Raw genomic sequence first — 144179 nt, forward strand, 5'->3', positions numbered from 1 at the left:
CAAAGAGTTGAATAACTGAATGCAGGGAATGTTAACTCATGGACTGATCTCAATCTTGAGGGACATCCCCAGAGTTGTCACAGGGCTCTGAGAATGGCTGGATCCCATTTGATAATCTTATCAACAACATAAATGAAGACAGAGGATAAGATGACCACATTTGTTGTTGACACAAAGCTGGAAGTGATAGTTGGTATGCTCAAAGAAAGAATCAGGATTTGAAAAGATATCATCAGACTGGAACCATGGGCTGAAATTAATACGGGATTGAGGGAGAGCTGGATTAACAGGAATTCACATGAAAAAGACTTGGATATTTTAATTGACAGCAAGCTCAATATGATTCAAAGGTGTTAGCCAAAAAAGCTAAGACATTCTTATCCTGCATTAAAATATAGTGTCCAGGAAAAGGAATGTAATTGCACTCTGGTCACTGCTATTGTCTGACAAATTGTGAAGAATCTTTTTCAGTTTGGGGTGGCTATTGTTAGGAAGGATATTGACAAACTGGAGCATTTTCAGAGAGAGACCAGAAGAGTGAAACTGTGTCATGTGAAGACTGGGGGTGTTTAGCTTGGAATAGGAAGATCTGGATGGTGCAGTGGGAGTGGGGAGAAGGGAAGTAAAATAGCTATTTTCAAAGATTTAAGGGGATGTCTTGGGGCTGATGGTTTAATTCAATTCTATTTACTTTAGTAGAATTCAAACTCAAACAAGACAGGGAGACAAATTTCTGCTCACGAATTATTTTCAGATAATTGGGAGTTGTAGAAAATGGAATAATCTACTTTGTAATTTAGTGAGCAGTTTTTCATGGGAAATATGCAAGAATAATCTATATGAACACTATTAAATAATTGAGAGATATTACTGAAACTTCACTGAAGATTGCCTCAATGTCTTACAAGATCCATTTGAGCTCAAAGAGCCAATAATAATTATAACATTATTGTTATAGTATCAGCTAATATAAATTGAGAAAACTATTATAAAAATATTCTACATGCATGATCATATTTAGTCTGACAAAAACTTAATATTTTATTACTCCCATTTTATAGATGCAGAAATTGAGGCCTTAGACAGGCCGAGTAACTTTCTTAAGGATACATGAGTTGTAAATGTTATAGCTAGACTTCCAACTCAGGTCACTCTAATTCAGAACTTCAGCTCTTAACTGCTTTCCTAAAACTCTTTTGGTCTCTATGTTATTTAATGTGTTATAATAGGTTGATTGCCGTTAGATAATCTGGCTAGAATTCTACCTGCTTAGAGCGCATACATATATGGGGAGGGGTGTTGTATTGTTAAGACATTTGAGTAACTCAAGGTCAACAGGGACTCTTATCTTCATGGAGAGTAAATGCCTGTCTAATGGAATCTCAGGATCGACACATTCAGTGTTTAAAAAAGCAAACATCTTAGCTCATATTTTCATTCTTGGATTATTTTAAATGAGACAACGCCAGAGTACACATAATTAGATAGCTTGGTTTCAGATTTTCATTCCTGAATTGAGATTTCAGTATGCATGCCATGCTAGGAGATGCCTACCAAAGAATGGAAGGAGTAAGGGATGGAAATTACCGTATTTACTCATGTTAGGCAAAGGACTTCTCTGCAACTTTCATGGTGATTTTATTTTTCTGTAAATAGTGAATGAGTGCCCAACAGGTGCTCTATGGTATGCTGTTTTGAAAATATCTGGTTGATTTCAATTCGAAGGCCCTGCTACAAAGTTTAAGTTTTTGAATGAAGAAAAGAGCAGTATAGCATTTTTCCTCAATAAATTATTTCCTTGTTCAGAATAACTTTTGGACAGGTAGACCAGAAACAAATTGATTAATTCATTCAAGGAAACAGACAAAGGAAAAAGTATAGATTTTGATAAGTGGAAGGAAGAACATAAATACCAACTCTCAAAAATTAAGAGGGGGAATGTATTTAGATAGGATAGTAAGAAAAAGCCAATCTGTGCTAGTGACTTTTAAGCTGAAGACTTAATGTTGGGAAAGAACCTGCAGGTGCAGAGCTTAGGGCAGGATCAGTCTAGATAGAGAATGCAGCAAGCTGAAAGGCCCTGAGGCTGGGAGGAGTTTAGCACATTCTAGTTACACGCAGAACAGATGGCAGTGGTCCAGATGAGGGTTGTCTACAGCTTGGACTAGGATGCTAGTGGTGGAGGCATATTTTGGAGGTACTCACACACTGGAATAGACTCTATACGTATATGTCATATTTTAGGTACATCATACATACATACAAATCATTCTCCAATCCCTATTCAGTTCTGTATAATCTCAAAAGTCTTCAATACATTTCCATCTTTTATCAGACAGTCTTAAACAGAAGCCATTCCTTTTCCTTGGTGTGAAAGAGGATATTTCTTCAGACAATTCACTTTCTGTTTGTTAGAAATTCCCTTTCTCCCTTCTTCCCTTTCTTCCTGCATTCCTTCTTCTTACCTGCCTGCCTTCCTCCAACAATATTTAATATATGCCTACTTGCTGTCAAGCACTGGGCTAGGTATTGAATACATAGTTATGAACAAAACAGTCCTGGTTACTGCTTTCATGAAATTTTCATTTAATTAGGTTTTGATTAACCTAAACAGAATTTTATCTACTTTACATTTCTATTTTGTAAGTTAATAATTAACTGAATGCTTACTAAATTCTAGGTAGCATGTTGAGCATGTTACTTTTATTTTTTGTAAGCAATTTTCATTTTACTAAATAAATTTTATCATAAGGATTGTGTTTAATGAATTGTTCATTCCTTGAACCTATACTATTCTTAACCATTCCCACCTGTTGAACCTTGAGATGATTCACAATCATTTATAAAGACTGGCCAATTTAGTGGACATGTACAGAAAAAGCCTTAGGGTTCAAATACATCCTGAGAACAAAAGGAACACACACTGCCCAGAATTCAAAAGGCAAATGTTGCCTTTAGACTTGAATCATAGCTCTATCTGACTTATCCATTTTTAGGAGATGAAGTATAATAATATCTTTAAAATAAAAAAAACTTTTGTATTTAAAGAGTTTTTTGTCTTTTAAATTCTCTACTTAGTGATGATCTAATTTTATTGACAAAAAATTGTATATATTTAAGGTGCACAACTTGACATTTTGATATACATATACATTGTGAAATGATCATCTCTTCCCAGCCAATTAAGATGTCACCTTTATATAGGTACCCGTTTTGTGCCCTTTGACCAACATCACCCCATTTCTTTCTTCCCTTGGCCTCTCTCTGCATCCACGTTTGACTATTTTAAATTCCACGTATAAGTGAGAACCATGCAGTATTTCTCTTTCTGTGTCATGTTTATTTCGCTTGGCATAATGTCCTCTAGCTTCATTCGTGTTGTCGCAAATAGCAGGACTTTCATTTTTTTTTTTTTAAGGCTGAATAATATTCCATTGTTTGTGTGAGTGTATCACATTTTCTTATCTATTCATCCATTGAAGGACATTTTAGTTTTTTCCATAACTTAGTTATTGTGAATAATGCTGGAATAAACATGGGAATTCAGGCATCCCTCCATGATCCTGTTTTCAATTTCATTGGATATATACCCAGAAGTGGGATTGCTGGATCATACAGTATTTCTATTTTGAATGTTTGAGGAAGCTTTATACTGTTTTCCATAGTGGCTGCACTAGTTTATATTCCCACCAACAGTGTAACGGGTTCTCTTTTCTCCACATCCTTGCCTACACTTGTAATCTTTAGTCTTTTTTATAATAGTCATACTAGCAGGTGTGAGGTAAATATCTCATTGTGATTTTGATTTTTCATTTCCTAATAATTAATGATGTTGAGAACATCTTCATATGCCTGTTGGTCACTTGAATTTCTTCTTTTGAAAAGTGTCTATTTAGGTTCTTTGTTCATTTTTTAGTCAGGATATTTGTGTTTGGGGTATTGAGCTAAATGAGATGCTTATATGTTTTGGATAATAATACATTTTCCACATATTATTTGCAAATATTTTCCTAATTCTATAGGTTGCTGTTATTTTCTTTACTGTGCAGAAGTTTTTTAGTTTGATGCAATTCCACTTGTCTGTTTTTAATTTTGTTACCTATGCTTTTCATACTCAGAAAATTATTGCCAAGACAAGTGTCAAGAAGGATTTTCCCTATGTTTTCTTCAAGGAATTTTACAGTTCCAAATTTTATGTTTAAGGAAGTCCTAGTCAGAGCAATCGGGCAAGAGGAAAAAATACCTCCAAGTTGGAAAAGAGGTAGTGAAACTATCTCTGTTTGCTGATGATATGATCTTATACCTAGAAAACACTAATGATTCCTTCGAAAGACTCCAAGATCTGATACATGAATTCAGTAAAGTCTTAGGTTACAAAATCAATGTACGTGTATCAGCAGCACTGCTGTACACAAACAAAAACTAAGCTGAGAATCAAATAAAAAACTAACCCCTTTTACACTAACTACCAAAACAAACAAACAAACAAAAAAACAAAAAAGAAAAACAAAAAACAAAAAACAAAAAAACCCCTAGGAATACACTTAACCAATAAGGTGAAAGAGCTGTACAAGGAGGACTATAAAACACTGCTGAGGGAAATCATATATGACACAAACAAATGGAAATACTTCCCATACTCATGGATTGGAAGAATCAATATCATGAAAATGACCATAGTACTCAAAGCAATCTAAAGAGTCAATGTAATTTCTATAAAAATACCAATATCATTTTTCACACAATTAGAAAAAAAAACCTAAAATTCATACGGAATCAAAAAAGAGCCTGAGTAGCCCAAGCAGTCCTAAGCAAAAAGGAGAAGTCTTGAGCCATTACATTACCTGACTTCAAATTATACTACAAGGTTATAGTAACCAAAGCAGCATAGGACTGGTATAAAAGTAGATACATAGTCCAATAGAACATAATAGAGAACTCAGAAATGAAGCAAAACACTGACAACCAACTGATATTTGACAAAGCATACAAAAACATAAATTGGGAAAATGACACCCTATTATTCCTGTCTCTCATAATATACAATAAATAACTCAAGATGAATTAAAGACTTACATCTAAGATCTGAAACCATAAAAATTCTAGAAGAAAACCTAAAAAAATCTGTTCTGGACATTGGCCTAGGCAAAGAATCTACTAAGGCCCCCAAAAGCAAATGCAACAGAAACAAAAATAAATACTAGGCTGGGCTCAGTGGCTCATGCCTGTAATCCCAGAACTTTGGGAGGCTGAGATGGGCGGATCATGAGGTCAGGACTTTGAGAACATTCTGGCCAACACAGTGAAACCCCATCTCTATTAAAAATACAAAAATTAGTTGGGCATGGTGGTTTTTGCCTGTAATTCCAGCTACTCCAGAGGCTGAGGTAGAAGTGCTTGAACCAGGGAGTCGGAGGTTGCAGTGAGCCGAGATCACACCATTGCACTCCAGCCTGGCGACAGAGTGAGACTCCGTCTCAAAAATAAATAAATAAATAAATAAATACTAATAAATGGGACCAAATTAAACTAAAAAGCTTCTGCACAGCAAAAGCAATAATTATCAGAGTAAATAGACAACCTAGAGAATGGGAGAAAATATTTGCAACTTATGCATTCAACAAAGGACTAATATCCAGAATCTACAAGGAACTTAAATCACCAAGAAAAAAACAATAATCCCATTAAAAAGTGGGCAGATGACATGAATGGACATTTCTCAAAAGAAGATATGCAAATGGCTAAGAAACAGATGAAAAAGTGCTCAACATCACTAATCATCAGGGAAATACAAATTAAAACCACAATGAGATACCAGCACCCTAGCCAGGATAGCCATTATTAAAAAGTTAAAGAGCAATAGATGTTAGCACAAATGTGGTGAAAAGGGAACACTCATACAGTGTTGGTGGGAATGTAAATGAGTAAAATCTCTATGGAAAATAATATGGAGATTTCTTAAAGAACTAAAAGTAAATCTTCCCTTTGATCCAGCAATCCCACTACTGGGTACTTACCCAAATGAAAAGATGTCATTATATCAATTATATATATATGCATAATATATATCTCTACATCATGGAATGCTACTCAACCATAAAAAAGAACAGAATAATGTCTTTTGCAGCAACTTACATGGAATTAGATGGAGACCATTATTCTAAGTGAAGTAACTCAGGAATTGAAAACCAAATACCACATGTTCCCATTTATGAGTGGGGGCTAAGGTATGGGTACACAAAGGCATATAGGGTGGTATAATGGACATTGGAAACCCAGGAGCGGGGAAGTGGGGAAGGCGGTGAGGGATGAAAAACTACCTTTTAGGTACAATGTACATGACTTGGGTGAAGCGGGATTTTAGTGCACAATTTGTCCATGTAAACAAAACCCACTCCTACCCCTAAAGCTATTAAAATTAAAAAATTATGTTTAGATAAATGTAAGACTTTTTGTGGTTCCATATGAACTTTAGAATTTTTGTTTCCTGTTTCTGAAAACATCATCAGAATTTTGATAGCGATCAAAAATATTGAATCTGTAGGTCACCTTAGGTAATATGAACATTTTGACAATATTAGTTCTCCCAATCCATGAACATGAGGTGTTTTTTATTTATTCATGTCATTTTAAATTTTCTTCATTAATGTTTTATAATTTTCAGTGTTCAGGTCTCTCACCTCTTTGCTTAAGTTAATTCCGAAGTATTTTATTTTTTGGTTGTTGCTAATGTAAATGATATTGTTTTCTTAATTTCCTTTTTGGATAGTTTGTTGTTGGTGCATAGAAATCCCATTGAATTTTGTATGTTTATTTTGTATCCTACAACTTTACTGAGTTCATTTATTTGTTTGAATAGCTTTTTTGTGAAATCTTTAAGGTTTTCTACATAAAAGATAATATCATTTGAAAACAGATAGTTTTACCTCTTCCCTTTAGATTTGGATGCCTTTTCTTTTTTTTTCTTGCCGGATTGCTCTTGACTTCCAGTAATATGTTGCATAGCAGTGGTAAGAGTGGGCATCCATGCCTTGTTCCAGATTTTACAAGAAAATTTTTGTATTATTTCTCTGTTGATGATTACGTGGGTTTTTCATATATGGACTTTATTTCCCTATTGATTATGATGCTAGCTGTGGGTTTTTCATCTATGGCCTTTATTGTGTTGAGGTCAGCTTCCTCCATACCTATTTTGTTAAGACTTTTTATCGTGAAAAAATAATGCATTTTGTCAAATGATTTTTCTGCATCCATTGAGATGATCACATTGCCTTTGTCTTTCATTCTACTACTGTGGTGTATTACATTGGTTGATTCTCATAAATTGAACCACCACTGCATCCCAGGGATAAACTCCACTTGATCCTGCTGCATGACCTTTTTAATATGCTATTTAATTTGGTTTGCTAGTACAGTCTTGTGTTGTTTTTGTCTGGCTTTAGAATCAGAGTGATGCCGGTTTTTTAAATGAGTTTGGGATTGTTCCTTCTTCTACTTCATGGAAGTTTAAGGATTGGTATCAGCTCTTCTTTAAATATATGGCAGAGTTCACCTATGAAGCCATTTAGTTTGAGGCTTTTGTTGGAAGGATTTTTGTTTTCGTTCTTGTTTTAAGCCTGAGACTCTCTCTGTCACCCAGGCTAGAGTGCAGTGGCAGAATCACAGCTCATTGTAGCCTGGACCTCCTGGGCTCAAATCCTCCTACCTCAGCTTCCTGAGTTGCTGGGACTACAGTCATGCACCACCACACCCAGCTAATTTTTAATGTTTTTGAAGACATAGGGGTCTTATTATGTTGCCCTGGCAGGTCTCAAACTCCTGGGCTTAAGCTACTCTCCAGCCTGGCCTCCCGAAGTGCTGAGATTGCAGGTGTGAGTCACCGCACCAGCCTGTTGGAAGGTTTTTGATTATTAATTCAATCTCCTTACTTGTTATTGGTCTGTTTAGCCTATTTCCTTTTGATGCATTTGCAGTGGGTTGTATGTTTCTAGGAATTTATCCGTTTCTTCTCAGTTATGTAACTCCTTGGTTGGCAAGTAATTGTTCACAATAGTCCCTTATGATGTTTTTTAATTTCTGTGATATCCATTGTAATGTCTCCTTTTTCATTTCCAATTTCATTTATTTGAGTCTTTTTTTTTCTTAGTCTAGTTTAGGATTTTTTTAAAAATTTTATTATTATTAAACTTTAAGTTTTAGGGTACATGTGCACAACGTGCAGGGTTCTTACATATGTACACATGTGCCATGTTGGTGTGCTGTAACCATTAACTCATCATTTAGCATTAGGTATATCTGCTAATGCTATCCGGCCCTGTCCCCCCACCCACGACAGGCCCCGTGGGTGATGTTCCCCTTTCTGTGTCCATGTGTTATCATTGTTCAATTCCCAACTATGAGAGAGAACATGTGGTGATTGGTTTTTTTGTCCTTGTGATACTTTGCTGAGAATGATGGTTTCCAGTTTCATCCATGCCCCTACAAAGGACATGAACGCATCCTTTTTTATAGCTGCCTAGTATTCCATGGTGTATATGTGCCACATTTTCTTAATCCAGTCTATCCTTGTTGGACATTTGGGTTGGTTCCGAGTCTTTGATATTGTGAGTAGTGCCTCAATAAACATACGTGTGCATGTGTCCTTCTAGTAGCATGATTTATAATGCTTTGGGTATGTACCCAGTAATGGGATGGCTGGGTCAAATGGTATTTCTAGTTCTAGATCCTTGAGGATTCACCACACTCTTCCACAATGGTTGAACTAGTTTACAGTCCCACCAACAGTGTAAAAGTCTTCCTATTTCTCCACATCCTCTCCAGCAACTGTTGTTTCCTGATTTTTTAATGATCGCCATTCTAACTGGTGTGAGATGGTATCTCATTGTGGTTTCGATTTGCATTTCTATGATGGTCAGTGATGATGAGTGTTTTTTCATGTGTCTCCTGGCTGGATAAATATCTTCTTTTGAGAAGTGTCTCTTCATATACTTCTCCCACTTGTTGATGGGGTTGTTTGTTTTTTTCTTGTAAATTTGTTTGTGTTCTTAGTAGATTCCGGATATTAGCCCTTTGTCAGATGAGTAGATTGCCAAAATTTTCTCCCGTTCTGTAGGTTGCCTGTTCATTCTGATGGTAGTTTATTTAGCTGTGCAGAAACTCTTTAGTTTAATTAGATGCCATTTGTCAATTTTGGCATTTGTTGCCATTGCTTTTGGTGTTTTAGACATGAAGTCCTTGCCCATGCCTATGTCCTGAATGGTATTGCCTAGGTTTTCTTCTAGGGTTTGTATGGTTTAAGATCTAACATTTAAGTCTTTCACCCATCTTGAATTAATTTATGTATAAGGTGTAAGGAAGAGATCCAGTTTCAGCTTTCGACATATGTCTAGCCTGTTTTCCCAGCACCGTTTATTAAACAGGGAATCCTTTCCCCATTTCTTGTTTTTGTCAGGTTTGTCAAAGATCAGATGGTTGTAGATATGTGGTATTATTTCTGAGGTCTCTGTTCTGTTCCATTGGCCTACAGTAACCAAAACAGCAACCAATAGCATGCTGTTATGGTTACTGTAGCATTGTACCATAGTCTGAAGTCAGGGAGCTTGATGCCTCCAGCTTTGTTCTTTTGGCTTAGGATTGTCATGGCAATGCGGGCTCTTTTTTGGTTCCATATGAACTTTAAAGTACATTTTTACAATTCTGTGAAGAAAATCATTGGTAGCTTGATGGGGATGGCATTGAATCTATAAATCATCTTGGGCAGTATGGCCATTTTTACGATATTGATTTTTCCTATCCGTCAGCATAGAACGTTCTTCCATTTGTTTGTGTCCTCTTTTATTTCGTGGAGCAGTGGTTTGTAGTCCTCCTTGAAGAGGTCCTTCACATCACTTGTAAGTTGGATTCCTAGGTATTTTATTCTATTTGAAGCAATTATGAATGGGGGTTCACTCACGATTTGGCTCTCTGTTTGTCTGTTAGTGGAGTATAAGGATGCTTGTGATTTTTGCACATTGATTTTGGATCCTGACAATTTGCTGAAGTTGCTTATCAGCTTAAGGAGATTTTGGGCTGAGACGACGGGGTTTTCTAAATATTCAATCACGTCATCTGTGAAAAGGGACAATTTGACTTCCTCTTTCCCTAATTGAATACCCTTTATTTCTTTCTCTCGCCCAATTGCCCTGGCCAGAACTTCCAACAATATGTTGAATAGAAGTGGTGATAGAGGGCATACCTGTCTTGTACCAATTTGCAAAGGGAATGCTTCCAGATTTTGCCCATTCAGTATGAGATTGGCTGTGGGTTTATCATAAATAGCTCTTATTATTTTGAGATACGTCCTATCAATATTTAATTTATTGAAGGTTTTTAGAATGAAGGGTTGTTGAATTTTGTCAAAGGCCTTTTCTACATCTATTGAGATAATCATGTGGTTTTTGTCTTTGGTTCTGTTTATATGCTGAATTACATTTATTGATTTGCATATGTTGAACCAGCCTTGCATCTGAGGGATGAAGCCCACTTGATCAAGTTGGATAAGCTTTTTGATATGCTGCTGGATTAGGATTGCCAGTATTTTATTGAGGATTTTGCATCAGTGTTCATCAAGGATATTAGGTCTAAAATTCTCTTTTTGTTGTGTCTCTTTCAAGCTTTGCTGTCAGGATAATGCTGGCCTCATAAAACGAATAAGGGAGAATTCCCTCTTTCTCTATTGATTGGATCAGTATCAGAAGGAATGGTACCAGCTTCTCCTTGTACCTCTGTTAGAATTCGGCTGTGAATCCTCCTGGTCCTGGACTTTTTTCGGTTGGTAGGCTATTAATTATTGCCTCAATTACATAGCCTTTTATTGGTCTATTCAAGGATTCAAACCCTTCCAGGTTTAGTCTGGGGAGGGTGTATGTGTCTAGGAATTTATCCATTTCTCCTAGATTTTCTACTTTATCTGCGTAGAGGTGTTTATAGTATTGTCTGATGGTAGTTTGTATTTACGTGGGATCGGTGGTGATATCGCATTTATCATTTTTTATTTCATGAATTTGATTCTTCTGTCTTTTCTTCTTTATTAGTCTTGCTAGCAGTCTATCAATTGCATTGATATTTTCAAAAAAACAGCTCCTGGATTCATTGATTTTTGAAGGGCTTTTGGTGTCTCTATCTCCTTCAGTTCTGCTCTGATCTCAGTTATTTCCTGCCTTCTGCTAGCTTTTGAATGTGTTTGCTCTTGCTTCCATGGTTCTTTTAATTGTGACATTTGGGTGTCCATTTCAGATCTTTCGTGCTTTCTCTTGTGGGCATTTAATGCTATAATTTTCCCTCTACACACTGCTTTCAATGTGTCCCAGAGATTCTGGTATGTTGTGTCTTTGTTCTCATTGGTTTCAAAGAACATCTTTACTCTGCCTTCATTTCGTGGTATACCCAGAAGTCATTCAGGAGCAGATTGCTCCGTTTCCGTGTAGCTGAGTGGTTTTGAGTGAGTTTCTTCATTCTGAGGTCCAGTTTGTTTGCACTGAGGTCTGAGAGACCGTTTGTTGCAATTTCTGTTCTTTTGCATTTGCGGAGGAGTGCTTTCCTTCCAAGTATGTGGTCAGTTTTGGAATAAGTGTGATGTGGTGCTGAGAAGAATGTATATTCTGTTGATTTGGGGTGGAGAGTTAATGTAGATGTCTATTCGGTCTGCTTGGTGCAGAACTAAGTTCAGTTCCTGGATATCCCTTTCAACATTCTGTCTCGTTGATCTGTTTCATGTTGACGGTGGGGTGTTAAAATCTCCCATTACTATTGTGTGGGAGTCTAATCATCTTTTGATGACACTTGAAAGATCAAGAACTAGAAGCGCAAAAGAGTTATGCGTCCAATATGACAAAGCTAGTAAGTGGTGGAATTTGAATTTGAACACAGATGTCTAACTCCAGAGCCTAAGCGCTTGACCCACCTCACTGTGGTGCCTCTAGCGAAAACCACGTAAGCACACATTCAGAAGCAAAGGGATCTCAGTTGTTTTTACCTTTTTCTTATTTTTAAATATTAAATTCAAACAAACATTTATTCTGCGCCTGCCCCGGGGGCGGGGGAAACATCGGGTGGGGGAGGGGAGGTTCAGACAGCCCCACAGAAGGGGAAGAGGCCCAAGAAAGAGGACTATCAGGAGGCTGGTGGGCCTGGGGGCTGGCCTTGTTGTCAGAGGCCAGAGAAGTCCAGGTGGGCTGGTGGAGGCTAGTGGTGGAAGGACAGAGGTCTGGGAGGGGCAGAGGGATGGGCACAGGCGCCAGGAGCAGCGGCAGGGTCTCCGGGGACTGGGAGTGGGGGCTGGGGGCTCGGGGAGCCCATTGGTGGAAGGACAGAGGTCTGGGAGGGGCAGACGGATGGGAACAGGGACGACGGCCCGCTGCAGGGACTCCGGGGGACTGGGAGACCGGGGTCGGGGTTAGTCTTGGCTTTTTGCCCTCTCCTGCCACCGGCTGCTCCAGTTTCTTTCGCTTTGCGGCGAGGTGGACAGGGCTAGCTCTCGGGATCGATGGCAGTTTGGGAAGAGGCCTGGGGCTCAGGACAGGCCAGGGCGGCGGGAGAGGCGGACCGGTGGCGTGGCTGGATCTGGGCGCGCTGTCGAACCTTCCACATCGCCAGCTGCAGGCAGGCGTTTGCGTCCTCGCTGGAGTTGTGGCCGTCCTGGCTGTCCTGGATGATCTGTCCCAGGTAGTCGGCCGCGAGATTCCTGAGGGAACGCTTGTAGGGGAAACCCAGGTAGTGCGGGAAGAGCACGGCCGTGTCCACCACGGTGCTGTGGATCCGCTTGAGGGCCAGCAGATCGCTCTCCAGGCTGTGCCCGATGAGGATGGTTTGGGCGCAGAAAAAGCTCAGCAGGATAGCTGGGACTTCGGGCAACGTGACGCTCGTCTTGGCGACGTCGGCCTCGGTCACTCCAGAAAACCTGGTGGTGTGGTCCATGATCTCGTTGTCGGGCTTGACGAAGGTGTCGTACACCACTTGCATGTTGGCGTCCACCACGGTGACGCGGGTCAGCTCCAGGCCATGCGTGGTGTAGCACATCACACAGTCCAAGGCGTAGATTCCTGGATAAGCGTCTCTGGAAAACTCTTTCTTGAAGGTCTTCACGAAGCCATGGAGGCTCTCCTTGCGGCCGTCCCGCACGTGCTGCTTTGCCACCTGACAGCCCACAGAGCCAGGAGCAGCTGCACAGCAGTTGCACTGGCTAACCCGGCCTCCAGCCACTTGGCTGGAGCGGACCCGCCCCCAGTGATAATAACACAACTGGTTGCGTAGTCATCGGCCCGAGGAGGACAGCAGGTAGTCGGTGCCACAACGGCAGCAGACCCTGCAGGAGGAGTCGCCGTGCCCCTTCCCCTGGCCAGTGAAGGGGATGGCGCCCCGGGCCGCTCGGGGTGCGGGAAGGGGTAGCCGTTCTCCTTGAGCTGGTCCTGGGTGAGAGGAAATCCTGGAGGAGGCTGTACAGGGAGGCCCTGCTGAGGCCCGGCATGGAGCTGGGGGTCAGGCCCTTCAGTCTCTTGAGGGTGTTCAGGACCACATTCAGGTACATGTTCTTGTTGGGGCTGCACTCGTAGGCCACCTTCTCCTTGTTCAGCGCCTTCTCCTCGGCCTCCTGCTTGGAGGCGCAGAACTTGAGACACTCTTTGGTGAACAGTTGGAGATAGCCTCGGCGGATGACGGTGGGGACGTGGCAGCGAGACCTTCGGAGGATAATGGGTTTCTTCCAAGTCGGTAAGGATGGACGACGGACGATTCGCTTAGAGCTGAGTGTGGTGGAGGTCTTGCATGCCATCCCCGACCTCTTGCGCCGAGTCTTCCATGGCTGTGTGCCGACCCTGGAGTCACTGGAGCGTTGGCTGCTGCCGGCCACCCGGGTTCTCTTGGCATCGGTGCGACCTGCGACCAAGCAGGGGCTGGGAAGGTGGGCGATCCTCTTCCTCTCCCTGGGGGCTGAGATGCAGACTGCAGAGGGCCTCTCTGTCAGCCTTGGGGCGGCTGGCAAGCAGCAGGCCGATCCCCTCTGCGCGGGGAAGTACCACGCCTCCGTCACCATCTTGGGTCACACTGGGGTCACCGCCGGACCCCTATTCTGGGGCTTCGCCCGGATGTCCACGAGTGCTGAGGCCTGGTTGTGCCTCTGGGGCACGCAGTGCCCGAAGATCTGGGCAGGCTGATGAGAGGGCGGTGGGAGTTCAGGAGCCTCGAGGGCTGCCTCCTTGGCCACCTCCTTGGCTTCTGGGTAAGCAGGTGGGAACCAGCAGGGAGCTGTGGCTCGCAACTTCTTGCTGCCTTCGGGAGCACCGGCCTGGCTCTGCTCCTCTCCCAACTGGCGGCTTGCCTCGAGGGCCGCCTCCTCGGCCACCTTCTTGGCTTCTGGGTATGCAAGTGGGAACCAGCAGGGAGCTGTGGCTCGCAACATCTTGCTGCCTTCGGGAGCACCGGCCTAGCTCTGCTCCTCTCCCAACTGGCGGCTTGCCTCGAGGGCCGCCTCCTCGGCCACCTTCTTGGCTTCTGGGTATGCAGATGGTAACCAGCAGGGAGCTGTGGCTCGCAACATCTTGCTGCCTTCGGGAACACCGACCTGGCTCTGCTCCTCTCCCAAATGGCGGCTTGCTTCGTGGGCCGCCTCCTCGGCCACCTTCTTGGCTTCTGGGTATGCAGGTGGGAACCAGCAGGGAGCTGTGGCTCCCAACATCTTGCTGCCTTCTGGAGCACCGGCGTGGCTCTGCTCCTCTCCCCACTGGTGGCTTCAATGAGTGGCGCGGCCGCCACGCGTCACCTTTATATAGGCACAGGGCAGAGTGGGTGGGACTTCCCCTTCATTGGATTGGTGCTTCAGTCTAGTCACACTGAACCTCATCTTCCACGAGACTTCAGCTTGGGAATTCCTCAGGGGGTCCGCAAATGGAATCGACTGGATTTCCCAGTTGCCAACCTTCGTGCTAGGTTCCTTTTCTTAAGTTAGTTGACTGTCCCTGCACAGCAGTCCTATAATAGCGACTGGAATTGGGCTACCTACGATTAAATTAAGGTTCAGGGAGTTTGGTCAGCTTGCAGGGCCCACACAGCAACCCATGGAGCCAGGACTGGGCCAGCATTCTGCTGCATGCTGGAGGGCATGCCTCTCTCTGGGGTTGCCTTTCCCTGCTCTGTGCACTCCTCTACTGTGGGCAAACTGAAGACAGGAAGTGGACGGCATCCACTTCTCTCCCAGGATTTGGGCAATATTCAGTACAGGGGGTCTTCCGAAAGTTCATAGAAAATGTACATGGTGAGAAATCTATGCATGGATTTCAATTCGTTTTCACTAAAATAAACATGTACTAACTTCTCACAACCTTTCTGAACTGGATCTCATTGGAGGCACTAAGAAGGATGAGACATCCACTGAAAAGGCCTCCTATCAGTGCAACTTGAATTCCGCTAAAATTGCAGCAAGAGCCAACATCCAATTGACGGTGAAGCTTGGGTGGAAGAATGAAGAAATCATTGATGTTTGAAGAAAAGCTTCTAAGGACACTAGCCCAAAGAAATCAACTCTTTACGGAGGTATGGCTTGTTTCAAGAAGAGATGAGAAGATGTGGAAGATGAATCCTGCAGTGGCTGTGAAAACCATTGTGCCCAGATCAGCTGCAGTGACGACGAGAGCTATCAGTGGAAATTTTCAACAGGAGGGATCACGATCCTGGGGCACCTGTTTGACAAATTGTAACCGGAATTTGGAACATGGCTTTGCCAATATGATCCTGAAGACAAAGCGTCATCAAAGCGATGGCTACCAAGAGATGGCAGTGGTCCAGTCAAAGGAAAAGGAGGGCAGACCAAAGGCAACATCATGGCATCAGTGTTATGGGACGCTCAAGGCATTTTGCATGTTGACTTTCTGAAGAGCCAAACATCTGCTTATTAGGAGAGTGTTTTGCGAAACTTAGACAAAGCTTTGGTAGAAACATGCTGGGAAAGTCTCACTCGAGTCCTTTTTGACCACATCAATGCTCTGCTCATTCCTCTCATCAAACAAGGGCCATTTTGTCAGTTTCAATGGGCAATCCTTAGGAATTCACCTTCCAGGCTGGTTTCGTTCCTTCCAACTTCTTTTTGTTTCCTCATGAGAAAAAGTCTCCTTGCCTTGCTTGGAAAGATGAGAGAAAGTCTCGTTGCCTTGCTTGGAAAGATGAGAGATGAGATCCTCCTCTTGTCTCCCAGGACAGAATGGTCAGACTTGAGTTTCCTTTCTCCTCACTCTTGTCTTCCTTGAGGGAGCTGCTGTGCCAGACAGAACTGCTCCCGTGTCTAGACACTGGTAGACTCGTTGAAGATCCGCACAGGCAATCCTCCGTGGGGTCAAAGTGGAAGGACTTATTTCTTTAGGGCTCAGTAGTCCGCATCCTGACGCGCACCTTCAGCAGGCCAGGGTGGGGAAAAGGAGGGTGAAAGGGGGTGGCTCAGAGCCCGCTTCTTCAGCTTGGGGGTATCCTGGGAGGAACCGTTGTCCAGTGAGCAGGTCTTCGTCTCCACCAAATTCCCTAGGGGGAAATTTCTGGCAGCCCTTCTTGTTCAGCAGCTTATTGGGGCCAGGTGGACCTCGGCTAGTCACCAGCCGGAAGGCCTTTCTCCATTTCAGTTAGTTTTGCAAGTTGCCTAGGTGACTATTGACCTCATTATCCAGAACAGCAAAGGGACGAGGGGTGAGAAGAGTGGCCGTCTGGGTTTGCAGCATATTGCTGCCTTATAGGAGTTGTGCAGTCATCGGGTGTGTGGAACTCCACCTGGCTGACCGGTGGGAACGCCTCCACAAACTCGCTAAATTCAGTAGCTTTTGCCTTCCAAGATTCATTTGCCCAATGTAGAATGCTTTAAACGAACGAGCATGAAGAGTGCTAGGCCGGAAAGTGACGATACGGATGGTAGGGGCTCCTCGGAGTGGAGAAGTAGAGTTTTACTATGATAATTAGGAGGCAAATAACAAGGAGCTGAACGTGATGCATAATAAACGAAGCACACACTCACGAAGCTCCATACCAACTACATTCAAATGGTAATCATGATATTTGGAAATACAACTTAATGGGAAATCATTAAGTAATCTCATCCAACTTTCTTTAGTGGGTGGCAGGGCTATGGAGGGGAAACAGCAATGGTTCTTTTACCTCCTTAACTTTCTTCCATTAAATTCACCCAACAAGCCTCCAGAGAAGATATTACTGCTTTGATATTACAAAGGGAAAGACAGGTATGGCATCTCTAAAGAGCACAATGTTCTAGGACTGGGATGACTTGAAATCCACACACACATTTCTGAGAGAATTTTGCCATAAGGTACCTTACACCTTACTGTAAACTTATTTTACAATAAGTCTTGAACATCATTCCAAGTTACCATTTGGAAGAGTTTCCTCCATTTGGTTTTGTTCTAGCTGCATAGTATTCTTCTGTAAGGATGAACGTACTCTGATTTAGTTAGCCAGCCTCTTACTGATGTACAATTAAGTCGTTTGTAAATCTTTCACTCTTGAAAATCTTGTTTCTCACACATAAATATTTGTATCCAATAAATAGTTGAAGTAGAATTGTTGGAGTTCGAGACCAGCCTGGTCAACATGGTGAAAACCCATCTCTCCTAGAAACACAAAATTGGCCGCACATGATGGGACATGCCTTTAATCTCAGCTGAGGCAGGAGAATCACTTCAGCCTGGGAGGCAGAGGTTGTAGTGAGCCGAAATCATGCCACTGCACTCCAGCCTGGGGAACACGAGCGAAACCATATCCCCCCCAAAACAATAATAATAAATGTATGTCTATCTATCTATCTATCTATATATATAGGTACATATATCCAATAGAATCCTATTCAGCCTTGAAAAAGAAAGAAATCTTATCATTAGCAACATGAATGAGCCTAGAGGATGTTCTACTGTGTGAAATAAAGCAAAGGCCAGACACAGTGGCTCAGGCCTGTAATCCCAGGACTTTGGGAGGAGAAGGGAGGAGGAAGAGTTGAGCCCAGGAGTTGGAGATCAACCATCTCTACCAAAAATACAAAAATTAGCCAGGTGTGGTGTTGGACGCCTGTAGTCCTAGCTACTCAGGAGGCTGAAGTGGGAGGATCTCTTGACCCCGGGAGGTGGAGGCCGTGGTGAGCCGTGTTTGTGTCACTGTACTCCAGCCTTGGTGACAGACTCCGACACTGTCTGAAAAAATACATAAATACATCATAAAGTTTTAAAAAGCAAACACAGAAATACAAATACTGCACGATCTCACTTCTATGTGCAATGTAAAAAAGTGGAACTCAGAGTCGTAGAGAGCAGAACGCTGCTTACCCGAGGCAGGGGCCGGGGAGGGATTGGGAGATGTTAGTCTAATGATACAAAATTTCAGATACGAATAGTTCTAGAGATATGTTGAACAGCACGGCAACGACAGTGGGTATCTATGTACTGTATACTTGAAATGTGCTATCGGAGTAGATTTGAAACATGTTCTCATCACCATAAAATCAGTATGTGAGGAAACGAATGTGTTAATTAGCTTGATTTTTGTGTCATTCCACAATGTATACATATATGAAACATCATGTTGTACACCGTAAATATATATCATTTTTATTTGTCAATTTAAAATGACAATTTAAATAAATTATAAAAATAAAATGAAACAACGTACACTGCAAAAGACTTTTATCTATTAAATCTCCAGAGAAGAACTCGAAGTTATAAAGGAAAGTAAAATTCCAGGAACGGTGAAATCCATCAGAAATGCCCTTCTTCAGCGCTTTCTGAAATTTGTCTGACACACTGGAAATCCAGTTCTTCACTAAGTCAGTGTTCTGGAAGTGTTAGTGTGTGTGTATATACGTGTGCGTGGGCTCACATACACAAATTAAGTGAATGGAAATGTAAGCATCCAAATTATCAGTTTAATTTAGTTATCTATACATACACACACACACACACTCACACACCGAAAACATTGACAAAATCAGCCATTCCACCAAAACTAGCTGCTTAGTGTCTCATCTCTCATTGAAGATTCCAAATAGAAACGTGGATTTAAAGAGGCATGGTGGTTCATTCTCTCTTGGAGCCCTGTTGGAAGTTGACTGACTGATTCAGACATTGTGTTTGCTCTTGCTTCCCTGGTTCTTTGAATTGGGACCTGAGGGTGTCCATTTTAGATCTTTCCTGCTTTCTCTTGTGGGCATTTAATGCTATGTTTCCCTCTACACACTGCTTTCAATGTATCCCAGAGATTCTGGTATGTTGTGTCTTTGTTCTCATTGGTTTCAAAGAACATCTTTATTCTGTCTTCATTTCGCTATGTACCCAGTAGTCACTCAGGAGCAGATTGCTCCGTTTCCGTGTAGTTGAGCGGTTTTGAGTGAGTTTCTTCATCCTGAGGTCCAGTTTGACTGCCCTGTGGTCTGAGAGACAGTTGGTTGTAATTTCTGTTCTTTTGCATTTGCGGAGGAGTGCTTTCCTTCCAACTATGTGGTCAGTTTTGGAATAAGTGTGATGTGGTGCTGAGAAGAATGTACATTCTGTTGATTTGGGGTGGAGAGTTAATGTAGATGTCTATTCGGTCTGCTTGGTGCGGAGCTAAGTTCAGTTCCTGGATATCCTTTTCAACTTTCTGTCTCGTTGATCTGTTTCATGTTGACGATGGGGTGTTAAAATCTCCCATTGCTATTGTGTGGGTGTCTAATTATCTTCTGATGACACTTGAAAGATCAAGAAGTAGAAGCGCAAAAAAGTTATGCGTCCAATATGACAAAGCTAGTAAGTGGTGGAATTGGAATGGGAACCCAGATGTCTAACTCCAGAGCCTAAGCCCTTGAGCCACCTCACAGTGGTGCCTCTAGAGAAAACAAGGTAAGCGCACATTCAAAAGCAAAGGACTTTCAGTTGTTTTTAGCTTTTTTTTTATTTTTAATTTTTAACTTCATACAGACATTTATTCTGCGCCTGCCCCGGGGGCGGGGGAAAAATCGGGTGGGGGAGGGGAGGTTCAGACAGCCCCACAGAAGGGGAAGAGGCCCAAGAACGAAGACGATCAGGAGGCTGGTGGGCCTGGGGGCTGGCCTTGTTGTCAGAGGCCGGGGAAGTCCAGGTGGGCTGGGGGAGGCTAGTGGTGGAAGGCCAGAGGTCTGGGAGGGGCAGAGGGATGGGCACAGGCGCCAGGGGCGGCGGCAGGGTCTCCGGGGACTGGGAGTGGCGGCTGGGGCCTCGGGGAGCCCATTGGTGGAAGGACAGAGGTCTGGGAGGGGCAGAGGGATGGGGACAGGGACGACGGCCCGCGGCAGGGACTCCGGGGGACTGGGAGTCCGGGGTCGGGGTTAGTCTTGGCTTTTGGCCCTCTCCTGCCGCCGGCTGCTCCAGTTTCTTTCGCTTTGCGGCGAGGTGGACAGGGCTAGCTCTCGGGATCGATGGCAGTTTGGGAAGAGGCCTGGGGCTCAGGACAGGCCAGGGCGGCGGGAGAGGCGGACCGGTGGCGTGGCTGGATCTGGGCGCGCTGTCGAACCTTCCACATCGCCAGCTGCAGGCAGGCGTTTGCGTCCTCGCTGGAGTTGTGGCCGTCCTGGCTGTCCTGGATGATCTGTCCCAGGTAGTCGGCCGCGAGATTCCTGAGGGAACGCTTGTAGGGGAAACCCAGGTAGTGCGGGAAGAGCACGGCCGTGTCCACCACGGTGCTGTGGATCAGCTTGAGGGCCAGCAGATCGCTCTCCAGGCTGTGCCCGATGAGGATGGTTTGGGCGCTGAAAAAGCTCAGCAGGATGGCTTGGACTTCGGGCAACGTGACGCTCGTCTTGGCGACGTCGGCCTCGGTCACTCCGGAAAACCTGGTGTTGTAGTCCACGATCTCGTTGTCGGGCTTGACGAAGGTGTCGTACACCACTTGCATGTCGGCGTCCACCACGGTGACGCGGGTCAGCTCCAGGCCATGCGTGGTGTAGCACATCTCACAGTCCAAGGCGTAGATTCCTGGATAAGCGTCTGTGGAAAACTCTTTCTTGAAGGTCTTCACGAAGCCATGGAGGCTCTCCTTGCGGCCGTCCCGCACGTGCTGCTTTGCCACCTGGCAGCCCACTGAGCCAGGAGCAGCTGCACAGCAGGTGTACTGGCTAACCCGGCCTGCAGCCACTTGGCTGGAGCGGACCCGCCCCCAGTGATAATAACACAACTGGTCGCGTAGACAGCGGCCCGAGGAGGACACCAGGTAGTCGGTGCCACAACGGCAGCAGACCCTGCAGGAGGAGTCGCCGGGCCCCTTCCCCTGGCCAGTGAAGAGGACGGCGCCTCCGGGCCGCTCGGGGTGCGGGAAGGGGTAGCCGTTCTCCTTGAGCTGGTCCTGGGTGAGCAGGAACTCCTGGAGGCGGCTGTACAGGGCGGCCCTGCTGAGGCCCGGCATGGAGCTGGGGGTCAGGCCCTTCAGTCTCTTGAGGGTGTTCAGGACCACATTCAGGTACATGTTCTTGTTGGGGCTGCAGTCGTAGGCCACCTTCTCCTCGTTCAGCGCCTTCTCCTCGGCCTCCTGCTTGGAGGCGCAGAACTTGAGACACTCTTTGGTGAACAGTTGGAGATAGCCTCGGCGGATGACGGTGGGGACTTGGCAGCGAGACCTTCGGAGGATAATGGGTTTCTTCCAAGTCGGTAAGGATGGACGACGGACGATTCGCTTAGAGCTGAGTGTGGTGGAGGTCTTGCATGCCCTCCCCCGTCTGTTGCGACCAGTCTTCCGTGGCTGTGTGCCGACCCTGGAGCCATTGGAGCGTTGGCTGCTGCCGGCCACCCGGGTTCTCTTGGCATCGGTGCGACCTGCGACCAAGCAGGGGCTGGGAAAGTGGGCGATCCTCTTCCTCTCCCTGGGGGCTGAGATGCGGACTCCACAGGGCCTCTCTGTCAGCCTTGGGGCTGCTGGCAAGCAGCAGGCCGACCCCCTCTGCGCGGGGAAGTACCACGCCTCCGTCGCCATCTTGGGCCACGCTGGGGGCACCGCCGGACCCCTATTCTGGGGCTCCGCCCGGATGTCCACGAGTGCTGAGGCCTGGTTGTGCATCTGGGGCACGCAGAGCCCGAAGCTCTGGGCAGGCTGATGAGAGGGCAGTGGGAATTCTGGAGCCTCGAGGGCCGCCTCCTCGGCCACCTTCTTGGCTTCTGGGTATGCAGGAGGGAACCAGCAGGGAGCTGTGGCTCGCAACATCTTGCTGCCTTCGGGAACACCGACCTGGCTCTGCTCCACTCCCAAATGGCGGCTTGCCTCGTGGGGCGCCTCCTCGGCCACCTTCTTAGCTTCTGGGTATGCAGGTGGGAACCAGCAGGGAGCTGTGGCTCGCAACATCTTGCTGCCTTCGGGAGCACCGGCCTGGCTCTGCTCCTCTCCCAACTGGCGGCTTGCCTCGAGGGCCGCCTCCTCGGCCACCTTCTTGGCTTCTGGGCATGCAGGTGGGAACCAGCAGGGAGCTGTGGCTCGCAACATCTTGCTGCCTTCGGGAACACCGACCTGGCTCTGCTCCTCTCCCAACTGGCGGCTTGCCTCGTGGACCGCCTCCTCGGCCACCTTCTTAGCTTCTGGGTATGCAGGTGGGAACCAGCAGGGAGCTGTGGCTCGCAACATCTTGCTGCCTTCGGGAGCACCGGCCTGGCTCTGCTCCTCTCCCAACTGGCGGCTTCAATGAGTGGCGCGGCCGCCCCGCCTCACCTTTATACAGGCACAGGGCAGAGTGGGTGGGACTTCCCCTTCATTGGATTGGTGCTTCAGTCTAGTCACACTGAACCTCATCTTCCACGAGACTTCAGCTTGGGAATTCCTCAGGGGGTCCGCCCATGGAATCAACTGGAATTCCCGGTTGCCAACCTTGGAGCTAGGTTCCTTTTCTTAAGTTAATTGACTGTCCCTGCACAGCAGTCCTATAATAGCGAGTGGAATTGGGCTACCTAGGATTAAATTAAGGTTCAGGGAGGTTGGTCAGCTTGCTGGGCCCACACAGCAACCCATGGAGCCAGGACTGGGCCAGCAGTCTGCTGCATGCTGGAGGGCATGCCTCTCTCTGGGGTTGCCTTTCCCTGCTCTGTGCACTCCTCCACTGTGGGCAAACTGAAGACAGGAAGTGGACCGCATCCACTTCTCTCCCAGGATTTGGGCAATATTCAGTACAGGGGGTCTTCCGAAAGTTCATAGAAAATGTACATGGTGAGAAATCTATGCATGGATTTCAATTCGTTTTCACTAAAATAAACATGTACTAACTTCTTACAGCCTTTCTGAACTGGATCTCATTGGAGGCACTAAGAAGGATGAGACATCCACTGAAAAGGCCTCCTATCAGTGCAACTTGAATTCCGCTAAAATTGCAGCAAGAGCAAACATCCAATTGACGGTGAAGCTTGGGTGGAAGAATGAAGAAATCATTGATGTTTGAAGAAAAGCTTCTAAGGACACTAGCCCAAAGAAATCAACTCTTTACGGAGATATGGCTTGTTTCAAGAAGAGATGAGAAGATGTGGAAGATGAATCCTGCAGTGGCTGTGAAAACCATTGTGCCCAGATCAGCTGCAGTGACGACGAGAGCTATCAGTGGAAATTTTCAACAGGAGGGATCACGATCCTGGGGCACCTCTTTGACAAATTGTAACCGGAATTTGGAACACGGCTTTGCCAATATGATCCTGAAGACAAAGCGTCATCAAAGCGATGGCTACCAAGAGATGGCAGTGGTCCAGTCAAAGGAAAAGGAGGGCAGACCAAAGGCAACATCATGGCATCAGTGTTATGGGACGCTCAAGGCATTTTGCATGTTGACTTTCTGAAGAGCCAAACATCTGCTTATTAGGAGAGTGTTTTGCGAAACTTAGACAAAGCTTTGGTAGAAACATGCTGGGAAAGTCTCACTCGAGTCCTTTTTGACCACATCAATGCTCTGCTCATTCCTCTCATCAAACAAGGGCCATTTTGTCAGTTTCAATGGGCAATCCTTAGGAATTCACCTTCCAGGCTGGTTTCGTTCCTTCCAACTTCTTTTTGTTTCCTCATGAGAAAAAGTCTCCTTGCCTTGCTTGGAAAGATGAGAGAAAGTCTCGTTGCCTTGCTTGGAAAGATGAGAGATGAGATCCTCCTCTTGTCTCCCAGGACAGAATGGTCAGACTTGAGTTTCCTTTCTCCTCACTCTTGTCTTCCTTGAGGGAGCTGCTGTGCCAGACAGAACTGCTCCCGTGTCTAGACACTGGTAGACTCGTTGAAGATCCGCACAGGCAATCCTCCGTGGGGTCAAAGTGGAAGGACTTATTTCTTTGGGGCTCAGTAGTCCGCATCCTGACGCGCACCTTCAGCAGGCCAGGGTGGGGAAAAGGAGGGTGAAAGGGGGTGGCTCAGAGCCCGCTTCTTCAGCTTGGGGGTATCCTGGGAGGAACCGTTGTCCAGTGAGCAGGTCTTCGTCTCCACCAAATTCCCTAGGGGGAAATTTCTGGCAGCCCTTCTTGTTCAGCAGCTTATTGGGGCCAGGTGGACCTCGGCTAGTCACCAGCCGGAAGGCCTTTCTCCATTTCAGTTAGTTTTGCAAGTTGCCTAGGTGACTATTGACCTCATTATCCAGAACAGCAAAGGGACGAGGGGTGAGAAGAGTGGCCGTCTGGGTTTGCAGCATATTGCTGCCTTATAGGAGTTGTGCAGTCATCGGGTGTGTGGAACTCCACCTGGCTGATCGGTGGGAACGCCTCCACAAACTCGCTAAATTCAGTAGCCTTTGCCTTCCAAGATTCATTTACACAATGTAGAATGCTTTAAACGAACGAGCATGAAGAGTGCTGGGCCGGAAAGTGACGATACGGATGGTAGGGGCTCCTCGGAGTAGAGGAGTAGAGTTTTACTATGATAACTAGGAGGCAAATAACAAGGAGCTGAACGTGATGCATAATAAACGAAGCACACACTCACGAAGCTCCATACCAACTACATTCAAATGGTAATCATGATATTTGGAAATACAACTTAATGGGAAATCATTAAGTAATCTCATCCAACTTTCTTTAGTGGGTGGCAGGGCTATGGAGGGGAAACAGCAATGGTTCTGGTACCTCCTTAACTTTCTTCCATTAAATTCACCCAACAAGCCTCCAGAGAAGATATTACTGCTTTGATATTACAAAGGGAAAGACAGGTATGGCATCTCTAAAGAGCACAATGTTCTAGGACTGGGATGACTTGAAATCCACACACACATTTCTGAGAGAATTTTGCCATAAGGTACCTTACACCTTACTGTAAACTTATTTTACAATAAGTCTTGAACATCATTCCAAGTTACCATTTGGAAGAGTTTCCTCCATTTGGTTTTGTTCTAGCTGCATAGTATTCTTCTGTAAGGATGAACGTACTCTGATTTAGTTAGCCAGCCTCTTACTGATGTACAATTAAGTCGTTTTTAAATCTTTCACTCTTGAAAATCTTGTTCCTCACACATAAATATTTGTATCCAATAAATAGTTGAAGTAGAATTGTTGGAGTTCGAGACCAGCCTGGCCAACATGGTGAAAACCCATCTCTCCTAGAAACACAAAATTGGCCGCACATGATGGGACATGCCTTTAATCTCAGCTGAGGCAGGAGAATCACTTCAGCCTGGGAGGCAGAGGTTGTAGTGAGCCGAAATCATGCCACTGCACTCCAGCCTGGGGAACACGAGCGAAACCATATCCCCCCCAAAACAATAATAATAAATGTATGTCTATCTATCTATCTATCTATATATATAGGTACATATATCCAATAGAATCCTATTCAGCCTTGAAAAAGAAAGAAATCTTATCATTAGCAACATGAATGAGCCTAGAGGATGTTCTACTGTGTGAAATAAAGCAAAGGCCAGACACAGTGGCTCAGGCCTGTAATCCCAGGACTTTGGGAGGAGAAGGGAGGAGGAAGAGTTGAGCCCAGGAGTTGGAGATCAACCATCTCTACAAAAAATACAAAAATTAGCCAGGTGTGGTGTTGGACGCCTGTAGTCCTAGCTACTCAGGAGGCTGAAGTGGGAGGATCTCTTGACCCCGGGAGGTGGAGGCCGTGGTGAGCCGTGTTTGTGTCACTGTACTCCAGCCTTGGTGACAGACTCCGACGCTGTCTGAAAAAATACATCAATACATCATAAAGTTTTAAAAAGCAAACACAGAAATACAAATACTGCACGATCTCACTTCTATGTGCAATGTAAAAAAGTGGAACTCAGAGTCGTAGAGAGCAGAACGCTGCTTACCCGAGGCAGGGGCCGGGGAGGGATTGGGAGATGTTAGTCTAATGATACAAAATTTCAGATACGAATAGTTCTAGAGATATGTTGAACAGCACGGCAACGACAGTGGGTAACTATGTACTGTATACTTGAAATGTGCTATCAGAGTAGATTTGAAACATGTTCTCATCACCATAAAATCAGTATGTGAGGAAACGAATGTGTTAATTAGCTTGATTTTTGTGTCATTCCACAATGTATACATATATGAAACATCATGTTGTACACCATAAATATATATCATTTTTATTTGTCAATTTAAAATGACAATTTAAATAAATTATAAAAATAAAATGAAATAACGTACACTGCAAAAGACTTTTATCCATTAAATCTCCAGAGAAGAACTCGAAGTTATAAAGGAAAGTAAAATTCCAGGAACGGTGAAATCCATCAGAAATGCCCTTCTTCAGCGCTTTCTGAAATTTGTCTGACACACTGGAAATCCAGTTCTTCACTAAGTCAGTGTTCTGGAAGTGTTAGTGTGTGTGTATATACGTGTGCGTGGGCTCACATACACAAATTCAATGAATGGAAATGTAAGCATCCAGATTATCAGTTTAATTTAGTTATCTATACATACACACACACACACACACTCACACACCGAAAACATTGACAAAATCAGCCATTCCACCAAAACTAGCTGCTTAGTGTCTCATCTCTCATTGAAGATTCCAAATAGAAACGTGGATTTAAAGAGGCATGGTGGTTCATTCTCTCTTGGAGCCCTGTTGGAAGTTGACTGACTGATTCAGACATTGTGTTTGCTCTTGCTTCCCTGGTTCTTTGAATTGGGACGTGAGGGTGTCCATTTTAGATCTTTCCTGCTTTCTCTTGTGGGCATTTAATGCTATGTTTCCCTCTACACACTGCTTTCAATGTATCCCAGAGATTCTGGTATGTTGTGTCTTTGTTCTCATTGGTTTCAAAGAACATCTTTATTCTGTCTTCATTTCGCTATGTACCCAGTAGTCACTCAGGAGCAGATTGCTCCGTTTCCGTGTAGTTGAGCGGTTTTGAGTGAGTTTCTTCATCCTGAGGTCCAGTTTGACTGCCCTGTGGTCTGAGAGACAGTTGGTTGTAATTTCTGTTCTTTTGCATTTGCGGAGGGGTGCTTTCCTTCCAACTATGTGGTCAGTTTTGGAATAAGTGTGATGTGGTGCTGAGAAGAATGTATATTCTGTTGATTTGGGGTGGAGAGTTAATGTAGATGTCTATTCGGTCTGCTTGGTGCAGAGCTAAGTTCAGTTCCTGGATATCCTTTTCAACTTTCTGTCTCGTTGATCTGTTTCATGTTGACGGTGGGGTGTTAAAATCTCCCATTGCTATTGTGTGGGTGTCTAATTATCTTCTGATGACACTTGAAAGATCAAGAAGTAGAAGCGCAAAAAAGTTATGCGTCCAATATGACAAAGCTAGTAAGTGGTGGAATTGGAATGGGAACCCAGATGTCTAACTCCAGAGCCTAAGCGCTTGAGCCACCTCACAGTGGTGCCTCTAGAGAAAACCAGGTAAGCGCACATTCAAAAGCAAAGGACTTTCAGTTGTTTTTAGCTTTTTTTTTATTTTTAATTTTTAACTTCATACAGACATTTATTCTGCGCCTGCCCCGGGGGCAAGGGAAAAATCGGGTGGGGGAGGGGAGGTTCAGACAGCCCCACAGAAGGGGAAGAGGCCCAAGAACGAAGACGATCAGGAGGCTGGTGGGCCTGGGGGCTGGCCTTGTTGTCAGAGGCCGGGGAAGTCCAGGTGGGCTGGGGGAGGCTAGTGGTGGAAGGCCAGAGGTCTGGGAGGGGCAGAGGGATGGGCACAGGCGCCAGGGGCGGCGGCAGGGTCTCCGGGGACTGGGAGTGGCGGCTGGGGCCTCGGGGAGCCCATTGGTGGAAGGACAGAGGTCTGGGAGGGGCAGAGGGATGGGGACAGGGACGACGGCCCGCGGCAGGGACTCCGGGGGACTGGGAGTCCGGGGTCGGGGTTAGTCTTGGCTTTTGGCCCTCTCCTGCCGCCGGCTGCTCCAGTTTCTTTCGCTTTGCGGCGAGGTGGACAGGGCTAGCTCTCGGGATCGATGGCAGTTTGGGAAGAGGCCTGGGGCTCAGGACAGGCCAGGGCGGCGGGAGAGGCAGACCGGTGGCGTGGCTGGATCTGGGCGCGCTGTCGAACCTTCCACATCACCAGCTGCAGGCAGGCGTTTGCGTCCTCGCTGGAGTTGTGGCCGTCCTGGCGGTCCTGGATGATCTGTCCCAGGTAGTCGGCCGCGAGATTCCTGAGGGAACGCTTGTAGGGGAAACCCAGGTAGTGCGGGAAGAGCACGGCCGTGTCCACCACGGTGCTGTGGATCAGCTTGAGGGCCAGCAGATCGCTCTCCAGGCTGTGCCCGATGAGGATGGTTTGGGCGCTGAAAAAGCTCAGCAGGATGGCTTGGACTTCGGGCAACGTGACGCTCGTCTTGGCGACGTCGGCCTCGGTCACTCCGGAAAACCTGGTGTTGTAGTCCACGATCTCGTTGTCGGGCTTGACGAAGGTGTCGTACACCACTTGCATGTCGGCGTCCACCACGGTGACGCGGGTCAGCTCCAGGCCATGCGTGGTGTAGCACATCTCACAGTCCAAGGCGTAGATTCCTGGATAAGCGTCTGTGGAAAACTCTTTCTTGAAGGTCTTCACGAAGCCATGGAGGCTCTCCTTGCGGCCGTCCCGCACGTGCTGCTTTGCCACCTGGCAGCCCACTGAGCCAGGAGCAGCTGCACAGCAGGTGTACTGGCTAACCCGGCCTGCAGCCACTTGGCTGGAGCGGACCCGCCCCCAGTGATAATAACACAACTGGTCGCGTAGACAGCGGCCCGAGGAGGACACCAGGTAGTCGGTGCCACAACGGCAGCAGACCCTGCAGGAGGAGTCGCCGGGCCCCTTCCCCTGGCCAGTGAAGAGGACGGCGCCTCCGGGCCGCTCGGGGTGCGGGAAGGGGTAGCCGTTCTCCTTGAGCTGGTCCTGGGTGAGCAGGAACTCCTGGAGGCGGCTGTACAGGGCGGCCCTGCTGAGGCCCGGCATGGAGCTGGGGGTCAGGCCCTTCAGTCTCTTGAGGGTGTTCAGGACCACATTCAGGTACATGTTCTTGTTGGGGCTGCAGTCGTAGGCCACCTTCTCCTCGTTCAGCGCCTTCTCCTCGGCCTCCTGCTTGGAGGCGCAGAACTTGAGACACTCTTTGGTGAACAGTTGGAGATAGCCTCGGCGGATGACGGTGGGGACTTGGCAGCGAGACCTTCGGAGGATAATGGGTTTCTTCCAAGTCGGTAAGGATGGACGACGGACGATTCGCTTAGAGCTGAGTGTGGTGGAGGTCTTGCATGCCCTCCCCCGTCTGTTGCGACCAGTCTTCCGTGGCTGTGTGCCGACCCCGGAGCCTTTGGAGCGTTGGCTGCTGCCGGCCACCCGGGTTCTCTTGGCATCGGTGCGACCTGCGACCAAGCAGGGGCTGGGAAAGTGGGCGATCCTCTTCCTCTCCCTGGGGGCTGAGATGCGGACTCCACAGGGCCTCTCTGTCAGCCTTGGGGCGGCTGGCAAGCAGCAGGCCGACCCCCTCTGCACGGGGAGGTACCACGCCTCCGTCGCCATCTTGGGCCACGCTGGGGGAACCGCCGGACCCCTATTCTGGGGCTCCGCCCGGATGTCCACGAGTGCTGAGGCCTGGTTGTGCATCAGGGGCACGCAGAGCCCGAAGCTCTGGGCAGGCTGATGAGAGGGCAGTGGGAATTCTGGAGCCTCGAGGGCCGCCTCCTCGGCCACCTTCTTGGCTTCTGCGTATGCAGGAGGGAACCAGCAGGGAGCTGTGGCTCGCAACATCTTGCTGCCTTCGGGAACACCGACCTGGCTCTGCTCCACTCCCAAATGGCGGCTTGCCTCGTGGGGCGCCTCCTCGGCCACCTTCTTAGCTTCTGGGTATGCAGGTGGGAACCAGCAGGGAGCTGTGGCTCGCAACATCTTGCTGCCTTCGGGAGCACCGGCCTGGCTCTGCTCCTCTCCCAACTGGCGGCTTGCCTCGAGGGCCGCCTCCTCGGCCACCTTCTTGGCTTCTGGGCATGCAGGTGGGAACCAGCAGGGAGCTGTGGCTCGCAACATCTTGCTGCCTTCGGGAACACCGACCTGGCTCTGCTCCTCTCCCAAATGGCGGCTTGCCTCGTGGGCCGCCTCCTCGGCCACCTTCTTAGCTTCTGGGTATGCAGGTGGGAACCAGCAGGGAGCTGTGGCTCGCAACATCTTGCTGCCTTCGGGAGCACCGGCCTGGCTCTGCTCCTCTCCCAACTGGCGGCTTCAATGAGTGGCGCGGCCGCCCCGCCTCACCTTTATACAGGCACAGGGCAGAGTGGGTGGGACTTCCCCTTCATTGGATTGGTGCTTCAGTCTAGTCACACTGAACCTCATCTTCCACGAGACTTCAGCTTGGGAATTCCTCAGGGGGTCCGCCCATGGAATCAACTGGAATTCCCGGTTGCCAACCTTGGAGCTAGGTTCCTTTTCTTAAGTTAATTGACTGTCCCTGCACAGCAGTCCTATAATAGCGAGTGGAATTGGGCTACCTAGGATTAAATTAAGGTTCAGGGAGGTTGGTCAGCTTGCTGGGCCCACACAGCAACCCATGGAGCCAGGACTGGGCCAGCAGTCTGCTGCATGCTGGAGGGCATGCCTCTCTCTGGGGTTGCCTTTCCCTGCTCTGTGCACTCCTCCACTGTGGGCAAACTGAAGACAGGAAGTGGACCGCATCCACTTCTCTCCCAGGATTTGGGCAATATTCAGTACAGGGGGTCTTCCGAAAGTTCATAGAAAATGTACATGGTGAGAAATCTATGCATGGATTTCAATTCGTTTTCACTAAAATAAACATGTACTAACTTCTTACAGCCTTTCTGAACTGGATCTCATTGGAGGCACTAAGAAGGATGAGACATCCACTGAAAAGGCCTCCTATCAGTGCAACTTGAATTCCGCTAAAATTGCAGCAAGAGCAAACATCCAATTGACGGTGAAGCTTGGGTGGAAGAATGAAGAAATCATTGATGTTTGAAGAAAAGCTTCTAAGGACACTAGCCCAAAGAAATCAACTCTTTACGGAGATATGGCTTGTTTCAAGAAGAGATGAGAAGATGTGGAAGATGAATCCTGCAGTGGCTGTGAAAACCATTGTGCCCAGATCAGCTGCAGTGACGACGAGAGCTATCAGTGGAAATTTTCAACAGGAGGGATCACGATCCTGGGGCACCTCTTTGACAAATTGTAACCGGAATTTGGAACACGGCTTTGCCAATATGATCCTGAAGGCAAAGCGTCATCAAAGCGATGGCTACCAAGAGATGGCAGTGGTCCAGTCAAAGGAAAAGGAGGGCAGACCAAAGGCAACATCATGGCATCAGTGTTATGGGACGCTCAAGGCATTTTGCATGTTGACTTTCTGAAGAGCCAAACATCTGCTTATTAGGAGAGTGTTTTGCGAAACTTAGACAAAGCTTTGGTAGAAACATGCTGGGAAAGTCTCACTCGAGTCCTTTTTGACCACATCAATGCTCTGCTCATTCCTCTCATCAAACAAGGGCCATTTTGTCAGTTTCAATGGGCAATCCTTAGGAATTCACCTTCCAGGCTGGTTTCGTTCCTTCCAACTTCTTTTTGTTTCCTCATGAGAAAAAGTCTCCTTGCCTTGCTTGGAAAGATGAGAGAAAGTCTCGTTGCCTTGCTTGGAAAGATGAGAGATGAGATCCTCCTCTTGTCTCCCAGGACAGAATGGTCAGACTTGAGTTTCCTTTCTCCTCACTCTTGTCTTCCTTGAGGGAGCTGCTGTGCCAGACAGAACTGCTCCCGTGTCTAGACACTGGTAGACTCGTTGAAGATCCGCACAGGCAATCCTCCGTGGGGTCAAAGTGGAAGGACTTATTTCTTTGGGGCTCAGTAGTCCGCATCCTGACGCGCACCTTCAGCAGGCCAGGGTGGGGAAAAGGAGGGTGAAAGGGGGTGGCTCAGAGCCCGCTTCTTCAGCTTGGGGGTATCCTGGGAGGAACCGTTGTCCAGTGAGCAGGTCTTCGTCTCCACCAAATTCCCTAGGGGGAAATTTCTGGCAGCCCTTCTTGTTCAGCAGCTTATTGGGGCCAGGTGGACCTCGGCTAGTCACCAGCCGGAAGGCCTTTCTCCATTTCAGTTAGTTTTGCAAGTTGCCTAGGTGACTATTGACCTCATTATCCAGAACAGCAAAGGGACGAGGGGTGAGAAGAGTGGCCGTCTGGGTTTGCAGCATATTGCTGCCTTTTAGGAGTTGTGCAGTCATCGGGTGTGTGGAACTCCACCTGGCTGATCGGTGGGAACGCCTCCACAAACTCGCTAAATTCAGTAGCCTTTGCCTTCCAAGATTCATTTACACAATGTAGAATGCTTTAAACGAACGAGCATGAAGAGTGCTGGGCCGGAAAGTGACGATACGGATGGTAGGGGCTCCTCGGAGTAGAGGAGTAGAGTTTTACTATGATAACTAGGAGGCAAATAACAAGGAGCTGAACGTGATGCATAATAAACGAAGCACACACTCACGAAGCTCCATACCAACTACATTCAAATGGTAATCATGATATTTGGAAATACAACTTAATGGGAAATCATTAAGTAATCTCATCCAACTTTCTTTAGTGGGTGGCAGGGCTATGGAGGGGAAACAGCAATGGTTCTGGTACCTCCTTAACTTTCTTCCATTAAATTCACCCAACAAGCCTCCAGAGAAGATATTACTGCTTTGATATTACAAAGGGAAAGACAGGTATGGCATCTCTAAAGAGCACAATGTTCTAGGACTGGGATGACTTGAAATCCACACACACATTTCTGAGAGAATTTTGCCATAAGGTACCTTACACCTTACTGTAAACTTATTTTACAATAAGTCTTGAACATCATTCCAAGTTACCATTTGGAAGAGTTTCCTCCATTTGGTTTTGTTCTAGCTGCATAGTATTCTTCTGTAAGGATGAACGTACTCTGATTTAGTTAGCCAGCCTCTTACTGATGTACAATTAAGTCGTTTTTAAATCTTTCACTCTTGAAAATCTTGTTCCTCACACATAAATATTTGTATCCAATAAATAGTTGAAGTAGAATTGTTGGAGTTCGAGACCAGCCTGGCCAACATGGTGAAAACCCATCTCTCCTAGAAACACAAAATTGGCCGCACATGATGGGACATGCCTTTAATCTCAGCTGAGGCAGGAGAATCACTTCAGCCTGGGAGGCAGAGGTTGTAGTGAGCCGAAATCATGCCACTGCACTCCAGCCTGGGGAACACGAGCGAAACCATATCCCCCCCAAAACAATAATAATAAATGTATGTCTATCTATCTATCTATCTATATATATAGGTACATATATCCAATAGAATCCTATTCAGCCTTGAAAAAGAAAGAAATCTTATCATTAGCAACATGAATGAGCCTAGAGGATGTTCTACTGTGTGAAATAAAGCAAAGGCCAGACACAGTGGCTCAGGCCTGTAATCCCAGGACTTTGGGAGGAGAAGGGAGGAGGAAGAGTTGAGCCCAGGAGTTGGAGATCAACCATCTCTACAAAAAATACAAAAATTAGCCAGGTGTGGTGTTGGACGCCTGTAGTCCTAGCTACTCAGGAGGCTGAAGTGGGAGGATCTCTTGACCCCGGGAGGTGGAGGCCGTGGTGAGCCGTGTTTGTGTCACTGTACTCCAGCCTTGGTGACAGACTCCGACGCTGTCTGAAAAAATACATCAATACATCATAAAGTTTTAAAAAGCAAACACAGAAATACAAATACTGCACGATCTCACTTCTATGTGCAATGTAAAAAAGTGGAACTCAGAGTCGTAGAGAGCAGAACGCTGCTTACCCGAGGCAGGGGCCGGGGAGGGATTGGGAGATGTTAGTCTAATGATACAAAATTTCAGATACGAATAGTTCTAGAGATATGTTGAACAGCACGGCAACGACAGTGGGTAACTATGTACTGTATACTTGAAATGTGCTATCAGAGTAGATTTGAAACATGTTCTCATCACCATAAAATCAGTATGTGAGGAAACGAATGTGTTAATTAGCTTGATTTTTGTGTCATTCCACAATGTATACATATATGAAACATCATGTTGTACACCATAAATATATATCATTTTTATTTGTCAATTTAAAATGACAATTTAAATAAATTATAAAAATAAAATGAAATAACGTACACTGCAAAAGACTTTTATCCATTAAATCTCCAGAGAAGAACTCGAAGTTATAAAGGAAAGTAAAATTCCAGGAACGGTGAAATCCATCAGAAATGCCCTTCTTCAGCGCTTTCTGAAATTTGTCTGACACACTGGAAATCCAGTTCTTCACTAAGTCAGTGTTCTGGAAGTGTTAGTGTGTGTGTATATACGTGTGCGTGGGCTCACATACACAAATTCAATGAATGGAAATGTAAGCATCCAGATTATCAGTTTAATTTAGTTATCTATACATACACACACACACACACACTCACACACCGAAAACATTGACAAAATCAGCCATTCCACCAAAACTAGCTGCTTAGTGTCTCATCTCTCATTGAAGATTCCAAATAGAAACGTGGATTTAAAGAGGCATGGTGGTTCATTCTCTCTTGGAGCCCTGTTGGAAGTTGACTGACTGATTCAGACATTGTGTTTGCTCTTGCTTCCCTGGTTCTTTGAATTGGGACGTGAGGGTGTCCATTTTAGATCTTTCCTGCTTTCTCTTGTGGGCATTTAATGCTATGTTTCCCTCTACACACTGCTTTCAATGTATCCCAGAGATTCTGGTATGTTGTGTCTTTGTTCTCATTGGTTTCAAAGAACATCTTTATTCTGTCTTCATTTCGCTATGTACCCAGTAGTCACTCAGGAGCAGATTGCTCCGTTTCCGTGTAGTTGAGCGGTTTTGAGTGAGTTTCTTCATCCTGAGGTCCAGTTTGACTGCCCTGTGGTCTGAGAGACAGTTGGTTGTAATTTCTGTTCTTTTGCATTTGCGGAGGGGTGCTTTCCTTCCAACTATGTGGTCAGTTTTGGAATAAGTGTGATGTGGTGCTGAGAAGAATGTATATTCTGTTGATTTGGGGTGGAGAGTTAATGTAGATGTCTATTCGGTCTGCTTGGTGCAGAGCTAAGTTCAGTTCCTGGATATCGTTTTCAACTTTCTGTCTCGTTGATCTGTTTCATGTTGACGGTGGGGTGTTAAAATCTCCCATTGCTATTGTGTGGGTGTCTAATTATCTTCTGATGACACTTGAAAGATCAAGAAGTAGAAGCGCAAAAAAGTTATGCGTCCAATATGACAAAGCTAGTAAGTGGTGGAATTGGAATGGGAACCCAGATGTCTAACTCCAGAGCCTAAGCGCTTGAGCCACCTCACAGTGGTGCCTCTAGAGAAAACCAGGTAAGCGCACATTCAAAAGCAAAGGACTTTCAGTTGTTTTTAGCTTTTTTTTTATTTTTAATTTTTAACTTCATACAGACATTTATTCTGCGCCTGCCCCGGGGGCAAGGGAAAAATCGGGTGGGGGAGGGGAGGTTCAGACAGCCCCACAGAAGGGGAAGAGGCCCAAGAACGAAGACGATCAGGAGGCTGGTGGGCCTGGGGGCTGGCCTTGTTGTCAGAGGCCGGGGAAGTCCAGGTGGGCTGGGGGAGGCTAGTGGTGGAAGGCCAGAGGTCTGGGAGGGGCAGAGGGATGGGCACAGGCGCCAGGGGCGGCGGCAGGGTCTCCGGGGACTGGGAGTGGCGGCTGGGGCCTCGGGGAGCCCATTGGTGGAAGGACAGAGGTCTGGGAGGGGCAGAGGGATGGGGACAGGGACGACGGCCCGCGGCAGGGACTCCGGGGGACTGGGAGTCCGGGGTCGGGGTTAGTCTTGGCTTTTGGCCCTCTCCTGCCGCCGGCTGCTCCAGTTTCTTTCGCTTTGCGGCGAGGTGGACAGGGCTAGCTCTCGGGATCGATGGCAGTTTGGGAAGAGGCCTGGGGCTCAGGACAGGCCAGGGCGGCGGGAGAGGCAGACCGGTGGCGTGGCTGGATCTGGGCGCGCTGTCGAACCTTCCACATCACCAGCTGCAGGCAGGCGTTTGCGTCCTCGCTGGAGTTGTGGCCGTCCTGGCTGTCCTGGATGATCTGTCCCAGGTAGTCGGCCGCGAGATTCCTGAGGGAACGCTTGTAGGGGAAACCCAGGTAGTGCGGGAAGAGCACGGCCGTGTCCACCACGGTGCTGTGGATCAGCTTGAGGGCCAGCAGATCGCTCTCCAGGCTGTGCCCGATGAGGATGGTTTGGGCGCTGAAAAAGCTCAGCAGGATGGCTTGGACTTCGGGCAACGTGACGCTCGTCTTGGCGACGTCGGCCTCGGTCACTCCGGAAAACCTGGTGTTGTAGTCCACGATCTCGTTGTCGGGCTTGACGAAGGTGTCGTACACCACTTGCATGTCGGCGTCCACCACGGTGACGCGGGTCAGCTCCAGGCCATGCGTGGTGTAGCACATCTCACAGTCCAAGGCGTAGATTCCTGGATAAGCGTCTGTGGAAAACTCTTTCTTGAAGGTCTTCACGAAGCCATGGAGGCTCTCCTTGCGGCCGTCCCGCACGTGCTGCTTTGCCACCTGGCAGCCCACTGAGCCAGGAGCAGCTGCACAGCAGGTGTACTGGCTAACCCGGCCTGCAGCCACTTGGCTGGAGCGGACCCGCCCCCAGTGATAATAACACAACTGGTCGCGTAGACAGCGGCCCGAGGAGGACACCAGGTAGTCGGTGCCACAACGGCAGCAGACCCTGCAGGAGGAGTCGCCGGGCCCCTTCCCCTGGCCAGTGAAGAGGACGGCGCCTCCGGGCCGCTCGGGGTGCGGGAAGGGGTAGCCGTTCTCCTTGAGCTGGTCCTGGGTGAGCAGGAACTCCTGGAGGCGGCTGTACAGGGCGGCCCTGCTGAGGCCCGGTATGGAGCTGGGGGTCAGGCCCTTCAGTCTCTTGAGGGTGTTCAGGACCACATTCAGGTACATGTTCTTGTTGGGGCTGCAGTCGTAGGCCACCTTCTCCTCGTTCAGCGCCTTCTCCTCGGCCTCCTGCTTGGAGGCGCAGAACTTGAGACACTCTTTGGTGAACAGTTGGAGATAGCCTCGGCGGATGACGGTGGGGACTTGGCAGCGAGACCTTCGGAGGATAATGGGTTTCTTCCAAGTCGGTAAGGATGGACGACGGACGATTCGCTTAGAGCTGAGTGTGGTGGAGGTCTTGCATGCCCTCCCCCGTCTGTTGCGACCAGTCTTCCGTGGCTGTGTGCCGACCCCGGAGCCATTGGAGCGTTGGCTGCTGCCGGCCACCCGGGTTCTCTTGGCATCGGTGCGACCTGCGACCAAGCAGGGGCTGGGAAAGTGGGCGATCCTCTTCCTCTCCCTGGGGGCTGAGATGCGGACTCCACAGGGCCTCTCTGTCAGCCTTGGGGCGGCTGGCAAGCAGCAGGCCGACCCCCTCTGCGCGGGGAAGTACCACGCCTCCGTCGCCATCTTGGGCCACGCTGGGGGCACCGCCGGACCCCTATTCTGGGGCTCCGCCCGGATGTCCACGAGTGCTGAGGCCTGGTTGTGCATCTGGGGCACGCAGAGCCCGAAGCTCTGGGCAGGCTGATGAGAGGGCAGTGGGAATTCTGGAGCCTCGAGGGCCGCCTCCTCGGCCACCTTCTTGGCTTCTGGGTATGCAGGAGGGAACCAGCAGGGAGCTGTGGCTCGCAACATCTTGCTGCCTTCGGGAACACCGACCTGGCTCTGCTCCACTCCCAAATGGCGGCTTGCCTCGTGGGGCGCCTCCTCGGCCACCTTCTTAGCTTCTGGGTATGCAGGTGGGAACCAGCAGGGAGCTGTGGCTCGCAACATCTTGCTGCCTTCGGGAGCACCGGCCTGGCTCTGCTCCTCTCCCAACTGGCGGCTTGCCTCGAGGGCCGCCTCCTCGGCCACCTTCTTGGCTTCTGGGCATGCAGGTGGGAACCAGCAGGGAGCTGTGGCTCGCAACATCTTGCTGCCTTCGGGAACACCGACCTGGCTCTGCTCCTCTCCCAACTGGCGGCTTGCCTCGTGGACCGCCTCCTCGGCCACCTTCTTAGCTTCTGGGTATGCAGGTGGGAACCAGCAGGGAGCTGTGGCTCGCAACATCTTGCTGCCTTCGGGAGCACCGGCCTGGCTCTGCTCCTCTCCCAACTGGCGGCTTCAATGAGTGGCGCGGCCGCCCCGCCTCACCTTTATACAGGCACAGGGCAGAGTGGGTGGGACTTCCCCTTCATTGGATTGGTGCTTCAGTCTAGTCACACTGAACCTCATCTTCCACGAGACTTCAGCTTGGGAATTCCTCAGGGGGTCCGCCCATGGAATCAACTGGAATTCCCGGTTGCCAACCTTGGAGCTAGGTTCCTTTTCTTAAGTTAATTGACTGTCCCTGCACAGCAGTCCTATAATAGCGAGTGGAATTGGGCTACCTAGGATTAAATTAAGGTTCAGGGAGGTTGGTCAGCTTGCTGGGCCCACACAGCAACCCATGGAGCCAGGACTGGGCCAGCAGTCTGCTGCATGCTGGAGGGCATGCCTCTCTCTGGGGTTGCCTTTCCCTGCTCTGTGCACTCCTCCACTGTGGGCAAACTGAAGACAGGAAGTGGACCGCATCCACTTCTCTCCCAGGATTTGGGCAATATTCAGTACAGGGGGTCTTCCGAAAGTTCATAGAAAATGTACATGGTGAGAAATCTATGCATGGATTTCAATTCGTTTTCACTAAAATAAACATGTACTAACTTCTTACAGCCTTTCTGAACTGGATCTCATTGGAGGCACTAAGAAGGATGAGACATCCACTGAAAAGGCCTCCTATCAGTGCAACTTGAATTCCGCTAAAATTGCAGCAAGAGCAAACATCCAATTGACGGTGAAGCTTGGGTGGAAGAATGAAGAAATCATTGATGTTTGAAGAAAAGCTTCTAAGGACACTAGCCCAAAGTAATCAACTCTTTACGGAGATATGGCTTGTTTCAAGAAGAGATGAGAAGATGTGGAAGATGAATCCTGCAGTGGCTGTGAAAACCATTGTGCCCAGATCAGCTGCAGTGACGACGAGAGCTATCAGTGGAAATTTTCAACAGGAGGGATCACGATCCTGGGGCACCTCTTTGAGAAATTGTAACCGGAATTTGGAACACGGCTTTGCCAATATGATCCTGAAGACAAAGCGTCATCAAAGCGATGGCTACCAAGAGATGGCAGTGGTCCAGTCAAAGGAAAAGGAGGGCAGACCAAAGGCAACATCATGGCATCAGTGTTATGGGACGCTCAAGGCATTTTGCATGTTGACTTTCTGAAGAGCCAAACATCTGCTTATTAGGAGAGTGTTTTGCGAAACTTAGACAAAGCTTTGGTAGAAACATGCTGGGAAAGTCTCACTCGAGTCCTTTTTGACCACATCAATGCTCTGCTCATTCCTCTCATCAAACAAGGGCCATTTTGTCAGTTTCAATGGGCAATCCTTAGGAATTCACCTTCCAGGCTGGTTTCGTTCCTTCCAACTTCTTTTTGTTTCCTCATGAGAAAAAGTCTCCTTGCCTTGCTTGGAAAGATGAGAGAAAGTCTCGTTGCCTTGCTTGGAAAGATGAGAGATGAGATCCTCCTCTTGTCTCCCAGGACAGAATGGTCAGACTTGAGTTTCCTTTCTCCTCACTCTTGTCTTCCTTGAGGGAGCTGCTGTGCCAGACAGAACTGCTCCCGTGTCTAGACACTGGTAGACTCGTTGAAGATCCGCACAGGCAATCCTCCGTGGGGTCAAAGTGGAAGGACTTATTTCTTTGGGGCTCAGTAGTCCGCATCCTGACGCGCACCTTCAGCAGGCCAGGGTGGGGAAAAGGAGGGTGAAAGGGGGTGGCTCAGAGCCCGCTTCTTCAGCTTGGGGGTATCCTGGGAGGAACCGTTGTCCAGTGAGCAGGTCTTCGTCTCCACCAAATTCCCTAGGGGGAAATTTCTGGCAGCCCTTCTTGTTCAGCAGCTTATTGGGGCCAGGTGGACCTCGGCTAGTCACCAGCCGGAAGGCCTTTCTCCATTTCAGTTAGTTTTGCAAGTTGCCTAGGTGACTATTGACCTCATTATCCAGAACAGCAAAGGGACGAGGGGTGAGAAGAGTGGCCGTCTGGGTTTACAGCATATTGCTGCCTTATAGGAGTTGTGCAGTCATCGGGTGTGTGGAACTCCACCTGGCTGATCGGTGGGAACGCCTCCACAAACTCGCTAAATTCAGTAGCCTTTGCCTTCCAAGATTCATTTACACAATGTAGAATGCTTTAAACGAACGAGCATGAAGAGTGCTGGGCCGGAAAGTGACGATACGGATGGTAGGGGCTCCTCGGAGTAGAGGAGTAGAGTTTTACTATGATAACTAGGAGGCAAATAACAAGGAGCTGAACGTGATGCATAATAAACGAAGCACACACTCACGAAGCTCCATACCAACTACATTCAAATGGTAATCATGATATTTGGAAATACAACTTAATGGGAAATCATTAAGTAATCTCATCCAACTTTCTTTAGTGGGTGGCAGGGCTATGGAGGGGAAACAGCAATGGTTCTGGTACCTCCTTAACTTTCTTCCATTCAATTCACCCAACAAGCCTCCAGAGAAGATATTACTGCTTTGATATTACAAAGGGAAAGACAGGTATGGCATCTCTAAAGAGCACAATGTTCTAGGACTGGGATGACTTGAAATCCACACACACACATTTCTGAGACAATTTTGCCATAAGGTACCTTACACCTTACTGTAAACTTATTTTACAATAAGTCTTGAACATCATTCCAAGTTACCATTTGGAAGAGTTTCCTCCATTTGGTTTTGTTCTAGCTGCATAGTATTCTTCTGTAAGGATGAACGTACTCTGATTTAGTTAGCCAGCCTCTTACTGATGTACAATTAAGTCGTTTTTAAATCTTTCACTCTTGAAAATCTTGTTTCTCACACATAAATATTTGTATCCAATAAATAGTTGAAGTAGAATTGTTGGAGTTCGAGACCAGCCTGGCCAACATGGTGAAAACCCATCTCTCCTAGAAACACAAAATTGGCCGCACATGATGGGACATGCCTTTAATCTCAGCTGAGGCAGGAGAATCACTTCAGCCTGGGAGGCAGAGGTTGTAGTGAGCCGAAATCATGCCACTGCACTCCAGCCTGGGGAACACGAGCGAAACCATATCCCCCCCAAAACAATAATAATAAATGTATGTCTATCTATCTATCTATCTATCTATATATATAGGTACATATATCCAATAGAATCCTATTCAGCCTTGAAAAAGAAAGAAATCTTATCATTAGCAACATGAATGAGCCTAGAGGATGTTCTACTGTGTGAAATAAAGCAAAGGCCAGACACAGTGGCTCAGGCCTGTAATCCCAGGACTTTGGGAGGAGAAGGGAGGAGGAAGAGTTGAGCCCAGGAGTTGGAGATCAACCATCTCTACAAAAAATACAAAAATTAGCCAGGTGTGGTGTTGGACGCCTGTAGTCCTAGCTACTCAGGAGGCTGAAGTGGGAGGATCTCTTGACCCCGGGAGGTGGAGGCCGTGGTGAGCTGTGTTTGTGTCACTGTACTCCAGCCTTGGTGACAGACTCCGACGCTGTCTGAAAAAATACATCAATACATCATAAAGTTTTAAAAAGCAAACACAGAAATACAAATACTGCACGATCTCACTTCTATGTGCAATGTAAAAAAGTGGAACTCAGAGTCGTAGAGAGCAGAACGCTGCTTACCCGAGGCAGGGGCCGGGGAGGGATTGGGAGATGTTAGTCTAATGATACAAAATTTCAGATACGAATAGTTCTAGAGATATGTTGAACAGCACGGCAACGACAGTGGGTAACTATGTACTGTATACTTGAAATGTGCTATCAGAGTAGATTTGAAACATGTTCTCATCACCATAAAATCAGTATGTGAGGAAACGAATGTGTTAATTAGCTTGATTTTTGTGTCATTCCACAATGTATACATATATGAAACATCATGTTGTACACCATAAATATATATCATTTTTATTTGTCAATTTAAAATGACAATTTAAATAAATTATAAAAATAAAATGAAATAACGTACACTGCAAAAGACTTTTATCTATTAAATCTCCAGAGAAGAACTCGAAGTTATAAAGGAAAGTAAAATTCCAGGAACGGTGAAATCCATCAGAAATGCCCTTCTTCAGCGCTTTCTGAAATTTGTCTGACACACTGGAAATCCAGTTCTTCACTAAGTCAGTGTTCTGGAAGTGTTAGTGTGTGTGTATATACGTGTGCGTGGGCTCACATACACAAATTCAATGAATGGAAATGTAAGCATCCAGATTATCAGTTTAATTTAGTTATCTATACATACACACACACACACACACTCACACACCGAAAACATTGACAAAATCAGCCATTCCACCAAAACTAGCTGCTTAGTGTCTCATCTCTCATTGAAGATTCCAAATAGAAACGTGGATTTAAAGAGGCATGGTGGTTCATTCTCTCTTGGAGCCCTGTTGGAAGTTGACTGACTGATTCAGACATTGTGTTTGCTCTTGCTTCCCTGGTTCTTTGAATTGGGACGTGAGGGTGTCCATTTTAGATCTTTCCTGCTTTCTCTTGTGGGCATTTAATGCTATGTTTCCCGCTACACACTGCTTTCAATGTATCCCAGAGATTCTGGTATGTTGTGTCTTTGTTCTCATTGGTTTCAAAGAACATCTTTATTCTGTCTTCATTTCGCTATGTACCCAGTAGTCACTCAGGAGCAGATTGCTCCGTTTCCGTGCAGTTGAGCGGTTTTGAGTGAGTTTCTTCATCCTGAGGTCCAGTTTGACTGCCCTGTGGTCTGAGAGACAGTTGGTTGTAATTTCTGTTCTTTTGTATTTGCGGAGGAGTGCTTTCCTTCCAACTATGTGGTCAGTTTTGGAATAAGTGTGATGTGGTGCTGAGAAGAATGTATATTCTGTTGATTTGGGGTGGAGAGTTAATGTAGATGTCTATTCGGTCTGCTTGGTGCAGAGCTAAGTTCAGTCCCTGGATATCGTTTTCAACTTTCTGTCTCGTTGATCTGTTTCATGTTGACGGTGGGGTGTTAAAATCTCCCATTGCTATTGTGTGGGTGTCTAATTATCTTCTGATGACACTTGAAAGATCAAGAAGTAGAAGCGCAAAAAAGTTATGCGTCCAATATGACAAAGCTAGTAAGTGGTGGAATTGGAATGGGAACCCAGATGTCTAACTCCAGAGCCTAAGCGCTTGAGCCACCTCACAGTGGTGCCTCTAGAGAAAACCAGGTAAGCGCACATTCAAAAGCAAAGGACTTTCAGTTGTTTTTAGCTTTTTTTTTATTTTTAATTTTTAACTTCATACAGACATTTATTCTGCGCCTGCCCCGGGGGCGGGGGAAAAATCGGGTGGGGGAGGGGAGGTTCAGACAGCCCCACAGAAGGGGAAGAGGCCCAAGAACGAAGACGATCAGGAGGCTGGTGGGCCTGGGGGCTGGCCTTGTTGTCAGAGGCCGGGGAAGTCCAGGTGGGATGGGGGAGGCTAGTGGTGGAAGGCCAGAGGTCTGGGAGGGGCAGAGGGATGGGCACAGGCGCCAGGGGCGGCGGCAGGGTCTCCGGGGACTGGGAGTGGCGGCTGGGGCCTCGGGGAGCCCATTGGTGGAAGGACAGAGGTCTGGGAGGGGCAGAGGGATGGGGACAGGGACGACGGCCCGCGGCAGGGACTCCGGGGGACTGGGAGTCCGGGGTCGGGGTTAGTCTTGGCTTTTGGCCCTCTCCTGCCGCCGGCTGCTCCAGTTTCTTTCGCTTTGCGGCGAGGTGGACAGGGCTAGCTCTCGGGATCGATGGCAGTTTGGGAAGAGGCCTGGGGCTCAGGACAGGCCAGGGCGGCGGGAGAGGCGGACCGGTGGCGTGGCTGGATCTGGGCGCGCTGTCGAACCTTCCACATCGCCAGCTGCAGGCAGGCGTTTGCGTCCTCGCTGGAGTTGTGGCCGTCCTGGCTGTCCTGGATGATCTGTCCCAGGTAGTCGGCCGCGAGATTCCTGAGGGAACGCTTGTAGGGGAAACCCAGGTAGTGCGGGAAGAGCACGGCCGTGTCCACCACGGTGCTGTGGATCAGCTTGAGGGCCAGCAGATCGCTCTCCAGGCTGTGCCCGATGAGGATGGTTTGGGCGCTGAAAAAGCTCAGCAGGATGGCTTGGACTTCGGGCAACGTGACGCTCGTCTTGGCGACGTCGGCCTCGGTCACTCCGGAAAACCTGGTGTTGTAGTCCACGATCTCGTTGTCGGGCTTGACGAAGGTGTCGTACACCACTTGCATGTCGGCGTCCACCACGGTGACGCGGGTCAGCTCCAGGCCATGCGTGGTGTAGCACATCTCACAGTCCAAGGCATAGATTCCTGGATAAGCGTCTGTGGAAAACTCTTTCTTGAAGGTCTTCACGAAGCCATGGAGGCTCTCCTTGCGGCCGTCCCGCACGTGCTGCTTTGCCACCTGGCAGCCCACTGAGCCAGGAGCAGCTGCACAGCAGGTGTACTGGCTAACCCGGCCTGCAGCCACTTGGCTGGAGCGGACCCGCCCCCAGTGATAATAACACAACTGGTCGCGTAGACAGCGGCCCGAGGAGGACACCAGGTAGTCGGTGCCACAACGGCAGCAGACCCTGCAGGAGGAGTCGCCGGGCCCCTTCCCCTGGCCAGTGAAGAGGACGGCGCCTCCGGGCCGCTCGGGGTGCGGGAAGGGGTAGCCGTTCTCCTTGAGCTGGTCCTGGGTGAGCAGGAACTCCTGGAGGCGGCTGTACAGGGCGGCCCTGCTGAGGCCCGGCATGGAGCTGGGGGTCAGGCCCTTCAGTCTCTTGAGGGTGTTCAGGACCACATTCAGGTACATGTTCTTGTTGGGGCTGCAGTCGTAGGCCACCTTCTCCTCGTTCAGCGCCTTCTCCTCGGCCTCCTGCTTGGAGGCGCAGAACTTGAGACACTCTTTGGTGAACAGTTGGAGATAGCCTCGGCGGATGACGGTGGGGACTTGGCAGCGAGACCTTCGGAGGATAATGGGTTTCTTCCAAGTCGGTAAGGATGGACGACGGACGATTCGCTTAGAGCTGAGTGTGGTGGAGGTCTTGCATGCCCTCCCCCGTCTGTTGCGACCAGTCTTCCGTGGCTGTGTGCCGACCCTGGAGCCATTGGAGCGTTGGCTGCTGCCGGCCACCCGGGTTCTCTTGGCATCGGTGCGACCTGCGACCAAGCAGGGGCTGGGAAAGTGGGCGATCCTCTTCCTCTCCCTGGGGGCTGAGATGCGGACTCCACAGGGCCTCTCTGTCAGCCTTGGGGCTGCTGGCAAGCAGCAGGCCGACCCCCTCTGCGCGGGGAAGTACCACGCCTCCGTCGCCATCTTGGGCCACGCTGGGGGCACCGCCGGACCCCTATTCTGGGGCTCCGCCCGGATGTCCACGAGTGCTGAGGCCTGGTTGTGCATCTGGGGCACGCAGAGCCCGAAGCTCTGGGCAGGCTGATGAGAGGGCAGTGGGAATTCTGGAGCCTCGAGGGCCGCCTCCTCGGCCACCTTCTTGGCTTCTGGGTATGCAGGAGGGAACCAGCAGGGAGCTGTGGCTCGCAACATCTTGCTGCCTTCGGGAACACCGACCTGGCTCTGCTCCACTCCCAAATGGCGGCTTGCCTCGTGGGGCGCCTCCTCGGCCACCTTCTTAGCTTCTGGGTATGCAGGTGGGAACCAGCAGGGAGCTGTGGCTCGCAACATCTTGCTGCCTTCGGGAGCACCGGCCTGGCTCTGCTCCTCTCCCAACTGGCGGCTTGCCTCGAGGGCCGCCTCCTCGGCCACCTTCTTGGCTTCTGGGCATGCAGGTGGGAACCAGCAGGGAGCTGTGGCTCGCAACATCTTGCTGCCTTCGGGAACACCGACCTGGCTCTGCTCCTCTCCCAACTGGCGGCTTGCCTCGTGGACCGCCTCCTCGGCCACCTTCTTAGCTTCTGGGTATGCAGGTGGGAACCAGCAGGGAGCTGTGGCTCGCAACATCTTGCTGCCTTCGGGAGCACCGGCCTGGCTCTGCTCCTCTCCCAACTGGCGGCTTCAATGAGTGGCGCGGCCGCCCCGCCTCACCTTTATACAGGCACAGGGCAGAGTGGGTGGGACTTCCCCTTCATTGGATTGGTGCTTCAGTCTAGTCACACTGAACCTCATCTTCCACGAGACTTCAGCTTGGGAATTCCTCAGGGGGTCCGCCCATGGAATCAACTGGAATTCCCGGTTGCCAACCTTGGAGCTAGGTTCCTTTTCTTAAGTTAATTGACTGTCCCTGCACAGCAGTCCTATAATAGCGAGTGGAATTGGGCTACCTAGGATTAAATTAAGGTTCAGGGAGGTTGGTCAGCTTGCTGGGCCCACACAGCAACCCATGGAGCCAGGACTGGGCCAGCAGTCTGCTGCATGCTGGAGGGCATGCCTCTCTCTGGGGTTGCCTTTCCCTGCTCTGTGCACTCCTCCACTGTGGGCAAACTGAAGACAGGAAGTGGACCGCATCCACTTCTCTCCCAGGATTTGGGCAATATTCAGTACAGGGGGTCTTCCGAAAGTTCATAGAAAATGTACATGGTGAGAAATCTATGCATGGATTTCAATTCGTTTTCACTAAAATAAACATGTACTCACTTCTTACAACCTTTCTGAACTGGATCTCATTGGAGGCACTAAGAAGGATGAGACATCCACTGAAAAGGCCTCCTATCAGTGCAACTTGAATTCCGCTAAAATTGCAGCAAGAGCAAACATCCAATTGACGGTGAAGCTTGGGTGGAAGAATGAAGAAATCATTGATGTTTGAAGAAAAGCTTCTAAGGACACTAGCCCAAAGAAATCAACTCTTTACGGAGATATGGCTTGTTTCAAGAAGAGATGAGAAGATGTGGAAGATGAATCCTGCAGTGGCTGTGAAAACCATTGTGCCCAGATCAGCTGCAGTGACGACGAGAGCTATCAGTGGAAATTTTCAACAGGAGGGATCACGATCCTGGGGCACCTCTTTGAGAAATTGTAACCGGAATTTGGAACACGGCTTTGCCAATATGATCCTGAAGGCAAAGCGTCATCAAAGCGATGGCTACCAAGAGATGGCAGTGGTCCAGTCAAAGGAAAAGGAGGGCAGACCAAAGGCAACATCATGGCATCAGTGTTATGGGACGCTCAAGGCATTTTGCATGTTGACTTTCTGAAGAGCCAAACATCTGCTTATTAGGAGAGTGTTTTGCGAAACTTAGACAAAGCTTTGGTAGAAACATGCTGGGAAAGTCTCACTCGAGTCCTTTTTGACCACATCAATGCTCTGCTCATTCCTCTCATCAAACAAGGGCCATTTTGTCAGTTTCAATGGGCAATCCTTAGGAATTCACCTTCCAGGCTGGTTTCGTTCCTTCCAACTTCTTTTTGTTTCCTCATGAGAAAAAGTCTCCTTGCCTTGCTTGGAAAGATGAGAGAAAGTCTCGTTGCCTTGCTTGGAAAGATGAGAGATGAGATCCTCCTCTTGTCTCCCAGGACAGAATGGTCAGACTTGAGTTTCCTTTCTCCTCACTCTTGTCTTCCTTGAGGGAGCTGCTGTGCCAGACAGAACTGCTCCCGTGTCTAGACACTGGTAGACTCGTTGAAGATCCGCACAGGCAATCCTCCGTGGGGTCAAAGTGGAAGGACTTATTTCTTTGGGGCTCAGTAGTCCGCATCCTGACGCGCACCTTCAGCAGGCCAGGGTGGGGAAAAGGAGGGTGAAAGGGGGTGGCTCAGAGCCCGCTTCTTCAGCTTGGGGGTATCCTGGGAGGAACCGTTGTCCAGTGAGCAGGTCTTCGTCTCCACCAAATTCCCTAGGGGGAAATTTCTGGCAGCCCTTCTTGTTCAGCAGCTTATTGGGGCCAGGTGGACCTCGGCTAGTCACCAGCCGGAAGGCCTTTCTCCATTTCAGTTAGTTTTGCAAGTTGCCTAGGTGACTATTGACCTCATTATCCAGAACAGCAAAGGGACGAGGGGTGAGAAGAGTGGCCGTCTGGGTTTGCAGCATATTGCTGCCTTTTAGGAGTTGTGCAGTCATCGGGTGTGTGGAACTCCACCTGGCTGATCGGTGGGAACGCCTCCACAAACTCGCTAAATTCAGTAGCCTTTGCCTTCCAAGATTCATTTACACAATGTAGAATGCTTTAAACGAACGAGCATGAAGAGTGCTGGGCCGGAAAGTGACGATACGGATGGTAGGGGCTCCTCGGAGTAGAGGAGTAGAGTTTTACTATGATAACTAGGAGGCAAATAACAAGGAGCTGAACGTGATGCATAATAAACGAAGCACACACTCACGAAGCTCCATACCAACTACATTCAAATGGTAATCATGATATTTGGAAATACAACTTAATGGGAAATCATTAAGTAATCTCATCCAACTTTCTTTAGTGGGTGGCAGGGCTATGGAGGGGAAACAGCAATGGTTCTGGTACCTCCTTAACTTTCTTCCATTCAATTCACCCAACAAGCCTCCAGAGAAGATATTACTGCTTTGATATTACAAAGGGAAAGACAGGTATGGCATCTCTAAAGAGCACAATGTTCTAGGACTGGGATGACTTGAAATCCACACACACACATTTCTGAGACAATTTTGCCATAAGGTACCTTACACCTTACTGTAAACTTATTTTACAATAAGTCTTGAACATCATTCCAAGTTACCATTTGGAAGAGTTTCCTCCATTTGGTTTTGTTCTAGCTGCATAGTATTCTTCTGTAAGGATGAACGTACTCTGATTTAGTTAGCCAGCCTCTTACTGATGTACAATTAAGTCGTTTTTAAATCTTTCACTCTTGAAAATCTTGTTTCTCACACATAAATATTTGTATCCAATAAATAGTTGAAGTAGAATTGTTGGAGTTCGAGACCAGCCTGGCCAACATGGTGAAAACCCATCTCTCCTAGAAACACAAAATTGGCCGCACATGATGGGACATGCCTTTAATCTCAGCTGAGGCAGGAGAATCACTTCAGCCTGGGAGGCAGAGGTTGTAGTGAGCCGAAATCATGCCACTGCACTCCAGCCTGGGGAACACGAGCGAAACCATATCCCCCCCAAAACAATAATAATAAATGTATGTCTATCTATCTATCTATCTATATATATAGGTACATATATCCAATAGAATCCTATTCAGCCTTGAAAAAGAAAGAAATCTTATCATTAGCAACATGAATGAGCCTAGAGGATGTTCTACTGTGTGAAATAAAGCAAAGGCCAGACACAGTGGCTCAGGCCTGTAATCCCAGGACTTTGGGAGGAGAAGGGAGGAGGAAGAGTTGAGCCCAGGAGTTGGAGATCAACCATCTCTACAAAAAATACAAAAATTAGCCAGGTGTGGTGTTGGACGCCTGTAGTCCTAGCTACTCAGGAGGCTGAAGTGGGAGGATCTCTTGACCCCGGGAGGTGGAGGCCGTGGTGAGCTGTGTTTGTGTCACTGTACTCCAGCCTTGGTGACAGACTCCGACGCTGTCTGAAAAAATACATCAATACATCATAAAGTTTTAAAAAGCAAACACAGAAATACAAATACTGCACGATCTCACTTCTATGTGCAATGTAAAAAAGTGGAACTCAGAGTCGTAGAGAGCAGAACGCTGCTTACCCGAGGCAGGGGCCGGGGAGGGATTGGGAGATGTTAGTCTAATGATACAAAATTTCAGATACGAATAGTTCTAGAGATATGTTGAACAGCACGGCAACGACAGTGGGTAACTATGTACTGTATACTTGAAATGTGCTATCAGAGTAGATTTGAAACATGTTCTCATCACCATAAAATCAGTATGTGAGGAAACGAATGTGTTAATTAGCTTGATTTTTGTGTCATTCCACAATGTATACATATATGAAACATCATGTTGTACACCATAAATATATATCATTTTTATTTGTCAATTTAAAATGACAATTTAAATAAATTATAAAAATAAAATGAAATAACGTACACTGCAAAAGACTTTTATCTATTAAATCTCCAGAGAAGAACTCGAAGTTATAAAGGAAAGTAAAATTCCAGGAACGGTGAAATCCATCAGAAATGCCCTTCTTCAGCGCTTTCTGAAATTTGTCTGACACACTGGAAATCCAGTTCTTCACTAAGTCAGTGTTCTGGAAGTGTTAGTGTGTGTGTATATACGTGTGCGTGGGCTCACATACACAAATTCAATGAATGGAAATGTAAGCATCCAGATTATCAGTTTAATTTAGTTATCTATACATACACACACACACACACACTCACACACCGAAAACATTGACAAAATCAGCCATTCCACCAAAACTAGCTGCTTAGTGTCTCATCTCTCATTGAAGATTCCAAATAGAAACGTGGATTTAAAGAGGCATGGTGGTTCATTCTCTCTTGGAGCCCTGTTGGAAGTTGACTGACTGATTCAGACATTGTGTTTGCTCTTGCTTCCCTGGTTCTTTGAATTGGGACGTGAGGGTGTCCATTTTAGATCTTTCCTGCTTTCTCTTGTGGGCATTTAATGCTATGTTTCCCTCTACACACTGCTTTCAATGTATCCCAGAGATTCTGGTATGTTGTGTCTTTGTTCTCATTGGTTTCAAAGAACATCTTTATTCTGTCTTCATTTCGCTATGTACCCAGTAGTCACTCAGGAGCAGATTGCTCCGTTTCCGTGCAGTTGAGCGGTTTTGAGTGAGTTTCTTCATCCTGAGGTCCAGTTTGACTGCCCTGTGGTCTGAGAGACAGTTGGTTGTAATTTCTGTTCTTTTGTATTTGCGGAGGAGTGCTTTCCTTCCAACTATGTGGTCAGTTTTGGAATAAGTGTGATGTGGTGCTGAGAAGAATGTATATTCTGTTGATTTGGGGTGGAGAGTTAATGTAGATGTCTATTCGGTCTGCTTGGTGCAGAGCTAAGTTCAGTCCCTGGATATCGTTTTCAACTTTCTGTCTCGTTGATCTGTTTCATGTTGACGGTGGGGTGTTAAAATCTCCCATTGCTATTGTGTGGGTGTCTAATTATCTTCTGATGACACTTGAAAGATCAAGAAGTAGAAGCGCAAAAAATTTATGCGTCCAATATGACAAAGCTAGTAAGTGGTGGAATTGGAATGGGAACCCAGATGTCTAACTCCAGAGCCTAAGCGCTTGAGCCACCTCACAGTGGTGCCTCTAGAGAAAACCAGGTAAGCGCACATTCAAAAGCAAAGGACTTTCAGTTGTTTTTAGCTTTTTTTTTATTTTTAATTTTTAACTTCATACAGACATTTATTCTGCGCCTGCCCCGGGGGCGGGGGAAAAATCGGGTGGGGGAGGGGAGGTTCAGACAGCCCCACAGAAGGGGAAGAGGCCCAAGAACGAAGACGATCAGGAGGCTGGTGGGCCTGGGGGCTGGCCTTGTTGTCAGAGGCCGGGGAAGTCCAGGTGGGATGGGGGAGGCTAGTGGTGGAAGGCCAGAGGTCTGGGAGGGGCAGAGGGATGGGCACAGGCGCCAGGGGCGGCGGCAGGGTCTCCGGGGACTGGGAGTGGCGGCTGGGGCCTCGGGGAGCCCATTGGTGGAAGGACAGAGGTCTGGGAGGGGCAGAGGGATGGGGACAGGGACGACGGCCCGCGGCAGGGACTCCGGGGGACTGGGAGTCCGGGGTCGGGGTTAGTCTTGGCTTTTGGCCCTCTCCTGCCGCCGGCTGCTCCAGTTTCTTTCGCTTTGCGGCGAGGTGGACAGGGCTAGCTCTCGGGATCGATGGCAGTTTGGGAAGAGGCCTGGGGCTCAGGACAGGCCAGGGCGGCGGGAGAGGCGGACCGGTGGCGTGGCTGGATCTGGGCGCGCTGTCGAACCTTCCACATCGCCAGCTGCAGGCAGGCGTTTGCGTCCTCGCTGGAGTTGTGGCCGTCCTGGCTGTCCTGGATGATCTGTCCCAGGTAGTCGGCCGCGAGATTCCTGAGGGAACGCTTGTAGGGGAAACCCAGGTAGTGCGGGAAGAGCACGGCCGTGTCCACCACGGTGCTGTGGATCAGCTTGAGGGCCAGCAGATCGCTCTCCAGGCTGTGCCCGATGAGGATGGTTTGGGCGCTGAAAAAGCTCAGCAGGATGGCTTGGACTTCGGGCAACGTGACGCTCGTCTTGGCGACGTCGGCCTCGGTCACTCCGGAAAACCTGGTGTTGTAGTCCACGATCTCGTTGTCGGGCTTGACGAAGGTGTCGTACACCACTTGCATGTCGGCGTCCACCACGGTGACGCGGGTCAGCTCCAGGCCATGCGTGGTGTAGCACATCTCACAGTCCAAGGCATAGATTCCTGGATAAGCGTCTGTGGAAAACTCTTTCTTGAAGGTCTTCACGAAGCCATGGAGGCTCTCCTTGCGGCCGTCCCGCACGTGCTGCTTTGCCACCTGGCAGCCCACTGAGCCAGGAGCAGCTGCACAGCAGGTGTACTGGCTAACCCGGCCTGCAGCCACTTGGCTGGAGCGGACCCGCCCCCAGTGATAATAACACAACTGGTCGCGTAGACAGCGGCCCGAGGAGGACACCAGGTAGTCGGTGCCACAACGGCAGCAGACCCTGCAGGAGGAGTCGCCGGGCCCCTTCCCCTGGCCAGTGAAGAGGACGGCGCCTCCGGGCCGCTCGGGGTGCGGGAAGGGGTAGCCGTTCTCCTTGAGCTGGTCCTGGGTGAGCAGGAACTCCTGGAGGCGGCTGTACAGGGCGGCCCTGCTGAGGCCCGGCATGGAGCTGGGGGTCAGGCCCTTCAGTCTCTTGAGGGTGTTCAGGACCACATTCAGGTACATGTTCTTGTTGGGGCTGCAGTCGTAGGCCACCTTCTCCTCGTTCAGCGCCTTCTCCTCGGCCTCCTGCTTGGAGGCGCAGAACTTGAGACACTCTTTGGTGAACAGTTGGAGATAGCCTCGGCGGATGACGGTGGGGACTTGGCAGCGAGACCTTCGGAGGATAATGGGTTTCTTCCAAGTCGGTAAGGATGGACGACGGACGATTCGCTTAGAGCTGAGTGTGGTGGAGGTCTTGCATGCCCTCCCCCGTCTGTTGCGACCAGTCTTCCGTGGCTGTGTGCCGACCCTGGAGCCATTGGAGCGTTGGCTGCTGCCGGCCACCCGGGTTCTCTTGGCATCGGTGCGACCTGCGACCAAGCAGGGGCTGGGAAAGTGGGCGATCCTCTTCCTCTCCCTGGGGGCTGAGATGCGGACTCCACAGGGCCTCTCTGTCAGCCTTGGGGCTGCTGGCAAGCAGCAGGCCGACCCCCTCTGCGCGGGGAAGTACCACGCCTCCGTCGCCATCTTGGGCCACGCTGGGGGCACCGCCGGACCCCTATTCTGGGGCTCCGCCCGGATGTCCACGAGTGCTGAGGCCTGGTTGTGCATCTGGGGCACGCAGAGCCCGAAGCTCTGGGCAGGCTGATGAGAGGGCAGTGGGAATTCTGGAGCCTCGAGGGCCGCCTCCTCGGCCACCTTCTTGGCTTCTGGGTATGCAGGAGGGAACCAGCAGGGAGCTGTGGCTCGCAACATCTTGCTGCCTTCGGGAACACCGACCTGGCTCTGCTCCACTCCCAAATGGCGGCTTGCCTCGTGGGGCGCCTCCTCGGCCACCTTCTTAGCTTCTGGGTATGCAGGTGGGAACCAGCAGGGAGCTGTGGCTCGCAACATCTTGCTGCCTTCGGGAGCACCGGCCTGGCTCTGCTCCTCTCCCAACTGGCGGCTTGCCTCGAGGGCCGCCTCCTCGGCCACCTTCTTGGCTTCTGGGCATGCAGGTGGGAACCAGCAGGGAGCTGTGGCTCGCAACATCTTGCTGCCTTCGGGAACACCGACCTGGCTCTGCTCCTCTCCCAACTGGCGGCTTGCCTCGTGGACCGCCTCCTCGGCCACCTTCTTAGCTTCTGGGTATGCAGGTGGGAACCAGCAGGGAGCTGTGGCTCGCAACATCTTGCTGCCTTCGGGAGCACCGGCCTGGCTCTGCTCCTCTCCCAACTGGCGGCTTCAATGAGTGGCGCGGCCGCCCCGCCTCACCTTTATACAGGCACAGGGCAGAGTGGGTGGGACTTCCCCTTCATTGGATTGGTGCTTCAGTCTAGTCACACTGAACCTCATCTTCCACGAGACTTCAGCTTGGGAATTCCTCAGGGGGTCCGCCCATGGAATCAACTGGAATTCCCGGTTGCCAACCTTGGAGCTAGGTTCCTTTTCTTAAGTTAATTGACTGTCCCTGCACAGCAGTCCTATAATAGCGAGTGGAATTGGGCTACCTAGGATTAAATTAAGGTTCAGGGAGGTTGGTCAGCTTGCTGGGCCCACACAGCAACCCATGGAGCCAGGACTGGGCCAGCAGTCTGCTGCATGCTGGAGGGCATGCCTCTCTCTGGGGTTGCCTTTCCCTGCTCTGTGCACTCCTCCACTGTGGGCAAACTGAAGACAGGAAGTGGACCGCATCCACTTCTCTCCCAGGATTTGGGCAATATTCAGTACAGGGGGTCTTCCGAAAGTTCATAGAAAATGTACATGGTGAGAAATCTATGCATGGATTTCAATTCGTTTTCACTAAAATAAACATGTACTCACTTCTTACAACCTTTCTGAACTGGATCTCATTGGAGGCACTAAGAAGGATGAGACATCCACTGAAAAGGCCTCCTATCAGTGCAACTTGAATTCCGCTAAAATTGCAGCAAGAGCAAACATCCAATTGACGGTGAAGCTTGGGTGGAAGAATGAAGAAATCATTGATGTTTGAAGAAAAGCTTCTAAGGACACTAGCCCAAAGAAATCAACTCTTTACGGAGATATGGCTTGTTTCAAGAAGAGATGAGAAGATGTGGAAGATGAATCCTGCAGTGGCTGTGAAAACCATTGTGCCCAGATCAGCTGCAGTGACGACGAGAGCTATCAGTGGAAATTTTCAACAGGAGGGATCACGATCCTGGGGCACCTCTTTGAGAAATTGTAACCGGAATTTGGAACACGGCTTTGCCAATATGATCCTGAAGGCAAAGCGTCATCAAAGCGATGGCTACCAAGAGATGGCAGTGGTCCAGTCAAAGGAAAAGGAGGGCAGACCAAAGGCAACATCATGGCATCAGTGTTATGGGACGCTCAAGGCATTTTGCATGTTGACTTTCTGAAGAGCCAAACATCTGCTTATTAGGAGAGTGTTTTGCGAAACTTAGACAAAGCTTTGGTAGAAACATGCTGGGAAAGTCTCACTCGAGTCCTTTTTGACCACATCAATGCTCTGCTCATTCCTCTCATCAAACAAGGGCCATTTTGTCAGTTTCAATGGGCAATCCTTAGGAATTCACCTTCCAGGCTGGTTTCGTTCCTTCCAACTTCTTTTTGTTTCCTCATGAGAAAAAGTCTCCTTGCCTTGCTTGGAAAGATGAGAGAAAGTCTCGTTGCCTTGCTTGGAAAGATGAGAGATGAGATCCTCCTCTTGTCTCCCAGGACAGAATGGTCAGACTTGAGTTTCCTTTCTCCTCACTCTTGTCTTCCTTGAGGGAGCTGCTGTGCCAGACAGAACTGCTCCCGTGTCTAGACACTGGTAGACTCGTTGAAGATCCGCACAGGCAATCCTCCGTGGGGTCAAAGTGGAAGGACTTATTTCTTTGGGGCTCAGTAGTCCGCATCCTGACGCGCACCTTCAGCAGGCCAGGGTGGGGAAAAGGAGGGTGAAAGGGGGTGGCTCAGAGCCCGCTTCTTCAGCTTGGGGGTATCCTGGGAGGAACCGTTGTCCAGTGAGCAGGTCTTCGTCTCCACCAAATTCCCTAGGGGGAAATTTCTGGCAGCCCTTCTTGTTCAGCAGCTTATTGGGGCCAGGTGGACCTCGGCTAGTCACCAGCCGGAAGGCCTTTCTCCATTTCAGTTAGTTTTGCAAGTTGCCTAGGTGACTATTGACCTCATTATCCAGAACAGCAAAGGGACGAGGGGTGAGAAGAGTGGCCGTCTGGGTTTGCAGCATATTGCTGCCTTTTAGGAGTTGTGCAGTCATCGGGTGTGTGGAACTCCACCTGGCTGATCGGTGGGAACGCCTCCACAAACTCGCTAAATTCAGTAGCCTTTGCCTTCCAAGATTCATTTACACAATGTAGAATGCTTTAAACGAACGAGCATGAAGAGTGCTGGGCCGGAAAGTGACGATACGGATGGTAGGGGCTCCTCGGAGTAGAGGAGTAGAGTTTTACTATGATAACTAGGAGGCAAATAACAAGGAGCTGAACGTGATGCATAATAAACGAAGCACACACTCACGAAGCTCCATACCAACTACATTCAAATGGTAATCATGATATTTGGAAATACAACTTAATGGGAAATCATTAAGTAATCTCATCCAACTTTCTTTAGTGGGTGGCAGGGCTATGGAGGGGAAACAGCAATGGTTCTGGTACCTCCTTAACTTTCTTCCATTAAATTCACCCAACAAGCCTCCAGAGAAGATATTACTGCTTTGATATTACAAAGGGAAAGACAGGTATGGCATCTCTAAAGAGCACAATGTTCTAGGACTGGGATGACTTGAAATCCACACACACATTTCTGAGAGAATTTTGCCATAAGGTACCTTACACCTTACTGTAAACTTATTTTACAATAAGTCTTGAACATCATTCCAAGTTACCATTTGGAAGAGTTTCCTCCATTTGGTTTTGTTCTAGCTGCATAGTATTCTTCTGTAAGGATGAACGTACTCTGATTTAGTTAGCCAGCCTCTTACTGATGTACAATTAAGTCGTTTTTAAATCTTTCACTCTTGAAAATCTTGTTCCTCACACATAAATATTTGTATCCAATAAATAGTTGAAGTAGAATTGTTGGAGTTCGAGACCAGCCTGGCCAACATGGTGAAAACCCATCTCTCCTAGAAACACAAAATTGGCCGCACATGATGGGACATGCCTTTAATCTCAGCTGAGGCAGGAGAATCACTTCAGCCTGGGAGGCAGAGGTTGTAGTGAGCCGAAATCATGCCACTGCACTCCAGCCTGGGGAACACGAGCGAAACCATATCCCCCCCAAAACAATAATAATAAATGTATGTCTATCTATCTATCTATCTATATATATAGGTACATATATCCAATAGAATCCTATTCAGCCTTGAAAAAGAAAGAAATCTTATCATTAGCAACATGAATGAGCCTAGAGGATGTTCTACTGTGTGAAATAAAGCAAAGGCCAGACACAGTGGCTCAGGCCTGTAATCCCAGGACTTTGGGAGGAGAAGGGAGGAGGAAGAGTTGAGCCCAGGAGTTGGAGATCAACCATCTCTACAAAAAATACAAAAATTAGCCAGGTGTGGTGTTGGACGCCTGTAGTCCTAGCTACTCAGGAGGCTGAAGTGGGAGGATCTCTTGACCCCGGGAGGTGGAGGCCGTGGTGAGCCGTGTTTGTGTCACTGTACTCCAGCCTTGGTGACAGACTCCGACGCTGTCTGAAAAAATACATCAATACATCATAAAGTTTTAAAAAGCAAACACAGAAATACAAATACTGCACGATCTCACTTCTATGTGCAATGTAAAAAAGTGGAACTCAGAGTCGTAGAGAGCAGAACGCTGCTTACCCGAGGCAGGGGCCGGGGAGGGATTGGGAGATGTTAGTCTAATGATACAAAATTTCAGATACGAATAGTTCTAGAGATATGTTGAACAGCACGGCAACGACAGTGGGTAACTATGTACTGTATACTTGAAATGTGCTATCAGAGTAGATTTGAAACATGTTCTCATCACCATAAAATCAGTATGTGAGGAAACGAATGTGTTAATTAGCTTGATTTTTGTGTCATTCCACAATGTATACATATATGAAACATCATGTTGTACACCATAAATATATATCATTTTTATTTGTCAATTTAAAATGACAATTTAAATAAATTATAAAAATAAAATGAAATAACGTACACTGCAAAAGACTTTTATCCATTAAATCTCCAGAGAAGAACTCGAAGTTATAAAGGAAAGTAAAATTCCAGGAACGGTGAAATCCATCAGAAATGCCCTTCTTCAGCGCTTTCTGAAATTTGTCTGACACACTGGAAATCCAGTTCTTCACTAAGTCAGTGTTCTGGAAGTGTTAGTGTGTGTGTATATACGTGTGCGTGGGCTCACATACACAAATTCAATGAATGGAAATGTAAGCATCCAGATTATCAGTTTAATTTAGTTATCTATACATACACACACACACACACACTCACACACCGAAAACATTGACAAAATCAGCCATTCCACCAAAACTAGCTGCTTAGTGTCTCATCTCTCATTGAAGATTCCAAATAGAAACGTGGATTTAAAGAGGCATGGTGGTTCATTCTCTCTTGGAGCCCTGTTGGAAGTTGACTGACTGATTCAGACATTGTGTTTGCTCTTGCTTCCCTGGTTCTTTGAATTGGGACGTGAGGGTGTCCATTTTAGATCTTTCCTGCTTTCTCTTGTGGGCATTTAATGCTATGTTTCCCTCTACACACTGCTTTCAATGTATCCCAGAGATTCTGGTATGTTGTGTCTTTGTTCTCATTGGTTTCAAAGAACATCTTTATTCTGTCTTCATTTCGCTATGTACCCAGTAGTCACTCAGGAGCAGATTGCTCCGTTTCCGTGTAGTTGAGCGGTTTTGAGTGAGTTTCTTCATCCTGAGGTCCAGTTTGACTGCCCTGTGGTCTGAGAGACAGTTGGTTGTAATTTCTGTTCTTTTGCATTTGCGGAGGGGTGCTTTCCTTCCAACTATGTGGTCAGTTTTGGAATAAGTGTGATGTGGTGCTGAGAAGAATGTATATTCTGTTGATTTGGGGTGGAGAGTTAATGTAGATGTCTATTCGGTCTGCTTGGTGCAGAGCTAAGTTCAGTTCCTGGATATCGTTTTCAACTTTCTGTCTCGTTGATCTGTTTCATGTTGACGGTGGGGTGTTAAAATCTCCCATTGCTATTGTGTGGGTGTCTAATTATCTTCTGATGACACTTGAAAGATCAAGAAGTAGAAGCGCAAAAAAGTTATGCGTCCAATATGACAAAGCTAGTAAGTGGTGGAATTGGAATGGGAACCCAGATGTCTAACTCCAGAGCCTAAGCGCTTGAGCCACCTCACAGTGGTGCCTCTAGAGAAAACCAGGTAAGCGCACATTCAAAAGCAAAGGACTTTCAGTTGTTTTTAGCTTTTTTTTTATTTTTAATTTTTAACTTCATACAGACATTTATTCTGCGCCTGCCCCGGGGGCAAGGGAAAAATCGGGTGGGGGAGGGGAGGTTCAGACAGCCCCACAGAAGGGGAAGAGGCCCAAGAACGAAGACGATCAGGAGGCTGGTGGGCCTGGGGGCTGGCCTTGTTGTCAGAGGCCGGGGAAGTCCAGGTGGGCTGGGGGAGGCTAGTGGTGGAAGGCCAGAGGTCTGGGAGGGGCAGAGGGATGGGCACAGGCGCCAGGGGCGGCGGCAGGGTCTCCGGGGACTGGGAGTGGCGGCTGGGGCCTCGGGGAGCCCATTGGTGGAAGGACAGAGGTCTGGGAGGGGCAGAGGGATGGGGACAGGGACGACGGCCCGCGGCAGGGACTCCGGGGGACTGGGAGTCCGGGGTCGGGGTTAGTCTTGGCTTTTGGCCCTCTCCTGCCGCCGGCTGCTCCAGTTTCTTTCGCTTTGCGGCGAGGTGGACAGGGCTAGCTCTCGGGATCGATGGCAGTTTGGGAAGAGGCCTGGGGCTCAGGACAGGCCAGGGCGGCGGGAGAGGCAGACCGGTGGCGTGGCTGGATCTGGGCGCGCTGTCGAACCTTCCACATCACCAGCTGCAGGCAGGCGTTTGCGTCCTCGCTGGAGTTGTGGCCGTCCTGGCTGTCCTGGATGATCTGTCCCAGGTAGTCGGCCGCGAGATTCCTGAGGGAACGCTTGTAGGGGAAACCCAGGTAGTGCGGGAAGAGCACGGCCGTGTCCACCACGGTGCTGTGGATCAGCTTGAGGGCCAGCAGATCGCTCTCCAGGCTGTGCCCGATGAGGATGGTTTGGGCGCTGAAAAAGCTCAGCAGGATGGCTTGGACTTCGGGCAACGTGACGCTCGTCTTGGCGACGTCGGCCTCGGTCACTCCGGAAAACCTGGTGTTGTAGTCCACGATCTCGTTGTCGGGCTTGACGAAGGTGTCGTACACCACTTGCATGTCGGCGTCCACCACGGTGACGCGGGTCAGCTCCAGGCCATGCGTGGTGTAGCACATCTCACAGTCCAAGGCGTAGATTCCTGGATAAGCGTCTGTGGAAAACTCTTTCTTGAAGGTCTTCACGAAGCCATGGAGGCTCTCCTTGCGGCCGTCCCGCACGTGCTGCTTTGCCACCTGGCAGCCCACTGAGCCAGGAGCAGCTGCACAGCAGGTGTACTGGCTAACCCGGCCTGCAGCCACTTGGCTGGAGCGGACCCGCCCCCAGTGATAATAACACAACTGGTCGCGTAGACAGCGGCCCGAGGAGGACACCAGGTAGTCGGTGCCACAACGGCAGCAGACCCTGCAGGAGGAGTCGCCGGGCCCCTTCCCCTGGCCAGTGAAGAGGACGGCGCCTCCGGGCCGCTCGGGGTGCGGGAAGGGGTAGCCGTTCTCCTTGAGCTGGTCCTGGGTGAGCAGGAACTCCTGGAGGCGGCTGTACAGGGCGGCCCTGCTGAGGCCCGGTATGGAGCTGGGGGTCAGGCCCTTCAGTCTCTTGAGGGTGTTCAGGACCACATTCAGGTACATGTTCTTGTTGGGGCTGCAGTCGTAGGCCACCTTCTCCTCGTTCAGCGCCTTCTCCTCGGCCTCCTGCTTGGAGGCGCAGAACTTGAGACACTCTTTGGTGAACAGTTGGAGATAGCCTCGGCGGATGACGGTGGGGACTTGGCAGCGAGACCTTCGGAGGATAATGGGTTTCTTCCAAGTCGGTAAGGATGGACGACGGACGATTCGCTTAGAGCTGAGTGTGGTGGAGGTCTTGCATGCCCTCCCCCGTCTGTTGCGACCAGTCTTCCGTGGCTGTGTGCCGACCCCGGAGCCATTGGAGCGTTGGCTGCTGCCGGCCACCCGGGTTCTCTTGGCATCGGTGCGACCTGCGACCAAGCAGGGGCTGGGAAAGTGGGCGATCCTCTTCCTCTCCCTGGGGGCTGAGATGCGGACTCCACAGGGCCTCTCTGTCAGCCTTGGGGCGGCTGGCAAGCAGCAGGCCGACCCCCTCTGCGCGGGGAAGTACCACGCCTCCGTCGCCATCTTGGGCCACGCTGGGGGCACCGCCGGACCCCTATTCTGGGGCTCCGCCCGGATGTCCACGAGTGCTGAGGCCTGGTTGTGCATCTGGGGCACGCAGAGCCCGAAGCTCTGGGCAGGCTGATGAGAGGGCAGTGGGAATTCTGGAGCCTCGAGGGCCGCCTCCTCGGCCACCTTCTTGGCTTCTGGGTATGCAGGAGGGAACCAGCAGGGAGCTGTGGCTCGCAACATCTTGCTGCCTTCGGGAACACCGACCTGGCTCTGCTCCACTCCCAAATGGCGGCTTGCCTCGTGGGGCGCCTCCTCGGCCACCTTCTTAGCTTCTGGGTATGCAGGTGGGAACCAGCAGGGAGCTGTGGCTCGCAACATCTTGCTGCCTTCGGGAGCACCGGCCTGGCTCTGCTCCTCTCCCAACTGGCGGCTTGCCTCGAGGGCCGCCTCCTCGGCCACCTTCTTGGCTTCTGGGCATGCAGGTGGGAACCAGCAGGGAGCTGTGGCTCGCAACATCTTGCTGCCTTCGGGAACACCGACCTGGCTCTGCTCCTCTCCCAACTGGCGGCTTGCCTCGTGGACCGCCTCCTCGGCCACCTTCTTAGCTTCTGGGTATGCAGGTGGGAACCAGCAGGGAGCTGTGGCTCGCAACATCTTGCTGCCTTCGGGAGCACCGGCCTGGCTCTGCTCCTCTCCCAACTGGCGGCTTCAATGAGTGGCGCGGCCGCCCCGCCTCACCTTTATACAGGCACAGGGCAGAGTGGGTGGGACTTCCCCTTCATTGGATTGGTGCTTCAGTCTAGTCACACTGAACCTCATCTTCCACGAGACTTCAGCTTGGGAATTCCTCAGGGGGTCCGCCCATGGAATCAACTGGAATTCCCGGTTGCCAACCTTGGAGCTAGGTTCCTTTTCTTAAGTTAATTGACTGTCCCTGCACAGCAGTCCTATAATAGCGAGTGGAATTGGGCTACCTAGGATTAAATTAAGGTTCAGGGAGGTTGGTCAGCTTGCTGGGCCCACACAGCAACCCATGGAGCCAGGACTGGGCCAGCAGTCTGCTGCATGCTGGAGGGCATGCCTCTCTCTGGGGTTGCCTTTCCCTGCTCTGTGCACTCCTCCACTGTGGGCAAACTGAAGACAGGAAGTGGACCGCATCCACTTCTCTCCCAGGATTTGGGCAATATTCAGTACAGGGGGTCTTCCGAAAGTTCATAGAAAATGTACATGGTGAGAAATCTATGCATGGATTTCAATTCGTTTTCACTAAAATAAACATGTACTAACTTCTTACAGCCTTTCTGAACTGGATCTCATTGGAGGCACTAAGAAGGATGAGACATCCACTGAAAAGGCCTCCTATCAGTGCAACTTGAATTCCGCTAAAATTGCAGCAAGAGCAAACATCCAATTGACGGTGAAGCTTGGGTGGAAGAATGAAGAAATCATTGATGTTTGAAGAAAAGCTTCTAAGGACACTAGCCCAAAGTAATCAACTCTTTACGGAGATATGGCTTGTTTCAAGAAGAGATGAGAAGATGTGGAAGATGAATCCTGCAGTGGCTGTGAAAACCATTGTGCCCAGATCAGCTGCAGTGACGACGAGAGCTATCAGTGGAAATTTTCAACAGGAGGGATCACGATCCTGGGGCACCTCTTTGAGAAATTGTAACCGGAATTTGGAACACGGCTTTGCCAATATGATCCTGAAGACAAAGCGTCATCAAAGCGATGGCTACCAAGAGATGGCAGTGGTCCAGTCAAAGGAAAAGGAGGGCAGACCAAAGGCAACATCATGGCATCAGTGTTATGGGACGCTCAAGGCATTTTGCATGTTGACTTTCTGAAGAGCCAAACATCTGCTTATTAGGAGAGTGTTTTGCGAAACTTAGACAAAGCTTTGGTAGAAACATGCTGGGAAAGTCTCACTCGAGTCCTTTTTGACCACATCAATGCTCTGCTCATTCCTCTCATCAAACAAGGGCCATTTTGTCAGTTTCAATGGGCAATCCTTAGGAATTCACCTTCCAGGCTGGTTTCGTTCCTTCCAACTTCTTTTTGTTTCCTCATGAGAAAAAGTCTCCTTGCCTTGCTTGGAAAGATGAGAGAAAGTCTCGTTGCCTTGCTTGGAAAGATGAGAGATGAGATCCTCCTCTTGTCTCCCAGGACAGAATGGTCAGACTTGAGTTTCCTTTCTCCTCACTCTTGTCTTCCTTGAGGGAGCTGCTGTGCCAGACAGAACTGCTCCCGTGTCTAGACACTGGTAGACTCGTTGAAGATCCGCACAGGCAATCCTCCGTGGGGTCAAAGTGGAAGGACTTATTTCTTTGGGGCTCAGTAGTCCGCATCCTGACGCGCACCTTCAGCAGGCCAGGGTGGGGAAAAGGAGGGTGAAAGGGGGTGGCTCAGAGCCCGCTTCTTCAGCTTGGGGGTATCCTGGGAGGAACCGTTGTCCAGTGAGCAGGTCTTCGTCTCCACCAAATTCCCTAGGGGGAAATTTCTGGCAGCCCTTCTTGTTCAGCAGCTTATTGGGGCCAGGTGGACCTCGGCTAGTCACCAGCCGGAAGGCCTTTCTCCATTTCAGTTAGTTTTGCAAGTTGCCTAGGTGACTATTGACCTCATTATCCAGAACAGCAAAGGGACGAGGGGTGAGAAGAGTGGCCGTCTGGGTTTGCAGCATATTGCTGCCTTATAGGAGTTGTGCAGTCATCGGGTGTGTGGAACTCCACCTGGCTGATCGGTGGGAACGCCTCCACAAACTCGCTAAATTCAGTAGCCTTTGCCTTCCAAGATTCATTTACACAATGTAGAATGCTTTAAACGAACGAGCATGAAGAGTGCTGGGCCGGAAAGTGACGATACGGATGGTAGGGGCTCCTCGGAGTAGAGGAGTAGAGTTTTACTATGATAACTAGGAGGCAAATAACAAGGAGCTGAACGTGATGCATAATAAACGAAGCACACACTCACGAAGCTCCATACCAACTACATTCAAATGGTAATCATGATATTTGGAAATACAACTTAATGGGAAATCATTAAGTAATCTCATCCAACTTTCTTTAGTGGGTGGCAGGGCTATGGAGGGGAAACAGCAATGGTTCTGGTACCTCCTTAACTTTCTTCCATTCAATTCACCCAACAAGCCTCCAGAGAAGATATTACTGCTTTGATATTACAAAGGGAAAGACAGGTATGGCATCTCTAAAGAGCACAATGTTCTAGGACTGGGATGACTTGAAATCCACACACACACATTTCTGAGACAATTTTGCCATAAGGTACCTTACACCTTACTGTAAACTTATTTTACAATAAGTCTTGAACATCATTCCAAGTTACCATTTGGAAGAGTTTCCTCCATTTGGTTTTGTTCTAGCTGCATAGTATTCTTCTGTAAGGATGAACGTACTCTGATTTAGTTAGCCAGCCTCTTACTGATGTACAATTAAGTCGTTTTTAAATCTTTCACTCTTGAAAATCTTGTTTCTCACACATAAATATTTGTATCCAATAAATAGTTGAAGTAGAATTGTTGGAGTTCGAGACCAGCCTGGCCAACATGGTGAAAACCCATCTCTCCTAGAAACACAAAATTGGCCGCACATGATGGGACATGCCTTTAATCTCAGCTGAGGCAGGAGAATCACTTCAGCCTGGGAGGCAGAGGTTGTAGTGAGCCGAAATCATGCCACTGCACTCCAGCCTGGGGAACACGAGCGAAACCATATCCCCCCCAAAACAATAATAATAAATGTATGTCTATCTATCTATCTATCTATCTATATATATAGGTACATATATCCAATAGAATCCTATTCAGCCTTGAAAAAGAAAGAAATCTTATCATTAGCAACATGAATGAGCCTAGAGGATGTTCTACTGTGTGAAATAAAGCAAAGGCCAGACACAGTGGCTCAGGCCTGTAATCCCAGGACTTTGGGAGGAGAAGGGAGGAGGAAGAGTTGAGCCCAGGAGTTGGAGATCAACCATCTCTACAAAAAATACAAAAATTAGCCAGGTGTGGTGTTGGACGCCTGTAGTCCTAGCTACTCAGGAGGCTGAAGTGGGAGGATCTCTTGACCCCGGGAGGTGGAGGCCGTGGTGAGCTGTGTTTGTGTCACTGTACTCCAGCCTTGGTGACAGACTCCGACGCTGTCTGAAAAAATACATCAATACATCATAAAGTTTTAAAAAGCAAACACAGAAATACAAATACTGCACGATCTCACTTCTATGTGCAATGTAAAAAAGTGGAACTCAGAGTCGTAGAGAGCAGAACGCTGCTTACCCGAGGCAGGGGCCGGGGAGGGATTGGGAGATGTTAGTCTAATGATACAAAATTTCAGATACGAATAGTTCTAGAGATATGTTGAACAGCACGGCAACGACAGTGGGTAACTATGTACTGTATACTTGAAATGTGCTATCAGAGTAGATTTGAAACATGTTCTCATCACCATAAAATCAGTATGTGAGGAAACGAATGTGTTAATTAGCTTGATTTTTGTGTCATTCCACAATGTATACATATATGAAACATCATGTTGTACACCATAAATATATATCATTTTTATTTGTCAATTTAAAATGACAATTTAAATAAATTATAAAAATAAAATGAAATAACGTACACTGCAAAAGACTTTTATCTATTAAATCTCCAGAGAAGAACTCGAAGTTATAAAGGAAAGTAAAATTCCAGGAACGGTGAAATCCATCAGAAATGCCCTTCTTCAGCGCTTTCTGAAATTTGTCTGACACACTGGAAATCCAGTTCTTCACTAAGTCAGTGTTCTGGAAGTGTTAGTGTGTGTGTATATACGTGTGCGTGGGCTCACATACACAAATTCAATGAATGGAAATGTAAGCATCCAGATTATCAGTTTAATTTAGTTATCTATACATACACACACACACACACACTCACACACCGAAAACATTGACAAAATCAGCCATTCCACCAAAACTAGCTGCTTAGTGTCTCATCTCTCATTGAAGATTCCAAATAGAAACGTGGATTTAAAGAGGCATGGTGGTTCATTCTCTCTTGGAGCCCTGTTGGAAGTTGACTGACTGATTCAGACATTGTGTTTGCTCTTGCTTCCCTGGTTCTTTGAATTGGGACGTGAGGGTGTCCATTTTAGATCTTTCCTGCTTTCTCTTGTGGGCATTTAATGCTATGTTTCCCGCTACACACTGCTTTCAATGTATCCCAGAGATTCTGGTATGTTGTGTCTTTGTTCTCATTGGTTTCAAAGAACATCTTTATTCTGTCTTCATTTCGCTATGTACCCAGTAGTCACTCAGGAGCAGATTGCTCCGTTTCCGTGCAGTTGAGCGGTTTTGAGTGAGTTTCTTCATCCTGAGGTCCAGTTTGACTGCCCTGTGGTCTGAGAGACAGTTGGTTGTAATTTCTGTTCTTTTGTATTTGCGGAGGAGTGCTTTCCTTCCAACTATGTGGTCAGTTTTGGAATAAGTGTGATGTGGTGCTGAGAAGAATGTATATTCTGTTGATTTGGGGTGGAGAGTTAATGTAGATGTCTATTCGGTCTGCTTGGTGCAGAGCTAAGTTCAGTCCCTGGATATCGTTTTCAACTTTCTGTCTCGTTGATCTGTTTCATGTTGACGGTGGGGTGTTAAAATCTCCCATTGCTATTGTGTGGGTGTCTAATTATCTTCTGATGACACTTGAAAGATCAAGAAGTAGAAGCGCAAAAAAGTTATGCGTCCAATATGACAAAGCTAGTAAGTGGTGGAATTGGAATGGGAACCCAGATGTCTAACTCCAGAGCCTAAGCGCTTGAGCCACCTCACAGTGGTGCCTCTAGAGAAAACCAGGTAAGCGCACATTCAAAAGCAAAGGACTTTCAGTTGTTTTTAGCTTTTTTTTTATTTTTAATTTTTAACTTCATACAGACATTTATTCTGCGCCTGCCCCGGGGGCGGGGGAAAAATCGGGTGGGGGAGGGGAGGTTCAGACAGCCCCACAGAAGGGGAAGAGGCCCAAGAACGAAGACGATCAGGAGGCTGGTGGGCCTGGGGGCTGGCCTTGTTGTCAGAGGCCGGGGAAGTCCAGGTGGGATGGGGGAGGCTAGTGGTGGAAGGCCAGAGGTCTGGGAGGGGCAGAGGGATGGGCACAGGCGCCAGGGGCGGCGGCAGGGTCTCCGGGGACTGGGAGTGGCGGCTGGGGCCTCGGGGAGCCCATTGGTGGAAGGACAGAGGTCTGGGAGGGGCAGAGGGATGGGGACAGGGACGACGGCCCGCGGCAGGGACTCCGGGGGACTGGGAGTCCGGGGTCGGGGTTAGTCTTGGCTTTTGGCCCTCTCCTGCCGCCGGCTGCTCCAGTTTCTTTCGCTTTGCGGCGAGGTGGACAGGGCTAGCTCTCGGGATCGATGGCAGTTTGGGAAGAGGCCTGGGGCTCAGGACAGGCCAGGGCGGCGGGAGAGGCGGACCGGTGGCGTGGCTGGATCTGGGCGCGCTGTCGAACCTTCCACATCGCCAGCTGCAGGCAGGCGTTTGCGTCCTCGCTGGAGTTGTGGCCGTCCTGGCTGTCCTGGATGATCTGTCCCAGGTAGTCGGCCGCGAGATTCCTGAGGGAACGCTTGTAGGGGAAACCCAGGTAGTGCGGGAAGAGCACGGCCGTGTCCACCACGGTGCTGTGGATCAGCTTGAGGGCCAGCAGATCGCTCTCCAGGCTGTGCCCGATGAGGATGGTTTGGGCGCTGAAAAAGCTCAGCAGGATGGCTTGGACTTCGGGCAACGTGACGCTCGTCTTGGCGACGTCGGCCTCGGTCACTCCGGAAAACCTGGTGTTGTAGTCCACGATCTCGTTGTCGGGCTTGACGAAGGTGTCGTACACCACTTGCATGTCGGCGTCCACCACGGTGACGCGGGTCAGCTCCAGGCCATGCGTGGTGTAGCACATCTCACAGTCCAAGGCATAGATTCCTGGATAAGCGTCTGTGGAAAACTCTTTCTTGAAGGTCTTCACGAAGCCATGGAGGCTCTCCTTGCGGCCGTCCCGCACGTGCTGCTTTGCCACCTGGCAGCCCACTGAGCCAGGAGCAGCTGCACAGCAGGTGTACTGGCTAACCCGGCCTGCAGCCACTTGGCTGGAGCGGACCCGCCCCCAGTGATAATAACACAACTGGTCGCGTAGACAGCGGCCCGAGGAGGACACCAGGTAGTCGGTGCCACAACGGCAGCAGACCCTGCAGGAGGAGTCGCCGGGCCCCTTCCCCTGGCCAGTGAAGAGGACGGCGCCTCCGGGCCGCTCGGGGTGCGGGAAGGGGTAGCCGTTCTCCTTGAGCTGGTCCTGGGTGAGCAGGAACTCCTGGAGGCGGCTGTACAGGGCGGCCCTGCTGAGGCCCGGCATGGAGCTGGGGGTCAGGCCCTTCAGTCTCTTGAGGGTGTTCAGGACCACATTCAGGTACATGTTCTTGTTGGGGCTGCAGTCGTAGGCCACCTTCTCCTCGTTCAGCGCCTTCTCCTCGGCCTCCTGCTTGGAGGCGCAGAACTTGAGACACTCTTTGGTGAACAGTTGGAGATAGCCTCGGCGGATGACGGTGGGGACTTGGCAGCGAGACCTTCGGAGGATAATGGGTTTCTTCCAAGTCGGTAAGGATGGACGACGGACGATTCGCTTAGAGCTGAGTGTGGTGGAGGTCTTGCATGCCCTCCCCCGTCTGTTGCGACCAGTCTTCCGTGGCTGTGTGCCGACCCTGGAGCCATTGGAGCGTTGGCTGCTGCCGGCCACCCGGGTTCTCTTGGCATCGGTGCGACCTGCGACCAAGCAGGGGCTGGGAAAGTGGGCGATCCTCTTCCTCTCCCTGGGGGCTGAGATGCGGACTCCACAGGGCCTCTCTGTCAGCCTTGGGGCTGCTGGCAAGCAGCAGGCCGACCCCCTCTGCGCGGGGAAGTACCACGCCTCCGTCGCCATCTTGGGCCACGCTGGGGGCACCGCCGGACCCCTATTCTGGGGCTCCGCCCGGATGTCCACGAGTGCTGAGGCCTGGTTGTGCATCTGGGGCACGCAGAGCCCGAAGCTCTGGGCAGGCTGATGAGAGGGCAGTGGGAATTCTGGAGCCTCGAGGGCCGCCTCCTCGGCCACCTTCTTGGCTTCTGGGTATGCAGGAGGGAACCAGCAGGGAGCTGTGGCTCGCAACATCTTGCTGCCTTCGGGAACACCGACCTGGCTCTGCTCCACTCCCAAATGGCGGCTTGCCTCGTGGGGCGCCTCCTCGGCCACCTTCTTAGCTTCTGGGTATGCAGGTGGGAACCAGCAGGGAGCTGTGGCTCGCAACATCTTGCTGCCTTCGGGAGCACCGGCCTGGCTCTGCTCCTCTCCCAACTGGCGGCTTGCCTCGAGGGCCGCCTCCTCGGCCACCTTCTTGGCTTCTGGGCATGCAGGTGGGAACCAGCAGGGAGCTGTGGCTCGCAACATCTTGCTGCCTTCGGGAACACCGACCTGGCTCTGCTCCTCTCCCAACTGGCGGCTTGCCTCGTGGACCGCCTCCTCGGCCACCTTCTTAGCTTCTGGGTATGCAGGTGGGAACCAGCAGGGAGCTGTGGCTCGCAACATCTTGCTGCCTTCGGGAGCACCGGCCTGGCTCTGCTCCTCTCCCAACTGGCGGCTTCAATGAGTGGCGCGGCCGCCCCGCCTCACCTTTATACAGGCACAGGGCAGAGTGGGTGGGACTTCCCCTTCATTGGATTGGTGCTTCAGTCTAGTCACACTGAACCTCATCTTCCACGAGACTTCAGCTTGGGAATTCCTCAGGGGGTCCGCCCATGGAATCAACTGGAATTCCCGGTTGCCAACCTTGGAGCTAGGTTCCTTTTCTTAAGTTAATTGACTGTCCCTGCACAGCAGTCCTATAATAGCGAGTGGAATTGGGCTACCTAGGATTAAATTAAGGTTCAGGGAGGTTGGTCAGCTTGCTGGGCCCACACAGCAACCCATGGAGCCAGGACTGGGCCAGCAGTCTGCTGCATGCTGGAGGGCATGCCTCTCTCTGGGGTTGCCTTTCCCTGCTCTGTGCACTCCTCCACTGTGGGCAAACTGAAGACAGGAAGTGGACCGCATCCACTTCTCTCCCAGGATTTGGGCAATATTCAGTACAGGGGGTCTTCCGAAAGTTCATAGAAAATGTACATGGTGAGAAATCTATGCATGGATTTCAATTCGTTTTCACTAAAATAAACATGTACTAACTTCTTACAACCTTTCTGAACTGGATCTCATTGGAGGCACTAAGAAGGATGAGACATCCACTGAAAAGGCCTCCTATCAGTGCAACTTGAATTCCGCTAAAATTGCAGCAAGAGCAAACATCCAATTGACGGTGAAGCTTGGGTGGAAGAATGAAGAAATCATTGATGTTTGAAGAAAAGCTTCTAAGGACACTAGCCCAAAGAAATCAACTCTTTACGGAGATATGGCTTGTTTCAAGAAGAGATGAGAAGATGTGGAAGATGAATCCTGCAGTGGCTGTGAAAACCATTGTGCCCAGATCAGCTGCAGTGACGACGAGAGCTATCAGTGGAAATTTTCAACAGGAGGGATCACGATCCTGGGGCACCTCTTTGAGAAATTGTAACCGGAATTTGGAACACGGCTTTGCCAATATGATCCTGAAGGCAAAGCGTCATCAAAGCGATGGCTACCAAGAGATGGCAGTGGTCCAGTCAAAGGAAAAGGAGGGCAGACCAAAGGCAACATCATGGCATCAGTGTTATGGGACGCTCAAGGCATTTTGCATGTTGACTTTCTGAAGAGCCAAACATCTGCTTATTAGGAGAGTGTTTTGCGAAACTTAGACAAAGCTTTGGTAGAAACATGCTGGGAAAGTCTCACTCGAGTCCTTTTTGACCACATCAATGCTCTGCTCATTCCTCTCATCAAACAAGGGCCATTTTGTCAGTTTCAATGGGCAATCCTTAGGAATTCACCTTCCAGGCTGGTTTCGTTCCTTCCAACTTCTTTTTGTTTCCTCATGAGAAAAAGTCTCCTTGCCTTGCTTGGAAAGATGAGAGAAAGTCTCGTTGCCTTGCTTGGAAAGATGAGAGATGAGATCCTCCTCTTGTCTCCCAGGACAGAATGGTCAGACTTGAGTTTCCTTTCTCCTCACTCTTGTCTTCCTTGAGGGAGCTGCTGTGCCAGACAGAACTGCTCCCGTGTCTAGACACTGGTAGACTCGTTGAAGATCCGCACAGGCAATCCTCCGTGGGGTCAAAGTGGAAGGACTTATTTCTTTGGGGCTCAGTAGTCCGCATCCTGACGCGCACCTTCAGCAGGCCAGGGTGGGGAAAAGGAGGGTGAAAGGGGGTGGCTCAGAGCCCGCTTCTTCAGCTTGGGGGTATCCTGGGAGGAACCGTTGTCCAGTGAGCAGGTCTTCGTCTCCACCAAATTCCCTAGGGGGAAATTTCTGGCAGCCCTTCTTGTTCAGCAGCTTATTGGGGCCAGGTGGACCTCGGCTAGTCACCAGCCGGAAGGCCTTTCTCCATTTCAGTTAGTTTTGCAAGTTGCCTAGGTGACTATTGACCTCATTATCCAGAACAGCAAAGGGACGAGGGGTGAGAAGAGTGGCCGTCTGGGTTTGCAGCATATTGCTGCCTTTTAGGAGTTGTGCAGTCATCGGGTGTGTGGAACTCCACCTGGCTGATCGGTGGGAACGCCTCCACAAACTCGCTAAATTCAGTAGCCTTTGCCTTCCAAGATTCATTTACACAATGTAGAATGCTTTAAACGAACGAGCATGAAGAGTGCTGGGCCGGAAAGTGACGATACGGATGGTAGGGGCTCCTCGGAGTAGAGGAGTAGAGTTTTACTATGATAACTAGGAGGCAAATAACAAGGAGCTGAACGTGATGCATAATAAACGAAGCACACACTCACGAAGCTCCATACCAACTACATTCAAATGGTAATCATGATATTTGGAAATACAACTTAATGGGAAATCATTAAGTAATCTCATCCAACTTTCTTTAGTGGGTGGCAGGGCTATGGAGGGGAAACAGCAATGGTTCTGGTACCTCCTTAACTTTCTTCCATTCAATTCACCCAACAAGCCTCCAGAGAAGATATTACTGCTTTGATATTACAAAGGGAAAGACAGGTATGGCATCTCTAAAGAGCACAATGTTCTAGGACTGGGATGACTTGAAATCCACACACACACATTTCTGAGACAATTTTGCCATAAGGTACCTTACACCTTACTGTAAACTTATTTTACAATAAGTCTTGAACATCATTCCAAGTTACCATTTGGAAGAGTTTCCTCCATTTGGTTTTGTTCTAGCTGCATAGTATTCTTCTGTAAGGATGAACGTACTCTGATTTAGTTAGCCAGCCTCTTACTGATGTACAATTAAGTCGTTTTTAAATCTTTCACTCTTGAAAATCTTGTTTCTCACACATAAATATTTGTATCCAATAAATAGTTGAAGTAGAATTGTTGGAGTTCGAGACCAGCCTGGCCAACATGGTGAAAACCCATCTCTCCTAGAAACACAAAATTGGCCGCACATGATGGGACATGCCTTTAATCTCAGCTGAGGCAGGAGAATCACTTCAGCCTGGGAGGCAGAGGTTGTAGTGAGCCGAAATCATGCCACTGCACTCCAGCCTGGGGAACACGAGCGAAACCATATCCCCCCCAAAACAATAATAATAAATGTATGTCTATCTATCTATCTATCTATATATATAGGTACATATATCCAATAGAATCCTATTCAGCCTTGAAAAAGAAAGAAATCTTATCATTAGCAACATGAATGAGCCTAGAGGATGTTCTACTGTGTGAAATAAAGCAAAGGCCAGACACAGTGGCTCAGGCCTGTAATCCCAGGACTTTGGGAGGAGAAGGGAGGAGGAAGAGTTGAGCCCAGGAGTTGGAGATCAACCATCTCTACAAAAAATACAAAAATTAGCCAGGTGTGGTGTTGGACGCCTGTAGTCCTAGCTACTCAGGAGGCTGAAGTGGGAGGATCTCTTGACCCCGGGAGGTGGAGGCCGTGGTGAGCTGTGTTTGTGTCACTGTACTCCAGCCTTGGTGACAGACTCCGACGCTGTCTGAAAAAATACATCAATACATCATAAAGTTTTAAAAAGCAAACACAGAAATACAAATACTGCACGATCTCACTTCTATGTGCAATGTAAAAAAGTGGAACTCAGAGTCGTAGAGAGCAGAACGCTGCTTACCCGAGGCAGGGGCCGGGGAGGGATTGGGAGATGTTAGTCTAATGATACAAAATTTCAGATACGAATAGTTCTAGAGATATGTTGAACAGCACGGCAACGACAGTGGGTAACTATGTACTGTATACTTGAAATGTGCTATCAGAGTAGATTTGAAACATGTTCTCATCACCATAAAATCAGTATGTGAGGAAACGAATGTGTTAATTAGCTTGATTTTTGTGTCATTCCACAATGTATACATATATGAAACATCATGTTGTACACCATAAATATATATCATTTTTATTTGTCAATTTAAAATGACAATTTAAATAAATTATAAAAATAAAATGAAATAACGTACACTGCAAAAGACTTTTATCTATTAAATCTCCAGAGAAGAACTCGAAGTTATAAAGGAAAGTAAAATTCCAGGAACGGTGAAATCCATCAGAAATGCCCTTCTTCAGCGCTTTCTGAAATTTGTCTGACACACTGGAAATCCAGTTCTTCACTAAGTCAGTGTTCTGGAAGTGTTAGTGTGTGTGTATATACGTGTGCGTGGGCTCACATACACAAATTCAATGAATGGAAATGTAAGCATCCAGATTATCAGTTTAATTTAGTTATCTATACATACACACACACACACACACTCACACACCGAAAACATTGACAAAATCAGCCATTCCACCAAAACTAGCTGCTTAGTGTCTCATCTCTCATTGAAGATTCCAAATAGAAACGTGGATTTAAAGAGGCATGGTGGTTCATTCTCTCTTGGAGCCCTGTTGGAAGTTGACTGACTGATTCAGACATTGTGTTTGCTCTTGCTTCCCTGGTTCTTTGAATTGGGACGTGAGGGTGTCCATTTTAGATCTTTCCTGCTTTCTCTTGTGGGCATTTAATGCTATGTTTCCCTCTACACACTGCTTTCAATGTATCCCAGAGATTCTGGTATGTTGTGTCTTTGTTCTCATTGGTTTCAAAGAACATCTTTATTCTGTCTTCATTTCGCTATGTACCCAGTAGTCACTCAGGAGCAGATTGCTCCGTTTCCGTGCAGTTGAGCGGTTTTGAGTGAGTTTCTTCATCCTGAGGTCCAGTTTGACTGCCCTGTGGTCTGAGAGACAGTTGGTTGTAATTTCTGTTCTTTTGTATTTGCGGAGGAGTGCTTTCCTTCCAACTATGTGGTCAGTTTTGGAATAAGTGTGATGTGGTGCTGAGAAGAATGTATATTCTGTTGATTTGGGGTGGAGAGTTAATGTAGATGTCTATTCGGTCTGCTTGGTGCAGAGCTAAGTTCAGTCCCTGGATATCGTTTTCAACTTTCTGTCTCGTTGATCTGTTTCATGTTGACGGTGGGGTGTTAAAATCTCCCATTGCTATTGTGTGGGTGTCTAATTATCTTCTGATGACACTTGAAAGATCAAGAAGTAGAAGCGCAAAAAATTTATGCGTCCAATATGACAAAGCTAGTAAGTGGTGGAATTGGAATGGGAACCCAGATGTCTAACTCCAGAGCCTAAGCGCTTGAGCCACCTCACAGTGGTGCCTCTAGAGAAAACCAGGTAAGCGCACATTCAAAAGCAAAGGACTTTCAGTTGTTTTTAGCTTTTTTTTTATTTTTAATTTTTAACTTCATACAGACATTTATTCTGCGCCTGCCCCGGGGGCGGGGGAAAAATCGGGTGGGGGAGGGGAGGTTCAGACAGCCCCACAGAAGGGGAAGAGGCCCAAGAACGAAGACGATCAGGAGGCTGGTGGGCCTGGGGGCTGGCCTTGTTGTCAGAGGCCGGGGAAGTCCAGGTGGGATGGGGGAGGCTAGTGGTGGAAGGCCAGAGGTCTGGGAGGGGCAGAGGGATGGGCACAGGCGCCAGGGGCGGCGGCAGGGTCTCCGGGGACTGGGAGTGGCGGCTGGGGCCTCGGGGAGCCCATTGGTGGAAGGACAGAGGTCTGGGAGGGGCAGAGGGATGGGGACAGGGACGACGGCCCGCGGCAGGGACTCCGGGGGACTGGGAGTCCGGGGTCGGGGTTAGTCTTGGCTTTTGGCCCTCTCCTGCCGCCGGCTGCTCCAGTTTCTTTCGCTTTGCGGCGAGGTGGACAGGGCTAGCTCTCGGGATCGATGGCAGTTTGGGAAGAGGCCTGGGGCTCAGGACAGGCCAGGGCGGCGGGAGAGGCGGACCGGTGGCGTGGCTGGATCTGGGCGCGCTGTCGAACCTTCCACATCGCCAGCTGCAGGCAGGCGTTTGCGTCCTCGCTGGAGTTGTGGCCGTCCTGGCTGTCCTGGATGATCTGTCCCAGGTAGTCGGCCGCGAGATTCCTGAGGGAACGCTTGTAGGGGAAACCCAGGTAGTGCGGGAAGAGCACGGCCGTGTCCACCACGGTGCTGTGGATCAGCTTGAGGGCCAGCAGATCGCTCTCCAGGCTGTGCCCGATGAGGATGGTTTGGGCGCTGAAAAAGCTCAGCAGGATGGCTTGGACTTCGGGCAACGTGACGCTCGTCTTGGCGACGTCGGCCTCGGTCACTCCGGAAAACCTGGTGTTGTAGTCCACGATCTCGTTGTCGGGCTTGACGAAGGTGTCGTACACCACTTGCATGTCGGCGTCCACCACGGTGACGCGGGTCAGCTCCAGGCCATGCGTGGTGTAGCACATCTCACAGTCCAAGGCATAGATTCCTGGATAAGCGTCTGTGGAAAACTCTTTCTTGAAGGTCTTCACGAAGCCATGGAGGCTCTCCTTGCGGCCGTCCCGCACGTGCTGCTTTGCCACCTGGCAGCCCACTGAGCCAGGAGCAGCTGCACAGCAGGTGTACTGGCTAACCCGGCCTGCAGCCACTTGGCTGGAGCGGACCCGCCCCCAGTGATAATAACACAACTGGTCGCGTAGACAGCGGCCCGAGGAGGACACCAGGTAGTCGGTGCCACAACGGCAGCAGACCCTGCAGGAGGAGTCGCCGGGCCCCTTCCCCTGGCCAGTGAAGAGGACGGCGCCTCCGGGCCGCTCGGGGTGCGGGAAGGGGTAGCCGTTCTCCTTGAGCTGGTCCTGGGTGAGCAGGAACTCCTGGAGGCGGCTGTACAGGGCGGCCCTGCTGAGGCCCGGCATGGAGCTGGGGGTCAGGCCCTTCAGTCTCTTGAGGGTGTTCAGGACCACATTCAGGTACATGTTCTTGTTGGGGCTGCAGTCGTAGGCCACCTTCTCCTCGTTCAGCGCCTTCTCCTCGGCCTCCTGCTTGGAGGCGCAGAACTTGAGACACTCTTTGGTGAACAGTTGGAGATAGCCTCGGCGGATGACGGTGGGGACTTGGCAGCGAGACCTTCGGAGGATAATGGGTTTCTTCCAAGTCGGTAAGGATGGACGACGGACGATTCGCTTAGAGCTGAGTGTGGTGGAGGTCTTGCATGCCCTCCCCCGTCTGTTGCGACCAGTCTTCCGTGGCTGTGTGCCGACCCTGGAGCCATTGGAGCGTTGGCTGCTGCCGGCCACCCGGGTTCTCTTGGCATCGGTGCGACCTGCGACCAAGCAGGGGCTGGGAAAGTGGGCGATCCTCTTCCTCTCCCTGGGGGCTGAGATGCGGACTCCACAGGGCCTCTCTGTCAGCTTTGGGGCTGCTGGCAAGCAGCAGGCCGACCCCCTCTGCGCGGGGAAGTACCACGCCTCCGTCGCCATCTTGGGCCACGCTGGGGGCACCGCCGGACCCCTATTCTGGGGCTCCGCCCGGATGTCCACGAGTGCTGAGGCCTGGTTGTGCATCTGGGGCACGCAGAGCCCGAAGCTCTGGGCAGGCTGATGAGAGGGCAGTGGGAATTCTGGAGCCTCGAGGGCCGCCTCCTCGGCCACCTTCTTGGCTTCTGGGTATGCAGGAGGGAACCAGCAGGGAGCTGTGGCTCGCAACATCTTGCTGCCTTCGGGAACACCGACCTGGCTCTGCTCCACTCCCAAATGGCGGCTTGCCTCGTGGGGCGCCTCCTCGGCCACCTTCTTAGCTTCTGGGTATGCAGGTGGGAACCAGCAGGGAGCTGTGGCTCGCAACATCTTGCTGCCTTCGGGAGCACCGGCCTGGCTCTGCTCCTCTCCCAACTGGCGGCTTGCCTCGAGGGCCGCCTCCTCGGCCACCTTCTTGGCTTCTGGGCATGCAGGTGGGAACCAGCAGGGAGCTGTGGCTCGCAACATCTTGCTGCCTTCGGGAACACCGACCTGGCTCTGCTCCTCTCCCAACTGGCGGCTTGCCTCGTGGACCGCCTCCTCGGCCACCTTCTTAGCTTCTGGGTATGCAGGTGGGAACCAGCAGGGAGCTGTGGCTCGCAACATCTTGCTGCCTTCGGGAGCACCGGCCTGGCTCTGCTCCTCTCCCAACTGGCGGCTTCAATGAGTGGCGCGGCCGCCCCGCCTCACCTTTATACAGGCACAGGGCAGAGTGGGTGGGACTTCCCCTTCATTGGATTGGTGCTTCAGTCTAGTCACACTGAACCTCATCTTCCACGAGACTTCAGCTTGGGAATTCCTCAGGGGGTCCGCCCATGGAATCAACTGGAATTCCCGGTTGCCAACCTTGGAGCTAGGTTCCTTTTCTTAAGTTAATTGACTGTCCCTGCACAGCAGTCCTATAATAGCGAGTGGAATTGGGCTACCTAGGATTAAATTAAGGTTCAGGGAGGTTGGTCAGCTTGCTGGGCCCACACAGCAACCCATGGATCCAGGACTGGGCCAGCAGTCTGCTGCATGCTGGAGGGCATGCCTCTCTCTGGGGTTGCCTTTCCCTGCTCTGTGCACTCCTCCACTGTGGGCAAACTGAAGACAGGAAGTGGACCGCATCCACTTCTCTCCCAGGATTTGGGCAATATTCAGTACAGGGGGTCTTCCGAAAGTTCATAGAAAATGTACATGGTGAGAAATCTATGCATGGATTTCAATTCGTTTTCACTAAAATAAACATGTACTCACTTCTTACAACCTTTCTGAACTGGATCTCATTGGAGGCACTAAGAAGGATGAGACATCCACTGAAAAGGCCTCCTATCAGTGCAACTTGAATTCCGCTAAAATTGCAGCAAGAGCAAACATCCAATTGACGGTGAAGCTTGGGTGGAAGAATGAAGAAATCATTGATGTTTGAAGAAAAGCTTCTAAGGACACTAGCCCAAAGAAATCAACTCTTTACGGAGATATGGCTTGTTTCAAGAAGAGATGAGAAGATGTGGAAGATGAATCCTGCAGTGGCTGTGAAAACCATTGTGCCCAGATCAGCTGCAGTGACGACGAGAGCTATCAGTGGAAATTTTCAACAGGAGGGATCACGATCCTGGGGCACCTCTTTGAGAAATTGTAACCGGAATTTGGAACACGGCTTTGCCAATATGATCCTGAAGGCAAAGCGTCATCAAAGCGATGGCTACCAAGAGATGGCAGTGGTCCAGTCAAAGGAAAAGGAGGGCAGACCAAAGGCAACATCATGGCATCAGTGTTATGGGACGCTCAAGGCATTTTGCATGTTGACTTTCTGAAGAGCCAAACATCTGCTTATTAGGAGAGTGTTTTGCGAAACTTAGACAAAGCTTTGGTAGAAACATGCTGGGAAAGTCTCACTCGAGTCCTTTTTGACCACATCAATGCTCTGCTCATTCCTCTCATCAAACAAGGGCCATTTTGTCAGTTTCAATGGGCAATCCTTAGGAATTCACCTTCCAGGCTGGTTTCGTTCCTTCCAACTTCTTTTTGTTTCCTCATGAGAAAAAGTCTCCTTGCCTTGCTTGGAAAGATGAGAGAAAGTCTCGTTGCCTTGCTTGGAAAGATGAGAGATGAGATCCTCCTCTTGTCTCCCAGGACAGAATGGTCAGACTTGAGTTTCCTTTCTCCTCACTCTTGTCTTCCTTGAGGGAGCTGCTGTGCCAGACAGAACTGCTCCCGTGTCTAGACACTGGTAGACTCGTTGAAGATCCGCACAGGCAATCCTCCGTGGGGTCAAAGTGGAAGGACTTATTTCTTTGGGGCTCAGTAGTCCGCATCCTGACGCGCACCTTCAGCAGGCCAGGGTGGGGAAAAGGAGGGTGAAAGGGGGTGGCTCAGAGCCCGCTTCTTCAGCTTGGGGGTATCCTGGGAGGAACCGTTGTCCAGTGAGCAGGTCTTCGTCTCCACCAAATTCCCTAGGGGGAAATTTCTGGCAGCCCTTCTTGTTCAGCAGCTTATTGGGGCCAGGTGGACCTCGGCTAGTCACCAGCCGGAAGGCCTTTCTCCATTTCAGTTAGTTTTGCAAGTTGCCTAGGTGACTATTGACCTCATTATCCAGAACAGCAAAGGGACGAGGGGTGAGAAGAGTGGCCGTCTGGGTTTGCAGCATATTGCTGCCTTTTAGGAGTTGTGCAGTCATCGGGTGTGTGGAACTCCACCTGGCTGATCGGTGGGAACGCCTCCACAAACTCGCTAAATTCAGTAGCCTTTGCCTTCCAAGATTCATTTACACAATGTAGAATGCTTTAAACGAACGAGCATGAAGAGTGCTGGGCCGGAAAGTGACGATACGGATGGTAGGGGCTCCTCGGAGTAGAGGAGTAGAGTTTTACTATGATAACTAGGAGGCAAATAACAAGGAGCTGAACGTGATGCATAATAAACGAAGCACACACTCACGAAGCTCCATACCAACTACATTCAAATGGTAATCATGATATTTGGAAATACAACTTAATGGGAAATCATTAAGTAATCTCATCCAACTTTCTTTAGTGGGTGGCAGGGCTATGGAGGGGAAACAGCAATGGTTCTGGTACCTCCTTAACTTTCTTCCATTCAATTCACCCAACAAGCCTCCAGAGAAGATATTACTGCTTTGATATTACAAAGGGAAAGACAGGTATGGCATCTCTAAAGAGCACAATGTTCTAGGACTGGGATGACTTGAAATCCACACACACACATTTCTGAGACAATTTTGCCATAAGGTACCTTACACCTTACTGTAAACTTATTTTACAATAAGTCTTGAACATCATTCCAAGTTACCATTTGGAAGAGTTTCCTCCATTTGGTTTTGTTCTAGCTGCATAGTATTCTTCTGTAAGGATGAACGTACTCTGATTTAGTTAGCCAGCCTCTTACTGATGTACAATTAAGTCGTTTTTAAATCTTTCACTCTTGAAAATCTTGTTTCTCACACATAAATATTTGTATCCAATAAATAGTTGAAGTAGAATTGTTGGAGTTCGAGACCAGCCTGGCCAACATGGTGAAAACCCATCTCTCCTAGAAACACAAAATTGGCCGCACATGATGGGACATGCCTTTAATCTCAGCTGAGGCAGGAGAATCACTTCAGCCTGGGAGGCAGAGGTTGTAGTGAGCCGAAATCATGCCACTGCACTCCAGCCTGGGGAACACGAGCGAAACCATATCCCCCCCAAAACAATAATAATAAATGTATGTCTATCTATCTATCTATCTATATATATAGGTACATATATCCAATAGAATCCTATTCAGCCTTGAAAAAGAAAGAAATCTTATCATTAGCAACATGAATGAGCCTAGAGGATGTTCTACTGTGTGAAATAAAGCAAAGGCCAGACACAGTGGCTCAGGCCTGTAATCCCAGGACTTTGGGAGGAGAAGGGAGGAGGAAGAGTTGAGCCCAGGAGTTGGAGATCAACCATCTCTACAAAAAATACAAAAATTAGCCAGGTGTGGTGTTGGACGCCTGTAGTCCTAGCTACTCAGGAGGCTGAAGTGGGAGGATCTCTTGACCCCGGGAGGTGGAGGCCGTGGTGAGCTGTGTTTGTGTCACTGTACTCCAGCCTTGGTGACAGACTCCGACGCTGTCTGAAAAAATACATCAATACATCATAAAGTTTTAAAAAGCAAACACAGAAATACAAATACTGCACGATCTCACTTCTATGTGCAATGTAAAAAAGTGGAACTCAGAGTCGTAGAGAGCAGAACGCTGCTTACCCGAGGCAGGGGCCGGGGAGGGATTGGGAGATGTTAGTCTAATGATACAAAATTTCAGATACGAATAGTTCTAGAGATATGTTGAACAGCACGGCAACGACAGTGGGTAACTATGTACTGTATACTTGAAATGTGCTATCAGAGTAGATTTGAAACATGTTCTCATCACCATAAAATCAGTATGTGAGGAAACGAATGTGTTAATTAGCTTGATTTTTGTGTCATTCCACAATGTATACATATATGAAACATCATGTTGTACACCATAAATATATATCATTTTTATTTGTCAATTTAAAATGACAATTTAAATAAATTATAAAAATAAAATGAAATAACGTACACTGCAAAAGACTTTTATCTATTAAATCTCCAGAGAAGAACTCGAAGTTATAAAGGAAAGTAAAATTCCAGGAACGGTGAAATCCATCAGAAATGCCCTTCTTCAGCGCTTTCTGAAATTTGTCTGACACACTGGAAATCCAGTTCTTCACTAAGTCAGTGTTCTGGAAGTGTTAGTGTGTGTGTATATACGTGTGCGTGGGCTCACATACACAAATTCAATGAATGGAAATGTAAGCATCCAGATTATCAGTTTAATTTAGTTATCTATACATACACACACACACACACACTCACACACCGAAAACATTGACAAAATCAGCCATTCCACCAAAACTAGCTGCTTAGTGTCTCATCTCTCATTGAAGATTCCAAATAGAAACGTGGATTTAAAGAGGCATGGTGGTTCATTCTCTCTTGGAGCCCTGTTGGAAGTTGACTGACTGATTCAGACATTGTGTTTGCTCTTGCTTCCCTGGTTCTTTGAATTGGGACGTGAGGGTGTCCATTTTAGATCTTTCCTGCTTTCTCTTGTGGGCATTTAATGCTATGTTTCCCTCTACACACTGCTTTCAATGTATCCCAGAGATTCTGGTATGTTGTGTCTTTGTTCTCATTGGTTTCAAAGAACATCTTTATTCTGTCTTCATTTCGCTATGTACCCAGTAGTCACTCAGGAGCAGATTGCTCCGTTTCCGTGCAGTTGAGCGGTTTTGAGTGAGTTTCTTCATCCTGAGGTCCAGTTTGACTGCCCTGTGGTCTGAGAGACAGTTGGTTGTAATTTCTGTTCTTTTGTATTTGCGGAGGAGTGCTTTCCTTCCAACTATGTGGTCAGTTTTGGAATAAGTGTGATGTGGTGCTGAGAAGAATGTATATTCTGTTGATTTGGGGTGGAGAGTTAATGTAGATGTCTATTCGGTCTGCTTGGTGCAGAGCTAAGTTCAGTCCCTGGATATCGTTTTCAACTTTCTGTCTCGTTGATCTGTTTCATGTTGACGGTGGGGTGTTAAAATCTCCCATTGCTATTGTGTGGGTGTCTAATTATCTTCTGATGACACTTGAAAGATCAAGAAGTAGAAGCGCAAAAAATTTATGCGTCCAATATGACAAAGCTAGTAAGTGGTGGAATTGGAATGGGAACCCAGATGTCTAACTCCAGAGCCTAAGCGCTTGAGCCACCTCACAGTGGTGCCTCTAGAGAAAACCAGGTAAGCGCACATTCAAAAGCAAAGGACTTTCAGTTGTTTTTAGCTTTTTTTTTATTTTTAATTTTTAACTTCATACAGACATTTATTCTGCGCCTGCCCCGGGGGCGGGGGAAAAATCGGGTGGGGGAGGGGAGGTTCAGACAGCCCCACAGAAGGGGAAGAGGCCCAAGAACGAAGACGATCAGGAGGCTGGTGGGCCTGGGGGCTGGCCTTGTTGTCAGAGGCCGGGGAAGTCCAGGTGGGATGGGGGAGGCTAGTGGTGGAAGGCCAGAGGTCTGGGAGGGGCAGAGGGATGGGCACAGGCGCCAGGGGCGGCGGCAGGGTCTCCGGGGACTGGGAGTGGCGGCTGGGGCCTCGGGGAGCCCATTGGTGGAAGGACAGAGGTCTGGGAGGGGCAGAGGGATGGGGACAGGGACGACGGCCCGCGGCAGGGACTCCGGGGGACTGGGAGTCCGGGGTCGGGGTTAGTCTTGGCTTTTGGCCCTCTCCTGCCGCCGGCTGCTCCAGTTTCTTTCGCTTTGCGGCGAGGTGGACAGGGCTAGCTCTCGGGATCGATGGCAGTTTGGGAAGAGGCCTGGGGCTCAGGACAGGCCAGGGCGGCGGGAGAGGCGGACCGGTGGCGTGGCTGGATCTGGGCGCGCTGTCGAACCTTCCACATCGCCAGCTGCAGGCAGGCGTTTGCGTCCTCGCTGGAGTTGTGGCCGTCCTGGCTGTCCTGGATGATCTGTCCCAGGTAGTCGGCCGCGAGATTCCTGAGGGAACGCTTGTAGGGGAAACCCAGGTAGTGCGGGAAGAGCACGGCCGTGTCCACCACGGTGCTGTGGATCAGCTTGAGGGCCAGCAGATCGCTCTCCAGGCTGTGCCCGATGAGGATGGTTTGGGCGCTGAAAAAGCTCAGCAGGATGGCTTGGACTTCGGGCAACGTGACGCTCGTCTTGGCGACGTCGGCCTCGGTCACTCCGGAAAACCTGGTGTTGTAGTCCACGATCTCGTTGTCGGGCTTGACGAAGGTGTCGTACACCACTTGCATGTCGGCGTCCACCACGGTGACGCGGGTCAGCTCCAGGCCATGCGTGGTGTAGCACATCTCACAGTCCAAGGCATAGATTCCTGGATAAGCGTCTGTGGAAAACTCTTTCTTGAAGGTCTTCACGAAGCCATGGAGGCTCTCCTTGCGGCCGTCCCGCACGTGCTGCTTTGCCACCTGGCAGCCCACTGAGCCAGGAGCAGCTGCACAGCAGGTGTACTGGCTAACCCGGCCTGCAGCCACTTGGCTGGAGCGGACCCGCCCCCAGTGATAATAACACAACTGGTCGCGTAGACAGCGGCCCGAGGAGGACACCAGGTAGTCGGTGCCACAACGGCAGCAGACCCTGCAGGAGGAGTCGCCGGGCCCCTTCCCCTGGCCAGTGAAGAGGACGGCGCCTCCGGGCCGCTCGGGGTGCGGGAAGGGGTAGCCGTTCTCCTTGAGCTGGTCCTGGGTGAGCAGGAACTCCTGGAGGCGGCTGTACAGGGCGGCCCTGCTGAGGCCCGGCATGGAGCTGGGGGTCAGGCCCTTCAGTCTCTTGAGGGTGTTCAGGACCACATTCAGGTACATGTTCTTGTTGGGGCTGCAGTCGTAGGCCACCTTCTCCTCGTTCAGCGCCTTCTCCTCGGCCTCCTGCTTGGAGGCGCAGAACTTGAGACACTCTTTGGTGAACAGTTGGAGATAGCCTCGGCGGATGACGGTGGGGACTTGGCAGCGAGACCTTCGGAGGATAATGGGTTTCTTCCAAGTCGGTAAGGATGGACGACGGACGATTCGCTTAGAGCTGAGTGTGGTGGAGGTCTTGCATGCCCTCCCCCGTCTGTTGCGACCAGTCTTCCGTGGCTGTGTGCCGACCCTGGAGCCATTGGAGCGTTGGCTGCTGCCGGCCACCCGGGTTCTCTTGGCATCGGTGCGACCTGCGACCAAGCAGGGGCTGGGAAAGTGGGCGATCCTCTTCCTCTCCCTGGGGGCTGAGATGCGGACTCCACAGGGCCTCTCTGTCAGCTTTGGGGCTGCTGGCAAGCAGCAGGCCGACCCCCTCTGCGCGGGGAAGTACCACGCCTCCGTCGCCATCTTGGGCCACGCTGGGGGCACCGCCGGACCCCTATTCTGGGGCTCCGCCCGGATGTCCACGAGTGCTGAGGCCTGGTTGTGCATCTGGGGCACGCAGAGCCCGAAGCTCTGGGCAGGCTGATGAGAGGGCAGTGGGAATTCTGGAGCCTCGAGGGCCGCCTCCTCGGCCACCTTCTTGGCTTCTGGGTATGCAGGAGGGAACCAGCAGGGAGCTGTGGCTCGCAACATCTTGCTGCCTTCGGGAACACCGACCTGGCTCTGCTCCACTCCCAAATGGCGGCTTGCCTCGTGGGGCGCCTCCTCGGCCACCTTCTTAGCTTCTGGGTATGCAGGTGGGAACCAGCAGGGAGCTGTGGCTCGCAACATCTTGCTGCCTTCGGGAGCACCGGCCTGGCTCTGCTCCTCTCCCAACTGGCGGCTTGCCTCGAGGGCCGCCTCCTCGGCCACCTTCTTGGCTTCTGGGCATGCAGGTGGGAACCAGCAGGGAGCTGTGGCTCGCAACATCTTGCTGCCTTCGGGAACACCGACCTGGCTCTGCTCCTCTCCCAACTGGCGGCTTGCCTCGTGGACCGCCTCCTCGGCCACCTTCTTAGCTTCTGGGTATGCAGGTGGGAACCAGCAGGGAGCTGTGGCTCGCAACATCTTGCTGCCTTCGGGAGCACCGGCCTGGCTCTGCTCCTCTCCCAACTGGCGGCTTCAATGAGTGGCGCGGCCGCCCCGCCTCACCTTTATACAGGCACAGGGCAGAGTGGGTGGGACTTCCCCTTCATTGGATTGGTGCTTCAGTCTAGTCACACTGAACCTCATCTTCCACGAGACTTCAGCTTGGGAATTCCTCAGGGGGTCCGCCCATGGAATCAACTGGAATTCCCGGTTGCCAACCTTGGAGCTAGGTTCCTTTTCTTAAGTTAATTGACTGTCCCTGCACAGCAGTCCTATAATAGCGAGTGGAATTGGGCTACCTAGGATTAAATTAAGGTTCAGGGAGGTTGGTCAGCTTGCTGGGCCCACACAGCAACCCATGGAGCCAGGACTGGGCCAGCAGTCTGCTGCATGCTGGAGGGCATGCCTCTCTCTGGGGTTGCCTTTCCCTGCTCTGTGCACTCCTCCACTGTGGGCAAACTGAAGACAGGAAGTGGACCGCATCCACTTCTCTCCCAGGATTTGGGCAATATTCAGTACAGGGGGTCTTCCGAAAGTTCATAGAAAATGTACATGGTGAGAAATCTATGCATGGATTTCAATTCGTTTTCACTAAAATAAACATGTACTCACTTCTTACAACCTTTCTGAACTGGATCTCATTGGAGGCACTAAGAAGGATGAGACATCCACTGAAAAGGCCTCCTATCAGTGCAACTTGAATTCCGCTAAAATTGCAGCAAGAGCAAACATCCAATTGACGGTGAAGCTTGGGTGGAAGAATGAAGAAATCATTGATGTTTGAAGAAAAGCTTCTAAGGACACTAGCCCAAAGAAATCAACTCTTTACGGAGATATGGCTTGTTTCAAGAAGAGATGAGAAGATGTGGAAGATGAATCCTGCAGTGGCTGTGAAAACCATTGTGCCCAGATCAGCTGCAGTGACGACGAGAGCTATCAGTGGAAATTTTCAACAGGAGGGATCACGATCCTGGGGCACCTCTTTGAGAAATTGTAACCGGAATTTGGAACACGGCTTTGCCAATATGATCCTGAAGGCAAAGCGTCATCAAAGCGATGGCTACCAAGAGATGGCAGTGGTCCAGTCAAAGGAAAAGGAGGGCAGACCAAAGGCAACATCATGGCATCAGTGTTATGGGACGCTCAAGGCATTTTGCATGTTGACTTTCTGAAGAGCCAAACATCTGCTTATTAGGAGAGTGTTTTGCGAAACTTAGACAAAGCTTTGGTAGAAACATGCTGGGAAAGTCTCACTCGAGTCCTTTTTGACCACATCAATGCTCTGCTCATTCCTCTCATCAAACAAGGGCCATTTTGTCAGTTTCAATGGGCAATCCTTAGGAATTCACCTTCCAGGCTGGTTTCGTTCCTTCCAACTTCTTTTTGTTTCCTCATGAGAAAAAGTCTCCTTGCCTTGCTTGGAAAGATGAGAGAAAGTCTCGTTGCCTTGCTTGGAAAGATGAGAGATGAGATCCTCCTCTTGTCTCCCAGGACAGAATGGTCAGACTTGAGTTTCCTTTCTCCTCACTCTTGTCTTCCTTGAGGGAGCTGCTGTGCCAGACAGAACTGCTCCCGTGTCTAGACACTGGTAGACTCGTTGAAGATCCGCACAGGCAATCCTCCGTGGGGTCAAAGTGGAAGGACTTATTTCTTTGGGGCTCAGTAGTCCGCATCCTGACGCGCACCTTCAGCAGGCCAGGGTGGGGAAAAGGAGGGTGAAAGGGGGTGGCTCAGAGCCCGCTTCTTCAGCTTGGGGGTATCCTGGGAGGAACCGTTGTCCAGTGAGCAGGTCTTCGTCTCCACCAAATTCCCTAGGGGGAAATTTCTGGCAGCCCTTCTTGTTCAGCAGCTTATTGGGGCCAGGTGGACCTCGGCTAGTCACCAGCCGGAAGGCCTTTCTCCATTTCAGTTAGTTTTGCAAGTTGCCTAGGTGACTATTGACCTCATTATCCAGAACAGCAAAGGGACGAGGGGTGAGAAGAGTGGCCGTCTGGGTTTGCAGCATATTGCTGCCTTTTAGGAGTTGTGCAGTCATCGGGTGTGTGGAACTCCACCTGGCTGATCGGTGGGAACGCCTCCACAAACTCGCTAAATTCAGTAGCCTTTGCCTTCCAAGATTCATTTACACAATGTAGAATGCTTTAAACGAACGAGCATGAAGAGTGCTGGGCCGGAAAGTGACGATACGGATGGTAGGGGCTCCTCGGAGTAGAGGAGTAGAGTTTTACTATGATAACTAGGAGGCAAATAACAAGGAGCTGAACGTGATGCATAATAAACGAAGCACACACTCACGAAGCTCCATACCAACTACATTCAAATGGTAATCATGATATTTGGAAATACAACTTAATGGGAAATCATTAAGTAATCTCATCCAACTTTCTTTAGTGGGTGGCAGGGCTATGGAGGGGAAACAGCAATGGTTCTGGTACCTCCTTAACTTTCTTCCATTCAATTCACCCAACAAGCCTCCAGAGAAGATATTACTGCTTTGATATTACAAAGGGAAAGACAGGTATGGCATCTCTAAAGAGCACAATGTTCTAGGACTGGGATGACTTGAAATCCACACACACACATTTCTGAGACAATTTTGCCATAAGGTACCTTACACCTTACTGTAAACTTATTTTACAATAAGTCTTGAACATCATTCCAAGTTACCATTTGGAAGAGTTTCCTCCATTTGGTTTTGTTCTAGCTGCATAGTATTCTTCTGTAAGGATGAACGTACTCTGATTTAGTTAGCCAGCCTCTTACTGATGTACAATTAAGTCGTTTGTAAATCTTTCACTCTTGAAAATCTTGTTTCTCACACATAAATATTTGTATCCAATAAATAGTTGAAGTAGAATTGTTGGAGTTCGAGACCAGCCTGGTCAACATGGTGAAAACCCATCTCTCCTAGAAACACAAAATTGGCCGCACATGATGGGACATGCCTTTAATCTCAGCTGAGGCAGGAGAATCACTTCAGCCTGGGAGGCAGAGGTTGTAGTGAGCCGAAATCATGCCACTGCACTCCAGCCTGGGGAACACGAGCGAAACCATATCCCCCCCAAAACAATAATAATAAATGTATGTCTATCTATCTATCTATCTATATATATAGGTACATATATCCAATAGAATCCTATTCAGCCTTGAAAAAGAAAGAAATCTTATCATTAGCAACATGAATGAGCCTAGAGGATGTTCTACTGTGTGAAATAAAGCAAAGGCCAGACACAGTGGCTCAGGCCTGTAATCCCAGGACTTCGGGAGGAGAAGGGAGGAGGAAGAGTTGAGCCCAGGAGTTGGAGATCAACCATCTCTACATAAAATACAAAAATTAGCCAGGTGTGGTGTTGGACGCCTGTAGTCCTAGCTACTCAGGAGGCTGAAGTGGGAGGATCTCTTGACCCCGGGAGGTGGAGGCCGTGGTGAGCCGTGTTTGTGTCACTGTACTCCAGCCTTGGTGACAGACTCCGACACTGTCTGAAAAAATACATAAATACATCATAAAGTTTTAAAAAGCAAACACAGAAATACAAATACTGCACGATCTCACTTCTATGTGCAATGTAAAAAAGTGGAACTCAGAGTCGTAGAGAGCAGAACGCTGCTTACCCGAGGCAGGGGCCGGGGAGGGATTGGGAGATGTTAGTCTAATGATACAAAATTTCAGATACGAATAGTTCTAGAGATATGTTGAACAGCACGGCAACGACAGTGGGTATCTATGTACTGTATACTTGAAATGTGCTATCGGAGTAGATTTGAAACATGTTCTCATCACCATAAAATCAGTATGTGAGGAAACGAATGTGTTAATTAGCTTGATTTTTGTGTCATTCCACAATGTATACATATATGAAACATCATGTTGTACACCGTAAATATATATCATTTTTATTTGTCAATTTAAAATGACAATTTAAATAAATTATAAAAATAAAATGAAACAACGTACACTGCAAAAGACTTTTATCTATTAAATCTCCAGAGAAGAACTCGAAGTTATAAAGGAAAGTAAAATTCCAGGAACGGTGAAATCCATCAGAAATGCCCTTCTTCAGCGCTTTCTGAAATTTGTCTGACACACTGGAAATCCAGTTCTTCACTAAGTCAGTGTTCTGGAAGTGTTAGTGTGTGTGTATATACGTGTGCGTGGGCTCACATACACAAATTAAGTGAATGGAAATGTAAGCATCCAAATTATCAGTTTAATTTAGTTATCTATACATACACACACACACACACTCACACACCGAAAACATTGACAAAATCAGCCATTCCACCAAAACTAGCTGCTTAGTGTCTCATCTCTCATTGAAGATTCCAAATAGAAACGTGGATTTAAAGAGGCATGGTGGTTCATTCTCTCTTGGAGCCCTGTTGGAAGTTGACTGACTGATTCAGACATTGTGTTTGCTCTTGCTTCCCTGGTTCTTTGAATTGGGACCTGAGGGTGTCCATTTTAGATCTTTCCTGCTTTCTCTTGTGGGCATTTAATGCTATGTTTCCCTCTACACACTGCTTTCAATGTATCCCAGAGATTCTGGTATGTTGTGTCTTTGTTCTCATTGGTTTCAAAGAACATCTTTATTCTGTCTTCATTTCGCTATGTACCCAGTAGTCACTCAGGAGCAGATTGCTCCGTTTCCGTGTAGTTGAGCGGTTTTGAGTGAGTTTCTTCATCCTGAGGTCCAGTTTGACTGCCCTGTGGTCTGAGAGACAGTTGGTTGTAATTTCTGTTCTTTTGCATTTGCGGAGGAGTGCTTTCCTTCCAACTATGTGGTCAGTTTTGGAATAAGTGTGATGTGGTGCTGAGAAGAATGTACATTCTGTTGATTTGGGGTGGAGAGTTAATGTAGATGTCTATTCGGTCTGCTTGGTGCGGAGCTAAGTTCAGTTCCTGGATATCCTTTTCAACTTTCTGTCTCGTTGATCTGTTTCATGTTGACGATGGGGTGTTAAAATCTCCCATTGCTATTGTGTGGGTGTCTAATTATCTTCTGATGACACTTGAAAGATCAAGAAGTAGAAGCGCAAAAAAGTTATGCGTCCAATATGACAAAGCTAGTAAGTGGTGGAATTGGAATGGGAACCCAGATGTCTAACTCCAGAGCCTAAGCCCTTGAGCCACCTCACAGTGGTGCCTCTAGAGAAAACAAGGTAAGCGCACATTCAAAAGCAAAGGACTTTCAGTTGTTTTTAGCTTTTTTTTTATTTTTAATTTTTAACTTCATACAGACATTTATTCTGCGCCTGCCCCGGGGGCGGGGGAAAAATCGGGTGGGGGAGGGGAGGTTCAGACAGCCCCACAGAAGGGGAAGAGGCCCAAGAACGAAGACGATCAGGAGGCTGGTGGGCCTGGGGGCTGGCCTTGTTGTCAGAGGCCGGGGAAGTCCAGGTGGGCTGGGGGAGGCTAGTGGTGGAAGGCCAGAGGTCTGGGAGGGGCAGAGGGATGGGCACAGGCGCCAGGGGCGGCGGCAGGGTCTCCGGGGCTGGGACTGGCGGCTGGGGCCTCGAGGAGCCCATTGGTGGAAGGACAGAGGTCTGGGAGGGGCAGAGGGATGGGGACAGGGACGACGGCCCGCGGCAGGGACTCCGGGGGACTGGGAGTCCGGGGTCGGGGTTAGTCTTGGCTTTTGGCCCTCTCCTGCCGCCGGCTGCTCCAGTTTCTTTCGCTTTGCGGCGAGGTGGACAGGGCTAGCTCTCGGGATCGATGGCAGTTTGGGAAGAGGCCTGGGGCTCAGGACAGGCCAGGGCGGCGGGAGAGGCGGACCGGTGGCGTGGCTGGATCTGGGCGCGCTGTCGAACCTTCCACATCGCCAGCTGCAGGCAGGCGTTTGCGTCCTCGCTGGAGTTGTGGCCGTCCTGGCGGTCCTGGATGATCTGTCCCAGGTAGTCGGCCGCGAGATTCCTGAGGGAACGCTTGTAGGGGAAACCCAGGTAGTGCGGGAAGAGCACGGCCGTGTCCACCACGGTGCTGTGGATCAGCTTGAGGGCCAGCAGATCGCTCTCCAGGCTGTGCCCGATGAGGATGGTTTGGGCGCTGAAAAAGCTCAGCAGGATGGCTTGGACTTCGGGCAACGTGACGCTCGTCTTGGCGACGTCGGCCTCGGTCACTCCGGAAAACCTGGTGTTGTAGTCCACGATCTCGTTGTCGGGCTTGACGAAGGTGTCGTACACCACTTGCATGTCGGCGTCCACCACGGTGACGCGGGTCAGCTCCAGGCCATGCGTGGTGTAGCACATCTCACAGTCCAAGGCGTAGATTCCTGGATAAGCGTCTGTGGAAAACTCTTTCTTGAAGGTCTTCACGAAGCCATGGAGGCTCTCCTTGCGGCCGTCCCGCACGTGCTGCTTTGCCACCTGGCAGCCCACTGAGCCAGGAGCAGCTGCACAGCAGGTGTACTGGCTAACCCGGCCTGCAGCCACTTGGCTGGAGCGGACCCGCCCCCAGTGATAATAACACAACTGGTCGCGTAGACAGCGGCCCGAGGAGGACACCAGGTAGTCGGTGCCACAACGGCAGCAGACCCTGCAGGAGGAGTCGCCGGGCCCCTTCCCCTGGCCAGTGAAGAGGACGGCGCCTCCGGGCCGCTCGGGGTGCGGGAAGGGGTAGCCGTTCTCCTTGAGCTGGTCCTGGGTGAGCAGGAACTCCTGGAGGCGGCTGTACAGGGCGGCCCTGCTGAGGCCCGGCATGGAGCTGGGGGTCAGGCCCTTCAGTCTCTTGAGGGTGTTCAGGACCACATTCAGGTACATGTTCTTGTTGGGGCTGCAGTCGTAGGCCACCTTCTCCTCGTTCAGCGCCTTCTCCTCGGCCTCCTGCTTGGAGGCGCAGAACTTGAGACACTCTTTGGTGAACAGTTGGAGATAGCCTCGGCGGATGACGGTGGGGACTTGGCAGCGAGACCTTCGGAGGATAATGGGTTTCTTCCAAGTCGGTAAGGATGGACGACGGACGATTCGCTTAGAGCTGAGTGTGGTGGAGGTCTTGCATGCCCTCCCCCGTCTGTTGCGACCAGTCTTCCGTGGCTGTGTGCCGACCCCGGAGCCATTGGAGCGTTGGCTGCTGCCGGCCACCCGGGTTCTCTTGGCATCGGTGCGACCTGCGACCAAGCAGGGGCTGGGAAAGTGGGCGATCCTCTTCCTCTCCCTGGGGGCTGAGATGCGGACTCCACAGGGCCTCTCTGTCAGCCTTGGGGCGGCTGGCAAGCAGCAGGCCGACCCCCTCTGCACGGGGAGGTACCACGCCTCCGTCGCCATCTTGGGCCACGCTGGGGGCACCGCCGGACCCCTATTCTGGGGCTCCGCCCGGATGTCCACGAGTGCTGAGGCCTGGTTGTGCATCTGGGGCACGCAGAGCCCGAAGCTCTGGGCAGGCTGATGAGAGGGCAGTGGGAATTCTGGAGCCTCGAGGGCCGCCTCCTCGGCCACCTTCTTGGCTTCTGGGTATGCAGGAGGGAACCAGCAGGGAGCTGTGGCTCTCAACATCTTGCTGCCTTCGGGAACACCGACCTGGCTCTGCTCCACTCCCAAATGGCGGCTTGCCTCGTGGGGCGCCTCCTCGGCCACCTTCTTAGCTTCTGGGTATGCAGGTGGGAACCAGCAGGGAGCTGTGGCTCGCAACATCTTGCTGCCTTCGGGAGCACCGGCCTGGCTCTGCTCCTCTCCCAACTGGCGGCTTGCCTCGAGGGCCGCCTCCTCGGCCACCTTCTTGGCTTCTGGGCATGCAGGTGGGAACCAGCAGGGAGCTGTGGCTCGCAACATCTTGCTGCCTTCGGGAACACCGACCTGGCTCTGCTCCTCTCCCAAATGGCGGCTTGCCTCGTGGGCCGCCTCCTCGGCCACCTTCTTAGCTTCTGGGTATGCAGGTGGGAACCAGCAGGGAGCTGTGGCTCGCAACATCTTGCTGCCTTCGGGAGCACCGGCCTGGCTCTGCTCCTCTCCCAACTGGCGGCTTCAATGAGTGGCGCGGCCGCCCCGCCTCACCTTTATACAGGCACAGGGCAGAGTGGGTGGGACTTCCCCTTCATTGGATTGGTGCCTCAGTCTAGTCACACTGAACCTCACCTTCCACGAGACTTCAGCTTGGGAATTCCTCAGGGGGTCCGCCCATGGAATCAACTGGAATCCCCGGTTGCCAACCTTGGAGCTAGGTTCCTTCTCTTAAGTTAATTGACTGTCCCTGCACAGCAGTCCTATAATACCGAGTGGAATTGGGCTACCTAGGATTAAATTAAGGTTCAGGGAGGTTGGTCAGCTTGCTGGGCCCACACAGCAACCCATGGAGCCAGGACTGGGCCAGCAGTCTGCTGCATGCTGGAGGGCATGCCTCTCTCTGGGGTTGCCTTTCCCTGCTCTGTGCACTCCTCCACTGTGGGCAAACTGAAGACAGGAAGTGGACGGCATCCACTTCTCTCCCAGGATTTGGGCAATATTCAGTACAGGGGGTCTTCCGAAAGTTCATAGAAAATGTACATGGTGAGAAATCTATGCATGGATTTCAATTCGTTTTCACTAAAATAAACATGTACTAACTTCTCACAACCTTTCTGAACTGGATCTCATTGGAGGCACTAAGAAGGATGAGACATCCACTGAAAAGGCCTCCTATCAGTGCAACTTGAATTCCGCTAAAATTGCAGCAAGAGCCAACATCCAATTGACGGTGAAGCTTGGGTGGAAGAATGAAGAAATCATTGATGTTTGAAGAAAAGCTTCTAAGGACACTAGCCCAAAGAAATCAACTCTTTACGGAGGTATGGCTTGTTTCAAGAAGAGATGAGAAGATGTGGAAGATGAATCCTGCAGTGGCTGTGAAAACCATTGTGCCCAGATCAGCTGCAGTGACGACGAGAGCTATCAGTGGAAATTTTCAACAGGAGGGATCACGATCCTGGGGCACCTGTTTGACAAATTGTAACCGGAATTTGGAACATGGCTTTGCCAATATGATCCTGAAGACAAAGCGTCATCAAAGCGATGGCTACCAAGAGATGGCAGTGGTCCAGTCAAAGGAAAAGGAGGGCAGACCAAAGGCAACATCATGGCATCAGTGTTATGGGACGCTCAAGGCATTTTGCATGTTGACTTTCTGAAGAGCCAAACATCTGCTTATTAGGAGAGTGTTTTGCGAAACTTAGACAAAGCTTTGGTAGAAACATGCTGGGAAAGTCTCACTCGAGTCCTTTTTGACCACATCAATGCTCTGCTCATTCCTCTCATCAAACAAGGGCCATTTTGTCAGTTTCAATGGGCAATCCTTAGGAATTCACCTTCCAGGCTGGTTTCGTTCCTTCCAACTTCTTTTTGTTTCCTCATGAGAAAAAGTCTCCTTGCCTTGCTTGGAAAGATGAGAGAAAGTCTCGTTGCCTTGCTTGGAAAGGTGAGAGATGAGATCCTCCTCTTGTCTCCCAGGACAGAATGGTCAGACTTGAGTTTCCTTTCTCCTCACTCTTGTCTTCCTTGAGGGAGCTGCTGTGCCAGACAGAACTGCTCCCGTGTCTAGACACTGTTAGACTCGTTGAAGATCCGCACAGGCAATCCTCCGTGGGGTCAAAGTGGAAGGACTTATTTCTTTAGGGCTCAGTAGTCCGCATCCTGACGCGCACCTTCAGCAGGCCAGGGTGGGGAAAAGGAGGGTGAAAGGGGGTGGCTCAGAGCCCGCTTCTTCAGCTTGGGGGTATCCTGGGAGGAACCGTTGTCCAGTGAGCAGGTCTTCGTCTCCACCAAATTCCCTAGGGGGAAATTTCTGGCAGCCCTTCTTGTTCAGCAGCTTATTGGGGCCAGGTGGACCTCGGCTAGTCACCAGCCGGAAGGCCTTTCTCCATTTCAGTTAGTTTTGCAAGTTGCCTAGGTGACTATTGACCTCATTATCCAGAACAGCAAAGGGACGAGGGGTGAGAAGAGTGGCCGTCTGGGTTTGCAGCATATTGCTGCCTTATAGGAGTTGTGCAGTCATCGGGTGTGTGGAACTCCACCTGGCTGACCGGTGGGAACGCCTCCACAAACTCGCTAAATTCAGTAGCTTTTGCCTTCCAAGATTCATTTGCCCAATGTAGAATGCTTTAAACGAACGAGCATGAAGAGTGCTAGGCCGGAAAGTGACGATACGGATGGTAGGGGCTCCTCGGAGTGGAGGAGTAGAGTTTTACTATGATAATTAGGAGGCAAATAACAAGGAGCTGAACGTGATGCATAATAAACGAAGCACACACTCACGAAGCTCCATACCAACTACATTCAAATGGTAATCATGATATTTGGAAATACAACTTAATGGGAAATCATTAAGTAATCTCATCCAACTTTCTTTAGTGGGTGGCAGGGCTATGGAGGGGAAACAGCAATGGTTCTGGTACCTCCTTAACTTTCTTCCATTCAATTCACCCAACAAGCCTCCAGAGAAGATATTACTGCTTTGATATTACAAAGGGAAAGACAGGTATGGCATCTCTAAAGAGCACAATGTTCTAGGACTGGGATGACTTGAAATCCACACACACATTTCTGAGAGAATTTTGCCATAAGGTACCTTACACCTTACTGTAAACTTATTTTACAATAAGTCTTGAACATCATTCCAAGTTACCATTTGGAAGAGTTTCCTCCATTTGGTTTTGTTCTAGCTGCATAGTATTCTTCTGTAAGGATGAACGTACTCTGATTTAGTTAGCCAGCCTCTTACTGATGTACAATTAAGTCGTTTGTAAATCTTTCACTCTTGAAAATCTTGTTTCTCACACATAAATATTTGTATCCAATAAATAGTTGAAGTAGAATTGTTGGAGTTCGAGACCAGCCTGGTCAACATGGTGAAAACCCATCTCTCCTAGAAACACAAAATTGGCCGCACATGATGGGACATGCCTTTAATCTCAGCTGAGGCAGGAGAATCACTTCAGCCTGGGAGGCAGAGGTTGTAGTGAGCCGAAATCATGCCACTGCACTCCAGCCTGGGGAACACGAGCGAAACCATATCCCCCCCAAAACAATAATAATAAATGTATGTCTATCTATCTATCTATCTATATATATAGGTACATATATCCAATAGAATCCTATTCAGCCTTGAAAAAGAAAGAAATCTTATCATTAGCAACATGAATGAGCCTAGAGGATGTTCTACTGTGTGAAATAAAGCAAAGGCCAGACACAGTGGCTCAGGCCTGTAATCCCAGGACTTCGGGAGGAGAAGGGAGGAGGAAGAGTTGAGCCCAGGAGTTGGAGATCAACCATCTCTACATAAAATACAAAAATTAGCCAGGTGTGGTGTTGGACGCCTGTAGTCCTAGCTACTCAGGAGGCTGAAGTGGGAGGATCTCTTGACCCCGGGAGGTGGAGGCCGTGGTGAGCCGTGTTTGTGTCACTGTACTCCAGCCTTGGTGACAGACTCCGACACTGTCTGAAAAAATACATAAATACATCATAAAGTTTTAAAAAGCAAACACAGAAATACAAATACTGCACGATCTCACTTCTATGTGCAATGTAAAAAAGTGGAACTCAGAGTCGTAGAGAGCAGAACGCTGCTTACCCGAGGCAGGGGCCGGGGAGGGATTGGGAGATGTTAGTCTAATGATACAAAATTTCAGATACGAATAGTTCTAGAGATATGTTGAACAGCACGGCAACGACAGTGGGTATCTATGTACTGTATACTTGAAATGTGCTATCGGAGTAGATTTGAAACATGTTCTCATCACCATAAAATCAGTATGTGAGGAAACGAATGTGTTAATTAGCTTGATTTTTGTGTCATTCCACAATGTATACATATATGAAACATCATGTTGTACACCGTAAATATATATCATTTTTATTTGTCAATTTAAAATGACAATTTAAATAAATTATAAAAATAAAATGAAACAACGTACACTGCAAAAGACTTTTATCTATTAAATCTCCAGAGAAGAACTCGAAGTTATAAAGGAAAGTAAAATTCCAGGAACGGTGAAATCCATCAGAAATGCCCTTCTTCAGCGCTTTCTGAAATTTGTCTGACACACTGGAAATCCAGTTCTTCACTAAGTCAGTGTTCTGGAAGTGTTAGTGTGTGTGTATATACGTGTGCGTGGGCTCACATACACAAATTAAGTGAATGGAAATGTAAGCATCCAAATTATCAGTTTAATTTAGTTATCTATACATACACACACACACACACTCACACACCGAAAACATTGACAAAATCAGCCATTCCACCAAAACTAGCTGCTTAGTGTCTCATCTCTCATTGAAGATTCCAAATAGAAACGTGGATTTAAAGAGGCATGGTGGTTCATTCTCTCTTGGAGCCCTGTTGGAAGTTGACTGACTGATTCAGACATTGTGTTTGCTCTTGCTTCCCTGGTTCTTTGAATTGGGACCTGAGGGTGTCCATTTTAGATCTTTCCTGCTTTCTCTTGTGGGCATTTAATGCTATGTTTCCCTCTACACACTGCTTTCAATGTATCCCAGAGATTCTGGTATGTTGTGTCTTTGTTCTCATTGGTTTCAAAGAACATCTTTATTCTGTCTTCATTTCGCTATGTACCCAGTAGTCACTCAGGAGCAGATTGCTCCGTTTCCGTGTAGTTGAGCGGTTTTGAGTGAGTTTCTTCATCCTGAGGTCCAGTTTGACTGCCCTGTGGTCTGAGAGACAGTTGGTTGTAATTTCTGTTCTTTTGCATTTGCGGAGGAGTGCTTTCCTTCCAACTATGTGGTCAGTTTTGGAATAAGTGTGATGTGGTGCTGAGAAGAATGTACATTCTGTTGATTTGGGGTGGAGAGTTAATGTAGATGTCTATTCGGTCTGCTTGGTGCGGAGCTAAGTTCAGTTCCTGGATATCCTTTTCAACTTTCTGTCTCGTTGATCTGTTTCATGTTGACGATGGGGTGTTAAAATCTCCCATTGCTATTGTGTGGGTGTCTAATTATCTTCTGATGACACTTGAAAGATCAAGAAGTAGAAGCGCAAAAAAGTTATGCGTCCAATATGACAAAGCTAGTAAGTGGTGGAATTGGAATGGGAACCCAGATGTCTAACTCCAGAGCCTAAGCCCTTGAGCCACCTCACAGTGGTGCCTCTAGAGAAAACAAGGTAAGCGCACATTCAAAAGCAAAGGACTTTCAGTTGTTTTTAGCTTTTTTTTTATTTTTAATTTTTAACTTCATACAGACATTTATTCTGCGCCTGCCCCGGGGGCGGGGGAAAAATCGGGTGGGGGAGGGGAGGTTCAGACAGCCCCACAGAAGGGGAAGAGGCCCAAGAACGAAGACGATCAGGAGGCTGGTGGGCCTGGGGGCTGGCCTTGTTGTCAGAGGCCGGGGAAGTCCAGGTGGGCTGGGGGAGGCTAGTGGTGGAAGGCCAGAGGTCTGGGAGGGGCAGAGGGATGGGCACAGGCGCCAGGGGCGGCGGCAGGGTCTCCGGGGACTGGGACTGGCGGCTGGGGCCTCGAGGAGCCCATTGGTGGAAGGACAGAGGTCTGGGAGGGGCAGAGGGATGGGGACAGGGACGACGGCCCGCGGCAGGGACTCCGGGGGACTGGGAGTCCGGGGTCGGGGTTAGTCTTGGCTTTTGGCCCTCTCCTGCCGCCGGCTGCTCCAGTTTCTTTCGCTTTGCGGCGAGGTGGACAGGGCTAGCTCTCGGGATCGATGGCAGTTTGGGAAGAGGCCTGGGGCTCAGGACAGGCCAGGGCGGCGGGAGAGGCGGACCGGTGGCGTGGCTGGATCTGGGCGCGCTGTCGAACCTTCCACATCGCCAGCTGCAGGCAGGCGTTTGCGTCCTCGCTGGAGTTGTGGCCGTCCTGGCGGTCCTGGATGATCTGTCCCAGGTAGTCGGCCGCGAGATTCCTGAGGGAACGCTTGTAGGGGAAACCCAGGTAGTGCGGGAAGAGCACGGCCGTGTCCACCACGGTGCTGTGGATCAGCTTGAGGGCCAGCAGATCGCTCTCCAGGCTGTGCCCGATGAGGATGGTTTGGGCGCTGAAAAAGCTCAGCAGGATGGCTTGGACTTCGGGCAACGTGACGCTCGTCTTGGCGACGTCGGCCTCGGTCACTCCGGAAAACCTGGTGTTGTAGTCCACGATCTCGTTGTCGGGCTTGACGAAGGTGTCGTACACCACTTGCATGTCGGCGTCCACCACGGTGACGCGGGTCAGCTCCAGGCCATGCGTGGTGTAGCACATCTCACAGTCCAAGGCGTAGATTCCTGGATAAGCGTCTGTGGAAAACTCTTTCTTGAAGGTCTTCACGAAGCCATGGAGGCTCTCCTTGCGGCCGTCCCGCACGTGCTGCTTTGCCACCTGGCAGCCCACTGAGCCAGGAGCAGCTGCACAGCAGGTGTACTGGCTAACCCGGCCTGCAGCCACTTGGCTGGAGCGGACCCGCCCCCAGTGATAATAACACAACTGGTCGCGTAGACAGCGGCCCGAGGAGGACACCAGGTAGTCGGTGCCACAACGGCAGCAGACCCTGCAGGAGGAGTCGCCGGGCCCCTTCCCCTGGCCAGTGAAGAGGACGGCGCCTCCGGGCCGCTCGGGGTGCGGGAAGGGGTAGCCGTTCTCCTTGAGCTGGTCCTGGGTGAGCAGGAACTCCTGGAGGCGGCTGTACAGGGCGGCCCTGCTGAGGCCCGGCATGGAGCTGGGGGTCAGGCCCTTCAGTCTCTTGAGGGTGTTCAGGACCACATTCAGGTACATGTTCTTGTTGGGGCTGCAGTCGTAGGCCACCTTCTCCTCGTTCAGCGCCTTCTCCTCGGCCTCCTGCTTGGAGGCGCAGAACTTGAGACACTCTTTGGTGAACAGTTGGAGATAGCCTCGGCGGATGACGGTGGGGACTTGGCAGCGAGACCTTCGGAGGATAATGGGTTTCTTCCAAGTCGGTAAGGATGGACGACGGACGATTCGCTTAGAGCTGAGTGTGGTGGAGGTCTTGCATGCCCTCCCCCGTCTGTTGCGACCAGTCTTCCGTGGCTGTGTGCCGACCCCGGAGCCATTGGAGCGTTGGCTGCTGCCGGCCACCCGGGTTCTCTTGGCATCGGTGCGACCTGCGACCAAGCAGGGGCTGGGAAAGTGGGCGATCCTCTTCCTCTCCCTGGGGGCTGAGATGCGGACTCCACAGGGCCTCTCTGTCAGCCTTGGGGCGGCTGGCAAGCAGCAGGCCGACCCCCTCTGCACGGGGAGGTACCACGCCTCCGTCGCCATCTTGGGCCACGCTGGGGGCACCGCCGGACCCCTATTCTGGGGCTCCGCCCGGATGTCCACGAGTGCTGAGGCCTGGTTGTGCATCTGGGGCACGCAGAGCCCGAAGCTCTGGGCAGGCTGATGAGAGGGCAGTGGGAATTCTGGAGCCTCGAGGGCCGCCTCCTCGGCCACCTTCTTGGCTTCTGGGTATGCAGGAGGGAACCAGCAGGGAGCTGTGGCTCTCAACATCTTGCTGCCTTCGGGAACACCGACCTGGCTCTGCTCCACTCCCAAATGGCGGCTTGCCTCGTGGGGCGCCTCCTCGGCCACCTTCTTAGCTTCTGGGTATGCAGGTGGGAACCAGCAGGGAGCTGTGGCTCGCAACATCTTGCTGCCTTCGGGAGCACCGGCCTGGCTCTGCTCCTCTCCCAACTGGCGGCTTGCCTCGAGGGCCGCCTCCTCGGCCACCTTCTTGGCTTCTGGGCATGCAGGTGGGAACCAGCAGGGAGCTGTGGCTCGCAACATCTTGCTGCCTTCGGGAACACCGACCTGGCTCTGCTCCTCTCCCAAATGGCGGCTTGCCTCGTGGGCCGCCTCCTCGGCCACCTTCTTAGCTTCTGGGTATGCAGGTGGGAACCAGCAGGGAGCTGTGGCTCGCAACATCTTGCTGCCTTCGGGAGCACCGGCCTGGCTCTGCTCCTCTCCCAACTGGCGGCTTCAATGAGTGGCGCGGCCGCCCCGCCTCACCTTTATACAGGCACAGGGCAGAGTGGGTGGGACTTCCCCTTCATTGGATTGGTGCCTCAGTCTAGTCACACTGAACCTCACCTTCCACGAGACTTCAGCTTGGGAATTCCTCAGGGGGTCCGCCCATGGAATCAACTGGAATCCCCGGTTGCCAACCTTGGAGCTAGGTTCCTTCTCTTAAGTTAATTGACTGTCCCTGCACAGCAGTCCTATAATACCGAGTGGAATTGGGCTACCTAGGATTAAATTAAGGTTCAGGGAGGTTGGTCAGCTTGCTGGGCCCACACAGCAACCCATGGAGCCAGGACTGGGCCAGCAGTCTGCTGCATGCTGGAGGGCATGCCTCTCTCTGGGGTTGCCTTTCCCTGCTCTGTGCACTCCTCCACTGTGGGCAAACTGAAGACAGGAAGTGGACGGCATCCACTTCTCTCCCAGGATTTGGGCAATATTCAGTACAGGGGGTCTTCCGAAAGTTCATAGAAAATGTACATGGTGAGAAATCTATGCATGGATTTCAATTCGTTTTCACTAAAATAAACATGTACTAACTTCTCACAACCTTTCTGAACTGGATCTCATTGGAGGCACTAAGAAGGATGAGACATCCACTGAAAAGGCCTCCTATCAGTGCAACTTGAATTCCGCTAAAATTGCAGCAAGAGCCAACATCCAATTGACGGTGAAGCTTGGGTGGAAGAATGAAGAAATCATTGATGTTTGAAGAAAAGCTTCTAAGGACACTAGCCCAAAGAAATCAACTCTTTACGGAGGTATGGCTTGTTTCAAGAAGAGATGAGAAGATGTGGAAGATGAATCCTGCAGTGGCTGTGAAAACCATTGTGCCCAGATCAGCTGCAGTGACGACGAGAGCTATCAGTGGAAATTTTCAACAGGAGGGATCACGATCCTGGGGCACCTGTTTGACAAATTGTAACCGGAATTTGGAACATGGCTTTGCCAATATGATCCTGAAGACAAAGCGTCATCAAAGCGATGGCTACCAAGAGATGGCAGTGGTCCAGTCAAAGGAAAAGGAGGGCAGACCAAAGGCAACATCATGGCATCAGTGTTATGGGACGCTCAAGGCATTTTGCATGTTGACTTTCTGAAGAGCCAAACATCTGCTTATTAGGAGAGTGTTTTGCGAAACTTAGACAAAGCTTTGGTAGAAACATGCTGGGAAAGTCTCACTCGAGTCCTTTTTGACCACATCAATGCTCTGCTCATTCCTCTCATCAAACAAGGGCCATTTTGTCAGTTTCAATGGGCAATCCTTAGGAATTCACCTTCCAGGCTGGTTTCGTTCCTTCCAACTTCTTTTTGTTTCCTCATGAGAAAAAGTCTCCTTGCCTTGCTTGGAAAGATGAGAGAAAGTCTCGTTGCCTTGCTTGGAAAGGTGAGAGATGAGATCCTCCTCTTGTCTCCCAGGACAGAATGGTCAGACTTGAGTTTCCTTTCTCCTCACTCTTGTCTTCCTTGAGGGAGCTGCTGTGCCAGACAGAACTGCTCCCGTGTCTAGACACTGTTAGACTCGTTGAAGATCCGCACAGGCAATCCTCCGTGGGGTCAAAGTGGAAGGACTTATTTCTTTAGGGCTCAGTAGTCCGCATCCTGACGCGCACCTTCAGCAGGCCAGGGTGGGGAAAAGGAGGGTGAAAGGGGGTGGCTCAGAGCCCGCTTCTTCAGCTTGGGGGTATCCTGGGAGGAACCGTTGTCCAGTGAGCAGGTCTTCGTCTCCACCAAATTCCCTAGGGGGAAATTTCTGGCAGCCCTTCTTGTTCAGCAGCTTATTGGGGCCAGGTGGACCTCGGCTAGTCACCAGCCGGAAGGCCTTTCTCCATTTCAGTTAGTTTTGCAAGTTGCCTAGGTGACTATTGACCTCATTATCCAGAACAGCAAAGGGACGAGGGGTGAGAAGAGTGGCCGTCTGGGTTTGCAGCATATTGCTGCCTTATAGGAGTTGTGCAGTCATCGGGTGTGTGGAACTCCACCTGGCTGACCGGTGGGAACGCCTCCACAAACTCGCTAAATTCAGTAGCTTTTGCCTTCCAAGATTCATTTGCCCAATGTAGAATGCTTTAAACGAACGAGCATGAAGAGTGCTAGGCCGGAAAGTGACGATACGGATGGTAGGGGCTCCTCGGAGTGGAGGAGTAGAGTTTTACTATGATAATTAGGAGGCAAATAACAAGGAGCTGAACGTGATGCATAATAAACGAAGCACACACTCACGAAGCTCCATACCAACTACATTCAAATGGTAATCATGATATTTGGAAATACAACTTAATGGGAAATCATTAAGTAATCTCATCCAACTTTCTTTAGTGGGTGGCAGGGCTATGGAGGGGAAACAGCAATGGTTCTGGTACCTCCTTAACTTTCTTCCATTCAATTCACCCAACAAGCCTCCAGAGAAGATATTACTGCTTTGATATTACAAAGGGAAAGACAGGTATGGCATCTCTAAAGAGCACAATGTTCTAGGACTGGGATGACTTGAAATCCACACACACATTTCTGAGAGAATTTTGCCATAAGGTACCTTACACCTTACTGTAAACTTATTTTACAATAAGTCTTGAACATCATTCCAAGTTACCATTTGGAAGAGTTTCCTCCATTTGGTTTTGTTCTAGCTGCATAGTATTCTTCTGTAAGGATGAACGTACTCTGATTTAGTTAGCCAGCCTCTTACTGATGTACAATTAAGTCGTTTGTAAATCTTTCACTCTTGAAAATCTTGTTTCTCACACATAAATATTTGTATCCAATAAATAGTTGAAGTAGAATTGTTGGAGTTCGAGACCAGCCTGGTCAACATGGTGAAAACCCATCTCTCCTAGAAACACAAAATTGGCCGCACATGATGGGACATGCCTTTAATCTCAGCTGAGGCAGGAGAATCACTTCAGCCTGGGAGGCAGAGGTTGTAGTGAGCCGAAATCATGCCACTGCACTCCAGCCTGGGGAACACGAGCGAAACCATATCCCCCCCAAAACAATAATAATAAATGTATGTCTATCTATCTATCTATCTATATATATAGGTACATATATCCAATAGAATCCTATTCAGCCTTGAAAAAGAAAGAAATCTTATCATTAGCAACATGAATGAGCCTAGAGGATGTTCTACTGTGTGAAATAAAGCAAAGGCCAGACACAGTGGCTCAGGCCTGTAATCCCAGGACTTCGGGAGGAGAAGGGAGGAGGAAGAGTTGAGCCCAGGAGTTGGAGATCAACCATCTCTACATAAAATACAAAAATTAGCCAGGTGTGGTGTTGGACGCCTGTAGTCCTAGCTACTCAGGAGGCTGAAGTGGGAGGATCTCTTGACCCCGGGAGGTGGAGGCCGTGGTGAGCCGTGTTTGTGTCACTGTACTCCAGCCTTGGTGACAGACTCCGACACTGTCTGAAAAAATACATAAATACATCATAAAGTTTTAAAAAGCAAACACAGAAATACAAATACTGCACGATCTCACTTCTATGTGCAATGTAAAAAAGTGGAACTCAGAGTCGTAGAGAGCAGAACGCTGCTTACCCGAGGCAGGGGCCGGGGAGGGATTGGGAGATGTTAGTCTAATGATACAAAATTTCAGATACGAATAGTTCTAGAGATATGTTGAACAGCACGGCAACGACAGTGGGTATCTATGTACTGTATACTTGAAATGTGCTATCGGAGTAGATTTGAAACATGTTCTCATCACCATAAAATCAGTATGTGAGGAAACGAATGTGTTAATTAGCTTGATTTTTGTGTCATTCCACAATGTATACATATATGAAACATCATGTTGTACACCGTAAATATATATCATTTTTATTTGTCAATTTAAAATGACAATTTAAATAAATTATAAAAATAAAATGAAACAACGTACACTGCAAAAGACTTTTATCTATTAAATCTCCAGAGAAGAACTCGAAGTTATAAAGGAAAGTAAAATTCCAGGAACGGTGAAATCCATCAGAAATGCCCTTCTTCAGCGCTTTCTGAAATTTGTCTGACACACTGGAAATCCAGTTCTTCACTAAGTCAGTGTTCTGGAAGTGTTAGTGTGTGTGTATATACGTGTGCGTGGGCTCACATACACAAATTAAGTGAATGGAAATGTAAGCATCCAAATTATCAGTTTAATTTAGTTATCTATACATACACACACACACACACTCACACACCGAAAACATTGACAAAATCAGCCATTCCACCAAAACTAGCTGCTTAGTGTCTCATCTCTCATTGAAGATTCCAAATAGAAACGTGGATTTAAAGAGGCATGGTGGTTCATTCTCTCTTGGAGCCCTGTTGGAAGTTGACTGACTGATTCAGACATTGTGTTTGCTCTTGCTTCCCTGGTTCTTTGAATTGGGACCTGAGGGTGTCCATTTTAGATCTTTCCTGCTTTCTCTTGTGGGCATTTAATGCTATGTTTCCCTCTACACACTGCTTTCAATGTATCCCAGAGATTCTGGTATGTTGTGTCTTTGTTCTCATTGGTTTCAAAGAACATCTTTATTCTGTCTTCATTTCGCTATGTACCCAGTAGTCACTCAGGAGCAGATTGCTCCGTTTCCGTGTAGTTGAGCGGTTTTGAGTGAGTTTCTTCATCCTGAGGTCCAGTTTGACTGCCCTGTGGTCTGAGAGACAGTTGGTTGTAATTTCTGTTCTTTTGCATTTGCGGAGGAGTGCTTTCCTTCCAACTATGTGGTCAGTTTTGGAATAAGTGTGATGTGGTGCTGAGAAGAATGTACATTCTGTTGATTTGGGGTGGAGAGTTAATGTAGATGTCTATTCGGTCTGCTTGGTGCGGAGCTAAGTTCAGTTCCTGGATATCCTTTTCAACTTTCTGTCTCGTTGATCTGTTTCATGTTGACGATGGGGTGTTAAAATCTCCCATTGCTATTGTGTGGGTGTCTAATTATCTTCTGATGACACTTGAAAGATCAAGAAGTAGAAGCGCAAAAAAGTTATGCGTCCAATATGACAAAGCTAGTAAGTGGTGGAATTGGAATGGGAACCCAGATGTCTAACTCCAGAGCCTAAGCCCTTGAGCCACCTCACAGTGGTGCCTCTAGAGAAAACCAGGTAAGCGCACATTCAAAAGCAAAGGACTTTCAGTTGTTTTTAGCTTTTTTTTTATTTTTAATTTTTAACTTCATACAGACATTTATTCTGCGCCTGCCCCGGGGGCGGGGGAAAAATCGGGTGGGGGAGGGGAGGTTCAGACAGCCCCACAGAAGGGGAAGAGGCCCAAGAACGAAGACGATCAGGAGGCTGGTGGGCCTGGGGGCTGGCCTTGTTGTCAGAGGCCGGGGAAGTCCAGGTGGGCTGGGGGAGGCTAGTGGTGGAAGGCCAGAGGTCTGGGAGGGGCAGAGGGATGGGCACAGGCGCCAGGGGCGGCGGCAGGGTCTCCGGGGACTGGGACTGGCGGCTGGGGCCTCGGGGAGCCCATTGGTGGAAGGACAGAGGTCTGGGAGGGGCAGAGGGATGGGGACAGGGACGACGGCCCGCGGCAGGGACTCCGGGGGACTGGGAGTCCGGGGTCGGGGTTAGTCTTGGCTTTTGGCCCTCTCCTGCCGCCGGCTGCTCCAGTTTCTTTCGCTTTGCGGCGAGGTGGACAGGGCTAGCTCTCGGGATCGATGGCAGTTTGGGAAGAGGCCTGGGGCTCAGGACAGGCCAGGGCGGCGGGAGAGGCGGACCGGTGGCGTGGCTGGATCTGGGCGCGCTGTCGAACCTTCCACATCGCCAGCTGCAGGCAGGCGTTTGCGTCCTCGCTGGAGTTGTGGCCGTCCTGGCGGTCCTGGATGATCTGTCCCAGGTAGTCGGCCGCGAGATTCCTGAGGGAACGCTTGTAGGGGAAACCCAGGTAGTGCGGGAAGAGCACGGCCGTGTCCACCACGGTGCTGTGGATCAGCTTGAGGGCCAGCAGATCGCTCTCCAGGCTGTGCCCGATGAGGATGGTTTGGGCGCTGAAAAAGCTCAGCAGGATGGCTTGGACTTCGGGCAACGTGACGCTCGTCTTGGCGACGTCGGCCTCGGTCACTCCGGAAAACCTGGTGTTGTAGTCCACGATCTCGTTGTCGGGCTTGACGAAGGTGTCGTACACCACTTGCATGTCGGCGTCCACCACGGTGACGCGGGTCAGCTCCAGGCCATGCGTGGTGTAGCACATCTCACAGTCCAAGGCGTAGATTCCTGGATAAGCGTCTGTGGAAAACTCTTTCTTGAAGGTCTTCACGAAGCCATGGAGGCTCTCCTTGCGGCCGTCCCGCACGTGCTGCTTTGCCACCTGGCAGCCCACTGAGCCAGGAGCAGCTGCACAGCAGGTGTACTGGCTAACCCGGCCTGCAGCCACTTGGCTGGAGCGGACCCGCCCCCAGTGATAATAACACAACTGGTCGCGTAGACAGCGGCCCGAGGAGGACACCAGGTAGTCGGTGCCACAACGGCAGCAGACCCTGCAGGAGGAGTCGCCGGGCCCCTTCCCCTGGCCAGTGAAGAGGACGGCGCCTCCGGGCCGCTCGGGGTGCGGGAAGGGGTAGCCGTTCTCCTTGAGCTGGTCCTGGGTGAGCAGGAACTCCTGGAGGCGGCTGTACAGGGCGGCCCTGCTGAGGCCCGGCATGGAGCTGGGGGTCAGGCCCTTCAGTCTCTTGAGGGTGTTCAGGACCACATTCAGGTACATGTTCTTGTTGGGGCTGCAGTCGTAGGCCACCTTCTCCTCGTTCAGCGCCTTCTCCTCGGCCTCCTGCTTGGAGGCGCAGAACTTGAGACACTCTTTGGTGAACAGTTGGAGATAGCCTCGGCGGATGACGGTGGGGACTTGGCAGCGAGACCTTCGGAGGATAATGGGTTTCTTCCAAGTCGGTAAGGATGGACGACGGACGATTCGCTTAGAGCTGAGTGTGGTGGAGGTCTTGCATGCCCTCCCCCGTCTGTTGCGACCAGTCTTCCGTGGCTGTGTGCCGACCCTGGAGCCATTGGAGCGTTGGCTGCTGCCGGCCACCCGGGTTCTCTTGGCATCGGTGCGACCTGCGACCAAGCAGGGGCTGGGAAAGTGGGCGATCCTCTTCCTCTCCCTGGGGGCTGAGATGCGGACTCCACAGGGCCTCTCTGTCAGCCTTGGGGCTGCTGGCAAGCAGCAGGCCGACCCCCTCTGCGCGGGGAAGTACCACGCCTCCGTCGCCATCTTGGGCCACGCTGGGGGCACCGCCGGACCCCTATTCTGGGGCTCCGCCCGGATGTCCACGAGTGCTGAGGCCTGGTTGTGCATCTGGGGCACGCAGAGCCCGAAGCTCTGGGCAGGCTGATGAGAGGGCAGTGGGAATTCTGGAGCCTCGAGGGCCGCCTCCTCGGCCACCTTCTTGGCTTCTGGGTATGCAGGAGGGAACCAGCAGGGAGCTGTGGCTCGCAACATCTTGCTGCCTTCGGGAACACCGACCTGGCTCTGCTCCACTCCCAAATGGCGGCTTGCCTCGTGGGGCGCCTCCTCGGCCACCTTCTTAGCTTCTGGGTATGCAGGTGGGAACCAGCAGGGAGCTGTGGCTCGCAACATCTTGCTGCCTTCGGGAGCACCGGCCTGGCTCTGCTCCTCTCCCAACTGGCGGCTTGCCTCGAGGGCCGCCTCCTCGGCCACCTTCTTGGCTTCTGGGCATGCAGGTGGGAACCAGCAGGGAGCTGTGGCTCGCAACATCTTGCTGCCTTCGGGAACACCGACCTGGCTCTGCTCCTCTCCCAACTGGCGGCTTGCCTCGTGGACCGCCTCCTCGGCCACCTTCTTAGCTTCTGGGTATGCAGGTGGGAACCAGCAGGGAGCTGTGGCTCGCAACATCTTGCTGCCTTCGGGAGCACCGGCCTGGCTCTGCTCCTCTCCCAACTGGCGGCTTCAATGAGTGGCGCGGCCGCCCCGCCTCACCTTTATACAGGCACAGGGCAGAGTGGGTGGGACTTCCCCTTCATTGGATTGGTGCTTCAGTCTAGTCACACTGAACCTCATCTTCCACGAGACTTCAGCTTGGGAATTCCTCAGGGGGTCCGCCCATGGAATCAACTGGAATTCCCGGTTGCCAACCTTGGAGCTAGGTTCCTTTTCTTAAGTTAATTGACTGTCCCTGCACAGCAGTCCTATAATAGCGAGTGGAATTGGGCTACCTAGGATTAAATTAAGGTTCAGGGAGGTTGGTCAGCTTGCTGGGCCCACACAGCAACCCATGGAGCCAGGACTGGGCCAGCAGTCTGCTGCATGCTGGAGGGCATGCCTCTCTCTGGGGTTGCCTTTCCCTGCTCTGTGCACTCCTCCACTGTGGGCAAACTGAAGACAGGAAGTGGACCGCATCCACTTCTCTCCCAGGATTTGGGCAATATTCAGTACAGGGGGTCTTCCGAAAGTTCATAGAAAATGTACATGGTGAGAAATCTATGCATGGATTTCAATTCGTTTTCACTAAAATAAACATGTACTCACTTCTTACAACCTTTCTGAACTGGATCTCATTGGAGGCACTAAGAAGGATGAGACATCCACTGAAAAGGCCTCCTATCAGTGCAACTTGAATTCCGCTAAAATTGCAGCAAGAGCAAACATCCAATTGACGGTGAAGCTTGGGTGGAAGAATGAAGAAATCATTGATGTTTGAAGAAAAGCTTCTAAGGACACTAGCCCAAAGAAATCAACTCTTTACGGAGATATGGCTTGTTTCAAGAAGAGATGAGAAGATGTGGAAGATGAATCCTGCAGTGGCTGTGAAAACCATTGTGCCCAGATCAGCTGCAGTGACGACGAGAGCTATCAGTGGAAATTTTCAACAGGAGGGATCACGATCCTGGGGCACCTCTTTGAGAAATTGTAACCGGAATTTGGAACACGGCTTTGCCAATATGATCCTGAAGGCAAAGCGTCATCAAAGCGATGGCTACCAAGAGATGGCAGTGGTCCAGTCAAAGGAAAAGGAGGGCAGACCAAAGGCAACATCATGGCATCAGTGTTATGGGACGCTCAAGGCATTTTGCATGTTGACTTTCTGAAGAGCCAAACATCTGCTTATTAGGAGAGTGTTTTGCGAAACTTAGACAAAGCTTTGGTAGAAACATGCTGGGAAAGTCTCACTCGAGTCCTTTTTGACCACATCAATGCTCTGCTCATTCCTCTCATCAAACAAGAGCCATTTTGTCAGTTTCAATGGGCAATCCTTAGGAATTCACCTTCCAGGCTGGTTTCGTTCCTTCCAACTTCTTTTTGTTTCCTCATGAGAAAAAGTCTCCTTGCCTTGCTTGGAAAGATGAGAGAAAGTCTCGTTGCCTTGCTTGGAAAGATGAGAGATGAGATCCTCCTCTTGTCTCCCAGGACAGAATGGTCAGACTTGAGTTTCCTTTCTCCTCACTCTTGTCTTCCTTGAGGGAGCTGCTGTGCCAGACAGAACTGCTCCCGTGTCTAGACACTGGTAGACTCGTTGAAGATCCGCACAGGCAATCCTCCGTGGGGTCAAAGTGGAAGGACTTATTTCTTTAGGGCTCAGTAGTCCGCATCCTGACGCGCACCTTCAGCAGGCCAGGGTGGGGAAAAGGAGGGTGAAAGGGGGTGGCTCAGAGCCCGCTTCTTCAGCTTGGGGGTATCCTGGGAGGAACCGTTGTCCAGTGAGCAGGTCTTCGTCTCCACCAAATTCCCTAGGGGGAAATTTCTGGCAGCCCTTCTTGTTCAGCAGCTTATTGGGGCCAGGTGGACCTCGGCTAGTCACCAGCCGGAAGGCCTTTCTCCATTTCAGTTAGTTTTGCAAGTTGCCTAGGTGACTATTGACCTCATTATCCAGAACAGCAAAGGGACGAGGGGTGAGAAGAGTGGCCGTCTGGGTTTGCAGCATATTGCTGCCTTTTAGGAGTTGTGCAGTCATCGGGTGTGTGGAACTCCACCTGGCTGATCGGTGGGAACGCCTCCACAAACTCGCTAAATTCAGTAGCCTTTGCCTTCCAAGATTCATTTACACAATGTAGAATGCTTTAAACGAACGAGCATGAAGAGTGCTGGGCCGGAAAGTGACGATACGGATGGTAGGGGCTCCTCGGAGTAGAGGAGTAGAGTTTTACTATGATAACTAGGAGGCAAATAACAAGGAGCTGAACGTGATGCATAATAAACGAAGCACACACTCACGAAGCTCCATACCAACTACATTCAAATGGTAATCATGATATTTGGAAATACAACTTAATGGGAAATCATTAAGTAATCTCATCCAACTTTCTTTAGTGGGTGGCAGGGCTATGGAGGGGAAACAGCAATGGTTCTGGTACCTCCTTAACTTTCTTCCATTCAATTCACCCAACAAGCCTCCAGAGAAGATATTACTGCTTTGATATTACAAAGGGAAAGACAGGTATGGCATCTCTAAAGAGCACAATGTTCTAGGACTGGGATGACTTGAAATCCACACACACACATTTCTGAGACAATTTTGCCATAAGGTACCTTACACCTTACTGTAAACTTATTTTACAATAAGTCTTGAACATCATTCCAAGTTACCATTTGGAAGAGTTTCCTCCATTTGGTTTTGTTCTAGCTGCATAGTATTCTTCTGTAAGGATGAACGTACTCTGATTTAGTTAGCCAGCCTCTTACTGATGTACAATTAAGTCGTTTTTAAATCTTTCACTCTTGAAAATCTTGTTCCTCACACATAAATATTTGTATCCAATAAATAGTTGAAGTAGAATTGTTGGAGTTCGAGACCAGCCTGGCCAACATGGTGAAAACCCATCTCTCCTAGAAACACAAAATTGGCCGCACATGATGGGACATGCCTTTAATCTCAGCTGAGGCAGGAGAATCACTTCAGCCTGGGAGGCAGAGGTTGTAGTGAGCCGAAATCATGCCACTGCATTCCAGCCTGGGGAACACGAGCGAAACCATATCCCCCCCAAAACAATAATAATAAATGTATGTCTATCTATCTATCTATCTATATATATAGGTACATATATCCAATAGAATCCTATTCAGCCTTGAAAAAGAAAGAAATCTTATCATTAGCAACATGAATGAGCCTAGAGGATGTTCTACTGTGTGAAATAAAGCAAAGGCCAGACACAGTGGCTCAGGCCTGTAATCCCAGGACTTCGGGAGGAGAAGGGAGGAGGAAGAGTTGAGCCCAGGAGTTGGAGATCAACCATCTCTACAAAAAATACAAAAATTAGCCAGGTGTGGTGTTGGACGCCTGTAGTCCTAGCTACTCAGGAGGCTGAAGTGGGAGGATCTCTTGACCCCGGGAGGTGGAGGCCGTGGTGAGCCGTGTTTGTGTCACTGTACTCCAGCCTTGGTGACAGACTCCGACGCTGTCTGAAAAAATACATCAATACATCATAAAGTTTTAAAAAGCAAACACAGAAATACAAATACTGCACGATCTCACTTCTATGTGCAATGTAAAAAAGTGGAACTCAGAGTCGTAGAGAGCAGAACGCTGCTTACCCGAGGCAGGGGCCGGGGAGGGATTGGGAGATGTTAGTCTAATGATACAAAATTTCAGATACGAATAGTTCTAGAGATATGTTGAACAGCACGGCAACGACAGTGGGTAACTATGTACTGTATACTTGAAATGTGCTATCAGAGTAGATTTGAAACATGTTCTCATCACCATAAAATCAGTATGTGAGGAAACGAATGTGTTAATTAGCTTGATTTTTGTGTCATTCCACAATGTATACATATATGAAACATCATGTTGTACACCATAAATATATATCATTTTTATTTGTCAATTTAAAATGACAATTTAAATAAATTATAAAAATAAAATGAAATAACGTACACTGCAAAAGACTTTTATCTATTAAATCTCCAGAGAAGAACTCGAAGTTATAAAGGAAAGTAAAATTCCAGGAACGGTGAAATCCATCAGAAATGCCCTTCTTCAGCGCTTTCTGAAATTTGTCTGACACACTGGAAATCCAGTTCTTCACTAAGTCAGTGTTCTGGAAGTGTTAGTGTGTGTGTATATACGTGTGCGTGGGCTCACATACACAAATTCAATGAATGGAAATGTAAGCATCCAGATTATCAGTTTAATTTAGTTATCTATACATACACACACACACACACACTCACACACCGAAAACATTGACAAAATCAGCCATTCCACCAAAACTAGCTGCTTAGTGTCTCATCTCTCATTGAAGATTCCAAATAGAAACGTGGATTTAAAGAGGCATGGTGGTTCATTCTCTCTTGGAGCCCTGTTGGAAGTTGACTGACTGATTCAGACATTGTGTTTGCTCTTGCTTCCCTGGTTCTTTGAATTGGGACGTGACGGTGTCCATTTTAGATCTTTCCTGCTTTCTCTTGTGGGCATTTAATGCTATGTTTCCCTCTTCACACTGCTTTCAATGTATCCCAGAGATTCTGGTATGTTGTGTCTTTGTTCTCATTGGTTTCAAAGAACATCTTTATTCTGTCTTCATTTCGCTATGTACCCAGTAGTCACTCAGGAGCAGATTGCTCCGTTTCCGTGCAGTTGAGCGGTTTTGAGTGAGTTTCTTCATCCTGAGGTCCAGTTTGACTGCCCTGTGGTCTGAGAGACAGTTGGTTGTAATTTCTGTTCTTTTGTATTTGCGGAGGAGTGCTTTCCTTCCAACTATGTGGTCAGTTTTGGAATAAGTGTGATGTGGTGCTGAGAAGAATGTATATTCTGTTGATTTGGGGTGGAGAGTTAATGTAGATGTCTATTCGGTCTGCTTGGTGCAGAGCTAAGTTCAGTCCCTGGATATCGTTTTCAACTTTCTGTCTCGTTGATCTGTTTCATGTTGACGGTGGGGTGTTAAAATCTCCCATTGCTATTGTGTGGGTGTCTAATTATCTTCTGATGACACTTGAAAGATCAAGAAGTAGAAGCGCAAAAAAGTTATGCGTCCAATATGACAAAGCTAGTAAGTGGTGGAATTGGAATGGGAACCCAGATGTCTAACTCCAGAGCCTAAGCGCTTGAGCCACCTCACAGTGGTGCCTCTAGAGAAAACCAGGTAAGCGCACATTCAAAAGCAAAGGACTTTCAGTTGTTTTTAGCTTTTTTTTTATTTTTAATTTTTAACTTCATACAGACATTTATTCTGCGCCTGCCCCGGGGGCGGGGGAAAAATCGGGTGGGGGAGGGGAGGTTCAGACAGCCCCACAGAAGGGGAAGAGGCCCAAGAACGAAGACGATCAGGAGGCTGGTGGGCCTGGGGGCTGGCCTTGTTGTCAGAGGCCGGGGAAGTCCAGGTGGGATGGGGGAGGCTAGTGGTGGAAGGCCAGAGGTCTGGGAGGGGCAGAGGGATGGGCACAGGCGCCAGGGGCGGCGGCAGGGTCTCCGGGGACTGGGAGTGGCGGCTGGGGCCTCGGGGAGCCCATTGGTGGAAGGACAGAGGTCTGGGAGGGGCAGAGGGATGGGGACAGGGACGACGGCCCGCGGCAGGGACTCCGGGGGACTGGGAGTCCGGGGTCGGGGTTAGTCTTGGCTTTTGGCCCTCTCCTGCCGCCGGCTGCTCCAGTTTCTTTCGCTTTGCGGCGAGGTGGACAGGGCTAGCTCTCGGGATCGATGGCAGTTTGGGAAGAGGCCTGGGGCTCAGGACAGGCCAGGGCGGCGGGAGAGGCGGACCGGTGGCGTGGCTGGATCTGGGCGCGCTGTCGAACCTTCCACATCGCCAGCTGCAGGCAGGCGTTTGCGTCCTCGCTGGAGTTGTGGCCGTCCTGGCTGTCCTGGATGATCTGTCCCAGGTAGTCGGCCGCGAGATTCCTGAGGGAACGCTTGTAGGGGAAACCCAGGTAGTGCGGGAAGAGCACGGCCGTGTCCACCACGGTGCTGTGGATCAGCTTGAGGGCCAGCAGATCGCTCTCCAGGCTGTGCCCGATGAGGATGGTTTGGGCGCTGAAAAAGCTCAGCAGGATGGCTTGGACTTCGGGCAACGTGACGCTCGTCTTGGCGACGTCGGCCTCGGTCACTCCGGAAAACCTGGTGTTGTAGTCCACGATCTCGTTGTCGGGCTTGACGAAGGTGTCGTACACCACTTGCATGTCGGCGTCCACCACGGTGACGCGGGTCAGCTCCAGGCCATGCGTGGTGTAGCACATCTCACAGTCCAAGGCATAGATTCCTGGATAAGCGTCTGTGGAAAACTCTTTCTTGAAGGTCTTCACGAAGCCATGGAGGCTCTCCTTGCGGCCGTCCCGCACGTGCTGCTTTTCCACCTGGCAGCCCACTGAGCCAGGAGCAGCTGCACAGCAGGTGTACTGGCTAACCCGGCCTGCAGCCACTTGGCTGGAGCGGACCCGCCCCCAGTGATAATAACACAACTGGTCGCGTAGACAGCGGCCCGAGGAGGACACCAGGTAGTCGGTGCCACAACGGCAGCAGACCCTGAAGGAGGAGTCGCCGGGCCCCTTCCCCTGGCCAGTGAAGAGGACGGCGCCTCCGGGCCGCTCGGGGTGCGGGAAGGGGTAGCCGTTCTCCTTGAGCTGGTCCTGGGTGAGCAGGAACTCCTGGAGGCGGCTGTACAGGGCGGCCCTGCTGAGGCCCGGCATGGAGCTGGGGGTCAGGCCCTTCAGTCTCTTGAGGGTGTTCAGGACCACATTCAGGTACATGTTCTTGTTGGGGCTGCAGTCGTAGGCCACCTTCTCCTCGTTCAGCGCCTTCTCCTCGGCCTCCTGCTTGGAGGCGCAGAACTTGAGACACTCTTTGGTGAACAGTTGGAGATAGCCTCGGCGGATGACGGTGGGGACTTGGCAGCGAGACCTTCGGAGGATAATGGGTTTCTTCCAAGTCGGTAAGGATGGACGACGGACGATTCGCTTAGAGCTGAGTGTGGTGGAGGTCTTGCATGCCCTCCCCCGTCTGTTGCGACCAGTCTTCCGTGGCTGTGTGCCGACCCTGGAGCCATTGGAGCGTTGGCTGCTGCCGGCCACCCGGGTTCTCTTGGCATCGGTGCGACCTGCGACCAAGCAGGGGCTGGGAAAGTGGGCGATCCTCTTCCTCTCCCTGGGGGCTGAGATGCGGACTCCACAGGGCCTCTCTGTCAGCCTTGGGGCGGCTGGCAAGCAGCAGGCCGACCCCCTCTGCGCGGGGAAGTACCACGCCTCCGTCGCCATCTTGGGCCACGCTGGGGGCACCGCCGGACCCCTATTCTGGGGCTCCGCCCGGATGTCCACGAGTGCTGAGGCCTGGTTGTGCATCTGGGGCACGCAGAGCCCGAAGCTCTGGGCAGGCTGATGAGAGGGCAGTGGGAATTCTGGAGCCTCGAGGGCCGCCTCCTCGGCCACCTTCTTGGCTTCTGGGTATGCAGGAGGGAACCAGCAGGGAGCTGTGGCTCGCAACATCTTGCTGCCTTCGGGAACACCGACCTGGCTCTGCTCCACTCCCAAATGGCGGCTTGCCTCGTGGGGCGCCTCCTCGGCCACCTTCTTAGCTTCTGGGTATGCAGGTGGGAACCAGCAGGGAGCTGTGGCTCGCAACATCTTGCTGCCTTCGGGAGCACCGGCCTGGCTCTGCTCCTCTCCCAACTGGCGGCTTGCCTCGAGGGCCGCCTCCTCGGCCACCTTCTTGGCTTCTGGGCATGCAGGTGGGAACCAGCAGGGAGCTGTGGCTCGCAACATCTTGCTGCCTTCGGGAACACCGACCTGGCTCTGCTCCTCTCCCAACTGGCGGCTTGCCTCGTGGACCGCCTCCTCGGCCACCTTCTTAGCTTCTGGGTATGCAGGTGGGAACCAGCAGGGAGCTGTGGCTCGCAACATCTTGCTGCCTTCGGGAGCACCGGCCTGGCTCTGCTCCTCTCCCAACTGGCGGCTTCAATGAGTGGCGCGGCCGCCCCGCCTCACCTTTATACAGGCACAGGGCAGAGTGGGTGGGACTTCCCCTTCATTGGATTGGTGCTTCAGTCTAGTCACACTGAACCTCATCTTCCACGAGACTTCAGCTTGGGAATTCCTCAGGGGGTCCGCCCATGGAATCAACTGGAATTCCCGGTTGCCAACCTTGGAGCTAGGTTCCTTTTCTTAAGTTAATTGACTGTCCCTGCACAGCAGTCCTATAATAGCGAGTGGAATTGGGCTACCTAGGATTAAATTAAGGTTCAGGGAGGTTGGTCAGCTTGCTGGGCCCACACAGCAACCCATGGAGCCAGGACTGGGCCAGCAGTCTGCTGCATGCTGGAGGGCATGCCTCTCTCTGGGGTTGCCTTTCCCTGCTCTGTGCACTCCTCCACTGTGGGCAAACTGAAGACAGGAAGTGGACCGCATCCACTTCTCTCCCAGGATTTGGGCAATATTCAGTACAGGGGGTCTTCCGAAAGTTCATAGAAAATGTACATGGTGAGAAATCTATGCATGGATTTCAATTCGTTTTCACTAAAATAAACATGTACTAACTTCTTACAACCTTTCTGAACTGGATCTCATTGGAGGCACTAAGAAGGATGAGACATCCACTGAAAAGGCCTCCTATCAGTGCAACTTGAATTCCGCTAAAATTGCAGCAAGAGCAAACATCCAATTGACGGTGAAGCTTGGGTGGAAGAATGAAGAAATCATTGATGTTTGAAGAAAAGCTTCTAAGGACACTAGCCCAAAGAAATCAACTCTTTACGGAGATATGGCTTGTTTCAAGAAGAGATGAGAAGATGTGGAAGATGAATCCTGCAGTGGCTGTGAAAACCATTGTGCCCAGATCAGCTGCAGTGACGACGAGAGCTATCAGTGGAAATTTTCAACAGGAGGGATCACGATCCTGGGGCACCTCTTTGAGAAATTGTAACCGGAATTTGGAACACGGCTTTGCCAATATGATCCTGAAGGCAAAGCGTCATCAAAGCGATGGCTACCAAGAGATGGCAGTGGTCCAGTCAAAGGAAAAGGAGGGCAGACCAAAGGCAACATCATGGCATCAGTGTTATGGGACGCTCAAGGCATTTTGCATGTTGACTTTCTGAAGAGCCAAACATCTGCTTATTAGGAGAGTGTTTTGCGAAACTTAGACAAAGCTTTGGTAGAAACATGCTGGGAAAGTCTCACTCGAGTCCTTTTTGACCACATCAATGCTCTGCTCATTCCTCTCATCAAACAAGGGCCATTTTGTCAGTTTCAATGGGCAATCCTTAGGAATTCACCTTCCAGGCTGGTTTCGTTCCTTCCAACTTCTTTTTGTTTCCTCATGAGAAAAAGTCTCCTTGCCTTGCTTGGAAAGATGAGAGAAAGTCTCGTTGCCTTGCTTGGAAAGATGAGAGATGAGATCCTCCTCTTGTCTCCCAGGACAGAATGGTCAGACTTGAGTTTCCTTTCTCCTCACTCTTGTCTTCCTTGAGGGAGCTGCTGTGCCAGACAGAACTGCTCCCGTGTCTAGACACTGGTAGACTCGTTGAAGATCCGCACAGGCAATCCTCCGTGGGGTCAAAGTGGAAGGACTTATTTCTTTGGGGCTCAGTAGTCCGCATCCTGACGCGCACCTTCAGCAGGCCAGGGTGGGGAAAAGGAGGGTGAAAGGGGGTGGCTCAGAGCCCGCTTCTTCAGCTTGGGGGTATCCTGGGAGGAACCGTTGTCCAGTGAGCAGGTCTTCGTCTCCACCAAATTCCCTAGGGGGAAATTTCTGGCAGCCCTTCTTGTTCAGCAGCTTATTGGGGCCAGGTGGACCTCGGCTAGTCACCAGCCGGAAGGCCTTTCTCCATTTCAGTTAGTTTTGCAAGTTGCCTAGGTGACTATTGACCTCATTATCCAGAACAGCAAAGGGACGAGGGGTGAGAAGAGTGGCCGTCTGGGTTTGCAGCATATTGCTGCCTTTTAGGAGTTGTGCAGTCATCGGGTGTGTGGAACTCCACCTGGCTGATCGGTGGGAACGCCTCCACAAACTCGCTAAATTCAGTAGCCTTTGCCTTCCAAGATTCATTTACACAATGTAGAATGCTTTAAACGAACGAGCATGAAGAGTGCTGGGCCGGAAAGTGACGATACGGATGGTAGGGGCTCCTCGGAGTAGAGGAGTAGAGTTTTACTATGATAACTAGGAGGCAAATAACAAGGAGCTGAACGTGATGCATAATAAACGAAGCACACACTCACGAAGCTCCATACCAACTACATTCAAATGGTAATCATGATATTTGGAAATACAACTTAATGGGAAATCATTAAGTAATCTCATCCAACTTTCTTTAGTGGGTGGCAGGGCTATGGAGGGGAAACAGCAATGGTTCTGGTACCTCCTTAACTTTCTTCCATTAAATTCACCCAACAAGCCTCCAGAGAAGATATTACTGCTTTGATATTACAAAGGGAAAGACAGGTATGGCATCTCTAAAGAGCACAATGTTCTAGGACTGGGATGACTTGAAATCCACACACACACATTTCTGAGACAATTTTGCCATAAGGTACCTTACACCTTACTGTAAACTTATTTTACAATAAGTCTTGAACATCATTCCAAGTTACCATTTGGAAGAGTTTCCTCCATTTGGTTTTGTTCTAGCTGCATAGTATTCTTCTGTAAGGATGAACGTACTCTGATTTAGTTAGCCAGCCTCTTACTGATGTACAATTAAGTCGTTTTTAAATCTTTCACTCTTGAAAATCTTGTTCCTCACACATAAATATTTGTATCCAATAAATAGTTGAAGTAGAATTGTTGGAGTTCGAGACCAGCCTGGCCAACATGGTGAAAACCCATCTCTCCTAGAAACACAAAATTGGCCGCACATGATGGGACATGCCTTTAATCTCAGCTGAGGCAGGAGAATCACTTCAGCCTGGGAGGCAGAGGTTGTAGTGAGCCGAAATCATGCCACTGCATTCCAGCCTGGGGAACACGAGCGAAACCATATCCCCCCCAAAACAATAATAATAAATGTATGTCTATCTATCTATCTATCTATATATATAGGTACATATATCCAATAGAATCCTATTCAGCCTTGAAAAAGAAAGAAATCTTATCATTAGCAACATGAATGAGCCTAGAGGATGTTCTACTGTGTGAAATAAAGCAAAGGCCAGACACAGTGGCTCAGGCCTGTAATCCCAGGACTTTGGGAGGAGAAGGGAGGAGGAAGAGTTGAGCCCAGGAGTTGGAGATCAACCATCTCTACAAAAAATACAAAAATTAGCCAGGTGTGGTGTTGGACGCCTGTAGTCCTAGCTACTCAGGAGGCTGAAGTGGGAGGATCTCTTGACCCCGGGAGGTGGAGGCCGTGGTGAGCCGTGTTTGTGTCACTGTACTCCAGCCTTGGTGACAGACTCCGACGCTGTCTGAAAAAATACATCAATACATCATAAAGTTTTAAAAAGCAAACACAGAAATACAAATACTGCACGATCTCACTTCTATGTGCAATGTAAAAAAGTGGAACTCAGAGTCGTAGAGAGCAGAACGCTGCTTACCCGAGGCAGGGGCCGGGGAGGGATTGGGAGATGTTAGTCTAATGATACAAAATTTCAGATACGAATAGTTCTAGAGATATGTTGAACAGCACGGCAACGACAGTGGGTAACTATGTACTGTATACTTGAAATGTGCTATCAGAGTAGATTTGAAACATGTTCTCATCACCATAAAATCAGTATGTGAGGAAACGAATGTGTTAATTAGCTTGATTTTTGTGTCATTCCACAATGTATACATATATGAAACATCATGTTGTACACCATAAATATATATCATTTTTATTTGTCAATTTAAAATGACAATTTAAATAAATTATAAAAATAAAATGAAATAACGTACACTGCAAAAGACTTTTATCTATTAAATCTCCAGAGAAGAACTCGAAGTTATAAAGGAAAGTAAAATTCCAGGAACGGTGAAATCCATCAGAAATGCCCTTCTTCAGCGCTTTCTGAAATTTGTCTGACACACTGGAAATCCAGTTCTTCACTAAGTCAGTGTTCTGGAAGTGTTAGTGTGTGTGTATATACGTGTGCGTGGGCTCACATACACAAATTCAATGAATGGAAATGTAAGCATCCAGATTATCAGTTTAATTTAGTTATCTATACATACACACACACACACACACTCACACACCGAAAACATTGACAAAATCAGCCATTCCACCAAAACTAGCTGCTTAGTGTCTCATCTCTCATTGAAGATTCCAAATAGAAACGTGGATTTAAAGAGGCATGGTGGTTCATTCTCTCTTGGAGCCCTGTTGGAAGTTGACTGACTGATTCAGACATTGTGTTTGCTCTTGCTTCCCTGGTTCTTTGAATTGGGACGTGACGGTGTCCATTTTAGATCTTTCCTGCTTTCTCTTGTGGGCATTTAATGCTATGTTTCCCTCTTCACACTGCTTTCAATGTATCCCAGAGATTCTGGTATGTTGTGTCTTTGTTCTCATTGGTTTCAAAGAACATCTTTATTCTGTCTTCATTTCGCTATGTACCCAGTAGTCACTCAGGAGCAGATTGCTCCGTTTCCGTGCAGTTGAGCGGTTTTGAGTGAGTTTCTTCATCCTGAGGTCCAGTTTGACTGCCCTGTGGTCTGAGAGACAGTTGGTTGTAATTTCTGTTCTTTTGTATTTGCGGAGGAGTGCTTTCCTTCCAACTATGTGGTCAGTTTTGGAATAAGTGTGATGTGGTGCTGAGAAGAATGTATATTCTGTTGATTTGGGGTGGAGAGTTAATGTAGATGTCTATTCGGTCTGCTTGGTGCAGAGCTAAGTTCAGTCCCTGGATATCGTTTTCAACTTTCTGTCTCGTTGATCTGTTTCATGTTGACGGTGGGGTGTTAAAATCTCCCATTGCTATTGTGTGGGTGTCTAATTATCTTCTGATGACACTTGAAAGATCAAGAAGTAGAAGCGCAAAAAAGTTATGCGTCCAATATGACAAAGCTAGTAAGTGGTGGAATTGGAATGGGAACCCAGATGTCTAACTCCAGAGGCTAAGCGCTTGAGCCACCTCACAGTGGTGCCTCTAGAGAAAACCAGGTAAGCGCACATTCAAAAGCAAAGGACTTTCAGTTGTTTTTAGCTTTTTTTTTATTTTTAATTTTTAACTTCATACAGACATTTATTCTGCGCCTGCCCCGGGGGCGGGGGAAAAATCGGGTGGGGGAGGGGAGGTTCAGACAGCCCCACAGAAGGGGAAGAGGCCCAAGAACGAAGACGATCAGGAGGCTGGTGGGCCTGGGGGCTGGCCTTGTTGTCAGAGGCCGGGGAAGTCCAGGTGGGCTGGGGGAGGCTAGTGGTGGAAGGCCAGAGGTCTGGGAGGGGCAGAGGGATGGGCACAGGCGCCAGGGGCGGCGGCAGGGTCTCCGGGGACTGGGAGTGGCGGCTGGGGCCTCGGGGAGCCCATTGGTGGAAGGACAGAGGTCTGGGAGGGGCAGAGGAATGGGGACAGGGACGACGGCCCGCGGCAGGGACTCCGGGGGACTGGGAGTCCGGGGTCGGGGTTAGTCTTGGCTTTTGGCCCTCTCCTGCCGCCGGCTGCTCCAGTTTCTTTCGCTTTGCGGCGAGGTGGACAGGGCTAGCTCTCGGGATCGATGGCAGTTTGGGAAGAGGCCTGGGGCTCAGGACAGGCCAGGGCGGCGGGAGAGGCAGACCGGTGGCGTGGCTGGATCTGGGCGCGCTGTCGAACCTTCCACATCACCAGCTGCAGGCAGGCGTTTGCGTCCTCGCTGGAGTTGTGGCCGTCCTGGCTGTCCTGGATGATCTGTCCCAGGTAGTCGGCCGCGAGATTCCTGAGGGAACGCTTGTAGGGGAAACCCAGGTAGTGCGGGAAGAGCACGGCCGTGTCCACCACGGTGCTGTGGATCAGCTTGAGGGCCAGCAGATCGCTCTCCAGGCTGTGCCCGATGAGGATGGTTTGGGCGCTGAAAAAGCTCAGCAGGATGGCTTGGACTTCGGGCAACGTGACGCTCGTCTTGGCGACGTCGGCCTCGGTCACTCCGGAAAACCTGGTGTTGTAGTCCACGATCTCGTTGTCGGGCTTGACGAAGGTGTCGTACACCACTTGCATGTCGGCGTCCACCACGGTGACGCGGGTCAGCTCCAGGCCATGCGTGGTGTAGCACATCTCACAGTCCAAGGCGTAGATTCCTGGATAAGCGTCTGTGGAAAACTCTTTCTTGAAGGTCTTCACGAAGCCATGGAGGCTCTCCTTGCGGCCGTCCCGCACGTGCTGCTTTGCCACCTGGCAGCCCACTGAGCCAGGAGCAGCTGCACAGCAGGTGTACTGGCTAACCCGGCCTGCAGCCACTTGGCTGGAGCGGACCCGCCCCCAGTGATAATAACACAACTGGTCGCGTAGACAGCGGCCCGAGGAGGACACCAGGTAGTGGGTGCCACAACGGCAGCAGACCCTGCAGGAGGAGTCGCCGGGCCCCTTCCCCTGGCCAGTGAAGAGGACGGCGCCTCCGGGCCGCTCGGGGTGCGGGAAGGGGTAGCCGTTCTCCTTGAGCTGGTCCTGGGTGAGCAGGAACTCCTGGAGGCGGCTGTACAGGGCGGCCCTGCTGAGGCCCGGTATGGAGCTGGGGGTCAGGCCCTTCAGTCTCTTGAGGGTGTTCAGGACCACATTCAGGTACATGTTCTTGTTGGGGCTGCAGTCGTAGGCCACCTTCTCCTCGTTCAGCGCCTTCTCCTCGGCCTCCTGCTTGGAGGCGCAGAACTTGAGACACTCTTTGGTGAACAGTTGGAGATAGCCTCGGCGGATGACGGTGGGGACTTGGCAGCGAGACCTTCGGAGGATAATGGGTTTCTTCCAAGTCGGTAAGGATGGACGACGGACGATTCGCTTAGAGCTGAGTGTGGTGGAGGTCTTGCATGCCCTCCCCCGTCTGTTGCGACCAGTCTTCCGTGGCTGTGTGCCGACCCTGGAGCCATTGGAGCGTTGGCTGCTGCCGGCCACCCGGGTTCTCTTGGCATCAGTGCGACCTGCGACCAAGCAGGGGCTGGGAAAGTGGGCGATCCTCTTCCTCTCCCTGGGGGCTGAGATGCGGACTCCACAGGGCCTCTCTGTCAGCCTTGGGGCGGCTGGCAAGCAGCAGGCCGACCCCCTCTGCGCGGGGAAGTACCACGCCTCCGTCGCCATCTTGGGCCACGCTGGGGGCACCGCCGGACCCCTATTCTGGGGCTCCGCCCGGATGTCCACGAGTGCTGAGGCCTGGTTGTGCATCTGGGGCACGCAGAGCCCGAAGCTCTGGGCAGGCTGATGAGAGGGCAGTGGGAATTCTGGAGCCTCGAGGGCCGCCTCCTCGGCCACCTTCTTGGCTTCTGGGTATGCAGGAGGGAACCAGCAGGGAGCTGTGGCTCGCAACATCTTGCTGCCTTCGGGAACACCGACCTGGCTCTGCTCCACTCCCAAATGGCGGCTTGCCTCGTGGGGCGCCTCCTCGGCCACCTTCTTAGCTTCTGGGTATGCAGGTGGGAACCAGCAGGGAGCTGTGGCTCGCAACATCTTGCTGCCTTCGGGAGCACCGGCCTGGCTCTGCTCCTCTCCCAACTGGCGGCTTGCCTCGAGGGCCGCCTCCTCGGCCACCTTCTTGGCTTCTGGGCATGCAGGTGGGAACCAGCAGGGAGCTGTGGCTCGCAACATCTTGCTGCCTTCGGGAACACCGACCTGGCTCTGCTCCTCTCCCAACTGGCGGCTTGCCTCGTGGACCGCCTCCTCGGCCACCTTCTTAGCTTCTGGGTATGCAGGTGGGAACCAGCAGGGAGCTGTGGCTCGCAACATCTTGCTGCCTTCGGGAGCACCGGCCTGGCTCTGCTCCTCTCCCAACTGGCGGCTTCAATGAGTGGCGCGGCCGCCCCGCCTCACCTTTATACAGGCACAGGGCAGAGTGGGTGGGACTTCCCCTTCATTGGATTGGTGCTTCAGTCTAGTCACACTGAACCTCATCTTCCACGAGACTTCAGCTTGGGAATTCCTCAGGGGGTCCGCCCATGGAATCAACTGGAATTCCCGGTTGCCAACCTTGGAGCTAGGTTCCTTTTCTTAAGTTAATTGACTGTCCGTGCACAGCAGTCCTATAATAGCGAGTGGAATTGGGCTACCTAGGATTAAATTAAGGTTCAGGGAGGTTGGTCAGCTTGCTGGGCCCACACAGCAACCCATGGAGCCAGGACTGGGCCAGCAGTCTGCTGCATGCTGGAGGGCATGCCTCTCTCTGGGGTTGCCTTTCCCTGCTCTGTGCACTCCTCCACTGTGGGCAAACTGAAGACAGGAAGTGGACCGCATCCACTTCTCTCCCAGGATTTGGGCAATATTCAGTACAGGGGGTCTTCCGAAAGTTCATAGAAAATGTACATGGTGAGAAATCTATGCATGGATTTCAATTCGTTTTCACTAAAATAAACATGTACTAACTTCTTACAGCCTTTCTGAACTGGATCTCATTGGAGGCACTAAGAAGGATGAGACATCCACTGAAAAGGCCTCCTATCAGTGCAACTTGAATTCCGCTAAAATTGCAGCAAGAGCAAACATCCAATTGACGGTGAAGCTTGGGTGGAAGAATGAAGAAATCATTGATGTTTGAAGAAAAGCTTCTAAGGACACTAGCCCAAAGAAATCAACTCTTTACGGAGATATGGCTTGTTTCAAGAAGAGATGAGAAGATGTGGAAGATGAATCCTGCAGTGGCTGTGAAAACCATTGTGCCCAGATCAGCTGCAGTGACGACGAGAGCTATCAGTGGAAATTTTCAACAGGAGGGATCACGATCCTGGGGCACCTCTTTGAGAAATTGTAACCGGAATTTGGAACACGGCTTTGCCAATATGATCCTGAAGACAAAGCGTCATCAAAGCGATGGCTACCAAGAGATGGCAGTGGTCCAGTCAAAGGAAAAGGAGGGCAGACCAAAGGCAACATCATGGCATCAGTGTTATGGGACGCTCAAGGCATTTTGCATGTTGACTTTCTGAAGAGCCAAACATCTGCTTATTAGGAGAGTGTTTTGCGAAACTTAGACAAAGCTTTGGTAGAAACATGCTGGGAAAGTCTCACTCGAGTCCTTTTTGACCACATCAATGCTCTGCTCATTCCTCTCATCAAACAAGGGCCATTTTGTGAGTTTCAATGGGCAATCCTTAGGAATTCACCTTCCAGGCTGGTTTCGTTCCTTCCAACTTCTTTTTGTTTCCTCATGAGAAAAAGTCTCCTTGCCTTGCTTGGAAAGATGAGAGAAAGTCTCGTTGCCTTGCTTGGAAAGATGAGAGATGAGATCCTCCTCTTGTCTCCCAGGACAGAATGGTCAGACTTGAGTTTCCTTTCTCCTCACTCTTGTCTTCCTTGAGGGAGCTGCTGTGCCAGACAGAACTGCTCCCGTGTCTAGACACTGGTAGACTCGTTGAAGATCCGCACAGGCAATCCTCCGTGGGGTCAAAGTGGAAGGACTTATTTCTTTGGGGCTCAGTAGTCCGCATCCTGACGCGCACCTTCAGCAGGCCAGGGTGGGGAAAAGGAGGGTGAAAGGGGGTGGCTCAGAGCCCGCTTCTTCAGCTTGGGGGTATCCTGGGAGGAACCGTTGTCCAGTGAGCAGGTCTTCGTCTCCACCAAATTCCCTAGGGGGAAATTTCTGGCAGCCCTTCTTGTTCAGCAGCTTATTGGGGCCAGGTGGACCTCGGCTAGTCACCAGCCGGAAGGCCTTTCTCCATTTCAGTTAGTTTTGCAAGTTGCCTAGGTGACTATTGACCTCATTATCCAGAACAGCAAAGGGACGAGGGGTGAGAAGAGTGGCCGTCTGGGTTTGCAGCATATTGCTGCCTTTTAGGAGTTGTGCAGTCATCGGGTGTGTGGAACTCCACCTGGCTGATCGGTGGGAACGCCTCCACAAACTCGCTAAATTCAGTAGCCTTTGCCTTCCAAGATTCATTTACACAATGTAGAATGCTTTAAACGAACGAGCATGAAGAGTGCTGGGCCGGAAAGTGACGATACGGATGGTAGGGGCTCCTCGGAGTAGAGGAGTAGAGTTTTACTATGATAACTAGGAGGCAAATAACAAGGAGCTGAACGTGATGCATAATAAACGAAGCACACACTCACGAAGCTCCATACCAACTACATTCAAATGGTAATCATGATATTTGGAAATACAACTTAATGGGAAATCATTAAGTAATCTCATCCAACTTTCTTTAGTGGGTGGCAGGGCTATGGAGGGGAAACAGCAATGGTTCTGGTACCTCCTTAACTTTCTTCCATTAAATTCACCCAACAAGCCTCCAGAGAAGATATTACTGCTTTGATATTACAAAGGGAAAGACAGGTATGGCATCTCTAAAGAGCACAATGTTCTAGGACTGGGATGACTTGAAATCCACACACACATTTCTGAGAGAATTTTGCCATAAGGTACCTTACACCTTACTGTAAACTTATTTTACAATAAGTCTTGAACATCATTCCAAGTTACCATTTGGAAGAGTTTCCTCCATTTGGTTTTGTTCTAGCTGCATAGTATTCTTCTGTAAGGATGAACGTACTCTGATTTAGTTAGCCAGCCTCTTACTGATGTACAATTAAGTCGTTTTTAAATCTTTCACTCTTGAAAATCTTGTTCCTCACACATAAATATTTGTATCCAATAAATAGTTGAAGTAGAATTGTTGGAGTTCGAGACCAGCCTGGCCAACATGGTGAAAACCCATCTCTCCTAGAAACACAAAATTGGCCGCACATGATGGGACATGCCTTTAATCTCAGCTGAGGCAGGAGAATCACTTCAGCCTGGGAGGCAGAGGTTGTAGTGAGCCGAAATCATGCCACTGCACTCCAGCCTGGGGAACACGAGCGAAACCATATCCCCCCCAAAACAATAATAATAAATGTATGTCTATCTATCTATCTATCTATATATATAGGTACATATATCCAATAGAATCCTATTCAGCCTTGAAAAAGAAAGAAATCTTATCATTAGCAACATGAATGAGCCTAGAGGATGTTCTACTGTGTGAAATAAAGCAAAGGCCAGACACAGTGGCTCAGGCCTGTAATCCCAGGACTTTGGGAGGAGAAGGAAGGAGGAAGAGTTGAGCCCAGGAGTTGGAGATCAACCATCTCTACAAAAAATACAAAAATTAGCCAGGTGTGGTGTTGGACGCCTGTAGTCCTAGCTACTCAGGAGGCTGAAGTGGGAGGATCTCTTGACCCCGGGAGGTGGAGGCCGTGGTGAGCCGTGTTTGTGTCACTGTACTCCAGCCTTGGTGACAGACTCCGACGCTGTCTGAAAAAATACATCAATACATCATAAAGTTTTAAAAAGCAAACACAGAAATACAAATACTGCACGATCTCACTTCTATGTGCAATGTAAAAAAGTGGAACTCAGAGTCGTAGAGAGCAGAACGCTGCTTACCCGAGGCAGGGGCCGGGGAGGGATTGGGAGATGTTAGTCTAATGATACAAAATTTCAGATACGAATAGTTCTAGAGATATGTTGAACAGCACGGCAACGACAGTGGGTAACTATGTACTGTATACTTGAAATGTGCTATCAGAGTAGATTTGAAACATGTTCTCATCACCATAAAATCAGTATGTGAGGAAACGAATGTGTTAATTAGCTTGATTTTTGTGTCATTCCACAATGTATACATATACGAAACATCATGTTGTACACCATAAATATATATCATTTTTATTTGTCAATTTAAAATGACAATTTAAATAAATTATAAAAATAAAATGAAATAACGTACACTGCAAAAGACTTTTATCTATTAAATCTCCAGAGAAGAACTCGAAGTTATAAAGGAAAGTAAAATTCCAGGAACGGTGAAATCCATCAGAAATGCCCTTCTTCAGCGCTTTCTGAAATTTGTCTGACACACTGGAAATCCAGTTCTTCACTAAGTCAGTGTTCTGGAAGTGTGAGTGTGTGTGTATATACGTGTGCGTGGGCTCACATACACAAATTAAATGAATGGAAATGTAAGCATCCAGATTATCAGTTTAATTTAGTTATCTATACATACACACACACACACACACTCACACACCGAAAACATTGACAAAATCAGCCATTCCACCAAAACTAGCTGCTTAGTGTCTCATCTCTCATTGAAGATTCCAAATAGAAACGTGGATTTAAAGAGGCATGGTGGCTCATTCTCTCTTGGAGCCCTGTTGGAAGTTGACTGACTGATTCAGACATTGTGTTTGCTCTTGCTTCCCTGGTTCTTTGAATTGGGACGTGAGGGTGTCCATTTTAGATCTTTCCTGCTTTCTCTTGTGGGCATTTAATGCTATGTTTCCCTCTACACACTGCTTTCAATGTATCCCAGAGATTCTGGTATGTTGTGTCTTTGTTCTCATTGGTTTCAAAGAACATCTTTATTCTGTCTTCATTTCGCTATGTACCCAGTAGTCACTCAGGAGCAGATTGCTCCGTTTCCGTGTAGTTGAGCGGTTTTGAGTGAGTTTCTTCATCCTGAGGTCCAGTTTGACTGCCCTGTGGTCTGAGAGACAGTTGGTTGTAATTTCTGTTCTTTTGCATTTGCGGAGGAGTGCTTTCCTTCCAACTATGTGGTCAGTTTTGGAATAAGTGTGATGTGGTGCTGAGAAGAATGTATATTCTGTTGATTTGGGGTGGAGAGTTAATGTAGATGTCTATTCGGTCTGCTTGGTGCAGAGCTAAGTTCAGTTCCTGGATATCCTTTTCAACTTTCTGTCTCGTTGATCTGTTTCATGTTGACGGTGGGGTGTTAAAATCTCCCATTGCTATTGTGTGGGTGTCTAATTATCTTCTGATGACACTTGAAAGATCAAGAAGTAGAAGCGCAAAAAAGTTATGCGTCCAATATGACAAAGCTAGTAAGTGGTGGAATTGGAATGGGAACCCAGATGTCTAACTCCAGAGCCTAAGCGCTTGAGCCACCTCACAGTGGTGCCTCTAGAGAAAACCAGGTAAGCGCACATTCAAAAGCAAAGGACTTTCAGTTGTTTTTAGCTTTTATTTATTTTTAATTTTTAACTTCATACAGACATTTATTCTGCGCCTGCCCCGGGGGCGGGGGAAAAATCTGGTGGGGGAGGGGAGGTTCAGACAGCCCCACAGAAGGGGAAGAGGCCCAAGAACGAAGACGATCAGGAGGCTGGTGGGCCTGGGGGCTGGCCTTGTTGTCAGAGGCCGGGGAAGTCCAGGTGGGCTGGGGGAGGCTAGTGGTGGAAGGCCAGAGGTCTGGGAGGGTCAGAGGGATGGGCACAGGCGCCAGGGGTGGCGGCAGGGTCTCCGGGGACTGGGAGTGGCGGCTGGGGACTCGGGGAGCCCATTGATGGAAGGACAGAGGTCTGGGAGGGGCAGAGGGATGGGGACAGGGACGACGGCCCGCGGCAGGGACTCCGGGGGACTGGGAGTCCGGGGTCGGGGTTAGTCTTGGCTTTTGTCCCTCTCCTGCCGCCGGCTGCTCCAGTTTCTTTCGCTTTGCGGCGAGGTGGACAGGGCTAGCTCTCGGGATCGATGGCAGTTTGGGAAGAGGCCTGGGGCTCAGGACAGGCCAGGGCGGCGGGAGAGGCGGACCGGTGGCGTGGCTGGATCTGGGCGCGCTGTCGAACCTTCCACATCGCCAGCTGCAGGCAGGCGTTTGCGTCCTCGCTGGAGTTGTGGCCGTCCTGGCTGTCCTGGATGATCTGTCCCAGGTAGTCGGCCGCGAGATTCCTGAGGGAACGCTTGTAGGGGAAACCCAGGTAGTGCGGGAAGAGCACGGCCGTGTCCACCACGGTGCTGTGGATCAGCTTGAGGGCCAGCAGATCGCTCTCCAGGCTGTGCCCGATGAGGACGGTTTGGGCGCTGAAAAAGCTCAGCAGGATGGCTTGGACTTCGGGCAACGTGACGCTCGTCTTGGCGACGTCGGCCTCGGTCACTCCGGAAAACCTGGTGTTGTAGTCCACGATCTCGTTGTCGGGCTTGACGAAGGTGTCGTACACCACCTGCATGTCGGCGTCCACCACGGTGACGCGGGTCAGCTCCAGGCCATGCGTGGTGTAGCACATCTCACAGTCCAAGGCGTAGATTCCTGGATAAGCGTCTGTGGAAAACTCTTTCTTGAAGGTCTTCACGAAGCCATGGAGGCTCTCCTTGCGGCCGTCCCGCACGTGCTGCTTTGCCACCTGGCAGCCCACTGAGCCAGGAGCAGCTGCACAGCAGGTGTACTGGCTAACCCGGCCTGCAGCCACTTGGCTGGAGCGGACCCGCCCCCAGTGATAATAACACAACTGGTCGCGTAGACAGCGGCCCGAGGAGGACACCAGGTAGTCGGTGCCACAACGGCAGCAGACCCTGCAGGAGGAGTCGCCGGGCCCCTTCCCCTGGCCAGTGAAGAGGACGGCGCCTCCGGGCCGCTCGGGGTGCGGGAAGGGGTAGCCGTTCTCCTTGAGCTGGTCCTGGGTGAGCAGGAACTCCTGGAGGCGGCTGAACAGGGCGGCCCTGCTGAGGCCCGGCATGGAGCTGGGGGTCAGGCCCTTCAGTCTCTTGAGGGTGTTCAGGACCACATTCAGGTACATGTTCTTGTTGGGGCTGCAGTCGTAGGCCACCTTCTCCTCGTTCAGCGCCTTCTCCTCGGCCTCCTGCTTGGAGGCGCAGAACTTGAGACACTCTTTGGTGAACAGTTGGAGATAGCCTCGGCGGATGACGGTGGGGACTTGGCAGCGAGACCTTCGGAGGATAATGGGTTTCTTCCAAGTCGGTAAGGATGGACGACGGACGATTCGCTTAGAGCTGAGTGTGGTGGAGGTCTTGCATGCCCTCCCCCGTCTGTTGCGACCAGTCTTCCGTGGCTGTGTGCCGACCCTGGAGCCATTGGAGCGTTGGCTGCTGCCGGCCACCCGGGTTCTCTTGGCATCGGTGCGACCTGCGACCAAGCAGGGGCTGGGAAAGTGGGCGATCCTCTTCCTCTCCCTGGGGGCTGAGATGCGGACTCCACAGGGCCTCTCTGTCAGCCTTGGGGCGGCTGGCAAGCAGCAGGCCGACCCCCTCTGCGCGGGGAAGTACCACGCCTCCGTCGCCATCTTGGGCCACGCTGGGGGCACCGCCGGACCCCTATTCTGGGGCTCCGCCCGGATGTCCACGAGTGCTGAGGCCTGGTTGTGCATCTGGGGCACGCAGAGCCCGAAGCTCTGGGCAGGCTGATGAGAGGGCAGTGGGAATTCTGGAGCCTCGAGGGCCGCCTCCTCGGCCACCTTCTTGGCTTCTGGGTATGCAGGAGGGAACCAGCAGGGAGCTGTGGCTCGCAACATCTTGCTGCCTTCGGGAACACCGACCTGGCTCTGCTCCACTCCCAAATGGCGGCTTGCCTCGTGGGGCGCCTCCTCGGCCACCTTCTTAGCTTCTGGGTATGCAGGTGGGAACCAGCAGGGAGCTGTGGCTCGCAACATCTTGCTGCCTTCGGGAGCACCGGCCTGGCTCTGCTCCTCTCCCAACTGGCGGCTTGCCTCGAGGGCCGCCTCCTCGGCCACCTTCTTGGCTTCTGGGCATGCAGGTGGGAACCAGCAGGGAGCTGTGGCTCGCAACATCTTGCTGCCTTCGGGAACACCGACCTGGCTCTGCTCCTCTCCCAACTGGCGGCTTGCCTCGTGGACCGCCTCCTCGGCCACCTTCTTAGCTTCTGGGTATGCAGGTGGGAACCAGCAGGGAGCTGTGGCTCGCAACATCTTGCTGCCTTCGGGAGCACCGGCCTGGCTCTGCTCCTCTCCCAACTGGCGGCTTCAATGAGTGGCGCGGCCGCCCCGCCTCACCTTTATACAGGCACAGGGCAGAGTGGGTGGGACTTCCCCTTCATTGGATTGGTGCTTCAGTCTAGTCACACTGAACCTCATCTTCCACGAGACTTCAGCTTGGGAATTCCTCAGGGGGTCCGCCCATGGAATCAACTGGAATTCCCGGTTGCCAACCTTGGAGCTAGGTTCCTTTTCTTAAGTTAATTGACTGTCCCTGCACAGCAGTCCTATAATAGCGAGTGGAATTGGGCTACCTAGGATTAAATTAAGGTTCAGGGAGGTTGGTCAGCTTGCTGGGCCCACACAGCAACCCATGGAGCCAGGACTGGGCCAGCAGTCTGCTGCATGCTGGAGGGCATGCCTCTCTCTGGGGTTGCCTTTCCCTGCTCTGTGCACTCCTCCACTGTGGGCAAACTGAAGACAGGAAGTGGACCGCATCCACTTCTCTCCCAGGATTTGGGCAATATTCAGTACAGGGGGTCTTCCGAAAGTTCATAGAAAATGTACATGGTGAGAAATCTATGCATGGATTTCAATTCGTTTTCACTAAAATAAACATGTACTAACTTCTTACAGCCTTTCTGAACTGGATCTCATTGGAGGCACTAAGAAGGATGAGACATCCACTGAAAAGGCCTCCTATCAGTGCAACTTGAATTCCGCTAAAATTGCAGCAAGAGCAAACATCCAATTGACGGTGAAGCTTGGGTGGAAGAATGAAGAAATCATTGATGTTTGAAGAAAAGCTTCTAAGGACACTAGCCCAAAGAAATCAACTCTTTACGGAGGTATGGCTTGTTTCAAGAAGAGATGAGAAGATGTGGAAGATGAATCCTGCAGTGGCTGTGAAAACCATTGTGCCCAGATCAGCTGCAGTGACGACGAGAGCTATGAGTGGAAATTTTCAACAGGAGGGATCACGATCCTGGGGCACCTCTTTGACAAATTGTAACCGGAATTTGGAACACGGCTTTGCCAATATGATCCTGAAGACAAAGCGTCATCAAAGCGATGGCTACCAAGAGATGGCAGTGGTCCAGTCAAAGGAAAAGGAGGGCAGACCAAAGGCAACATCATGGCATCAGTGTTATGGGACGCTCAAGGCATTTTGCATGTTGACTTTCTGAAGAGCCAAACATCTGCTTATTAGGAGAGTGTTTTGCGAAACTTAGACAAAGCTTTGGTAGAAACATGCTGGGAAAGTCTCACTCGAGTCCTTTTTGACCACATCAATGCTCTGCTCATTCCTCTCATCAAACAAGGGCCATTTTGTCAGTTTCAATGGGCAATCCTTAGGAATTCACCTTCCAGGCTGGTTTCGTTCCTTCCAACTTCTTTTTGTTTCCTCATGAGAAAAAGTCTCCTTGCCTTGCTTGGAAAGATGAGAGAAAGTCTCGTTGCCTTGCTTGGAAAGATGAGAGATGAGATCCTCCTCTTGTCTCCCAGGACAGAATGGTCAGACTTGAGTTTCCTTTCTCCTCACTCTTGTCTTCCTTGAGGGAGCTGCTGTGCCAGACAGAACTGCTCCCGTGTCTAGACACTGGTAGACTCGTTGAAGATCCGCACAGGCAATCCTCCGTGGGGTCAAAGTGGAAGGACTTATTTCTTTGGGGCTCAGTAGTCCGCATCCTGACGCGCACCTTCAGCAGGCCAGGGTGGGGAAAAGGAGGGTGAAAGGGGGTGGCTCAGAGCCCGCTTCTTCAGCTTGGGGGTATCCTGGGAGGAACCGTTGTCCAGTGAGCAGGTCTTCGTCTCCACCAAATTCCCTAGGGGGAAATTTCTGGCAGCCCTTCTTGTTCAGCAGCTTATTGGGGCCAGGTGGACCTCGGCTAGTCACCAGCCGGAAGGCCTTTCTCCATTTCAGTTAGTTTTGCAAGTTGCCTAGGTGACTATTGACCTCATTATCCAGAACAGCAAAGGGACGAGGGGTGAGAAGAGTGGCCGTCTGGGTTTGCAGCATATTGCTGCCTTTTAGGAGTTGTGCAGTCATCGGGTGTGTGGAACTCCACCTGGCTGATCGGTGGGAACGCCTCCACAAACTCGCTAAATTCAGTAGCCTTTGCCTTCCAAGATTCATTTACACAATGTAGAATGCTCTAAACGAACGAGCATGAAGAGTGCTGGGCCGGAAAGTGACGATACGGATGGTAGGGGCTCCTCGGAGTAGAGGAGTAGAGTTTTACTATGATAACTAGGAGGCAAATAACAAGGAGCTGAACGTGATGCATAATAAACGAAGCACACACTCACGAAGCTCCATACCAACTACATTCAAATGGTAATCATGATATTTGGAAATACAACTTAATGGGAAATCATTAAGTAATCTCATCCAACTTTCTTTAGTGGGTGGCAGGGCTATGGAGGGGAAACAGCAATGGTTCTGGTACCTCCTTAACTTTCTTCCATTAAATTCACCCAACAAGCCTCCAGAGAAGATATTACTGCTTTGATATTACAAAGGGAAAGACAGGTATGGCATTTCTAAAGAGCACAATGTTCTAGGACTGGGATGACTTGAAATCCACACACACATTTCTGAGAGAATTTTGCCATAAGGTACCTTACACCTTACTGTAAACTTATTTTACAATAAGTCTTGAACATCATTCCAAGTTACCATTTGGAAGAGTTTCCTCCATTTGGTTTTGTTCTAGCTGCATAGTATTCTTCTGTAAGGATGAACGTACTCTGATTTAGTTAGCCAGCCTCTTACTGATGTACAATTAAGTCGTTTTTAAATCTTTCACTCTTGAAAATCTTGTTCCTCACACATAAATATTTGTATCCAATAAATAGTTGAAGTAGAATTGTTGGAGTTCGAGACCAGCCTGGCCAACATGGTGAAAACCCATCTCTCCTAGAAACACAAAATTGGCCGCACATGATGGGACATGCCTTTAATCTCAGCTGAGGCAGGAGAATCACTTCAGCCTGGGAGGCAGAGGTTGTAGTGAGCCGAAATCATGCCACTGCACTCCAGCCTGGGGAACACGAGCGAAACCATATCCCCCCCAAAAAAATAATAATAAATGTATATCTATCTATCTATCTATATATATAGGTACATATATCCAATAGAATCCTATTCAGCCTTGAAAAAGAAAGAAATCTTAACATTAGCAACATGAATGAGCCTAGAGGATGTTCTACTGTGTGAAATAAAGCAAAGGTCAGACACAGTGGCTCAGGCCTCTAATCCCAGGACTTTGGGAGGAGAAGGGAGGAGGAAGAGTTGAGCCCAGGAGTTGGAGATCAATCATCTCTACAAAAAAAACAAAAATTAGCCAGGTGTGGTGTTGGACGCCAGTAGTCCTAGCTACTCAGGAGGCTGAAGTGGGAGGATCTCTTGACCCCGGGAGGTGGAGGCCGTGGTGAGCCGTGTTTGTGTCACTGTACTCCAGCCTTGGTGACAGACTCCGACACTGTCTGAAAAAATACATCAATACATCATAAAGTTTTAAAAAGCAAACACAGAAATACAAATACTGCACGATCTCACTTCTATGTGCAATGTAAAAAAGTGGAACTCAGAGTCGTAGAGAGCAGAACGCTGCTTACCTGAGGCAGGGGCCGGGGAGGGATTGGGAGATGTTAGTCTAATGATACAAAATTTCAGATACGAATAGTTCTAGAGATATGTTGAACAGCACGGCAACGACAGTGGGTAACTATGTACTGTATACTTGAAATGTGCTATCAGAGTAGATTTGAAACATGTTCTCATCACCATAAAATCAGTATGTGAGGAAACGAATGTGTTAATTAGCTTGATTTTTGTGTCATTCCACAATGTATGCATATATGAAACATCGTGTTGTACACCATAAATATATATCATTTTTATTTGTCAATTTAAAATGACAATTTAAATAAATTATAAAAATAAAATGAAATAACGTACACTGCAAAAGACTTTTATCTGTTAAATCTCCAGAGAAGAACTCGAAGTTATAAAGGAAAGTAAAATTCCAGGAACGGTGAAATCCATCAGAAATGCCCTTCTTCAGCGCTTTCTGAAATTTGTCTGACACACTGGAAATCCAGTTCTTCACTAAGTCAGTGTTCTGGAAGTGTGAGTGTGTGTGTATATACGTGTGCGTGGGCTCACATACACAAATTAAATGAATGGAAATGTAAGCATCCAGATTATCAGTTTAATTTAGTTATCTATACATACACACACACACACACTCACACACCGAAAACATTGACAAAATCAGCCATTCCACCAAAACTAGCTGCTTAGTGTCTCATCTCTCATTGATGATTCCAAATAGAAACGTGGATTTAAAGAGGCATGGTGGTTCATTCTCTCTTGGAGCCCTGTTGGAAGTTGACTGACTGATTCAGACATTGTGTTTGCTCTTGCTTCCCTGGTTCTTTGAATTGGGACGTGAGGGTGTCCATTTTAGATCTTTCCTGCTTTCTCTTGTGGGCATTTAATGCTATGTTTCCCTCTACACACTGCTTTCAATGTATCCCAGAGATTCTGGTATGTTGTGTCTTTGTTCTCATTGGTTTCAAAGAACATCTTTATTCTGTCTTCATTTCGCTACGTACCCAGTAGTCACTCAGGAGCAGATTGCTCCGTTTCCGTGTAGTTGAGCGGTTTTGAGTGAGTTTCTTCATCCTGAGGTCCAGTTTGACTGCCCTGTGGTCTGAGAGACAGTTGGTTGTAATTTCTGTTCTTTTGTATTTGCGGAGGAGTGCTTTCCTTCCAACTATGTGGTCAGTTTTGGAATAAGTGTGATGTGGTGCTGAGAAGAATGTATATTCTGTTGATTTGGGGTGGAGAGTTAATGTAGATGTCTATTCGGTCTGCTTGGTGCGGAGCTAAGTTCAGTCCCTGGATATCGTTTTCAACTTTCTGTCTCGTTGATCTGTTTCATGTTGACGGTGGGGTGTTAAAATCTCCCATTGCTATTGTGTGGGTGTCTAATTATCTTCTGATGACACTTGAAAGATCAAGAAGTAGAAGCGCAAAAAAGTTATGCGTCCAATATGACAAAGCTAGTAAGTGGTGGAATTGGAATGGGAACCCAGATGTCTAACTCCAGAGCCTAAGCGCTTGAGCCACCTCACAGTGGTGCCTCTAGAGAAAACTAGGTAAGCGCACATTCAAAAGCAAAGGACTTTCAGTTGTTTTTAGCTTTTTTTTTTATTTTTAATTTTTAACTTCATACAGACATTTATTCTGCGCCTGCCCCGGGGGCGGGGGAAAAATCGGGTGGGGGAGGGGAGGTTCAGACAGCCCCACAGAAGGGGAAGAGGCCCAAGAACGAAGACGATCAGGAGGCTGGTGGGCCTGGGGGCTGGCCTTGTTGTCAGAGGCCGGGGAAGTCCAGGTGGGCTGGGGGAGGCTAGTGGTGGAAGGCCAGAGGTCTGGGAGGGGCAGAGGGATGGGCACAGGCGCCAGGGGCGGCGGCAGGGTCTCCGGGGACTGGGAGTGGCGGCTGGGGCCTCGGGGAGCCCATTGGTGGAAGGACAGAGGTCTGGGAGGGGCAGAGGGATGGGGACAGGGACGACGGCCCGCGGCAGGGACTCCGGGGGACTGGGAGTCCGGGGTCGGGGTTAGTCTTGGCTTTTGGCCCTCTCCTGCCGCCGGCTGCTCCAGTTTCTTTCGCTTTGCGGCGAGGTGGACAGGGCTAGCTCTCGGGATCGATGGCAGTTTGGGAAGAGGCCTGGGGCTCAGGACAGGCCAGGGCGGCGGGAGAGGCGGACCGGTGGCGTGGCTGGATCTGGGCGCGCTGTCGAACCTTCCACATCGCCAGCTGCAGGCAGGCGTTTGCGTCCTCGCTGGAGTTGTGGCCGTCCTGGCTGTCCTGGATGATCTGTCCCAGGTAGTCGGCCGCGAGATTCCTGAGGGAACGCTTGTAGGGGAAACCCAGGTAGTGCGGGAAGAGCACGGCCGTGTCCACCACGGTGCTGTGGATCAGCTTGAGGGCCAGCAGATCGCTCTCCAGGCTGTGCCCGATGAGGATGGTTTGGGCGCTGAAAAAGCTCAGCAGGATGGCTTGGACTTCGGGCAACGTGACGCTCGTCTTGGCGACGTCGGCCTCGGTCACTCCGGAAAACCTGGTGTTGTAGTCCACGATCTCGTTGTCGGGCTTGACGAAGGTGTCGTACACCACCTGCATGTCGGCGTCCACCACGGTGACGCGGGTCAGCTCCAGGCCATGCGTGGTGTAGCACATCTCACAGTCCAAGGCGTAGATTCCTGGATAAGCGTCTGTGGAAAACTCTTTCTTGAAGGTCTTCACGAAGCCATGGAGGCTCTCCTTGCGGCCGTCCCGCACGTGCTGCTTTGCCACCTGGCAGCCCACTGAGCCAGGAGCAGCTGCACAGCAGGTGTACTGGCTAACCCGGCCTGCAGCCACTTGGCTGGAGCGGACCCGCCCCCAGTGATAATAACACAACTGGTCGCGTAGACAGCGGCCCGAGGAGGACACCAGGTAGTCGGTGCCACAACGGCAGCAGACCCTGCAGGAGGAGTCGCCGGGCCCCTTCCCCTGGCCAGTGAAGAGGACGGCGCCTCCGGGCCGCTCGGGGTGCGGGAAGGGGTAGCCGTTCTCCTTGAGCTGGTCCTGGGTGAGCAGGAACTCCTGGAGGCGGCTGTACAGGGCGGCCCTGCTGAGGCCCGGTATGGAGCTGGGGGTCAGGCCCTTCAGTCTCTTGAGGGTGTTCAGGACCACATTCAGGTACATGTTCTTGTTGGGGCTGCAGTCGTAGGCCACCTTCTCCTCGTTCAGCGCCTTCTCCTCGGCCTCCTGCTTGGAGGCGCAGAACTTGAGACACTCTTTGGTGAACAGTTGGAGATAGCCTCGGCGGATGACGGTGGGGACTTGGCAGCGAGACCTTCGGAGGATAATGGGTTTCTTCCAAGTCGGTAAGGATGGACGACGGACGATTCGCTTAGAGCTGAGTGTGGTGGAGGTCTTGCATGCCCTCCCCCGTCTGTTGCGACCAGTCTTCCGTGGCTGTGTGCCGACCCCGGAGCCATTGGAGCGTTGGCTGCTGCCGGCCACCCGGGTTCTCTTGGCATCGGTGCGACCTGCGACCAAGCAGGGGCTGGGAAAGTGGGCGATCCTCTTCCTCTCCCTGGGGGCTGAGATGCGGACTCCACAGGGCCTCTCTGTCAGCCTTGGGGCTGCTGGCAAGCAGCAGGCCGACCCCCTCTGCGCGGGGAAGTACCACGCCTCCGTCGCCATCTTGGGCCACGCTGGGGGCACCGCCGGACCCCTATTCTGGGGCTCCGCCCGGATGTCCACGAGTGCTGAGGCCTGGTTGTGCATCTGGGGCACGCAGAGCCCGAAGCTCTGGGCAGGCTGATGAGAGGGCAGTGGGAATTCTGGAGCCTCGAGGGCCGCCTCCTCGGCCACCTTCTTGGCTTCTGGGTATGCAGGAGGGAACCAGCAGGGAGCTGTGGCTCGCAACATCTTGCTGCCTTCGGGAACACCGACCTGGCTCTGCTCCACTCCCAAATGGCGGCTTGCCTCGTGGGGCGCCTCCTCGGCCACCTTCTTAGCTTCTGGGTATGCAGGTGGGAACCAGCAGGGAGCTGTGGCTCGCAACATCTTGCTGCCTTCGGGAGCACCGGCCTGGCTCTGCTCCTCTCCCAACTGGCGGCTTGCCTCGAGGGCCGCCTCCTCGGCCACCTTCTTGGCTTCTGGGCATGCAGGTGGGAACCAGCAGGGAGCTGTGGCTCGCAACATCTTGCTGCCTTCGGGAACACCGACCTGGCTCTGCTCCTCTCCCAACTGGCGGCTTGCCTCGTGGACCGCCTCCTCGGCCACCTTCTTAGCTTCTGGGTATGCAGGTGGGAACCAGCAGGGAGCTGTGGCTCGCAACATCTTGCTGCCTTCGGGAGCACCGGCCTGGCTCTGCTCCTCTCCCAACTGGCGGCTTCAATGAGTGGCGCGGCCGCCCCGCCTCACCTTTATACAGGCACAGGGCAGAGTGGGTGGGACTTCCCCTTCATTGGATTGGTGCTTCAGTCTAGTCACACTGAACCTCATCTTCCACGAGACTTCAGCTTGGGAATTCCTCAGGGGGTCCGCCCATGGAATCAACTGGAATTCCCGGTTGCCAACCTTGGAGCTAGGTTCCTTTTCTTAAGTTAATTGACTGTCCCTGCACAGCAGTCCTATAATAGCGAGTGGAATTGGGCTACCTAGGATTAAATTAAGGTTCAGGGAGGTTGGTCAGCTTGCTGGGCCCACACAGCAACCCATGGAGCCAGGACTGGGCCAGCAGTCTGCTGCATGCTGGAGGGCATGCCTCTCTCTGGGGTTGCCTTTCCCTGCTCTGTGCACTCCTCCACTGTGGGCAAACTGAAGACAGGAAGTGGACCGCATCCACTTCTCTCCCAGGATTTGGGCAATATTCAGTACAGGGGGTCTTCCGAAAGTTCATAGAAAATGTACATGGTGAGAAATCTATGCATGGATTTCAATTCGTTTTCACTAAAATAAACATGTACTAACTTCTTACAGCCTTTCTGAACTGGATCTCATTGGAGGCACTAAGAAGGATGAGACATCCACTGAAAAGGCCTCCTATCAGTGCAACTTGAATTCCGCTAAAATTGCAGCAAGAGCAAACATCCAATTGACGGTGAAGCTTGGGTGGAAGAATGAAGAAATCATTGATGTTTGAAGAAAAGCTTCTAAGGACACTAGCCCAAAGAAATCAACTCTTTACGGAGGTATGGCTTGTTTCAAGAAGAGATGAGAAGATGTGGAAGATGAATCCTGCAGTGGCTGTGAAAACCATTGTGCCCAGATCAGCTGCAGTGACGACGAGAGCTATGAGTGGAAATTTTCAACAGGAGGGATCACGATCCTGGGGCACCTCTTTGACAAATTGTAACCGGAATTTGGAACACGGCTTTGCCAATATGATCCTGAAGACAAAGCGTCATCAAAGCGATGGCTACCAAGAGATGGCAGTGGTCCAGTCAAAGGAAAAGGAGGGCAGACCAAAGGCAACATCATGGCATCAGTGTTATGGGACGCTCAAGGCATTTTGCATGTTGACTTTCTGAAGAGCCAAACATCTGCTTATTAGGAGAGTGTTTTGCGAAACTTAGACAAAGCTTTGGTAGAAACATGCTGGGAAAGTCTCACTCGAGTCCTTTTTGACCACATCAATGCTCTGCTCATTCCTCTCATCAAACAAGGGCCATTTTGTCAGTTTCAATGGGCAATCCTTAGGAATTCACCTTCCAGGCTGGTTTCGTTCCTTCCAACTTCTTTTTGTTTCCTCATGAGAAAAAGTCTCCTTGCCTTGCTTGGAAAGATGAGAGAAAGTCTCGTTGCCTTGCTTGGAAAGATGAGAGATGAGATCCTCCTCTTGTCTCCCAGGACAGAATGGTCAGACTTGAGTTTCCTTTCTCCTCACTCTTGTCTTCCTTGAGGGAGCTGCTGTGCCAGACAGAACTGCTCCCGTGTCTAGACACTGGTAGACTCGTTGAAGATCCGCACAGGCAATCCTCCGTGGGGTCAAAGTGGAAGGACTTATTTCTTTGGGGCTCAGTAGTCCGCATCCTGACGCGCACCTTCAGCAGGCCAGGGTGGGGAAAAGGAGGGTGAAAGGGGGTGGCTCAGAGCCCGCTTCTTCAGCTTGGGGGTATCCTGGGAGGAACCGTTGTCCAGTGAGCAGGTCTTCGTCTCCACCAAATTCCCTAGGGGGAAATTTCTGGCAGCCCTTCTTGTTCAGCAGCTTATTGGGGCCAGGTGGACCTCGGCTAGTCACCAGCCGGAAGGCCTTTCTCCATTTCAGTTAGTTTTGCAAGTTGCCTAGGTGACTATTGACCTCATTATCCAGAACAGCAAAGGGACGAGGGGTGAGAAGAGTGGCCGTCTGGGTTTGCAGCATATTGCTGCCTTTTAGGAGTTGTGCAGTCATCGGGTGTGTGGAACTCCACCTGGCTGATCGGTGGGAACGCCTCCACAAACTCGCTAAATTCAGTAGCCTTTGCCTTCCAAGATTCATTTACACAATGTAGAATGCTTTAAACGAACGAGCATGAAGAGTGCTGGGCCGGAAAGTGACGATACGGATGGTAGGGGCTCCTCGGAGTAGAGGAGTAGAGTTTTACTATGATAACTAGGAGGCAAATAACAAGGAGCTGAACGTGATGCATAATAAACGAAGCACACACTCACGAAGCTCCATACCAACTACATTCAAATGGTAATCATGATATTTGGAAATACAACTTAATGGGAAATCATTAAGTAATCTCATCCAACTTTCTTTAGTGGGTGGCAGGGCTATGGAGGGGAAACAGCAATGGTTCTGGTACCTCCTTAACTTTCTTCCATTAAATTCACCCAACAAGCCTCCAGAGAAGATATTACTGCTTTGATATTACAAAGGGAAAGACAGGTATGGCATTTCTAAAGAGCACAATGTTCTAGGACTGGGATGACTTGAAATCCACACACACATTTCTGAGAGAATTTTGCCATAAGGTACCTTACACCTTACTGTAAACTTATTTTACAATAAGTCTTGAACATCAT

The sequence above is a fragment of the Pongo abelii genome, chromosome 7 (genome assembly GCF_028885655.2).
Source record: "Pongo abelii isolate AG06213 chromosome 7, NHGRI_mPonAbe1-v2.0_pri, whole genome shotgun sequence".
Lineage (NCBI taxonomy): Eukaryota > Metazoa > Chordata > Mammalia > Primates > Hominidae > Pongo > Pongo abelii.